This window comes from Hippoglossus hippoglossus, chromosome 21 (assembly GCF_009819705.1).
Source record: "Hippoglossus hippoglossus isolate fHipHip1 chromosome 21, fHipHip1.pri, whole genome shotgun sequence".
NCBI lineage: Eukaryota > Metazoa > Chordata > Actinopteri > Pleuronectiformes > Pleuronectidae > Hippoglossus > Hippoglossus hippoglossus.
The window spans coordinates 19,093,644-19,236,537 of NC_047171.1; the positions used below are offsets into that span (position 1 = coordinate 19,093,644).

Sequence of the window (142,894 nt, forward strand, 5' to 3'; positions counted from 1 at the left end):
CTTAACCAAAACCTCATTCAGATTCTGGTCACTTTTCAGCAACAAGTTAACTGACATTGGAATTTCTGCACTGGATCAATATATTTGTCACAGTTGCTCCAGACATTGATACTTTTGTCATTGTAAAATTTAAAGGTACTATCCAGTCATAATAAAGTATATAAAAAAAAAAAGATATGGCTGTGAAAAATGTCCTCTATCCTCTTGACCTCAAGAGCTTTAGCTCTTTTCCGGCTGCAGATTAAAAAAATCATTATGACAGCAAAATTTGTAATAAAGGACTAAATCCTATCACCATTTCTTGAAAACCGAAACATAATCTTTTCTTTACCACTGAACTAAAAGATCAATCTCAGGCCTTTTTGTTGTCAAGAAACACGCTGACTGGATGTTACCTTTAAAGTATTGTCATAATTGGTGAACCAATAGATATATGACATTTTAAATCCCTCACCTTGGTCATAAAAAACATATAGAAGGACGGTTGACATCTCACCAACACGGAGACAACGTGTCCCTGTTTGTTTCTGTTAAATGAAAATGTCTAACCTCTTCTCATGACCTGCATGTGGAGGCTCTCTGCAAGGCCTCTTTTTGACGATTGTCCTCAGCCCCACTCCCCATACAAAGCACTGCACCTGATCCCGAATCAGCTCCTGTAGCATGCCCACTGTCTCGTACCTTTCTCCTCCAACACATCCAAGTAATTTCTCATGACGTAAAAAGGGCTTATCAAGATAAACAGTACATTATCATCCACATAGTCAGACACACTCCAGATTGTTAGCAGACAAAGGCTAAATACACGGCTCGCAATTCTGTTTTATTTACAGTTCGGAGTCATTCCAGTGGCTGTTATACTGGAGAGCATGAACAGAAACACGTACAGAGGACAGGAGCGGGTCATTGTCTGAGCACTAATGACAAAACCTGGTAATCGTCCAAGTCAGCTGATCCTTGTGTTTTTAGCTTTTCAAACGTTGACCAGCTTGCGAACAGAAAGAAATGGTGTGACCTTAAGGGCTGACTTGTTTTTTTGGTTTTTTTTGTGTGTGTGTGTGTGTGTGTCTCTTTTGACGAACAAGGCTGCGAGATCAGGTTTTTGAATCAGAGCAGATGTTAAACTAAACCGAGATGTCCAATCCAATATCTGATGTCAAGAATTTTTTGCTACGCAGCTTATCGAGGATTTGAAATTCATAATTTTTCACAATATTTCTGTATAGATAGTATATCTTGGCTTTTTCCCTGACACCTATAGGCCGTTCAGACCCCGCCCCACTCTCCAACTCCTGCTTGCATTCACCGCTCATTGTCATTCAGCACCGCACGCCCATGTCCATCTTGGATGACCGCATTCAGTGACAGTGAAAAATGCTGCTATGTCATTGGCCACCGGTAGATGGAGATATTTTTATTCTTTTTATATATTGCTACTGCTGCTGAAGACCTACCACACAATGACTGTCAGACACAAAGGAATCAGGAAAGCTGAGCTCTGAATGACCTGTGAGTAAAAGTTTCTGTACTGTACTTTGCGTGCGCGTACCCGCACGTGCAGAGATGTGTGTACCGTGTCTGTCGCTAATTGCCGCGTGTTCCCAGGAAAGCTCATTAGTGTTGCAGTGACCTTGGTGCCTGCAGGACAGGTGTGGCAAACCTCCACTGTCTTTAGACGCCCCCCCCCCAGGGATCTGCTACACGAGTCGTCCCATTATTCACTGCAGCCCTGAAGCTGCACGAAGTGTAGTCTGAAACCATTGTACTGTACAATGTGTAATAACTGTGTCACCGCCCCGAGACACAAAACACACTAGACTTCATTTGTTTTTTCCCAAAATTTTCAAATACAATATTTACCCAACCTGAAAGATGTCACAGCCAGTGCAAAGAGTGAATGAAGTGAGCTATCATGTGAAACTGGTGCCAAAGCAAACCTTGTATTGAGTAAAAAAGAAATAGCTCCTATCAGATACGACACGCTGCTTTTTGACGGGCATGAGGATGAAAACAGGGTCTGTCAGTGTCGTGGAAACGTGCCATGCAACTCTCACCACGTTGCACATAAGGGATTTCTCAAAGACATACGTGTGATTTCATTCTGCCTGTCATGTCGGCGTGCGGGCCGCGGTGTATCCACCATCGCGAGCCTACTGCTGGACATGCATTCATACAGTACACCTGCATTCAAAGTCATGCAGAGGCCATGTCTGCTTTACATGCGGCGGTGCATCCTCTCTGCAGCTGCATGGGTGTGAATGCCGTGCATGTGTGTCGTCCCTCATGCCCCCTCCAGACTAGGTTTGCACCGATGACCGACATTGTTGTGTGCAAGGTTTCTTCCAAACAATAATACAAAGAGATTTGACTAATGTGAATCTCTACTTGACTTTTGTTGGTAATGCACGCAACTGTTACTCTTGCTGTGACTACTTTTATTTATTTGGTTTGTCGATTTTTTTTAACTGCATAATACAGAGAAATTTGCAGAAGCTCCTTTACGCTAGATTCAGTCTAGATCCCTGGTAATGGTCTGTAGCAGTCATAGGGTATGGCCTGTCTTATTCCATAACTCACCGACCTTCAAAAACGTTTTGTGTTTCGCCCCTGCACATATAGACTATGTATGCCTCTTGCCCCCATCCCCTTTTTACCCACCACCGAATTGTATGTTCACGAATTCCCCCCCCCCCACTCCACTCCTTCTCAGCCTCTCTGTTTTCATGATAGTTCCGTTCTCTATCCTGTGGATCTATGCAGAAGCCCATTCCGTTTTTGGTTGTAAATACGTTCCCTAGTATGCTGAAAAATGTACGTCTTTTCCGTCCCAGGTTTTCTTGTGTACTTTGAGTTGACGTCATGCTGTTACTTTCCTCTTCTTCTCTAATTCTTTTTTCTTTTCTTTTTTTTGAGTGTCTAAAAATCATTGATGTTAAAAGAGAATGTGATGAGAATTAACCAATAGACTTGTCCTCAGCTTCGCAATCTTATTGTGGAAGGTTGTGGTTCTGTGTGTGTGAACGCGGAAGATTTATGATTATAGAAATGAAAAAGGTTTAAAGGCATATAGAAGTATCATTGCGATTATGAATTTTATGATTACTATTATACTACCAGTATATTGTAATATTATAGATGCTTTAGTTCAAGTAACTTCTTTAATTTTTTTACAAACAAACTTTGATGAAATGATTTATAAAACAGTCTCTCGAGTCATGATCTTTTCGAAAAGTATGAAAACTACAGCTACAATGATTAAAATTGTGTTCTGATGAAAATAAATACAGACATATAATCTGTTCTTCTGGCGTCTTCTTGCGTAATGTGACAATATTTGATGTCAGGATTCACCAAATGCAAAAACGCTTTTAAATACAAGGGTGAAAATATGTTCCTCTCAGAAGTGGCTCCGTGGAACTGGAGTGCTAAAAAACAGAAGATGTCTCAAAGCAGTGGATGAGACAAATAAATGTCCGAGGAGGCATTTTCCACTTTCCAAACCCTAATGATGACATGAAGTGTAATCACATTCTCATCAGAGGAGATGTAGCTGACAGCTGCTCACAAGATCCCTAATGAAGCTGGTGGATGATGACAATGATGTCATAATCAGCAATGGTATTAATAAAGCTAAAACAACCTCATTTAAACTTAATTCTCCAAACGCAAGCTGAGATAAATCCGGTTATATCACTAAGGTTCATTTAATAAACAAAAAACTGAAACTGATCAGGTGATCATCGATTAAATGTTCGATTTGCTGAGATGTACTGGCCAATTTTTCAACATGTAAATACATTTTTTGTAAATATAATATTTATAATAGATTAATAGGTTTTTGGTGTAGAACAATGTAGGCTATTTTAATACAACAACAGATACAAAGGAATCAGGAAAGCTGAGCTCTGATGGACCTGTGAGTAAAAGTGTACTGTACTGGCCAAATAGTCATTGAAATAAAAACGTTTCATGTTTAATGATCAATTTTTAAATTTTAGGGTTTGTTGGTGACAGATTGGTCATAGTTTTCAAAACCTATACCCGTCATTAGTTTATACTGTATCAGATGAATAAACAAGAGTTGTTCCACTTAAAGCCACGAGATGGCGGCATTAGTATGTTAGATGAAGTAAGAGACGGCGTAACTCCAGGGGCGTAAATACAGACCATTAAAAAAGTGTCTACATATGATATATATATAAATTAATAAATAAATAAATTCAAATATACACTTGTTCTGTATTTGATTACTTATTTATGTATGTATTTGCACAGATGTTTACACAACAACCACTGGCTACTACAGTTTATATACCTTTAATCTGACCGACACCTCAGCCGGCCCAATATGCTCTATTTTCCATACTTCTACAAAACTTCTGACCAAGTTGTGTCTATTGCAAACACACTCACATTCTAATATATAATGTCCTTCAGCTGTTTATCGAGCTTCACTGACATTATGACATCACTCCTCAGTTTGCAGTCACAGCAACCGCCACTCATATTCATTTAGAGAATCCTCTATCAAACCACTGGGGGTCATTGAGACGGTCCTGCTTAAGCTTCTCTATGTCAGGCTCAAAACTCAGGGCTGTTGTAATGGTGGCTCTGTGCCTGTGGCCTCTCCACCTCGGATTTAATCCTCATTTCTATTTCAGCTTGTTTGGGGGGGAAGTGATGTACTCAGTTGACTAATCCTCAGCTAGCCTGCCAATAGTCGGCATCCAGTATCCCACCTGTCATTCAGATTACATAATACATGTGTGCATGTTTGTCTGTTTGTGTGTGGATAAGTGATTTTTACATTGCAGGCATGAAGAATGAGGTGAGTGGGTAAGTGGGTCTTTCATGATGATTAAAGGGACAGTTCACCAAAAAAAAATCTGGGATGACACCACAGGAGCAGTATGGAGGCAACTTTTATATTTCTTTCTGTTGTTCTCTAGCGTTTGAAGAAGTGGTCGCCATATACTTTAATTGTATTTGATTTGGCTGCAACACTGTTTACCCCTGAAACTCCAAAAGTGTTTTGTGGACTCCAACACTTCACCCACTGCTTCATTTGCATAGTGGTGAGTAGATAATGAGAGAATTTAGTTTCGGTGAACTATCCCTTCAAAACCCTCTCTGTCAACAACAATATGTCAGTACATTACAATTATTTGCACTTTAATGACATTTAATAATGTGTTTATTGGTTATGCAGATTGGGGTTAGGTTGGAGACTCTAATAGATAACGAATGGATGGTTGGACGGATGTTAAAGTTTGTCAGGAGATCCTTTAGTGGTTCAACACTGTGTTGACCTACACTCACCAACAGAGAGCAGTAGCATACAGAAACAAAAGGAACTAAAATGGTAATTTAGGAAGCACATACATTCAACATGGGCCTTAGAAATACATCTGTTCTCTTTTACGCTCATAACTAACAGAAAGTCCTTGAATCAAAAGGCCAAAACTGAGGTGTGTGTGCGAGCCAAACCACCGAACCTCAGTTCACCTGAGCAATGTTTCCCATTGTCTCATTCCACCTGCCTGCAGGCTGCTGATTGGCTCCTGGGGTTAATTATCGGACATTTGTCAACTGTGCAGGAGCTTTGCAGGTGCGACGGAAAACTACATGAATAACAGAAATTAATCAAAACCTGACAGCATCAAATCACTCTGTCAATTAACTGGAGGTGTTGCTTCTAATCAGAATCAACTTTATATGAGCTGAGCCACTATGTGCAATAGAGATAAACTGCACAAGACAATACATTACATATCATTTAGCTGACGCTTTTATCCAAAGCGACTTACAATAAGTGCATTCAACCATGAGGGTACAAACCCAGAACAACAAGAATCAAGCAAGTACAATTTTCTTCAAGAAAGCCAAACTACTTTATTTTTAATTTTTTATCCAAGGTATAGTTGGAAGAGATGTGTCTTTAGTCTGCGGCGGAAGATGTGTAGACTTTCTGCTGTCCTGATGTCATTGGGGAGCTTGTTCCACTATTTAGGAGCCAGGACAGCAAAGAGTCGTGACGGTAGTGCAACGGGAAACAAAATGTGTAAAGGTGGACGAGAAACATTTAACTACTAATTATGACCATAGGACAATAGTGCAGAGTGCAAAGATGCTCAAACAAATATGGATCATTAACATACAGATTACTTCTATACATGAGGCAGGTGAATCATATGGAGCAGAGTGCAAAGTTGCTGAATCAAGTATGGATCATTCTGTATAGGATGCACACACATATATATATATATATATATATATATACACACATATATATATACACATATATATACACATATATACACAAGGTACGGGAATCTTATGAAGAAAGTGCATTTGTATAATGTACGGTACAGTCCGCTTAGATCTATATTGTTGGAAATGTGCACGTGTAAACCTGAATTGAGTAACAGCATAATAAATGATAAATAATTGGACTTTGTGGTGGATGACTAATGTACAGGTATATTGTTGTTGGATTGTTCCTGACACTGAATGACTGGTTAATTGTCGGCTCCTCTCGTGAGACGAGCGGAAGAAGTGTCTTCCTGCTGTAATATTTCCCAAAGTTAAATCTTCTGACGTCCTTATGTAAGGGCCCCCTAGTAACAGCATTTAAGCCGAGTCGTTGGCACATCCTCCCGCTTTTTTTCTCTCCCCGTTTTCCCTCCAGCGGAGTGTGTGTACTTTGTGTGTATTCAGGTTTTATAACAAGAGCGAGGGGTGGAAAACAACATTTGGACTACAGGGATTTAAGGAGATGATCCGGCTCGGTGGAAATTCACAACATCGCACACATCAGACAGGCCAGTGTCATTCACTTCACCGCTGACACTGACGAACCAAAAAAAAAACCAAGCTGTTTGTGGTGCTGCTGTTCACCATACAGGACTGTCAGTCTGGACACTTTTAAGGGCTTAATGGATGAGGCATAATTAAACAGATGCTTGGGCACAGTTGATTTGATGGGCCGAGTCGGGCACTGGGTGGAAGATGCCGCTTCACACAGCGTGCGTGGCTTCGTAGGAAGTGACAGACTGAGAAACCTTTGCACCGGTTGCTTCTTATCATCCTTCAGTTACTGATGCGGTTGATGCAATCTGTGGGTCCTGGATTTTGGCAAGGAAAGAGAGAGAGAACACCACTGGCAGCTAAATATAATGACCTTTATACGTTTATTACAAAGATCTAGCCTAAGAATTATGGTCTGTATTTATATATATAGATCTATTGATCCAGAGTGAAATGTAGGCATCCAGTAGCACACAAAACAGTTAAACACAAGAGTATAAGAATATATATATATTTTTTTAAATAAGTCAAGAATAAGTTCATGCAGTGAGATGAAAGAGCCACCACAACTACTACAACCTTAGGCTGTCACTGTAAAGAAGTACGTGCTAATGGATATATTGACAATACAATATTTTAAGTATAGGGTGATTGAAAGACTCATGACCCGAGGCAGAGTATTGAAGCCAATATAAATACAGATTTAAAGATAAACAACTGAGGCTATACAAAGTTGTGCGTTAGACCAACGTAGCCTGTAAATGTATGGTACAGTAGATGTAAGTGTGTTTAAGAAAAAGGTGAAACACACACCGCACACACATTCATACAGTGCATCTATGAGCAGCACTTTCTCTATGAGAGGGGGCAATTTTGGAGTTGAATATCTTGCCTAAGGACACTTCGGCATGCGGCAGGGGGTAGACTGGGATCAAACCACCAACATTCTGGTTAGAGGACGACCAAAAAGTATAGCAACATCCATTGAAAGCAGTTAAAAATCAGTCATTAAAAGCCTTTCCTATCAAAAATATGTTTCAAGCAATAATTTGCAGGTAAGGTGCTGCCAAGTCTAAACTCCACAAGCTATGAAGTCCAGAGCCTCGGGGCCCTGATGGCAGAAACTTGGACACCAGCCTTGACTTAGGAGCTAAGATATTGCATTTCTCCTCCGTAATGCAACAGCAACATCACTCAGTCCTGTCCAAAGTAAACCCCACTTCCTCAGTGGACAGCTGCAAGCCCTCAAACCATAGAAATCACAAGCAGAGTCGTGGTGTGTTTGGGCCGCAGGAAAGAGAATTGGAGAGGAGATAGATATAAATGTCACTTGGAAAGGAAATAGTTTCTAAAACACAAATCCAGAGAGGATTCCTACTAAGGCTGATAAAATTGATGTGAATAATGTTCCTTTGTGTTTGACAGAGGGCAGATTACAGGACAATGAATCGTATGGTTGCCAGGCAGAGGTGCTTCCATCCAGCGACCTTCTCCATCGGCTGAACATAATCTACGTCGATTCCTCACACTGCGCATGCGCCTGCTGCATTCACACCCCCGCTCGGCGTATGGGAAGAAATAAGAAGAAGATTTTATCGCACTCTAACACTCACGTTACTTTTTCACTCTTTTCTAATCGTCTGTCGCTGTACATCCAGTTCATGCAAAACACACAAAGAAATACATAAAAAACAATAAACAATATACAGGTTGAAGATTTAAACGCGCAACGCTGTGAAATAAGCCATTTCACCATGGAGGTTTTTAACCAGCGATTTTTTTTTACAAATTGATATGCAACCTCAGAATGAAGTTCAGTGAATTATTATTAGTGCCTGGTTGGAAGGAGTAGACAGTGTACCTAATGTCCGTATTATTCAATTGAATAACACCAGCTTGATGAATATTCACTGCTCATTAGAACTATATCTGCCTGAAAGGAGCAGGCCTCCTCTTTAGTCATTCCCCTGCTGCCATATAATGCTGTTTTCGACAGGAAAGCATTCGTGAATTGCGACACAGAAAGTTGTGGACTTCATGCCAGCACCTCTGATGTGTTCACTTTCACACCATGAGTCCAGAGGAGAGTTTAATTCGTTACTCGGCTCCACCAAATATGGGTCATTACAGAGAAAACATGCTCTTCTAGTAAAACTGACACCTGCTTCGCTTTTGTGGCAACTCTGAAAGAAGTGAATGACGCAGTAAATGTTAAGGTGAATAGTGTCATAGCTCAAAGAACAATTAAACACAGTACAGCTCCAAAATAATTGGCGGCACTCAGTCGGTAAAAATGTACTTGATGCTCAGTGGATACTTAATGGGCTCCGACTGCAGAACACATTCACACACTGCACTTTCCTTCAGGTCTTTGCTTTGTGCTGTTAAGGAGATTGTATTGGGTTATGGTTAATTCGCCTTCAGTCAGAGTGCGCTGATATTCACAGGTATCCAGGTGAAAGGATTTTTCTTCCATTCACAGCTCCTGTTTGCACAACGCACATATAACGAAACACTGAATCATGATGGGAAACACATTCATTGTTGGGAGGCTGTCGGTCACTGACAATTGCTTTTGATCAACCAAGCGTCTGTGCATTAGGCAATTAGGCTCCGGCAACAATGTGTAAATAAGGTTTAACAAGACATCGGACACAGGAGGAAACAAACTGGCTGCATCAAAGCTACAATCCATTTGATCTTTGCTCTATCCCTCTCGTTTGACTTGGGCAGCTTTGGCAACTAGAATGTTGGCTTTTCGATCCCCATCTCCACCATTTTGCATGCCGAAGTGTCCTTGGGCAAGATACATAAGCCCAAATTTGCCCTGATGTGTAATGTGGATGCATTATGTGAATGGATAGATGGCAAAACTGTACTGTAAAGCGCTTTGAGTGGTCGTCAAGACTAGAAAAGCACAATATAAATACAGACTTTTTACCATTTGTGCGATAAAATACATAAAAGAAGGTTTGTATATAGTCTAAGGAGCAATTATTGTACACACACGTAATAATCATACAGACGCCAGACGTCTTACTGGAAGAGCGAGCATGTAAATTCTTCTTCACACCCACCACTGTTAGAAAGAGCAGGAACATCACCGACACAGACACCACCACCATAAGAGCTTATACCTTCTGTCCATTTTGTTATTATTATTCATCAGCTGGTCGAAGAGATAGAAATCATTTTTGGAATTGGACACTTCAGTGGATAGGATGAGATTACGGAAATATCCCATAGACGCAGTGAGAGCCAAAGTGGCATTATTAATAAGGCAACATGCTATTTGTGGAATCCCTCGATGAATAGCTTCGAGATGCATCATACATCGTATATGTGGTGTAATGAGGTTTGAACAAGTCTGTCTAGCACACACACACACACACACACACACACACACACACACACACACACACACACACACACACACACACACACACACACACACACACACACACACACACAATTACCAATCCTGTCATCTTATCACCATGGAAGTGCTTCAAAGGACTGTTCAGAAGCTCTAATGTGCAATAAGAGCTTCCTACAGACATGTCTTGAAGGTGGATCACAGAGACACTGGCCCATTGTGAATACACACTGAACATATTTGAAGTTTCTGGTCATTTTTCACATCTGAAGACTTGTGAACAGACAATAAGTAAATGCTTCCAGATTATATTCTTCCACCCTGGTCCTTTTGGAGAAAGGATGCTGATACAACATCCGGAGGTCGTCTGGGACAATTGGTCGAAGTAGCTCGACCTGTTTCTATGAACTGAGATAAGGTGACTGAAAAAGGATGAAAGGATATTACAAGTAAAGCAAGGACATATCAGCTTTATAGTTTTGTTAATGCATCTCTCAGAATGTACATTCCAACTGAATACAGCCCGGAAACTGCACTTTCTCATAAATAATATATTATAAATATGAACCCTTCCTGTCGTACTTGAATTTAAGCAGATTTTTGATGCTGTTTGCATATCGTTGTAACATAATGGAAAGTGGAGGCAAACTCTCTTGCTCTCTGTGACTTTTGGGAGACAAATGAAAACACGCACACACACACGAGGATTCACAGAGAGAGACGACTGAATCACATTTCATCCAGTCTCTTGACTTTTTCTTACCACAAGACTTTCTAAGGAAACATTTTCAGACTGATGTCGAGCTGCAGTAAATGTTGTTACAGCGGCTCTACTGCAGCTAAGTGAATGTGCATGTCGCGTCGCGCTCACTGCGGAGGTCACAGGCCACACAGATGGGATGATGATTCAAGAGTTAGTGTGTAATGGGGTAAAATATTGTCATCTGTCTCACTCTTTGCTTCGGGTGGCTACTTTCAAGACTCACTAATCCTGGAGACACACACACACACACACACGCACACACACACACACATATAAGCAAACAAACAGAGGCACATTGCTATGCCAAAGTAACAAGCAGTTATTTCTCTTCTCTCTCTTTCTGCCCCCCCCCCCTCTCTCTCACACACACACATATCCACATCACACACACACACACGCACACATAAGAATGCAATAACACATGCATGCAGACATGTACAAAGGTCACATAGAGCATCAGTGGTTAGACCCAAATGGAGTTGAGCCCTGACTGACAGCATCTGTTTCAAATGCCATCTGCCGCAGACATCAGCCACTGGCGGCCCGCGTCTACAATAAGTAGACCAGGAAATGAAGTGACACTTGCATAACATTGTTCCCGCAGTGCAGGAAAAAAATGAATATGTAACCGTTTCAGTCAAAGTAAGAAACTAAATCCCAAAAAAGAATGAAGAAACAATCGTAATAATAATAATATATATTTTTTTCTCCATAAACTTGACAAATTCCCGAGTTATAGATGAAAAAGATTCAGGGTACATACAATTAGCTACTTGTCATGCAGTCATTGCCTTTTCAAAGGTTATAAAATCCTGAGAAAGTCTGAACTCGATACAGTTTGGGTCTACGTTGGCCTAATAAATAAGCCACCTCTCTGTTCCCCATTAGTTTCCTTCTCCTGCAATAGCCATGCTGTGACTCACTCCGTATTCCGAGGGGCTATGACAGGGCATCTTGCGTTCAGCAGCGTAGACGGTGACTTGCTTTCCTCTCAGGACTTTGCGCACATGGCCTGATGACGACCTGAGGAAACCTAAAAGCTGAATTTGTCTCAGCGTACGGGTCAGTGCACGTGATTCACCGATAGCAGTGAGCCTGATGGCATGCACGGTGTTCACTAGAGGGGTCTCGTACTGTGTGGGCTTTGAAACCGTGTGTGCCCAAAAAACACACCTAAGGGACGGCTGCCTCTGAAGTAATCAGTTTCTGTGGCCTCAGCCTCGATCTATGAATCACACACAGTAAATAACGCGCTACAGCAGTGGTATGAGTGGCCATTGTAATAGGAAATGAAACGATAAGTCATGAATCCAATGGTTGTGGTGTCACGATTGTTTTTGATGAGGATGTTTATCTCTAGTCTGTCATACGCCCTCCTTTCAGAACTACCCTCCCTTTATGTAATCATTCATTTTAACAAATCTACGTACTTTTCACACTTAACGGTCCAGTGCGTAAGATTTAGGTGAAAGGGATCTATTGACAGAAATTTATTATAAAATAATCATAAAGATGTTTTTACGATTGAGTTTCATCTAAATTATACAAATTGTTGTCTTATTTACCCTAGAATGGGCCCTTTATATTGAAATACTTTATATTTACATCAGGGGGGGGTCCTTTCTATGGAGGCCACCATGTTTCTTGTAGTAACCCAGACTGGACAAACTAAACAGCCTTTGAGTTTTTATGAAAACTGAAGGCTACCACAGGTTCTGTTTCATGTTTGGAAGGGGAGGATGAGGTGAGGGGTGTTCAGCTGCTACATGCAACTTCACCACTTTGTCACTAAATTCTACACATTGCAACTTTAAAGACTTTGCACAGCTGACAGCAGGATATTAACCCAATTGCTGGGAAGGCTGACTGGTTGAAGCTTCACTTTAAAATGAGTCATGAAAGGCTTGCAGGAAACACAGGAGCATACAACAGGGTATAATTAGGGATTATAAAAAATTATAAAACGTCAATGCTGTGCTTTTTACCTTGGCCAAATGCAGCTGTTGGTCCGTAAGTGTGTCCCACTTTTGTGAACCCGATATCTAAAGAATACTTCAAGGAAATGTATTCAAATTTATTCAAAAAAAGATCTTGTGGTCAAAAGTCAAAGGACAAGGTTGCGATGACTTTACAGAGTACATCTTTTACATTTTGAACACAATATCTCATGAACATATCCAGGAAATCCTTTCAAATTGGGTACGAATGATCACTTGGACTCAGGGATGAACTGATTAGATATTGGTGGTCAAATGTAAGGGTAGGACCTGTTTTTGGTCCAATGAATGCGACTTCTCAGGCAAACCTTGAGGGACGTGGTCAAAGCTAAACGTCACAGTGACCTCATACAAATCCATAAAACAAATGTATGTAGACTGAAGCTGCACCGGTTGGCCACACTGTAGTAATCCTAGTTCATTTGTTCGTCAGCGGGATTACGCAAAAAATACTGAATGGACCACAAAAGAAACCATCAAATTGTAGTGTGGATCAGGACAAAGGGGCGGATCCAGGATTTGTTATCATCGCAAGATTGGGTGTTTTTTTGACATTTTCACCAGGGGATAAAAGGGAATTATCTTGATGAAAAGCTCAGGCATATTCAGGGAACTCATATCTATGAATGAGCTTGAATGAATTAAAGGGGACTGTTGGACCTTAGTGGAGGTGTGTATGTGTGTGTGCTCATTACCAGGCTACTATGAAGACTTAAGCCTTGTAACAGTGTGACAGATACAAGGGTTGTTCATATTTGTTTTGTAACAGATCTGATAATATTGTGGATTTGACAATATCAGTAAACTGCTATATAGAAATATGCATGCAGCAGTTGCTGCTTGCAAAGAAAAGCTCAAGTGAAATGAACTTAACCGTCAGTGGCAGGATAACGCAAGGACACACAAATAGCATGACATCACACAGAGGGATAAACCTAATTATTCTGCTTCACTTGTGTCCCTGAAGTCAAGAGGAATGGTAGTGACCCATTAGCGTTTTCTTAATGCAAAGAAAATCTAATCTAGATAAAGCAGAGGATCTCCTGAATTCAGCTGGATATACAAAGCTCTTATGTTTGGTTCAATCTGGTTGATTAGGTTGAATTTTGCTTTTCTTCCCATACATCACCTTGGCAGGCAGCAATCATTATCTTTTAATATTTTGTTATTTCACTGGCATTACCTGATGGCAATTACATTGGCCATCGGTAGAGTGATGTTATCCGATTCCACCAGGTCTGGTGTCTTCAAGGTTAGTCCGCTCATACCCTTTATATATTTGGAAACAATCAATTAAGCCAGATTTAGTTTTTCCTTGGAGGTTCTTACATTAAGTGGCTTAAAAATATGCTACACAGTTTAACATAGATAAACATGACAGTATCTGGCATTGATTACATGCAGACCTTTTGGTGGTTATGTGAAATCAGAGTGTTATACAGATCAAGCCCCCACAGAGTCAGATATCATTTCCAATAATATGTGAATCAGGTTTAGTCAAATGTATTTCAAATTACAAACACATTACATTACAGTAAACATATGACAGATATAATCTATAATCTAACACATATTCACAAATTACAATTTCTCTCATAGGGTTTAGCAATGTGCGACGTCCTCTGTTCTCAACTCTCAACAAGAGAAAGGAAAAACTACCCCCCCAAACAAAGAGACCTGTACCAGGACAGAATAAACAATGCAGAAAAGGTGTGCATTTATGTTTGAATTTCACATATTTTTTAATTGAAGTTCTATATATTTGGTTGTATTTCCGTTTCCTTTTTATTGATATTATCTATTATAAGGTTTATGGTTAAACTGTAAAATATCAAACCTCTTTGTCTTAAGGGTTTGAAGGAAATCCTTATCAGTCATGCTCACCTTTCACTTTCATATTAGCTTTCTGAATTTGAACTTATCTGATAGCATAGCTCAGCCCAAAATCAGTGTGAGCAGAGGTCTGATCTAATCCGTAGCTGAAAAGACCTGAGTGTGAACCACTGAGTCAATCTTGCTCTCGACCGTTCAACTTACTTTATTTTGGTGTTTTCTCTTTTGATGCAACTGATCAGCATCATCTGTCATGTGCAGGCAGAGACGCTTAAGAAACGTGACTCCAATCACACACACACACACACACACATTTTCACACTCCTGGAAGCTACTGTGAGAATTTGGTTTTAACTCAGGCAGAGGCTGGGGAAATCTACAGCCGATTGCTCTGACTCAGACCGAGCTGTTTTGCAGCATTTTGTAGGCGTGCGTGCAAACATGACGTATGGTGCAGCACGGCCAATCGCAGCATCTCTCTCTGTGTGACAGCAGAGTTCAGCTGCACTGTGACAGCGATAGCAACAAGTGATGACGAGGTAGCTTGGTCCAAAATTAGGAAAAGGTAATCCTATGAGCAAGTGTCATCTGCACAGGACTGACTTTATTCAGATGTTAATCTTTCCTACAAGTCTGCCTTTCTCATATGTTGTCACTAAAACTAATAACTTATCAATTTGAATGGGAGAATCAATAGAGAAGAGGGAAATCTCAGTGTTAAAACCTTTGAGTTATATATATTCTATATTACATGACTCAAAAACAACATAGGTGCAGTTGAAATTATCTTTTTTTTTAAAATTGGATCAGCGTTTAAAGTTCATACGCCCACATTAAAAAAAATATTTAAAACAGCTTGGTCCGGAGACCATGCTTGATTAATATTGGCAGCATTACTCAAAAAAAATCTATTGGTTCAATAAATACACACACACACACACACACACACACACACACACACACACACACACACACACACACACACACACACACACACACACACACACACACCTTCTTCACAAAGCAAATATTAGGGTTCACATTGGATACTTTACAAACCACTCGTGGCTTAACCTGAGCTCTGCCCCGCTGGATTGGCTGATGTTTTTGTAAAAGAGGATTTTGGAGGCTTTCAGGCTGAAATACCAGAATGGCAGAGCAGGGATTAATTTGGTGTTTTCATCAGCGCAGTGGTGCAGATGGCCTCCCGTGAACCGACTCAGTGCGACGGCGGGGTTTCCAAGCTGTCTTTTATCCAGCCACCTATAAAAGTCAGATTATCAATAGGTCATAAGAAAATGGACAGTGAACGCAACAGAAGGTGAAATGTTTATGGTTTTTCAAGCTTAATGTTCAAATTATATCAGACATATAATTAGACTAACACTGTGCAGAGTAGCTCCCATGTTGAGTGTGTACTACCTGCCCATCACAAAATAATGTAACATGTACCATTACAGTACCTGGTAAATGGTTTTGTATTTATATAGCGCTTTTCTAGTCTTGATGACCACTCAAAGCTCTTTACAGTACAGTTTTACATTCACCCATTCACACACACATTCATACAGTGCATCTATTAGCAGCACATTGTTGTTCTATGAGGGGCAATTCAGGGTTCAGCATCTTGCCCAAGGACACTTCGGCATGCAGATGGGGAAGACTGGGGATCGAATAGCCGACCTTCAGGTTGGAGGACGACCGCTCTACCCCTCAGCCACAGCCGTAAAGAAAGTTCTGCATTGAGCCAAGAAAGGGACCACAATATTTTTCTCAAGAATTCGTCTACAGCAGCGAATAAGAGGACGAATATGAAGATATAAATTTTTTTATAATTTATTTGTATCTTATTTCTGTCATTGCATCGTTCTCTTTTTCTTCTTTTACTTCCTCTTTATCCATACCTGTATTCATTTTCCTTTGTTTGTAAAGCACAGGTTCAACTCTTATTGTATTAACATGTGATAAAAATAAATCTGACTTCTGCCCAAATGCTGTGTGGTTTATACACAAGTGTATTTGTCTTATCAAAACCACATGATACTGAATTTTTTATTTTTATTCTCCACCAGCAGCTCTGATTAATTCCCGAGAGCAATAAAACATTTTGGTCGAGAAACGTGTTTAATCCCTGAGCCGACACTGCTCATCCTCAGAACAGGAAACGGATGTTTATTCAGTGGTGTAAAAATATGAACTGATGTTATAAAATACTTCTAAGCTGCTTGGTGAGTAAAAATAGCGACAACTGTGTTTGCTTTGACCCCTGCTATGTTCAAAGTGCGGCGGTTTCTGACCCACACCTTCTAAATATCAGTGCTGGCGACACAGTTTGGCTTCTTACACACTGTTCACAACAAAAGAGATTTTTCACCAACCCCTCAGAAACATCGAGTTCATTACACCACAGCTACATTTCACGTTTTCTTTGATGCATAAATCAATTGTATTACAGGCTTCCTGCTGCCAAAATGGGGTCGGTATTAAAGAACACTTCAAAAGCACTCTTAAAAAACATTTGATCTAGATGAAAGTTGAGAATGTTGAAGCAATTAATTCAATTTTGTGAGATGTTAAAAAGAGAGCACAAATACAATGTGAATCACATATTTAAAACGCATCTGTATGAACCTTGAGTCTTTTTTATTTGCCTGTCGACTAAGTCTAACCAAAGCAACTCAGAAATCCAAGAATTGTTGTTTTGTCTCAAGATTTTTATATGTGTACAATGTTTTGAATATATCTCTGTCCTTTTTTGGGGCTTGATAGGATTATTTAACTCTCTCCGTCCCTCTGTTGGTCCAAATAATTTTTACCACTGGAAATGAGGTTTGATGTTTTTACCCCTATTTGCTTGTTTATTTGTTGGTTTGTTTGTTAGCAACATCACGCAAAAACGACCAGTCGCATTTCTACGAAACTCAATGGCAGGATGCAGAACTCTTCAGGAAAGAACTCGTTAAATTTAGGTGTGGATCTGAATCAGAAGGTTGTTCCAGGTGGTTTCTATTTCTCACTTTCTTTAACATTACGAGATTTTTGGTGTTTGTTGACATTGTCACTAATTTCCAATTGTACAATTCATGGCTACTAATTGAAAAATCAATACAGCATATTTACTGAACCAATATCTATGAGTGTGCACAGATTGATTCAATTTAAGTTGACTATTGGACCATGGCGGTGGTACGCACTCAAATTGATGCTCAATTTGAGTTTTTCTTTGTTCTCTTTCTTCTTATTTGTGCACATCTTTTTCATGTATCTCTATGTACGAGCTCTCACAAACACTGGGTGTAGCCTGTTCGATGTGTGTGCTTGTGAGAGTGTAGCGCAGAGGGCACAGTGGGTAAAGCCTCCCAGACATGTTCCTCTTTCTTTTGACTTGCTGTATTGAGCCACTGGTTAAGCCCTGCCAGATCAGTGCGTCAACAGGGGACTCCAGTCCGTTAAGCAGCTGTGGGTGGACGCCTCACCGTCAAGGCTGAGCTTTGTGTGTATCACGCACTCCTCCACCACACAGAAGTGGAAACTGTATCGCATAACCAGTCCTTATCAAGCGCTGCAGTGTTACCATCACTGTTTTCCACCACGGAGAAAGACACTGATGAGAGGTTCCAAGGCCAGACTATTGTTACCCGTTTGGGTGGAAGATAGAAATCTTTAAATCTCCATGGCAGGTGCCCAGGTCACCGGGGAACCCTCCACAAACCACGTCCTTTTCAACAGTGAAAACATCCATCTGCCATTTATCCAAATGAAAATTGTATCTGTATAATATCTTGAGATTAAGTGTGCCAGGGTGTTTCTTTCCTGACACATCAATTCAAAGCATAGATATAAAATACATTTACACTTATATTAATCTTTAAACCAGTTGTATTTACCACTGTTGATGTGTGCATGATTCAAAGAAATAATGAACACATCCTGCTTCTTGTTTGCCTTCGGGGTTTTTTTGCTTTTTAATTTGCTTCATGCTGAGGAGAAGCAAGGAGCCTCCAGAGTAATTATTTGTGCTCTGCCTCTCTGACATGCCTTCCCACCGATGATTAACGTTAACGTGAAGCCTCTATGTTGGATCAGTTTTAGCCTGATCTGTGTGTGACACTGGGCCACATGTGTCATCAAACCGGGCCTGCTGCCTGTGGTTGCTTCAAGGTAACAACAATGAATGCCCATAGAATTAGAGACTGCTGCAGCATGTATAGCAAGGGTGGTATGAAAGGGTGAATGCATCTATAGGCTACTTTTTGTTAGCTTTGATAAATCCACTAGAGTCCATAACCAAATATGGCAAAGCGTGAAAACAGTTGTCAAGATATTTCACACCAAATCAAAATGGCAGCGCTGAAGGAGAAGTCAGAAGCCTACAGCTCCTCCATTAAATGGAAATAGACAGCATTTATATTGGCCCTTTTCAGGCTTAACCACACAAAGTGCTTAAGTGTACAGAGTCACACTCACCAATTCACACACAAATTCATACAGTACTTCAATATATTGGGCTTCTCAGTGGTAATTTGGGATTCAGTGTTTCGCTGAAGGAAAATTCGATGTTCAGACCCGAGGAGCCAGTGATCAAATCAACCGACTCTACAGCTGCCTAGGAGTAGTGTTGCTAAAAACTGAAATATGCAGATTTGGTTTCAAATCGGGCATTCGCCAAGCAAGAATTGTAATTTGCATTGATTAGTGTGCGAGTTTCACCCGGCTGAAACTAGATCCGCGATATTTCTACTGTTTGCTGATCTAGCTTTTCCCAGCACGGCCTCTGGAGTAATATTGGTTAGTAAAACAGGGCACCTATGGAAAACTCTCCACATGTAAGGAATTGAAGCCACGATCTCCTGGATATGAACACTGCCATCTTGTGCATTTTGAACCAGAGTCTGCGCAGTAGTGATCTGTAGCGAGGTCCCATCCATACACATGCTCAACCAACAGCGAGTCAAGATGTGTATTTGAGGGACCTCAGACTCTGTGCTTTACTGTCACATTAAAGATAATGTCCCAAACAATGTGTCCACAAGCTCACATTGAAAAAAATCCCTATTCCATGTTGTAATCTGATTACTAGTACCATTTTAACACCTTCCTTGAAGATAAATGTATTTGTTGTTTGACACAAAAAAAATTATTGTAAATAGTAAATCAAATTAAGTTAAATTGCAAAGTTTTAATTTTTGTGTTTTTATTTTTTCTAACCCACAGACTGACGGAAGCACAAACCACGAGTGAATGAAAGCCTAAACTTGAGGCAGACAAATCACATCAGAAACAGGAAGTGAGGTCAAATAGGTCAGAAATGAAAAAATCCTGACTCTTGGGTACAAAGTGCGGCGGAAGGAAGAAAAGCAAAGATCCCTCCTTTTCCTTAACTGGAAGCATCGTCCTCGCTGCTGTGCTCTGCGTTACTCGAGCACTGATTCCACCTCCAGGACAAGGCGATGAGGGGAAGCCAGCAATTAGTGCCGATAGATTTAATTACCTGAGTTGTCGACTATAAACTCAACCATGGGTCATCCGCATCTCTAATCACAGGAGGACAGGGGCAGAGGATTAGAAGAAGCTGAAAGGTTAATTGAAGGGTGATGAGATCTTTCATGCCTGAGGCAGAAAGCACATATTAATGTTTCATAAAACACGACACATTGGCTCATATGGCAGCTTCATTCATGGCCGGTCTTTGCTGTATCCAGACCGAGTGAGTTAATAAATCATGCCGTTGATCCATAAAGCTTTATGAGCCACAGGGTTTTGTTTTACTGAAGGCTGCTGCACACTAGAGGATAATTGGGCCCATTCGCCCCTCACGACGTTCTCGGGATTTACAAAAAAAAATGTTTACGCATCTATCTGCACATATGTTGAAACAGTATAACAGATTTACAGATTTTTGGTAAGTACAAAGTCTCCATTATCTCCAAAAATCCCCTCATAACCAAATAAATTGATATATTTATTTCATTAATAAAATAGTACAATAGCAAAAGTAAACACAAATAGATAACATACACCATTACAAGAATACATAAAGATTTTGAGAATTAATAAACAAATATGTAAAAAATTAAATAAGGTAACGATAAAAAATAAAATAATAAAAATAAATATACAAAATAATCTTAATTACTAGTGATTGAGTCAGAGCCTCTTCGATCTTGAATCGATAATTCGATAATCGAAACATGCAATAGCCAATGAGAGGGAGCCGACCGGTCACCAACATATACAACTGAGACCAAAAACACCAATAGATTTCCAACTCAACACCCGTCCAGCATGTGCTGCAAAATGTATTCCAGCCAATTCCGCCTGCTCAGCCATGATTTCATCAATAGTTTTTTTCTGTTTGTTTTTTGCTGCAAAAAAAGAGCACAGAGCACCTCCTCCATGTTTGTTCAATCACGGAAGTGCTCCACACTCCAGTTCAGAAGGTGGCGGTAATGCACCTAAAGGTCATTTGCCGACCGCCATAAAAAAACTGAAGAAGAATTATGTGTTGTGTGTGTGTGTTCCATAGACTGTATACAAAGAGGTGCAATCTGAAGATTATAAGATTACAGTCGGTTAAATCTGTCATTATGTCTGTGGTCTCCCATGTTTATAAAATAGGTCAAGAGTTGAAAATCCTCTGGTGTGGAGTGGCCTTGAGACTAATTGGGAGATTCAAGGTTTTATGTTGAATCGGCTTTCTGTCACCAGGTAAAAAAACACATGGCTTCCAGAGAGCCTTCTCTACCTGACTCAATGTTGTCTGTGCGTTTTTCGCTCCATGTTAAATTAACTACTGATTTCCCTTTGGTAGAAACAGTCTCACTCTTTGATGAGCACGTTAGGATTCAGCGCTGCATCCCACAGGCGGACGGAGAGGATGTTCAACACACAGAGCAGCAGCAGCAGCAGCCGTGTTCCACTCGTATAATCCTCCCTCTTCTTTTCTTTTAATTTCATCCCTCCATCAGTAATCATCTGGGAATGAGATGCAGTGGACATCACTTATCACCTCTAAATATTCTGATTAGATGAATTTCGTGCAAATCATTTTTCTGCCACTTTTAACACAAATGTATTCAGTCTCCATCTGGCCAGTCTTTTCTTCATATAATTAGATGATCTACATGAAGATTTGAAGTTCCACTTTTTTATCTTTTAATCGGGTTTGACTCATCTAATGAGGTTCACCACATCTTACCTAACTGATCTGAGACAGAAGAAATTAAATAGTGAATCCCGCCAAGTTTGTTATGCCTCAGATATGATACACCTCCTACCATATTGTATGAAGAGTTGGTCTTTCACAGGACTTCACTTCCTCCACAATTTGACGGTTCAAAAAAAAATGTTAATGTAAATATTTGTGCATTGTGGGCACCTTAACACAAACTATGTTCTGGTAGAATCAGGCAGGATCAAGAAGCTGAATACAAGTGACTATACATTTGTGTACGGTCAGTTATTTAAATGTTTCTTTTAGGAAATTTGAAGAAACAAGGGTTAAGGTAAAAAACGTCTATTTATAAGACTTAGTTTAGCAAGACTATAATGGTTGGTCGGCATGTAAATGGGCCTGAGACTGTAATCGACATTCACTCGAGGGATGGGTGCAGTTAAAGCAAATGGAAATTGACAAAACAACTTCAGTACTTTTCAGATGTTTGACATTTAGAAAAATATGCTACAAATCTATAAAGTATGAGGACATGTAGAAAGACGTTTGCCAATGTGCTTACACACATACATTTGGTGGTAAATACTCAGTACATGTAAAAACACATAGAACAGACTCCCACTACAAAAGAAGAGGCTTTTAAAATAGTATTTAGTTAAGCTGAGAGATAATCCATCACATGATATATGGTAACTGCAAGGAAACCAAAGCCGAATCAAAAGCACCAACAGGAATTTCTCATGGGTGGTTCTGTGACAAGTTAGAAAACAACTAAAGTGTCCTTTAAAAAGTCCCAAAACAGAAAAACACTGGAAACTAGCAGAAAATGACTCAAACAAGGCTAAACATAGAATACATTAGGAAACAAGACGTAACTGGAAACATGGAGAAAACACAAGAAAGCTAAAAAAAAAACGTGATGAATCATCAACATGGGAAAAGGCAAACGACGACGATGAACTGACAAGAACAAAAGGAAGCACAGACACTTATATACACAAGGGAGGCGGGGCAGACTGAACACAGGTGAAACACATGAGGAACAGGTGCAGGCCATCACAAGGGCGGGAAACAGGACAAAGACAGGAAGTAAGGAGTCAAACTTGGACACACAAAATGAACACAAATCTAAACACAAGGAAAACACAGGTAAAAGTCAACAAACAAAAAGAGTCCATAATCAAAAGACTCCAACAAAAAAACAAAAACCCTTAAAGAAAACTTAACTTAAAGAAAAAAAAACACTTTCTGAATAAAATGTTCTTTTGCAGACAATCTCATTGCAACTAAATATGAAACCTTCTGGGTACAACAAATTCAGTGTGACTTGATTAAGACAAAATTAAGAATTTCAAAATGTAATTAAAGTTCAAACTGGAACATAAGAATTCTGTCACTAATTATTGTTCTAACCTTGGTGTCCCCTGACTGATTGAGGTCCAGTGTCACCATCCATGAACGTATAGTGGCATTTTCAAAATTATTGATCGGCCCATTAATCAGCCTTTTCCTCACATCACGTCTCTGCTGGTGACAGCCGTGACCCTAATGCACTTTCTCCCTCTCCCCGTGGAGATATCCTGTTAGCATGATGAAATTACCGAAGGTCACCTGTCTGTATCATTTGCAGGTTTGTGTGAAGCCCTCCTGTCCTCAGGCCGTCTGAAAACCTACTTCCCCTATGAGACATCTGCTGCTACTAAAATAAGGCAATCTCAGCATGTGCCTTAAAAGAGGGAGTCACATTCTCACACCTTTGGTAGCCACCACAATCTTATCTGGAAAGCTGGCAACCATACATTTGAACTCACCCACTCGCTCAGCACTCAGGCTCTCAGTGCTGTGCTGAAGTAAACAGAGTGAATGAACTCACTGGGGAAACAGATCCACACTTGCGTCGTCGGAACACGTCAGAATTATCTGACGTAGGAGCTATAGCACGATGTGTCCATTTCCTGAGCAAGCAAAGCTTTTTAGATGGACGCTCTTTCAAGTGCATGTATGTGCTAATCCAGCCCTTATTTAGGGAATGTCTGAACATTGACCAATTCAGTATTATTTCTTGCACAGTGGGACTTCCTCAGTATTGGCTGCAACATTATTAGACAATGTTACTTTTGACTCTGTAACAAGGGTGGTCTGCAAACATAGATTTTCCATTCTCAAGTTTATAAAGACATGGATCAGAAGCATGCAGGTAGGGCCAAGTGTGGATATTGACTTTAATGGCCTCAGATAGTTGAAAGCTGTGGTAATGTCTTTGCAACCATGCAGCTGGAAAAAGGCAAAGAAGAGGAAACACAAACACAACAGTTTTGGCACTTTACCAACAGTCTCTGCAAACTCCCTCTAGGAGCCATCTGAGAATCTCTATGCTCCCATGTCATTGATGAGGGAGCACAGAGATGCTTGTAGCTACAAATGAGAGTACAAATATATGTAAATGCAATCAGCCTCCTTCGGTGGATTGCTGAAATCCATGGTTAACTACATTTCCCAATTTATTTGTCTGACCCCCACTGTCCACCGTCTCGATAGCGCAACACACGTTAGTTTTGGCACTGGAAAACTGTTTTAACTGTTAAGATAACCTCCAAGGTTTTGGCAGCAGTTTCTGCTGATAGCCTTTCTCTGTGGTGGCTCTCCATAGCAAAAAAGATTAATCAATTTAACCAATCAATCATCTACTCCAACGCCTTGGTGGCTTGCCCAGTCAGACGTTCAGTCCCTTCTCTCTTAGGTCCAAGCTGGATTAGCTTAGCTCCTATCCCCGCTCTTCTCCCTTTCAGTAACTATTATACTGCAACCTGAGCTCATCTACACACTTTATGTCTGACTACCGCTAACTTTTCTGTGGCTCCCACAACATGCTGGCTCTTACTACACACACCGGGACTCATTGACACCCTTCCACAATAAACCTGCTAAATTATAATGAGTCAGATGCATTAAGGTTGTAAAGTGGTTGTAGAGGACTGAACTGTCACTGATAAGTAGACAGTATTAATTACAGTGTTTAAGTGTAGTGTTTGTTTACCTCAGTAGACAGAGAGGGAAGGTACAGAGATGGAGCTCAGAGAGGGATGAGCAGAGAGAAGGAAGGAGAGTAATGAAGTCTGAGTCTGATAAGGTGCAGATTGACTAATGTCCCAAGGTAAATGCATTGTTTGTGCCATATTTGTATCAAGTGGTAACTTTCAAATACAAAATTGGTGCGCAAAATATACATATGAAAATAATCTTCATAAATCGATCACTTTTCCCTCCTCTCAACCGCCCACAATCACATTTCCCCTTCAGCAAACCTTTAGTGGAAACACTGACATAAGCTGTTCTATGACCACTTGAAAAAATGTTGGTCGACAAGATCTGCACTTCTTCGTTGTGGACGACACTTCTTTGCCTCCTTCCATTGTATAAAATGAAGCCAAAATATGCCAGATACATATACGCTGCTATTATGTGCTTGTGATGTGATTCGGGGCGAGAATCGATGCAGGATAATGATCATGGAGTGGAGCTGTAATATTAAGGTCCCCCCCCGAACCAATCAGGAGCCAATCTCAGCTGACACTTGTGATGTCTCACCCTTTTTTCATTGCATCAATTAACTAATTAAAACCAAACTTATCGGATGAAAATGACAATTAAACATGAATCAGTATTATAAAAAACAACATAAAATGACAGAAACCATCTTTGAGAAATACTTATTTGATGATATTTGAGTACAACTGTTTTCTATGGAGGACATGCAAGTGCCCCTTAATGGATTTTAGAGTGGTAGGTTTGGAAAATAAGAGACCTCGCTCTTTTCGGAGGTAGGCTTTTAGCCGTTTGGTAATTATATCCATATGCATCCCTCTTTTTCGTGGAACTGCTACCATGCATTAACACTCACTCATGTCTCCGTTTCCATGGCTCTCGCGGCTCTGTCCATTTTTCCATCCTGTCTTTCAACTAAGAGCTGATGGAAGAGTCGCTGACCAATCAGGTGAGAAATGGGGCAGGTGAGGGTCACCTGCCCCATTTCCTTTTCACAGCTCTGCCGGGCCTTTGTTGTAGGTTGAACATGGTCACCTCGCTGTTGTCCCTGGTCATCTCGCTCCCTCAACAACTCTTCTCTCCAGCACTTATTTTCTGAGTGTATGTGCTGAATGTTTGAGGCCATTTGTCAATCACCTGAGAGATGTGAAGCAAACACTGTCGAAAAAATACTTCCAACTCAAGCCAATGGACCTCATGCCAGAACCAGTTAAATGAGCAGATTCATTCTTACGTAGCACATGTGAGGGATTTAAGAGAATTTGTGGCATTCACAAATTTTCTAGTGCTTTAAATCTCTTTAGGAAGAGCATTTGTATACAAGGTGCGAACCTCTAAACATATTAGTGTTTTAAGTGGAACAACTTTTTGGGCACACAAGTTCCTGACGCACTTTATCGTGTTGAGTTAAACAATGTTTTTTATCATCCTCCCAAAATATTATGCAGAAGTCTGCATAAAACGAATTAATTATGAAATCAAGAAGTGTTCCTACTGTGATAATAAGTTGTTTAACGTGACCTTACAGCAGCAGTGAGTCCTGCTGCAGAGACTAATCATCAAGAGAATGAGCATCTTGCTTATTTCCCCCCCACATGATGCATGGTATTCAGCAAAAATAGACAGAATAAAAAGTGTTAATAACAATTGACATCGTACAAAATCAAAACTTAACTTCACTATAGTTTCAAGTCTGGGAAATATGTCAGAAGAAGACAAGACAAGAGAACATATATATATATATATATTGTGAGAGTTGTATTATTATCAAAGGAGAAACTGGAAGCTACATGTGAAGTATATAATCATCTGATTGCTCCCACATGCAATCAGACGAGTGCTCTGCTCATCTGTGTTTTGTTGGTTGAATATTAATGCAATTGCACAGTAAAAGGTCGACTAACAGCCTCACCTTTCTTCATCTATCTATCTATCTATCTATCTATCTATCTATCTATCTAGTGTGTTGTATTGTATTTGTAATCGTTCCTGTGTGTATCCAAGCTGCCAAATAATGTCCCATGCATCCCACCCCTGTGACACAAACGAGATGTCATTTCCCTTCTTATCACAGAATTAGTTGCTAAGCTACTGAAATCCACTAATGAAATGTTCCATTCTATTGAAAGAAAGACCCCCTTTGAGCTTGTTTCTTCTTTTTAGTTCTTTAGTGAGGTGGGGGTCTTGGTGTGCTTACTTCTGTAAACTGCAGGGTGCTGTGTAAATGTGAGGTGAGTCATAATGTAGCTTTGCATTCATGACTTTCGACGTGCCTTTCCCCATCTCTCCATCAGCACGACTACCTGGAAGCATTGTCAGCTTGTCAGACCCCATGAATGACCAGGAACCCGTTCACACTGTGTCGTGTTGCTAATCAATTCCGTAACTACAGCAGAAGCACGGCGATCATGCTGCAGCTATTACAAGAAGCAAAGAAGAAATGGCTATTTTTTTTGTTGATTTGTCACTGATTACATTTAAAACCCCTTGTTATAATGTTTATATACAACTCTAAGTTCTTTTAATTCCTTCTCATAAAAATATGTTAATATTTGTAGTATAAAGTCCATGAACATCTGGTAGATAATGAGATCGCGCACAAAACAAGTGAATAATTTGAGCACCTCAGCCAACAAAGCAGAAGTTCCCGGCGGCACAAAGCCCCAACAATTCGTCAAAACATTCTCTAAGGATTTCAAGTGGTCTTTGAGCTAAAATGTCACCTCACAGCAGGAGTAAGAGGGCCTGAAGCATTTTCTCCCAGTGCGTGGTCCTTTTATTCGTCCTGTACACAAGAGTGCTGACATTTTTCTGAAAACACAAACTCTCTACCTCATTCTCTGACGTCCTTTCACAGCTGTTCAGAGGGCAAGTCTTTTATTCATTGCAGGTAAAAGGAGAGCTATATGTTCCTAACCTTTGACAGACGTACATTCATTTTTACTGTAAAAATATCCAATGTATTAACCCCCAGTAATTTTCTAATGACTATACGTCTATATGTTGAAGGGATACTGACGAATACCATGATAAGAACCCATGGGAGACTATGCTTGTGTAAGAATGACTGTATGATTCATCATATCTTATCTTATTCTATCACACTGCTGTGAAAGATAACAATACCAGGAGTCTATAGTCATTCTAGCTGCTCCATTACAGCATATAAAGATGGACGACGGTCTCCTCTTCCTCCCACTATCCAGAAATGAAGCACTAGGAGAAACATCAGACAGAAACCATATTCCAGAAAATTGTATTTGACATGTCCCATCCACTCTCACTGAGGAGGCAGGCTTTGGCTTTATTTCTGGGTCTATGAGCTGTATTGGCAGATTGGTGCTTTGAGTGAGAATCAAATACGTGTTCACTTGCATAAAACAAAAGTGGACAAATTCAATTTGTATGGTGGCGCTAGAGGAAAAGGTGATGAGGATCCATTTTGTGCTTGGGAACCATAAATATCTCCACAGATTTTCTTGGCAGTCCATCCAAGTTAATGGAGATATTTCATTATTTTAGAGCTGGGACTGACTGACAGTCCATCATTACCATTCTGCCCAAAAATAGACAGAAAAAAACATTTGGCATTTAAAGCAGCTTTTATGTAGCAGGCAACCGCAAATTATTTATTTTAGGACTAAGCTCCTACATGCTTTTATATCCACAGCAATGTCTCAGAACAGTGTATGAAGAGTGTATGAGGTGTTGTGTTTATATTCTAAGAGTTAGCATTATGCATCCCCATCCTCGTGCATCCTGTTTGCAAAGAGTTCACGCCCTTCTTTCCAGTGCACGTCTGCTGCCTTCATATACCGCCACAATGTGATTATTCCATCCTGTGCAGGTTCCCTCTTCCCAGAGAGGCAGAGGCTGGATCTCTTCTCAAGTGACAGTATGTAATATGCTCAGAGGACAAGGAAGGTCAAGGGGCGTAATTATTTTCATCCTGTGACATGTCCCATGTGACACTTACAATGTCAGAGAGGTATTGCCACAGGAAATGGAATAACGAATCTGAACCAGTCCAGGCGATCGAGACTCACACGAGGAATCTATGTTTGATACTCCTTTGAGACAGGATGGTACATATCTGGATTAAAACCCAGGCAGCAATGCTCTTTGAATGCTGGGAAGGTCACCAGTCAAATAAACACATTGCTACAAGCAGCATGGTACAAGGTGTTCAACCTATCACACATTTCACTGGCAATTGCAGTGTGCTATTTTTGGTGTGGAAATAATTAAATACCTACTTTTGCCATACCTCCCCACAAGTCCAAATTGGCGTAAGAGGGCACTATTCATTTCCAGGTTAATTTAGTCTAATTTCTTGACAGTGGGAAGAAGTGGAGATGCGTCATCCATATATTGATACAGTCAGGTGTCAGCCACTCACCTGAAGAAAACCAGTCCCACACAGATCCAAATTATGGATCTATCTCCATTACTTGTTTCTTTTCCACCCTGGCAAAAGGTCACATTGAGGGGGGATCAATTATCCACGAAACAGGACCAGACCTCTGCTTAGGTTTGACATTTTAGTTTGGGGTATAGCTGGTACAACGGATCAGTCAGAAGGCTTTTTTGTCTGGTGATGTGATAAACCTATACAGCTGCAATTAATGTACTTCTCTCAAAAGTAAGCACATTGACCTCAAAGTGATATTTTGAAGGAATGTGTTTGGCTGAGCAATGCAACTGGGAAGGACTTCTCCTGTGTTACACAAATCCTAAAAAGGCATTGAAGTGGTTTTGTATGATAATACCAGACTGCATGTGTTTCCAATGGTCATACCCCAGACTGTAGCCACCCTTCTCTCAATGTAATTTCTATGCACATTTGTCAAGTAATGCATTCGAAAAGGATGTCCGGCAGTAATTGCTATTGTTGGTAATTGCTCCCTAAGTATTTGCTCTGCTTTGTCATGCTTGAATAACTATGTCTCAATGACAGAAATAATTTTGTTGTCATTATCCACAGGTCGAAAAAAATTCTCCCCCTAATATCACATTGATTTTGGGATTGATTGCTCGTCCATTCATGAGTGGCCTGGCAGTGCACATTTTTAGCCCAGCCACAGTATTGATAACAAGTACTCCCATGATCAATAGTCATCCATTACACAGAACCGTCTAAATTATATTCTGTTTGCATTGGGCATCCCTTCTTACACACGGTTATCTATAACAATTACAATGCTGTCAACACATGTCAGTCAATAACTGGAAGGAAATTCAACACACGTCCGCTCCTCTGTTGTCCTACATGAAGACATCCATTACTGCATTTGATGGAATCCTGTTGTTGAAGTTTCCGTTTGTTTTATTGTCCATTAAGACAAATTGGTTATTTTAAAGGACACGATATGAATATATTTACCTTTTATGTGCCGCTGCTGCTGCTGCTGGTGTTTTGATGGAGCTATACAGGGGCTATGTGAGGAGAAGCTGTGTGCCAACGTTTAGTTTGCTTTCTGATTCCATTAAGACCATTAGGCACAACTTCCATGTAAGCAAGAGAATGGGTTGGGGGCAACGCCTGTGCACTTAACCTTATTGAATTTCTGTATCGTCTCATACTTTACCGTCAAAAAACGACACTTTTGCAACCTCGGAACTTGCCCCGCAGAAAGATAAATGTTCTTTAGAGGAGCTGAGACTAACTCAGATGATAATGAGCACATGAGCCTTTTCAGAGATCCCAGTCACGAAATAAGGACAGAACGCGAAGAGTTACATTTTGGGGATTTTTCAATTTACAAGGGGGGTTTTTTTCACGACAAACATTTTGAATATGTACATTTGAGGAGAAAATAAGGCTTTAAGGGGTCTGATGAACGACTGGAGTGGGACTTTAAACATATGAAAAGCATCCACAGTGCATAATAATATCTTATTTTGATTTGTATTGTTGCTGCAGAATTTCAAAGTCATATAAAGGAAGATTGAGGACATTTGGTAAAATTTGACATAGAGACTTTATTAGAATCAAATAACATTACACACAAAAAAACTGCTGGATAATCACCCAGTTGTACAAAGACATGTGTTTGTGTGTGTGTGTGTGTGTGTGTGTGTGTGTGAGAGAGAGAGATAATTTAATAAGCCACATTTGTCAGCATAATATCTCAAAGACCACATACCACTACTTCCACAAAATCTGCCTATTTTCTGTGTTCTATACTTAATGATTCGGACACTTTCTCCTACACACACACACACATACACACAAACTCCCCATATATAGAATATACAAATGCAGCGACGGATAGCACGTCTCTCGTCTGCCAAGTCAGAAGCAATAAACTGTGACAACAATCATCATAATAGCAATTAATCTTTGCTGTCATAAAGGAGGTAGACCTGTTGAACCTCCTCCATCCAGAGCACAAACCAGAACGGAAAACCACACATTCCAAACCACATGTAAACACCTAAGGCCTTGCAGCGTCATAGCAGCACGAACATACTCGTCGAAGACACGTGGAAAGCAGCCAAGACAAATCACATTAAATTTCCCCCACTGATTATTTTTTTCTCAAAGTTCTCGCCGTTCAGAAAGGACAGAGGCTGCGGCAAGTCTCCGTTTCATTAGCATTTACCCACAGACGTCTCACAATGTCAAGCCAACCCTGAATCTGTCAGTATCCGGGGCGCCCGCCCAAACTCTTTTCCATGGATGGAGAAACAGCACTGTTATAATGCTTTCATCTTCTGCTTTGCCTCAAACAAAAGTGACTCATGCATTCACAGAGTAAATGTATGAAGAACACATACTGTACACATACACACACACACACACACACACACACAGATACTGTACACTCAAAACATACTTAAGGCAATGGTGGCCTGTCAACTGTGACCATTCGAGTAATAAATTTGCCCTTGTATGCTTCTCTAACCCTTTATCCCTGCTCATCCCACATGAGCCTACGGCCTGTACAAGCTGCTAAGAAACATGGCACACTGCTCCATGTCACTGACAAGCAAGATCAGCTCCTAATTCCTTCATCACGGGGCAAATATTAACAGAGAACATTGGATTTCATACTAATAACACCTGATTTTGGTACAATTACAGCATATTCCACAATTATATATACGTGAGCAGGTACGTGCACAGATATGGAGCAGATATAAGTTATATTGGCCTCTTGCTAAAGACAGCTTTTGTGTCTCCCCACATTCACAACAAGATGGCTGCACTAATACGAAATCCACCCAGAGACGGTAAACAACAGCAGTAATGAGACGATACCCAGATGTTTGACTTTCAAATCCCTGGATCTTAAATCCTCATCATCATGTTCCACAATATGACTCCCAAAGTAAACATGGATCATAATGTGACGGCTGCAACGACTGCTTCGTCTTCATTATATTACAACTCTGAAGACTTTATTAAAACATAACTTACGATGCAACCCTGCTGCGCATGTGCCTCGAGAGCTGCCAGATCTGTTCATCTTGATGAATCAATGGCAAAGATGTTTGTGACAGCCATAAAAATAGGCTACATTGTCTTTCTATTTTTCCCCCCTAGTTCTTTCAAGGGACAATTAAACCTTTGTTGTGGCAGAAATGAGTTCCTCATTTTATCAGCAAATGTCTACAAGTAATTAATAGGGCGAAGCTGGCGGCTGTTCCGAGATTGCGGACCTCCAGGGATCCTGAACGCCCCAAACTCATTGTGTATCTTTGGTAGTTTGATAAATTGGCGAAATTGTTGACATTTGTGGTTGTTTTTCATTACAAAAGTGCAATCAACACAGAAAGGTCCTGCATTATCAACTAACGAGAGACGCTGCAGCGCTCACACAACCCTGTCTCCTCAAAGTTAGGTTTCTATAAAACAGATTTGCAAGAGTAAAAAATGGTCAGAGAACATTACATTTCGTTTGTTTTCCAACACAATATCCAATCTTGCAAAACCATATTAGCTATAGGGACTCACATGGGTATGTTTACTCACATTGCCGGGATATTGAAGCGAGAACATTTATTTGCCAGTCTCATAATCAATCATTGTTTATTTAATCCTCTTCTGCTAAACAGTTTTGTAATGGAGGCATTTGGAAGTGTTGTACACTAAACCAAATTTGCTCCTCAAACATCAGCTCGGCTCACATTAAACAATTATGACCTCGTTCAAACTACCATCCCTTCTTCTGTCTTCCTTTTTCAACACATCGGGATGGCGTCCTTACCGTTGAGCAGCAGCACTCCCACTGAGCTCAGCCACACTCTTTGTCCGTGTATTGTGACGAATGGTCGCGTTTTTATTTGGAGGAATGGGCTCTGCTCACGGGGGTGCTCTTCAGTCTGAGCAGCGGTGAAAGTTCCGGCACAGAAACAAATTAGGCGCCCGAGAGCCCTACGTTTCACTGAGATACGGACCATATAGTGATAAAGCTCAGAGATGTCATCGTAAAGCATCGTGGTAAGAAGCTAGAACGAGCGGGAGGTGAAGGTGGAAGTGGAGAAATTACTCAGCACAAGCAGTGACAGCTTCGTGAAGAGAGGGAGGTACAAGCAGCAACAGGGTTATGATATTCATAAGAGTGAGGAAGGTCTTATTATGTTATAAAGACCTTATTGTCTTGGCTCAACTTGATTGATAACTGATGTTGATGATAAACGACATGAGAAGAATCTTTGATATCGATTAGTACACTTAAAACTTTCTTTTTAATGTTTTTGTAGCCTATAAAACATAGCATTAAACAATAAAAAATGGTATTTACATTAGAGGTTTTATACTTCCTGCAACCCTGACATGGTCAATAAGTATTGATAATATATAATTTGGATCAACCGACTACAAAAAAGCAAAATTCATCAGTTATACATTTACTGATCCAGCCGTGCAGAGAGTTTCCTGCTCATATTGCAATACAGTGGAGGCAAAGGGGATTTTAATTGTTATGCCTCAAGCATTTAAATTTACTTAAAACTCATCATCAGCCGCTGGTTGGAACTAGTCGTTGCAACCCAAACCTTAAAAGTTGCAGGTCTTGACTTCTCTTAGGGGAATAGTTACGAGCTTAAAACACAAAAGTGACATATTTTCCTCCTTTTGTTTAATACATTTTGTGAAGACTGAAACAAATCTAATTAGGTGGCATCTGTCTGTAATTGGTTGTGAGCGAGTGAACGATAACCAGTTTAATCTGGAGTATATTCTGTTGAGCAAGTTATGAAGTCAGACAGCCTGTGGCACCTCAGAGAAATCAGCATCTCGCAGCTTTCCAGAAAAAACAAATAAAACACTGCAAGTGTCACTCATAAACAACAGCACAGACATCTGCGTTTTAGTATTTTTCAGTCTGTGAAACACAAGCAGCCACATGAATAGGTCCCGTCTGTGATTTACTGCAGAACTTCAGCCAAAGGAATGACTGCTTTGTCCTAATGTAACAATGGGACTGAGTGATCAGGCAGACAATTCAATTTGACAAAACACAGCCTGTCAAACACAATCCCAAACTGATGTGGTTTTATTGTATGAGCATATTTAAGCTCAAAGCCATGCATACAAAAGCCTGATCCCCATCAAGCCTCGAGACAACCAGCTAGACGAGTGTGTGTCTGGTGTTTTATAGATGACGAAGCTGTAGTCTGTCCTCTCTACGTTAGAAGGTGTGTGAAAGTGAAGGTTGTGTCACTGTATTGGACAAACTATTCCAGTCCTCATTCTAAACCTGCCTGTTTTAAATAGGATGTGTGCTTGGCCTGTGGTAATACTGGTTGCAGCTTTCTGTCTGAAACTGTAAAAGTGACCTGCAGTAAGTGAAGACTTCCACAGAAACCTGCAGCTGCGCCACTGCTGCTGCACAAAGAGCTGTTCACCTGTTTACTCAAAGTTCAGTGAAGCTCGACTCTGAGCACGCAGAACCCACAACTGGAGAACTGTTGTTGTCGTGCGATGTGTGATCGCACAACGTCACTTGATGAGTATCATGTGTCCTAATTGCACCAAATTCAACACTGCACTTCCTTAGGCCCTTAACAATACGCACAAATTGTTCTTGAGATGAATGAGTCAAATACAGACAGACAGACATTATTTTAAATGTTTTCATATAGGACCAGGAGTAGCAGATAATTAATAATTAATTAGCACATAAGCTTGAGACTTGGTATGTCACTTGCTAGATTTTCCACAACACAAAAAGAGTTTTTTGCGGATGAAGCTCCATGCACACTGTAGTGTTAGTCCCCTGCAGTAATACATCAGTATGATTGACACACAATAAACGACGAAATCTGCAGACTGATGTAGAATCTTTCCACACAAAAAATGCCCACAAGTGCGGCTCATACATCTATAGATGAGAGTCTGACAGCATTGTGCTTTGGTGCACTCAGAAAAATATGCTCATCCTCTCAGTCTGGCAGAGTTGAGGTCGTAACCCAATTACTGCGACGTGAGTTGGGGGGTGGCAGTCAGAGTCAGGCGTGCTCGACCAGAGACCTTTGAAACCTGGCTGTCTCTCTGTAACCTGCAGGTCGGCTCAACAACCACAACAAGTCACCCAACTTATTCCTAATGCTGCAGGAGCTTGATCCTCGTGTTATCTCAAAACGCACTGTAAGCCTGCAGAGAACTTACTGTGCACAAAAGTCACTCTTCAGTGTTGTCATACAGAACGTATATAATAACAAAATGGTAACATTTTACTGCACATATAGGTTACTGTACTGTCGGACGTAGTAGCTGTGGTGGGTTGTTTGTGCACTGATAGCTCTAAGCTCTACTAATACCATGAACTTCATTACATTAATATTCAGTGGTAGAGCTATTGTCAATTGTTTTGTCATTCTGATGTGTATTTAATAAAAAAGATACTGTTTGCCGATAGATAAATGCACAAGTGTCAAGTGTGTTCATTGGCAACAATTCTCTCTAATATATAACATTAAATCATCTTTTAAAACTCATAGTTTGTCCTTTTCGCCTTTTCTCTTCTCAGGGGAGTTCATGGAGTTTCTCTCTCGGTTTCAGAAATAAAACAATGTAGGGGCCATTGAATATTCTCTTAAAATCCCTCAGCTGTGATTCCAGATGATCTCCCCAAAGTGATGGGTTAGGGTTATCAATTATGCTGATTTACTATCTTCAGCCGTGAGACCCTAATATGAGGAAGAGACCCAGTTCAAATGTGGTCAGCAGAAAGGACACATATATAAACAAGCATTGCAGCATATACAAAAAAAAAAAAAAAATCAAAAAGCTAGAAAAAGGTGACTAAAATCACAGTTTACAACCACAACACAAGGCATCAACACTCCATGTTCTGTAAACGGTTTATACCTCTGGAGTTTTTTTTCCTGCAAACCACGCAGTTGTGTAGAACAGACCAACTGATTAATTCATCAGAGGCGTCGGAGGGAAATTCCTAACTTTCATTTAGTTTAAACTCGACTTCCATGTGTGAGGCAAATCAAGAGCAGACAAACATAACGTAGTCTTTAGTAGCAGGCACTTGGTCCACAAGGCAATCGCGTTACCATCATTAACACAGATTAACACTAACAACTGACAGCAAACAATAAAAAGATTTTAATGGCTACAGTTGTGCGTCCCTCACATATCACACAGCTCACCGCTACTCATTTCCTCTGTGCGCACATTACACACACACGGACACCCTGCTTCCAAGCAAATCATTTGTCTTGGTCCTCCGCTTTTGTTAATATAGCTATGAAGGTATTTACACTGTGAGATGGGTTTCATTAAATAATCGCTACATCATTTTACACACACTCATGAGAAACTTCTACGCGGCTACATCACACGGCCTGTTTATATTTTCACTCCGCATCACATCTCGTGGGGACGAGCACAGAGTTGGCCTAAAGTAAAAGGATGTGGGGTGCTGTGTTGCCGTAGCAACTGTCTCTCCTGGACTGTGCCTGCATTCATCTGCCTCAGCAGGTTCCCATGGTGCTGACTGTAGTGTAACTGAACTTAGACATGGACGCCCCCGTTGCCATAACATCCTCCTCATTGTCCCGTAACCCACGACGGCGGCGGCGGTGGCAAGGCGCGGCGCAGCACGAGAACGTGGCGAGCAGGGCTTTGCGGAAACGTGTGTTCATGAAGCAGTAAATGATTGGGTTGACGCAGGCCGAGGTGTAGCACAGCAAGTGGATAAAAGCGATCGGGGCACCCGAGAGGGCGTGCGTGGCGGAGATGTCGTCAAAAGCCCGCCACGTGTTGACACAGTACAGGGGCATCCAGCAGATGAAGAAAAGTACAACGATGACCACCAGCATGCGGATGACTCGCTTCTTGGCCTCCAGCTTGGCCTCAGATGTGTTGCTGCGTAGCCGCTCTGCCTTGACCGGGCGGGCCGATGCGACCATGGTGGACATCTCCATTGCGAGTGGCCGCTGGACATTAACGTAGCAGCCGTCTCCATCGTCACTCCCACAAGAAACAGTAGAGGTCAGGCCATTTTTCACATCTGTATGAGCAGAGTGAAAGAGGACAACATTTCTGTGAATTTGGAGCCAGATGAACTGTATCCACATTACTGTAGAGATGGGAGGATCTGTACCTGAAGTATTAATGAAACCAACCGTGAGTCTTATCCATTCTGTGGACACATCACTAAAAACCTTCTTGTATTTTCTCTTTTATCATGTGGTTAAAATTTAAAAGGATTCATCAGTATTTGAGGTGCTTAGCTACTACTTGTACTACAAAAATGCAGTATGTACTACTACTACCTTTGTACATCAAAGTTTAACTGGGCACTCACATGTATACATAATGTGATAACGCTTGAGAGTGGGCGTGTCTGAAGCTTGGCGCTGGTGCGATCATCATGACAACAACCAATCAAAGTTTCCCGCTTGGGACACACAACAACATAACTAATAATCCCCGACCTGATGAACACTAACCAGCTTTGATGTTAGGTAGGACTCTAAATGATTTCATTGGCCAGAGCCTGCACTTCAAAATCTGCTTGACCATGTTCTGATTGGCTGGTGCCTAGCGTGAAACATTACTGAGCCACACAGCCACGATGCAGTCCCACAATGCATGACATCGCCACATTCAGAGTGAATGGGCAGCATCTCTGTTGAACACTCCAATGCACAACACTGTGAGCCATGGTACCGATACTCACTGGCTTCTGTTTCCTGGAACCTTGAGATAACATGTTGTGATGTACTTTTTATATTTATATTTAAATAAACCTTCAAATACATTGAGACTTTATCAGTCCACTTCAGCGGTGTCATACCTTTGGAGCCCAAAGTGAATGATAAAGGACGAGGCTGATTAAGTTACTGAGAGCAGTTCAGAGGAAGGGAGGCTGCAGAGCTCAGTGATTTGCAGATAGAGCGAGAGCTTGGTGTTTATACGAACCGCTTTGTGTTACATGGACACGTATGAGTGGATGGTGCTGTGTGCGCAACATGTTACGAGACTTCTTATTTTAATCGTAAAAACGAATCACTTCCTATCTGTGACGGTACATGCACACATTCCTCAGCTTTATTTTTGAATGAATCATACTGGAGTCCTTTAAAGAGCAGCTGCTCAGCTTAATGGGCCGAAAATTGTCAGGCAATTCTCGGTTGACCCACATTAATTATATATATCAGAGGATACGGGAGGTTATTGATACAAAAATGTTGTAATCCTGCAGCACAAAGCACGCTGAATGCAGTAATAAGAGGCCGAAAGCAAACAAATATAAACAGGAAGTGCAGCTGTACAGGGAGCGTATTCGCTAAATCGTTCCTGGATTAAATAAAACACGTGTTATCCTTTCCCGCCTAATTTCCTGTTTGGTTTTTTTTTTTCCTCCATGCGCTTGTCTCTCAAGCTCTTTTTTTTTAGGCAGCCTATTTCTCTCTCTTAGACCAGACAGATGGTGATGTCCAGGCCAGCAGCAGCCAGCCAATTCCGTCCTCTAATGGAGCCCCAGATAACACACTCCGCGCCACTGTCATCCATCCCGGGCCCACTGTCACATGCCCACAAAAGGTTATGTTCAAATTAACCGGCAAACATCACACTGATTGTGGGGCTAATGAAAATCTGCTGATTAAAATGAAAGTCCTCATCATTAACATAAATCATGCGGGGAAAAAAACAAGAGGAGTTGAATGGGTGGTGTGATGACATTTGTTTGCATTTCAATTGAGACATACAGTAATTTGACTCACTTAACAGTTATATGATTTTGATATAATTAAAGTTAAATAGGCAAAATGAATTGATATGGGACATTTATACTGTTTATTTGTCAAATATCCATCTGATGGGCCCTTTTTAGATAGAAATGTATTTGCACTGCATTCGCTGCTAGGTTTAGAGCAAAATGGACGGAGTTTTCTGAGTTCTTCTTTAAACACTTCCCTTTTTACAATACGCTACATGACTATCTGACATGTGTTGACTACCTCGGCAACACATAATCGGGAAAACTCAGGAACACAGAATACCAGTTTATTACAGTGCTTCAGAGGAAAAAAACGTGTTTCAGAGAAGAGCGGTTCTGTTGTTGCACTCTTTCCGGAAAGGCCTTTAACAAAATAACAGGTCACGTGAACAGCATTGATGAGCTCTTGAACAGTGTTAACTTAGATTTGCAGTGTCTTTTGTCATTTGGGCAGCTAAAGGTCCCTCTGGTTGCTTGTATTTCATGGTTTGGTTATTACACAGAAAGACAAGTTGAAGATTGTCCTTCTCAATGAAACTTGGAAAGTTTAATTTTGGCCCCTCTCTGTTGAAAATACTCTTTGCTTGTCATAGAGTCACTTTATACCTGTTATCTTTTGGGTTGATCATTTCTATTTGAAAAAAAAAAAGGTATGCCCCCAGCTTTGTCGCCTTAGTTCTCCTTTTTTCCCCTGCTCTCTCCGGATAGCTTTGATTACAGGTGACAATGGCAACAGTGATGCTGAAGTTAACCTGTGTAATTATTTACTACTTTTGGCAGCTGTTTTCTGCATCCTTTCCACATGTGGTGTTTCGCCTCACCAGTAGAGTCTTTCTTGTGGCCCATCTCAAACCTGATGCCTCTGTAAAGTTCCCTGGAGATCAGTCCGTAAGCCACAATCATCACCACCCCCGGGATCGCGAACAGCACAAGCAGAAGCAGAATGTACCTAAAAGAGAGACGAGAGATGCAACTGAGCCAATTTTCAGAGAAATTACATCAGCTACATTCACCATACATATCGATTATTTGATATTTTAATCGGAAAGGGTATACTCTTTTAATCATTAGCCCACAACGATGTTTTTATTTATATAGTCAGGGAAACTCTTTCCTCCTGGAGGAAGCAAGATTTTTGGTGTGTGTGATGGCCGCGCCAGCAACCACACACACTGAAACTCTGTAACATGGTGGTAACCTCTCTTGATTCCTAATTTGCTTAGTTTGTTTCTGTTTGCACACGCACCCACTTCATTTATTAAATAACTGGACACATTTTGGTTTCATACAACATACTTTTATTTATTAAATCTTTTCTTCTCTGATAATTAATCAAGTTTTCTTTGAGTTACCAGTTCCTGGGGGTTGCTACTAGAGTCATCTGGCCATTCATCAAAAGGAGGCCCAGCTGCAGCAGACAACCTTAAATGGCTTTGAGCACTAATTGGACTGCACCATGTCTCGTGTAATCATGGGGAGGGACATTATTTCCTTATTTCGATTGTTAGTTGTTAATCTTTGATTATTGTTTGCTATTTATATTTAATTAATTTCCCTTAGTTAATATTATATGGTCTTATACTGGAGTGTTATGTTGTGGCTGTAGTTTGTTTTCAATGTTAGTATGTTTAAGTCTATCCCCCCTTTGTTGTTTTGAGTGGCTTGACCAGCCACATATATGTTCCCCTGTATCAGTTGAGAGGCAGTTTTTTTAGGCTGTTAACTGGTCTCCATCTGTTACTGGAGGCTAGTTTTGATTAATTGACCTTTTTACTGGTTGTGAAATTTATCTTTTTGGCATTTTTGTTAATGGAAACCAGTTTGAAAGACTGGTTGTTCAAAGAAACTATCTGTGGCTCTCTGGTCTTCCTGCTTGGTCCCTGACAGTGTGGTTTAGCTCTGTGAGTCAAATGTAATGGTTAAACATTAGAGGCACAAACAGGGTCTAGTGCTCATGTGTAGATTTACACACCCATAATCACCACTGAAGTCAGATACAACAAAGGCACACACACACACACATACAAAGTCATGATTTTCAGCCGTGCAAAATTACACAAAGATATTCACAGGGTTGACTGAAAACAACCCTGAAGCTTGTTCCATCCTAAGTCCAAAACAAAAACACAGCGAAACATCCGTCTGCTCTGTGCATCTGCCGTTTCCATAAAAACACCCAAAAGAAAGAAGGTAAGAGCTGCTAAAAACAGGCTCCAGGTTCATCTCAGGTTCATTTGACATGAGACGGCACATTGTCCACACAACAAGGTCTGGGACAGTAAATAAGATGGACGACCTGACTGCAAGTTTTATGGTAAGTTGCATTTTATGTGGTGTCGTCGACGTTTAACCGATGAGAAGCTCAGTGAATAAAAGATAAACAGCAACTGGCAATTACAATCTGACAGCGGAATGTCTGCACAATAAATACTTTTACTCTGAATATTTGTACTGCTACTTGCGTCACATTTGAATGCATGACTGCTTGGTCTTTATTATATTTTGTACGATGGACTACTTCTTCCACCACTGTCAGTTTTTATTTAAGATTGTTTCAGCCGATCCTGTTAGGGTGAGGCGGCACAGTGCTATAGCGGTCTGCACTAACAAATCACAGGCAGGAGGTTATGGGGCTTTGAACACTGATTTGACTGGGTCCTGTGTGGGTGGAGTTTAGATGTCCCACTTTGTGCCTGCGTGGGTTTTCTCTGCTTTCCTCCCCCAGTGCAAAGACAAGCAGGTTAGATAAACTGCCGACCTTAAAGTACCCCATGTCTTGTAATGTCAATTAATGAACACAAACCTTAGATAGATGTTGTGTAAGTGCCATTAATGAGTAACTTGGCTCTTCTGTGCTTCTGTTCTACTATTTTAGAAGGACGAAGTTAAATCGGATTTAAAGCTTTAAAGTAACTGACTCAATATTGCAGTCGATGTTCCACAGTGAGCAGCTTTTTTCTGTCAGGGCTCCCACTCTTTGGAACAACCTCCCTGAGGAGATCTGTCTGACAGGATCCATATCCTCTTTTAAATCCCTCTTAATGACCCAAGTGTGCTTTGTCAGGACTGAGACTGGTCTGAATTCACCTTTAACTTATTTTTTTTAACTTTTAAACCTTGCACTAAATAGTACTTTTTCTCACTGACTTTTCGAATCATTTTAGAATGTTTTGTTCTATTTTCTCATATATAACACTGGTATTCTTATATATATATATGCCCAGATGCTGTAGGATCTTTAGACTGTTTATAATTGTTTGTCTTCAACTCTTCAATTTTAACTTGTAAAATTCTCTGCAAAAGTGTTTTGAAAGGTGCTTTATAAAGTATTATTATCCATATTGTTATTTTCCATTGTTTCAGTTAAACACTATCGAACAACACAGAATAGAAACACACACCACTCTCAACCCAAACACTCACCAGGTCTGCTGGGCGATTGGCAGTGGCCACTTGAGGCGACACTGGTGCGCTGTGGTGTTGTCGGGGCGCTGAAAGGTTTCCAGGTGACTGATGATCGGATACGGGATCATGATGATGAAGGCCAGCACCCATGTGGCAGCGATCACCCGATAGGCGTGGGACCGGGTCTGCCACACCCGCGACTTCAAGGGGTTACAGATGGCGCTATAGCGCTCAATTGCTATGGCAACCAGGCTAAACGTGGAGATGCTCACGGATAGGCCTGAAGGATAATAAAAACGGATAATTTAGAAAGTAAATAAACATACGTGTCTGTTCCCAGATGTCTTTTATATTGATGAATGAAAAGTAAAAATACCGCTCAGTGGTCAGAGTTTGGACCAGTAATAAAAAGTAACAAAACATGTTTGTTGATGTGATAACTGAGAACAGAATGTGGTCTTCTGTAGAGACGTGCTTACAGATGAATATAATGTGAGGCGGCAAGGTGGAGATGGTTATCTGGTTATTGTGGTGCAGGAAATCATGTCGGCTTCGGCGACTGATGCAATCTACCGTCTTCCTCCTGACAGGGCGAGACGGGAAATTACTCTTTACCTCTCTTACCATGTCCTCAGCAAGAAAACAAACTGTGTGTGTGTGCGTGCCCGTGCCCGCGTGCCCCTTGGTGCAGTCTGTACCCATAGAGAAGCTGAAGAACAAACACCACTGACGCAAACCAATCAGCCCACAGTGTCTCCCTGGGGTTTATCTTCACCGTCACTCAGTGCATCCTCTTGATCACTCTCCCTGTGCTTTACTTAATCCACCTTTTCTATTCAATTCTCACTTGGCTTTTCTTTCAGCAGCATCACAATGAACACAACCATTCTGGTCTTGTTCTTTTTTACTTGTTTCTATACAATCTATACATTATATTTACTCAATATCAATTATTTGCTGCATTGTATTTATTTTATTGACTTTTTATGTTGATGTTTACTTTTATACCTCCTTACAAATGAGTGTAGAATTTAAAAAGAGACCATACTCTATTTCCTCTGTACTTAATTCCCTCCAATGATCTGGGTTTATTTCTAAGCATTTACTTCTTTACCTCTTTACCCCCTCATCTTGTGGTGGAGATACGTTTACTCAAGTATGGTAAAATGGGACAGGGGGCGATGTTGTACCTTTTCCTCTTCTACATTTGTGTTACAGCTGTTGTTACTTTGCTTTTTTTTCTTCATAAACAACAACTTATCGACTCGTAAAATATGATGCACTTTTGTAGATTCTACGTGGTAGTTAAGTTGTGTTACTTAGCACCAATCATTCAGAGCTTCCAAAAAGTCAATGATTCAATCATATAATATGTATTTTGATACAAAACAAGCAAAAAACTAAAAAGAACATTTTTGATACTGGAAGGGCATTTCGTTGATTCGTTCGATTTGTTCTGTAGTAACAAATAACTTGTATTTTATATTATTGCACTATACTTATACTTAAAGGACTAGTTTAACTTAAGGAACTGTTCTTCATTACTTTTTTTTCTTAGCCCCATGTATGAATAAAGCTTACTTTTAAATAAAGAATTGAAAACACAAACTGAGCACAAGACTGATGCCAGCAAAATATATTTACACGCTAGGGAATTGTAATCAGATTTGTTATGAGATCGACAACATGAGCCTCTTCTTGATTTAGATGTGTAAGAAACCTGAATACCCCCCTGATGATAAATAGGTTGAGACCACTTAGTCACTTAAAATCATTATTAGCTGCAAGAATCCATTCCACTAAGAATCTTAAAAAATCTCCTACAAATGAGAGCTTTCATGATAATGGTCTGTGGATGTAAAGCTAATTAACGGAAATCTATATTTTCTACAATGCAGTAGTGAATAGGTGGTGGGAAAATAGATTGCAGCTTGTTGCAGTGGCTGTTGCACTTCAGGTTAACAAGAGAAATTAATCAATACATGAGCTGTATGGAGTTTTAAGCATCCGCATTTAACACACCAAGCAGGACTGTAACTAGGGTAATTTTATTTTATTATTATTTAATTAGCTGATTCTTTTGTGAAAGATGCCCATGTTTCTCACAGCCCACACTAACATCTTTAGATTGTTTGTGTCAAATTGTTTTGAATCCGAAGACATTGAGTTTACAGTGTTTTAAATGTTGACTTACAGTTACTATAGTGAATGTCAATTAACCAGTTATCTACTAGGATTCTTGTGTTGCTATGGACATACAGGATGGATGTGGATATTAAAATGTGTCATTGAAGATGCTGAGTCATTGCTATGACACAGCTCTGAACAAATATTAATAATAATTTTCTTTTAATGAGCTTTCTTAGCACACATACTGTGAGTATCAACATGTGCGTCACATTCTCTAAGATTTCAAGGCATTTTAACTTGAATTAATCTTCTTTACAATAATCTTCATCCTACATTTACTTTGTAATAATTATTCCAAATCTGCCTTTTCTATTCACTGATACTCCCATTGATAGACACACTTTCTAACCTCCATTAAAGGGCGAGTGACCTCCTGTCGGTAAGAGCTGCACCGCAAAGGACTGAAATATGACTAAGCTGCATAGAGTTCAGTTACGAATGGCATTTCACAGCAAATTCCACTGAAAGAGCTTCTGCTATGAATGGCTCGGGAAACATATTTTCACATTGTGCACATTAAAGAAGATACATATAGTTGTGCTTTGTCAAAGCAAAGCATTTCATATCATCCCTTTCCACAAGTGCACCTCAATCGCTGTTGTGCTCTTCTAAAAACAGCTCAGTTGACTGAAAACATAAAAGACACCAGCCTCAGAAACTGGTTGATAAACCCATTATCACTTTAATATGAATCATTTTGTTAATATACTGACACAATCCTGTGACATGATTTTTTTATTTGGCAAATTTATCAAAAAGGCTCAATGAATCAGCGAATGTCACAACAACATTAGAATAATGTTTGATGATTATCTTGCGGAATTAATAATTAACACTTTAATTAGAGCCGATATTGTTTTTGAAGAGACAATTATAACCTGATAAATGACTAGATAAATCACCATGTTCTGTTAGTTGTCTTTGTTCAATTCAGTTCTTCAAATTTAAAAACAGACCATTAAAGAAAGTAAAAGGAGTAAAAGAAGGTAAAATAACGTGAAAATGATGTTGATTCATCCAGTATCAGTTATCTGGGCTGTGCAGTGACATCACTTCCTATCCAATACATGATCCCCTCCCATTTCCTCTCACCCATGAAGTAGGACACTATCTTGCACATGGCAGCTCCAAAGATGAAGTCCTTGAGGATGCTCGGGATGAGGGTGAAGGGCATGCAGAACACGGCCATCATCAGGTCACTGACGGCGAGTGACAGCAGGAAAGTGTTGGTCACGGTGCGCATGCGCTTGTTGAGCGTCAGCACCACGATGATCAGCAGATTCCCAAACACACTCAGGAAGAAGATGAGCGAGTAGAGCAGGATGCGCAGCGTGTGGTCCTCATCTGGTGCGGAGGGAAACAAACAGCAGGAGAGGGGGTGTTAGAGTGTGAATGTCTTTGTCCTACTGAACCACTTCATCAGTTCGGTTTTACATCACGATCAATACGATCATACTGCGTTTATTGATCTTCACAACCCTGAGCCAACAGTGCTGTGTATAACTACGCCTCACTCCTGTCTCTTTGGGTGCGTTCGATTACTTAGGTAAACAAGTTGTACGAGGTTATTATTGTATGAGGTTGTTCAAGGTTACTTATTCAAGAGTGTGGTCTTTCAGTTTCAGAGCAGGACGTATTGATTTCACGTCCAGTCTTGCAATTCTTTCACTCAAAACCAAAACTGTGCACGTGCACTCAGGTATTTTGTTGCAAAAATGTTCTGTGCTCCAGCTTTAGCTCTTGTGCTCACGCTGCTTTTGTGCACATGCAAAACGTCTGCCCTCATTTTCTGAGTCTGTGAAATAGAGGGGAGTGTATATTTCGATTTTATAGTTACTGGCAACATTGTTCCCAGTACGTATAAAACTAAATTTATACTCTTGATTTTGTCGCATTTTGTTGACCAGCAATCTGCTGGACTCCCGCATGCAGCAAGTCAGTGAGGAGGTGTCGTTGTTTTTCCTCTAAGTGCACAGACAGGAAGCCAGTGTAGTACTAAAGCCATGGAAGGTGTGTTATAGTAATTGCCAGTAACACAACTACAATGAGGGCAGGACAGTTTCATTTGTCAACAATAGTTCTGCCATTCTATTGGTTGAGGGATTCTCCAAGTGGAGAAGAAAAACATTCATGAGCAGAGGAGGCTATTTGAGTGCGACCGCAGGGTTTTGAGTTTGAAAAAAAAAATCTGATGTCAATAAGTCCTGCTTTCAAACTGAAAGATCACACTCACACACTGAAGCTGATGTGGATCGAATTTGAGTGCAAACATTAATATTGTCCACATTCAAAGTAGAGCCGCCTGTCTTCAATACAGAGTAAAATAGAAAGTATTGCAGCCAGCAAGCTCATAGTCTGTGCCTTCAGCCATTTGTGGCTTCACTGGATCATATCCTATAAAGTCCATGTTATCTGCCTCCTCTCCTATCTTCACCTAACCCCCTGCTTAGACACCACACTTTTTACTGGGTGACTGTGCCTGTATCCTGAGGATTAGAGGCACCCATGTGCGCCTCGAACCAATCACACACACACACACACACACACACACACACACACACACACACACACACACACACACACACACAAGCTCAAACTCAATTGACACAGTTGCAGGGGAAGTTGCAACCAGACGCACCTAAGCCTTCATCCTCGGAAAAATACACCAGCAACAGTTCCTCAAAGGCAATGATATTACATCAGCTACACGGATCTGTCGCTATATCTATACGTTATTGTTTTCTCACTCACTGCAGCCTCATTTCACAGAATATCTTCATCTTTACCATTTTCCATCTTGTTTTCTGTTGTTTTGCCTTCAATGGCTTTATTTATCTGCTAATGTCCATTTCCCTCCACTCTTGAATAAAAGTAGAATTATGACAAGACACACAGACACACGGCTACATGACTCATGTCATCATGCAATGATTATTTCAGGGGGGGGGGGAAATCAACGTTTCCGATGTTGCATCCACAGGCCATCTGAATACATTCAAGACTATTCTGAAAAGATCACTGACTGTCACCACCAGAAATGGCTTTGAAAACAATTATCTACACCTTAGCACAACTGACTGGGGTCATTAAATCGGAGCTCCACTCATCTGCCTGCTTGTCTGAAATCATCTCTAGTTCTGGCAAGAAGTGAAAGAGGAAAATCAGCTGCAGGATTTAGAATCTCCTAAACCATATGGACAGACAGCATGTTGCTTGATGGATTTAAAGCTTGTTCCTCCACTCATTCACTCTGAAATGTTTCTATATCACTTGCAGGCTTGGGCCCTGTCTCAATTCACCCCTTAGCCCTACCACTTGGCCCTACTCCTTCATTTTGCGTGTGGCTGTGAAGGGCTAGTGTTGTCCCATTTCTCTATGTGATGAAGGGGTAGTGGGCATCCAACCCTTCAAACACCCCTTCAACCGTAGTGTATCCCGGACCCCCCTAAAAATGAAGGGGTAGACAGAAATTCCCTAATGTTTTATATACAGATAAGGCGAAGTCGACATGGCGACCCCTGTGGGTCAAATGCTCATAAATGTAAGTATGAAATCTTGCTAAATAATCATGAAAAAAGAATATCATATTTTGGAGGGGATGCTCCCAGCGAAGGGCACTTCATATCTAAGGGTAGTGCCAAGGGAGATGAATTGGGGCAGGGCGTAAATACAGCCTCCTGGTTAAAGGACCAGTGGGAAGGGTTTAGTGACATCTAGTGGTGAGGTTGCAGATTACATAGTGCCCTTTACCTCTCTCCTATCATTCCAAGCTTTGGGACAGGCCATTAGTGTTGAATTCAGGCACAGCTTGGTCAACAAAAGTCAGTGAGTAAGTTTGTCTTTCCCCCCCATCTCTCTCAGATACACAGACACTGATGCACATGCAGACTTCCCATCTAATGACATGTGGCTTCACCATCTGTCCACACACTCCTGTGCAAATAAAAAGCTGTAGGCGGTAGGTGATGTTCTACAGACGGAACATCAGGGTTTTCTCCTGGAGAAAGTGTAATATAAATGTGCGGACAGACGATTGGTTAGAGAGGAGAACCAACACTCTCTCCTTTATTACTGTCTCTCGCACTCTTGCCAAATGAAATATGTTACAATGCCTTCTTCCTAATCAAAGCCAATTAGCTTTCCTGTGTGCACACTGACCGTGAGGGAAACACTGATAGCTCCCTCAGCACCATTACGCTTTCCTCCCGGCCAGAACTTTCAATAGCTGCTACAATCCTCATGTGTATAGGGCAGAAACATTTGTATTAATCACACTTTTGCATTTAGTGCTTCACCAGTACGCATAGGCCAATATGTGGGACAGATTCATGTCCCTGCCATATAAATAGAGGTCTCTGTTCCACAGCCTGCACTTGATGGATTCATATGATTCATAAAACTACAAAGCTCAAGAAGACAGTTTAAACTAATAAGCCTTGCAGTTCAGGGTGGAGCAAGATTTTTCTTCTTGACAGAGCTGTACAGTTGGCATGATACACACAGACAGGTCTGCAGTTTACTAATGTTTTTAGCCAACTGGAGGCAGATAAAAAAGTTGTGAACACAATTTAGACATTGACGTATCATCACCTTTCAACTTTTTGTGTTTAACGTGTTGCCTTTTTGCACATTTAGCTGTTATGGATAGCCACATTAGAAGTTGTGTGTCTGGTCATGAGATGAATATAAATCCAATATTCAGTCTCCTTAAGCTCTGTTTGTGGCTCAATAATTAATTGATATGGTAAAATATGTCTGAGAAAGTATAAATATAAATGTGTGAATACAAACCTAATGACAAAGAAAAGCGAATGATTCCCAATACGATACTGTGAGATTATTAAGATCCACGTATAGTCACATTTCTGATATCTGTATGCAGTGTTATAGAATCACAAAATTGCTGTTTTTACACTTTTTGTTTTATGCTAATCAGCTGCTGGTTACAGTGTTATATTTAGCGAGCAGACACAAGAGTGCTCTCCCTCTTCCCCGACTCATTTATACAATTACAACAAAGGTATTTCCCAAAACTTCTAATTATTTCGTTAAACTGGGATGAGGTTCATTATAACAGCAGCTGGTGCAGGGATCAACCCTCAAGCTAATTTTTGACCACAAACTCTGAACCACACTGCAATGAAACGACGGGCTACATGCAAATTTAGAAAGAGGCTTAACTCTATAGTCCACCAATTATTTAGATTGCTATTTCCATTTCAAAGAGCCACACGACAGAAGGGAAGCCTGTAGCACTGGAGGTGTGGGTGGAGTGGGATGTCTGACCACCGGCTCTGGATCACAGCATGTTCCCTGTTTGCCGACCAGACGAACTGAGAACAGCTGAGCAGGTTGTGAGAGGAAAAGTCTCTGATTCAAATTCCAGAGGTTTTCTTCTTCCAATTATCTCAACTAATCGAGGCAGATTGGAGTACGCTGCTTCAATTTATACCTCATTTACATTAAATCCATTTCCTGCACATGCCATCTCTCTAATGTATCTGCATGTCATCAAATGCATAATTACATGCAGTGTTATTTCAAGACTGATCAAGTCCAGTCTGTGAGGTTGGGGTTGGATGGACTGTCTGTCTGATTATAGCTGAGATAAATGTATCTGTTCTCTGTGAAGACATCAGACGCTTTGTTGACCTTAGTGGATGCACAAACTATGTAAGCAACTTTATGTGGATTTTACTTACTTACTCCACCAAGGAGGTTATGTTTTCATGCTTCATGGATTTTATTTTTTTCATTTATTACGTTTGTTTGTTGATTGACTTGTAGGCAAGATTACACAATTGCAACTAAATGGATTTCCATGAAACTTGGTGGGGGTGTAATATGGGAGGGGGATCCAGCAAATGTTTCCCCACTTTCTTAAACATTGCATTTTTCAACATGTTAAACGTTTTTTCCAGGGAATAATTCATGGATCTTGATGAAAAGGCATGTTTGGGGAACTGATATCCATCAGTGTGTGCAGCCTGATTGAATTTAAGGGCCGTGGCGGAGGTATGCACTCTACTGAATGCCATTCTAGTTTTATTATTTTGTTTTAATATATATTTTACCAACAATTTAAAAGCTGGTGAGCAGGTTCCTCAACAGCAAAATTAAAGTAATTCAAGTGAAAAGTTAACTAGAGTGGCAGAGGCTATTATTAGATATGCAGCAAAAATAGTGGATGAATTATTAATGAGGTTCGTATTCTATCCATGAATATTAAGGTTTTCATTTTTTGTTTTTTTCTCACAGTATATCAGACATTATATAGACTATGAATTACACCCCTCCTCCCCTCTCGGTTTAATTCATATGCAGTGTATGTCACTATCTATCCCAGTTGGCCCCTCGTGCCGCTGCAGCTATCAGAGAATAGACAGCTCCGCTCCTATAAGACCAAGGTTTTGGTAAATGTCACGGATATAGTGGCTAATCCAGCATGGTAAATGTCATCTAAATCTTGCCACTAAGCCAAGTGACCCCCTCCCCCCCTCATACAGCCGATGGAGGCGCTGAACGAAAAACAATTTCTGTTGACTGACAACCGGCAGTGGCTCTGGTCAAAGCGGTCGGAATGGAAAAACGACGCAGTGGTTGCTTTGCACGCGGCGCAGGTATGCATTGCATAACACCTCAACCCTCGACAGTCGGAGTGAAACCAGAGTGTGAGATGTGGAGATAGTGACATATACACAAAAAGGAAAGGTGGAGCCCGGAGAGAGGGGCTGGGAGAGTGGGCGGGGAATGAAAAGCAGAAAGCAGGGGAGCTTTTTTTAATGTTTTTGTCTAAATGCCTTTTGTCAGGAATAAAGTGTTTTGTGTTCAGGGACTGAAGATGGTGCTTTGTTCCGCGTGTCGTTTGAAAACCCCTCTTTTGTTTCCATAATCATCATCAGCAAAGTAATGATCGCCCACTGGTGTATGATGAATTGCACTGCAATCAGCCAGCATCCCAGATAACTTAACATGTCATGACTCTACGATGTATCGTTGTTTGCCTGTGTTTTGTGCAGTGACCAAGGTGTGCCTCCTTTAAAGATGCCTGTCTGCAGCAAGGCAGTCAAGCCATGTGCCAGAAAGTGCACACAGCCTGCAGGTCTTTTTTCAAATCAGAGACAACACCTGCGGGTGGATTCAATGTGAAATCACTTTGTGGTTTTCTGCTTGAGCGATTTGTTTCCCCTCAGAGGTTGACAAGGTTTTTCCTCACTTGTGTTTGCTCATGTCAGAGGTCGATGCCAGCATCCACGAATACAATCTCACAGCAGTGACATCTAAATTTTGACATATTTTACAAAACTATGAATGACACACAGGATGCATTTTGCAGCCCTAAAATGATACAATTTAAATCTGCCTTCACATAAAAATGGGGAACGTGCCTCAGAGAGATTGATAGAAGACATCGCAGACATCAAATATGCTGTTTGCAACTTGATGAAGATGTACGTGGCAACAATGGTGCATTCAATGTATGTGTTCTGTATCAAAATATAGACCACTGATTAGAAAAAATATATGATGCGACAGAGTCCATGTTGATATCGGTGCTATTGTGAAACGTTAATGGAATTCTGACTGTGACGCGAGGCAATCTCCTCCGTGGACACAGAGCTGCGGATGGGAAGAATAAGCCGACGTGGCGGAGGAGCAATCGATTTGTGGAGTGACGGAGAGCGTAATGATGGTGACAGCAGCTATGAAGGGTCACACGCGTTCATTTTCTCTCTTTAAATGATGATCTCTGGGTGTGAAGTCCTGTTAGAAGGTGCAAAATAGAGAGAAACAAGGCAGTGAAAAGCCTGAATGGAAAGATATTGTGACGCAGTGTATATGTGCGAAACATAACTCAATAGTGCAGCATTAAAATAGATAAAGCTCCCACTTTGTCTATGTGGCTGTGATAGAGCGTAACAGTGACCTCCCACTTTAAGAACGGATCTAGTTCTCCATTCATTTTCAGAATCAACGTTTTAGAAAATCCTCATGAAACAATTTTGGACTTATGGATAATTTTTTAAGAGTGAATAAACTACACATCCCCTAAACCATTGCAAACGATCCCTTTCCAACAACTTCCAGTATTGACTTTAACCGTGTTTTAGTGATTTTCATCCCGATTTTCATACTTTCTGACGTATCTTGGGATCACTACATCAAATTGTTAAAAATTGCATAATCAAGAAATGAAGTCTCAAGCGAATATATTGTATTCACTTCATTTCCATATGTTATTGCAAAACAGAGTTAGTCATTTGTGTGCACATGTGACACTTTGCCCCTTTGCACTTTGGATTTTGTAACAAATAAAACAAGACCCAGTGCAATGCTGGGTCATTTTTAAAGTTCAAAATTTAATTCAACTACAGACAAAAGTTTAGCAAAAGTTGAATCATTGAACTTGAACCGATCCTGGAATGTAGCCTTTAAATCCGTCCAAAATAATGATAATAATAATAATATCAACTGGATGATACTTTAGATTTTGTTCCCTCACATTGCTTTTGGAAAAATATTTACTTTGTACCCACATTTACGCTAAAACTGCCTCTCTCACTGGTGTGTTAGTAAGAAGAGAAGGTTGTCTTTGTTTTTGGTGCTGAGATGATTTTCTCCGACCATCTTTTGGGTATGGCCAAACATCCTCTTGAGTTGATTGGTGGGTGGAACTGACATTTGAAGGTGAGGGGGTGCTCATGTGCAGGCCTGGGTTAGTGTAAGGGGCTCAAAGACCTGGGTTAGTGCTGGAGTCTGGGGGAGTGGGTTAGTGGTGAGGCCTGGAAGGGCTGGGTTTGTTCTTGGGTTGTTGTTGGAGTAGAACGGCAGACGTGTGACAACTTACTCCAAAATCACTGAGACAAGTTGCCATGAACTGCGATGTTTGCTGATGTTAGCTATATCTTAAAATTCTTCAGCAAAGGTATAACAAGAGACTTTATTCTCCTCTACAAAGTGCAAATTTATAATAGTGAATATTTTTAACGAGAATGAGATTATTACAAAAAAATATCAAGTTAGATTTATTTACTTTTAAGTGTGAAAAATGGTAAATCAGTGCTCACCTCAGTGAAGAGTGTGCCTTGCTTTTCCCAGACAGGATATGACATCAGTCCAAGCAGATGCACAAATCTAGTATTCTACTTTTACGTATCGCCCTCTAGAGGTAAAGATATAAACAATGTGACAAGATGCCCCAGTCTCCCCCAAACTATCAAATCTTAGCCTCAACGGTTGTGGTAAACAATGCCATGGTAACAGCGAGCTCCACCAATCAGAGACGTCACTGTTATACCTGAGGATTTTGGATATTGTAGGACCTCTCCATGACATCACAAATAAAACATGTTTTACTTCAGATATAGCTGATATCATTTTGACTTGGAGCTTCCAAAGCAGCATACGGCATCCTCTCACAATCACGTAGCTGGTGGTAAGTCTACCTTGGATGGTTAAAATCTTATGGATGAAAAATTTGCTTCCAGAACAATGCTGTTGAGCTCTATTCTCACCAAACAAGTGTACTTGTCAGATGTATCCTTGTTTGGTTCGTAAAGTGTGATGTTCTGATTTAGTTCAGGATAATAAGTCATTATCATGCCTGCATGCTACATATCACTCTTCACTGACGTGTGTAGAAGATTTCAGATCCCAGTCGGGATAACAGATGTTGAATGGAATTGTTGAGAACAGTGTTTTTCACAGGTGGGACACTCATGTCTCCCGCTTATTATGTTAACCTGTCAGCTGCCACAATGAAGGTGTTCACACACACACACACACACACACACACACACACACACACACACACACACACACACACACACACACACACACACACACACACACACACACACACACACCTCATCAACTAACAATTATTGGGGATAAAAATAGAAAGTGTTGATTGATAAAGTAGCAGGTCTGGAAAGAACTGAGAGGAAATTGCTGGAGCTATGACGCACTTTAATGTCTCTTTCTTCTCAAGCCAAGTCAGTTTTATTAATATTGCTCAAAATACCCCCTTTTTCAGATGTGTGTGACCTGCGACTGACCCGCGAAAGACTCTGCAGACCCTCGATTTGGATAAATTGCTTGGAAATGCTTTGGTAGAAATAAGCAGCATGAGGCCGCAGTCCAGATATCAAGCCATTAGAATATTTTGTTTTTTTTGTTTTTTTTTATGAATAAATCCCCTGGATTTGATTCCTGACTCTCTCTCTCTCTCTCTCTCTCTCTCTCTCTCTCTCTCTCTCACACACATATATGCACACACACACTAAGCCTTTAGAGAAAGACAGGCTGGCACATCAGCATATAATAACCCAGTGAATTAAAGAAGCCTCAGAGACTTAAATACGTCATTTACAGGGTTTCTTTTTACCATCAGAAGTCCCACAAATTATTCTCTTCAGTAGAAATTTAAATGATAACCATAAAAAAAAAGGGTTTACCCTCATTTAAATTAAGAGCCACGCTGCCATGCTTGTCTGAATGAAACTGAATGGTGGTATTTTTAAAGGGGAGTTCCAGTCAACCTTGCAGTATTGTAGCTTTTCCTCATTTGGATCTCCAGCTGGACACAAGTTAAGTCAGTTCACTTTCTCCACAACGCAGCAGACAGAATATATAAGAAGGAAATGCGGTTGTGTTTGCGCCAAATATGAAGTGATGCGTGTGTTTGCTCACCTCTGTGCCTCACACGCCGAGGTGTGAGGTGTGTGAAGGCGTTGCCGCAGGTGAGGTTCGATGTCTCGAAGCTCCCGTTACCCCGGAGCGTGTCCGCCTGCGCTCCGGCGCACTCGGAGGAAGTGGAGGTCTCGTTTTGCTCGTAAAGATCCATACTTTGGATTCGGAGTTACAGAGAGTTCAAATCACAGCTTCTGTCCAATTTCGTCTGGGTCTCTAGAGGGGTGAAAAATAACGGACTCTGCATCCGTGTCCCATCTCACTTGGCGAGCAGAGTGGAGAAGTGGTAAGTGACTGTCTCCCAGTGCCCAAAACAAAAAAAGAAAAACATTAGTTTATTTATTTCGGATATTTTCTCCGTCAGTACTGGAGATGCGTCTCACTTGGCATCACACGCGTTAATCAAGGATCTGTGCGCACCAGGAGAGAGAGAGGAGGAGGAGCGCGGCGCACTGCTGCGCCTCTGCCAAGTGAAGCGCATGGAGAGAGCGACTGACTGCAGAGGAGAGTGGAGGACTAATGTACTGCTGCTGGTGTGTGTGTGTGTGTGTGTGTGTGTGTGTGTGTGTGTGTGGACATCACTAAAAAAAGACTGTTTTACACACACACACAAACACACACACCATCAGTGCTGAGCAAATAGCTGCTAAACATGTTTAACTGATGCCAAACGCAGAGGACAGGTCTGTGTTGACCTGAACAATTATTAAGAAGTTTATTTATATAAGAAAATAGAATAAAGTATGAAATATATTCTGGCTCTTGACTTGTGAGGCTGTTGCGACCATATCACTGAATCACTGACAATCACCAGTCTCTTTATCATAGATACAATTTGGAAGAAGAAATAATTTAACGCTATGAATTGTTCCAGATTTCCAATGTGACAGGTCTGACACTGTTTCACAATCTGTTTAAAAACTGTGGTTCATTGTGAATAAATCCGACTGATGAGAATTTAAGATTTGAGCTGGAAGATATAAAATAAACACGATTCACTATATGTTCAGACATCGTGGTCATTTTACAGTCTCATTGATTGTTCCACTTTTAGGTCGAAAACATTTGCTGACAAACCTTATTCATTAAAACCTTATTAGAGCTTTGTTCAATAAAAGCGCCTGTTGTGGTTGTAGGTGCTCACTGTCGCCCCCATCTGGTGCATGGGTGCACTTTCTGTCTTTATAAATTGGGTGAGGGATCAATAAGCTCTGTGCTGATGGGAAAGATTCTGGTCTGCATTGTTGTCTCCGTCCTCAGCAAGAGTACAGACATCATCATCTCCTCACTAACGACAAATGGAAGATTCCCCCTTAGTGGGACTAATAAAGGATGATCTTACCTTTTCTTAAGCCATAAGACACCACTTCCTTATTCCTCTAATTACCTACAGTCAATATTGGTTTCTTTTAACCATGAACACAATCAGCCTTGAACAAATAGTTTTTAGTTTTTAGTCATATATGCAAACCATAACTCCAAGGAGGAAAAACTATGTCATCCTGATGTTGGAGGTAGTGGATCAGAAGAAACTAGTATGGGTGATTAAACCACCATCATCCATTCTGCTTCATCGATTGTAATTTAGAACACCGGCACTGGCTTCACAGATTAAATGACTCAATAGAATCAGTTCGTTATCATAATGATATTGATAATTGTAATAAATTGACCTGATCCCATTGTTGGCATTTATAAACATTTAAGCAGTGATTTACTGAGTGTCTGAATATTTTGTAAGTTACTCAAAAGAAAAAAACAAACAAACAAACACTAAGAGGAGACAGCAATAAGTTCATTAATATGCTCTTTGTTCTGATTATTGACAGATCGATTTGATTATAACGTCAGGAGGTTTTTGTCTGAGTTTGTTTGCAGGATTATGCAAAAAAAACGACTCGACCGATTTCCATGAAAGTTTGACGAGGGGTTGGATCCAGGAACCTTTTCACTTTTTGATGATAGAAATCACACGTGTTAAGGGGACCGATATTACGAGTTTGTGTAATTTGGTGCAGATCCTAGTAGAAATGGAAGTGAATTTAAATGTGGTTTCATTGGGGGTCTGTTGGCCCCGTCGAGGAGGTACATGTTTGTGCTCCACTGGGTATCCTTCTAATTTCAAATGGGGTTAAAGAATAGGAGCTAATTTTGCCTCTATAAGAATCTGATTGTTTTGTTTTTCAATAGGATTGTATTTTCTCTTTGATAATAGTTATAACATTAATTACATTTAGCTGAAGCTTTTATCCAAAGCGACTTCCAATAAGTGCATTCAACCATGAGGGTACAAACCAAGAACAGCAAGAATCATGTCAGTACATTAGCTTCAAAAAAGCCAACAAAGTGTTACATGTAAGCGCAACTTGTCTTAGACCATCTTCTTAGCCAAGGTGTAGTTGGAAGAGATGTGTCTTTAGTCTGCGGGGGAAGATGTGTAGACTTTCTGTCCTGACTGCAAACAGTCGTGATTTTGTTGAGTTGCTAGGTGTCTTGCAGTGAGGGAGAGTTAAAATGAAAAAAAATGTCTCTGCTGAGTGTCTGAATAATTGATCTGATCCAAAATGTAATTTTTTGTGGCGGCCATCACTTCATCAAGGATTTACAACTCAAGATCATACGTGTTAGCCGGATTGTCCAGCTGCACCACTGTGCCGCACTGAGCCAAAGAGGACACACAGAAACAATATGTGCTCTGAGCCTGGACAGGTTACACACTTGTTTGTGTCTTCCGCACCACCTGTACATTTGGGAGGTTCAAATTGCTCTGCTTTCTGAGGCATGTTATTGTTGCGGAGAATGCAACGGTTTGGCCTCTGAACGCTCAATTGACTCCCGGCAAATGGCTCCCATTATTTCAAGCAGCCCAGCTCTCATCATTCTCCTGCTCTAATTAGCCGGCTCGGGCAGGTCCTGTCCAGAGCCTCTTAGCCCCTCATAAACAAGCCGTGTGAGGACGCTAATCAACGTGAGGAGAGCGACTAGTGCTCCCTGTTGAGTGCAGTAATCACAAACTGGCATGGCTTGTTGATTACCGATGCTCCACCGCTGATGACGACAGGTTGGAGATAATCACTTGTGGTGTGGCATTTTTGCTCATGCCTGTATCCTCTGGTTGCTACAGCATATTAATACTCTGCTGAAGCAATGGTAAATACACAATGAGATTTTGGTCCAAATAAACAACCGCAGCTCCGCGGGATTCATCAGTCCGGGCAGCCAACGTCACGGAAATACTTTTCTTTCGGCAAACACAGGGCAGTGACAGGGGGTAATGGATAGTGAATGCATCAGTGCTAAGCCGAGCTGAAGGAGATTCCTGTCTCCGGCCTCTGCTCCGGCTGCAGCACCTGGACCCCTGTTATCGATTGTTCAAACATGGCTCTGGAGCTGGAGCGGAGTGTGCGGCTGCAAGGTATGGAGGATGTTTGTGTGGGTTATAATGGAACCAAAACATCAGCAGTCACATGAGACTGGTCTGAGGACACATACACCTGGATCAGAGTGTCTGTGTGTACAAGCGGGGAGGCCGGTGCCCACGAGCCTGCACTGATTCCTCCATTTCCTGCTGGTGTTCATTAGCAGATAGTCACGTTTTTTGCATTTTACCCATGAGTGCTCAGTAAAAAAAAACAGTGATGGTACATTTACTGTACTGTACAATTTGAGTCACAGAACTTGAGCATTTGCATTGTATGCTATCCTCCTTTTTTGAATGGTGCAACAAAGTGTTAACAAAAGAAGCGTAGTCAAGTACTGGGACACATACGCAGCCAAAAGAGAAAATACAAAGACAGGAGACAAAAACAAAAGGGACACAAACAAACTGAGGAACATGCTATAAATTCAACCTGGTGGGTATGAGATGTGAAAACAGAAGGTCTGTGTCTGCAGAGGGATGTGTGTCTGTGTGCAAGGACTAAGATGATGGGGGGTAAGGGTATTAAGTGATGCAAGGTATGTGGGTTTTGTACAAGCTATATGTGCATCATCACACAAAAAACAAACATACATCTTGCATTAGTGCTTACAAGGCAAATAAAATGTAATATCTAATTTAATATGTTTTCCACTCCAAGGTGCATTGGGGGATCATTTCCAGTGATGACACTACGCTGAAGGGCAAACAACAGCAAGAAATGGGAAATCACAACGGCAAATAGCAAAACACAACGGGGCCACTGTTTGACAATCGTGACGACAATAGATAGCGGCGGCATGTTTGGTAAAGCCCCTAAGTCTCACCCGGTGGATTCAGATTTGAACAGCAGACATATTTTGACCTTGCTTTGATTTTGTCTACTTAATGTCGAAGTTGTTTTCGTTTTGAATTGGAAAGGACTTCAGCTGATGACTGAGGAAAATGTCATCATCTCTGTGTGTGTACATGGAATTACAGAGACTGTGTGAAGGGATGAGACTAGGATCGTCTTCATAGAATTCAGATCGCAATGATTAAACAGAGAAAATGAGCCTCGCCTTGAAGCACATCAGCACAGTGATGAATTAACTTCAGCAGATTTGTTTCTCTTGGCTTTGGTTGAGTGTTTCTCACCTTTGTCCCATGCCGAGGACAGCGGTGTAATAATATGTCTTTTATTACCAAAGGACTCTCCCAGAGCCAAGTAACCATAAAACTGGAGGACTGAGCTACACCTGAGCTCTCCCTGAACTTTGAGAACCTGGTGAAAGTTGCTCTTTTTTTTTTCACCCACTCAAGAACAGAGTAATAAAGAGATTGTTAAGCTCACTTCTGATTCATATTGACATGGAAAACGGTTAAATGGTCTGCATTTACATTACATGTTTCTGCTCTAAACAACCACTCAGTGTGCTTCATACTACGAGTCCCATTCACCCATTTACACATGCACACACACTCACTGATCCATCAGGATACTTTGACATGTGGACACTAAAGGACACTTTGACTTTGACTTCGCAGATTGGACGTTCCAATATGAGGACGAGCTGCTCTGCCTCCTGAGCCACTGCTGTCAAAAAACGTAAATCTTAAAAGAGATGCAAGACTGCGGTGAGGAAAAACTTAAACATATTATGGTCCTAATGTGAAATATATTGGAGTATTGATGGAGAAAAAACTAATTTTTACTTTAGCAAAATTAGAATGACACTCTGCCAATTAAGGCCCAACAGTCCCCTCATGAAAACACATGTAAATTCACTGGATCCAGAATTTTATTTGGATCTGCACCAAATTGCACACACTCATTAATATGAGCCCCCGACATATGTTAGATTTTTTTTCATCAAGGTCCATGAATTATTTTCTTTGGAATCAACGAAAATCATGGAAAACGTTGTATCTACTAAAATGTAATGGGTTCTTTCTTGGCTCATGCCCTAACCCTCCACACAATATCAAGGAAATTGGTTGAGGGAGTTTCGCATAATCCCCCTAACTATCTAACAAACAACAAATGTAAAAAATGTATACAAATACATTATAATATATATCATGAATCTTTTTTGAAGAACTGTAATGTGTGGGTGTGGGGTGATTCTTAAGCTGGATTGTCACTGTAAGTTTGTCTCTTGATTATGTCACAAGTTTTTTTCCTTTCCGTATTTTAGGTGAAACATTTGAATGCAGAGGAAAGTGCACGTGTATGTAAATGAGTAAATGTGCACATGATGCATCCCCTGTCATGTAGTGACTGTGATGTCTGTACTGTAATGCCTCCTGACGGTGCCGATCACCACCTGCGTCATCTACATTTGACCTCCGCTGCTTCGCGCTTCCATCTTTCTCACTGGGGGCAGATTGCACAGCGAAATGAGACATTTACTTACAAAAAGCTCAGTTAAATAACTCATCCTTTAGTCTTACCTTTGGCCTGTCAAAGTCCCTGCAGAGAGGCCGAGTGGGAGGGCGGAGGAGGGAGGAGGCCACGTTGAAGCTACAGGAGATAACAACCAAGCAGTAACAGGTGAGCTCCTCCTTTGGACTGGATCCCCGAGCAGAGACGAGCTGGTGAGCACTTTACCTGCTATGAAAATATGAACTCTCTGATTTCATACTATATACTTTAATATGAGGAGCAAAACTGTATTCAAAGGCCATTTTAAAATTGTTTTTAATTATCCAATGTTGCAGTGGTTCCTAAACTAGTGGTCGTTACATATACAAGTATTGTAAGATATATATGAAGAGTTGTGAAATGCTGAGAGGAGGAAACAAACATTTCACAGTTTTCTGAATTCTTTGCAATTGTTCTTGTAAATGTAAAACCTCTATAAGCCTTTAAACTTTATGTGAACATTCATCTGTGGTGCATTGATGTTATCTCAAGTGTCTGAAGTGCGATCTTGCGAATTGTGACGCACATACCTTAATGTTGGAAAGCTTCTACAGGTATGAATATGGCTGGATTAGGAAACAAATGTGGGTAAATTTATGTGAAGAACATATTTTGTACAACTGTCTGCAAAATTTTGGCACAACCTGATACAGAATTTGACGTTTCTTGATGCAAAATGCACTTGGCAAAATGTTATTTTCTTTTTTGTAACTGATTAAAGGAGAAGATTAAGAAGGGGATAAATGATTTAAGATTCAAGGTTTTGTAAAGAATGACTACTTAGAATGTGGTCAGGCTATTTAGATGTGAAATAAATGTGTCGTTGGCAGTCAGGGTGCAGGCATTTTGTTTAATGATGTATTTGTTTACACTGCTGAGTTAAATTACTGAATGTGTGACTCATTTCACAGGTGATATTTACAAGTAATGCAGTGGATTGGAATTATTATTGTATTGTTTTCTTTGTCAACAGTTTTTTTCCTGGCTCTTGAAATGACATATTAACCCATTATCGTACACAGAGAAACTGGAAGAACTGTACGACACTGACATAACATGCGTTTATTCTGTCAATCAATAGACTCAAACACACACACCTGCCCACCTGCGCACACATACACACACACACATTTCCTTTACGACCCTCTGATATGGAAATAACAGCTTAAAGGGGAGGATTAGAGAGACATTCCTTACTGTTGAATTCAAAGTCCAAGCCGTCTTTTGAAGAGAGTCACCACCACAGTCAGCTGTGCCTGCCTAACCATTAACTGCCACTGCAGTGCTGACAGGGGAGATTAACCGAAGCTATCGGCCCTTCTGCGGCTTCTTTAAGTCCAGGGCTATTCTATGAATATGTTTAAAGGGTGACGGTGGTGACAGGAAATGGGGGGAGACAGAGGACAGATTTCAAAGGTTATAAGTAAATCCAATACTGGCAGCTGCTTCTTTACTGAAGGTTTACATTGTGGAAATTGAGAAGCATATAGCAGTTGTGTCTTGTTTAAATCACAGCCGCAAACCATCAAGACATCTACATGTTGGACCATTTTCAGATTTTATCTCTAAATTGATTCAAACTAATGAGGCAGCATTTGGAGATTAATGTTAAATCTAAAGACACTTTATCAAATTTTATGACAGACATTAGAAGATATAACGTGTGTGTGTGTGTGTGTGTGTGTGTGTGTGTGTGTGTGTGTGTGTGTGTGTGTGTGTGTGTGTGTGTGTGTGTGTGTGTGTGTGTGTGTGTGTGTGTGTGTGTGTGTGTGTGTGTGGTCTTTCCTCCTCGTCAGGACATGGCCGGGTACAAGCCGAAGGTGATTTCTCTAACCAAGAGGCCGGGTCAGACATTTGGCTTCTATCTGAGGCTGGAGCATGGCGAAGAGGGTCACCTGGTTCGCTGTCTGGAAATGGGAGGACCGGCCGAACTGGCAGGCATGAAAGATGGAGACCGCGTTATCCGAGTCAATGGAACATTTACTGATGCACTGTCCCATTCAGTGGTGAGTAGAGGATGTGAAAGTACTGCAGTGCATTAACCAAATCAATAACGACTCCTGGGCAAGGGGAATAAATCCTGTGACAAGCATCTTTCCTCAGACGCTGCTTTGTTTCCCCGGTGCAGGTGGTGGACCTGGTGAGAAACAGTGGAGCCTCTTGCACGTTCCACATCCTGGATGAAGCCTCCTTCAAGCAAGCAAAAGCAGAGGGAGTAAACTTGTCCAAGCCTCAGAGCACGTCGGTCGCCAATGGTGTCGCCAAACGAGCTCCAAATCTCAAACTCTGCTACTTGCTCAAGTCCAGCTCCGAATACGGGTTTTCTCTGCGCACAGTCAAAAGTGAGGTCACAAGGCAGCGTTTGAGAGTCCAACTTAGGAAAACTGCAGATAAAACCAACAGACCCTGAGAAACACACATCCTGACGCAAATGTATTACCCCCTATAGATAATGAAATAGAATCTGAGTGTAAATTTGACTGCAAATTTGCTAAAAATTGCTTAACAACATTTGGTTTTAAATGCAGTTTTTAATACCATTTTTCTTTCAACTGCAAACATGGTGGATCCGTGTAAAAACATATTAATATTGATATGATTTTTTCCATGACATCTTATTAGAAAGTAATGAAACTCAACAATGATGTGTGTGGAGGTATATTTATAGAAAAGAAAGTAATGGCGCTGAAACAGAGATATCATATCATCATGTAAATTAAAAACTGGGGTGAAAATTGGGCAAGATGAAAGTGCCACTTTCACAACCTGGTGACCAAAAGATTATCCTATCTGTAAAATATGAATCTCTATTAATGGTGCTTCATCATAAAGGAAGAGAATTTGATCCATGAACAATATTCATTTTGCTTATTTCATATCTTCTGTAACCTCCCCAGCTGAGCCTGGTTTGTTTATGACGGAGGTGACCCCAGGAAGTGTGGCTGACCGAGCCGGGGTCAAAGCCAACGACCGCCTGTTGGAAGTCAACGGAGAGACCATGGAAGACTCCACACACAACCAAGCTGTGGACAAGATCAGACTGGCAGGTGCCAGCATTATGTTCCTATTGGCTGATGAGGAAACAGACAGGTACTATCAGAGCAAGCATATGAAGATGGAAGCCTGTTTAGCCACGACCAAGTACCTCCCTCACAAGCCACGCATAATCGATATGACCAAAGGACCTGATGGATATGGCTTCATACTCAGGGAGGAGCCCAACCAAACAGGCAAGGCCAATATCAATATGTTCATTTAACCATAACTGGGATTTTCATCAACATTTATCCATAAACTGAAGAGAGGAGGCTTTGTTTTGACTCATTTACACTGTGCAGGACACTTCATCAAGGACATAGAAAGAGGCAGCCCAGCAGAACGATCAGCTCTGAAGGACATGGACAGACTGGTGGCTGTGGACGGAGAGGAGATGGACAGCTGCACGCATCAGCAGGTAGTGGATAAGATCATGCAGAGTGGCAAAGATTGCTGCCTCCTGGTGGTGGACAAAGACACGGATCAAATGTATGGGCAGGTGAGTAAGGATTCCGCTGTCTAATATACTAATATATATCTAATCTAATAGCCTGCAAACAATCATTACTATGTGTAATTACTGTGTGTCACTCACAGGGGAGAGTGTCTCCTATGCTTTTCTGGGAGGAGATGAAGGGTTCCAATTCACCACCCAGTTACACAGAGGCCATCAATTTACCTGCTACCGTCCAACAAGCATCACAAGTCCAGGTGAGGGAAGAGGAGCTCAAGCCAAAACTCTGTAAGATGGAGAGGACCTCAGCTGAGTATGGCTTCCACCTTAAAGGCATCCAAGGAGTTCATGGACAGTGCCTTGAGGTGAGATTTAGAGGAACATCCACTATTTGATCATCACACCTTAAAATCAAAGGGGTAAGGTATAAGTCACACTTTGTTTCAGGTGGAGAAGGGTGGAGCAGCTGACAGGGCAGGTCTGGACGACGGGGACGTTGTGGTGGAGGTGAATGGTGTGAATGTGGAACAGAGTACCCATGAGGAGGTGGTGGAGATTATTCACGACAGTGGCAGCTCTCTGGAGATGCTGGTGGCTAAAAAGAGCGTCTATGACCAGCTCACAGCTAAAGGAGTGACCATCACACGGCTGCTACTTGAGGAAACATCCTATGCTCAAGTTCACAATCAAGAGAGCAAGGAGGAGGCCAGACCTGAAACATCATCTGGTCCAGCAAGAGAGCGGGTGAATGATCCTTTTTTTTATTTTTATGTTTACAGATAAGATTTTTGGATCATGTTCGTGGCTGTTGGGTTGTTTGGTTTGGGAGTCTCTCCACCACTTTGGTCCTATCCAAACAACCATTGAATGCCTCTAGAAAGTTTGGCAACCACCAACAACTGATCAAAGGTTTCACTTGTCAAGTAAAATATCTCAACATCTACCACTCAAATTGGTACAAAATCATTCACAGGCATTCATGGATCCCCAACAATGTATCCTGCTGATTTTAGTTGACTTAACTCTATTGTCACCACAATTTGTGGTTTTGGACGACACCAACTATTTAGACATTCTTGTGGCCTTACAGCTTTGGTGATCCGTTGGCTTTTCATCTGGCACCTTCATTATCAGACCTTAATCCAATTTGTCCAGTATTTTAGTTTTTGACTAAATACTTTCAAAACTAATGAAAAAATCATCAGCCTCAGCTGTACTTTGTGTTCACTGTCAGCTAGCTGATGTTAGCATGCCAGCACACTAAACAAAAATGGGGAACATAGCAAACATCAGGTCATGACTACTGTACATCATGGACTGTAAATAAAGATGGATGACGCATCTCCACTTCTCACACTATTTGGAGCCAAAGTCTGTGTGGTGGCGATCGGGTGCTGAGGCAGTGGTAGCGAGATCCCGCCAATACACTCGTTCGACTAATTGCAAATCAGTCTCAGCCGTCTATAATAACTTTTCACCCCATTTTCACAGCATTAAATCCCTAATTACTACCAAACTTATTGGAAACATGAACACTTGAACACGTCTGATAAGATGTACCTGAAATGACAGACATCTTTGAGAATTATTTGTTTGGGCAATGTCCCGTCTGTTAACAAGGAGGAGGCAGGAATATGACCTTTACTGCAGCCAGCCAACAGGGGGCCTTGGCTTGTTTTGAAGAGCTGACATATCGTCCATCTTTTTATACATTCCATGGTCTACACAACATCAGTATAGCATTTAGCTCCTAGCACCAGACTGCACCTTCAGTATAGCCTACTAGAAATGCCTGTACACCACTGGTCTTTTTTTTCGTAGCCATGTATTTGGTTAATCTTTACTAAGATCTTAAATATAGTTCAACATGTCAATGCCCTTTTATCTTTCTAAGTACCAGGTGATACATACACATTTTCCCAGGTTGAAACTGTTTTTTCTCTTTTAGATCTCATCAGTGTCATCATCTGCATCTCAAGGAAGTTTCGACGAGAGGCTCTGAGACGTCACCTTGAGGACACGTTCCCTGATTGGGCCTTTTTCAATTTAACGTCGATCCATTGTGTTTGTTTTCCTTTAAATCAGCTCTGTGAGCTTCACTTCTTTCAATTAATATCAAAGAAGAGGCAAAGAAAAAGCAGAACAAAGACAATAAAGACTTCCTAAAATTCACTGTCACCTATGCACTGCTACTTTAAATCAAAAAAGAAAAGCTGCATCAGCTGTATGAAAATGGATAAGAACACTAACATGCTCCTGAAAACTGTAGAGTATGGTGGCAATGCACCTTGATGTTGGTGGCCACCCGCCAATAAACCGAACAAAGATGAAAACTGTAGATCTACTTGTTGATGAACCTGTGTGATGATAACTTATATCTCTCTGTGAAAAAAAACTGCTGCTATTATTTAATGATCTCTGAATTAAACACATTTCTCAAATGAATGTAAACGAGTGAAAATGTATACGAACACAAATAAATGAACACGTACCATCTGGATTAAGCTTATTTTGCTTCCTGTTTTTGTTCCAAACTAAATAACTTTTATTTTTGAAGCTCACGAGTGAAGTCATATCTTTCATTGACACCTCAGTGTGAGTGAAGCAGGGATGTGCTGTGAACAGGACAGCTCCAGTGTGTTCAGACTGACTTAAAGATAAATAACATTTTGACCAAAAGAATACAAATTTAAGAGCACACAGAACATTTGCCTTGAGAATAAAATTTCTAATAGAATCATTGTATTGAAAATACTTTTTTAATTCAACAGAGCACACATCCAAAGCTGCTCCAGTAGTTCACCGTCACCTGGATTCAACAACATTCCTGATTCAGGAATAGGCAGTCAAGACAATTATGTCTCGTAAACAAAACAAAGTCTGGATATCCCTATATTCCAGATTAAAATTCGCCCTTTGGGCCGAGAGTCACATTAAAGAGATAGGAGATGCAGTGCAGGAGATCAGAAGGACATGTGTTTCTCTGGTGCCTGTTTGTGAGCAAGATAAAGAAAGAGGATGCTGGACAGGGCGCTGACCAGGAAGATGACGTCAAACCAGCGGTGATAGAAGTTGAACTGCAGCTCTCCGAGAACCTCGGTCACAATGGAGCGATACTCCAGCGGCATGCTCATGCGCATCAGCAGGACAGATGATACGAAGTACATCCCCTATTAGAGTGAGAAACAAGAAATGTTCTGAATTATCAGTTGTTTGTCAGCTCGGAGTTATTGGACAATAAGGACACAAACACACTCACCATTATCTGAGCCAGGACGAGCACGATGACATTGGATGACTTGCTGCTTGATATTGCATAGAAGAACTATAAACAATTAAAACATTAAGTGTTAAAATATATCTCAGGTATACTATCCACAAGATCTATTTAATTAAACATGTACCAAATGATAGACTTTACCTTGGTGAGGGTGATGAGTAGGCCACGTATGGATGTAACGATTATTATTCCCACCAGGATGAAAGAGATGTGTTGAGACCAAAACTTAACCTGTGACAGGCAGAAAGAACATTAGTGTTCAAAGGAAGAGGGAAATAACAGTAGTGAACATAATAACACAATAATATAATAACTTTATTTGTATAGGACATTTCTAAACAAGGTTACAAAGTGCTTCACACAAAAAATCCATAGCAAAATGAGGAATGAACTATAATGAAAGGTATTTAGTTCAGTTCAATTTTAAGAGCCAAATCATAGCATAAACATGTCAAGACCTTCTAATCTATAGAGAAACCCAGCAGTTCCCACAATGAGCAAGCACTTTGGCGACTGTGGAGAGACAAAATCTCCCTCATTAACTGGGAGTAACCTCCAGTAGAACCAGACTCAGTGTGGGCGGCCACCTGCCTCAAACATGCTCTTAGTGTGAGCTGTAAGAATTCAATCAAATAATTTGTCTCGGTGGAAAGAGTTTAGAAGCGATCATAACCAAGATAACTGCAGAGCAATCAGGCAGGGAGATGATAATGGACCGGCGATTATCTTTACAGGAGGTCACACTCTGTTCCTGCAGGTGTGTGTGTGTGTGTGTGTGTGTTTCTTACATCAAACTGGATACCCAAGTAGTTCACTGTAATTTCAATGCCCCTTGTCACTGGATCTGTTTTCCCCACTCGGTCAAACACAATGTTTATTGTGGCCTATGACAGAAAAGATAGAGATTTAAAAAATAAATCATTTTATCTACATCTTTGACAATATAAAAACAGAACAAAAAGTGATTATGTTACTTTGGTAAAGGTCATAGATTATTTATGTCAGTGTTAGAAAAAGAAAAAATGCTTGAAAACCAGTTCTCACCATGAAGATTTTCCAAACACAATAGATGGAAAAGAAATAGCCGAGGAAGTTGAAGTATTTCCCCTGGAATGTCTTCGAGTACTCAATTCGCTCCTAATGATAAGACAAGGTGGTGTTAGCTAATCATTTATCGTACAGACACAAATGAGGTGATAAAAAGGGGTGTGGTGTGCACAGATAAATGTGTGAGTGTGTCTGTAATGGCAGCCAGGGCCTGAGGCGAATGGTTCTTAACAGTGTTATCAGGCAGTGATTTGAGTAACAACCAATGATATGAAAGATATGCAGAGTCTTATTGACTCATTTTTAGAGACCAAAGACCAAACCAGTGAAGAAAATGTTGGACTTAAATTTATTGGATTCACAGTTTCGACACTAATCAAATGAGACAGGATTGCTGCTTTGTGTTTTATGGGTGTGACAGAACTCAATTGTAATCAACACCCGAGGCTTAACAGCTTCAAAACTAGATGTAGCTAAAGGAAGCTGTAAGGTTTTTAAAGAGCTAAAAAAAAAAAATCATTACTCAACATTTTCAGCAGAGTACATAGGTCAGTTATGTCACTTTCTAGCTCTGTAATCTTTTTTTCCCCTTAAGATAGAGATCCTGCTGTTTTGGTATTAAGAAGACCCCTCATTGTAAATGCCTACGTGTGTGTGTGTTACCTTGGTAGCTTGCAGGTCAACAGTCTCCAGAAAGAGTTGCCGACTCAGCTCTTCCAGACCATCGACTTCCTGCTGGATCAGAGAGAGGTCTGGGGGGGAGGTGGTCAAGGCTTGTATCTAATTCAGACTCCTTGTACATAGTTATCTAGTAACAATAAATGAATTGTGACCATGTTTAATGTGAAGTTAAAGGATACTTTCGCTGCCTGTTTGGGTGGAGGTAACACTCTTGATCATGCCCCAAAATCCAGTCTGTTTGTTCTGGTCTTCTCCGCGTTGGTACATCTGCCTCCGCGTCATAGCAATTCTACACACACACACAGTAAAAGCACTTAGAACAATGTGGAGGCACAATTCTTTGAGTCACTTCCTTTACAAAATATATGGATTTGGTTACCGTTTCTTCTTGCTCACAATCATATCCATAGTTTGGAGCAGTCGCCGCTCCAGAGCAAGGATGTCACTGTCTGTTACATTTCTGTCAACATCAAAAAATTAAGCTTGTGTCCAACCACAGATCAAATTTCAGGCATTTAAACAAAAGACATTGATTTCAGGACAAGAGAACCAAAAAATAGCTAAAATGCTAACTTATTTCCGGGGTATAGGACTCTTTCCTCTATTCTGTGTCTCTAACATTTAGAAATCTAGTGCAATACAAATGTACCTTTCAGAGACAAAATAACATGTGATGGTAGTACTATGAAAGTTGTGTGCGATGTTGTGTTCTGTCTTATATATATCTGGACAGAAAAGTTTTGTAAAATGGGACCATTAAAATTAAAGTGCATAATAAATAAGTAATTATTTTGTTTTAAGTCAGTGTCATTTTGTCATTTAAAAAGCAATAATATACCTAATAATAGCCTAAAAGCAATGATCACTTAAACAGCACTAAAAGCAGGATAAATGAATGAGATTAAAATGACATCACGCTAATACAACAGATTGAGCTGTTGAGCCATGACTGATTATAACAATTATTGATGCATAAGCAGACTTGGATAAACAGGCTTTGTGATGCAGCTGTTGATCGTAAAGTCAGAGCTTACCTGAGGAAATAGGACATGTACGTGTAGGGACAGTTTACAGCACCAAACCCAGACAGCAGAGCCATGAGAGTAACGCCGATCACACCAACTCGACTGATGAGCTGCTCGATGGACAGGATGCCTGAACAACAGAGAGAGAACAAGAAAATAGCAAAAACACTGTTCTCACATTATGCATGGCAGACTATTGTCCAGACAGGAGAAGAAGCACATTTACCATGTTTGGGACTGAGGATGGGAAATGGGTCTCCCAACTTCCAGAAGAAATACATGAAGGTAAACCACACCATGCAGGCGAACAGAAGCTTCTGTCTCGCCACTAAACAGACAAAGGGCAAATGGTTTTAAGTTAAAAATCATTCCAACATCATCAGACATATTTTTAAATGACTGTTCTTACGCAGGCGTATGTTGCTGACAACAAAGTATCCGATGTAAAAAGGCACCACGAAGATTAGAACCAGAAGGATCACGTACAGATTCAGTTTCCAGTGGAAATACCTGGAACTGTGGCAAGAACATTGTTTCTGTGTCAAATTCTTCATCGGAGATGATCAGCAGCAAAATAACACAGTCCAACAGAATCCAACAGAAAATGAACTTACCTGGTACTTAAGGCACCTAGAATCTCAAAGATGATGAGCTCAAACATGGTACACGAAAAAGCAAACGTGATGGAGAAAACCACTTGGACGACGTACTGTCGCACCTGTCAGGAAACAGACGAGTCGACACCTCAATGACACGATATCCTGAGGCTGTAGTAGGATTACAATTCTATTTATGTGCTTGTTTCATTATAATTATTGGTATAGTTTGCCCAGACCAGTGGTTTACACATCTAAACAGTGGTTATTAGGAGAAAAAATGATTTGGAATGACACTGTACCTCATAGTCTTTGAAAAGTCTCCGCATGAAAAATAACCAACCAAATCCAAAGAACAGCACCTGCCACGGATTAAATAACAAATACATGAAAGAAGATGAAAACGTGAACATTGGAGGATCACATTTATGAATTAAGAAATTTATTACAGTTTATTACAAAAACTATGTTTTCCTGTCATCAAGCTGACAAGTTTCTAACAACTATTCATGGAATCATTTTCGAAAGCATCATCACTTTACTTTTAGTGGCTGACACTTTTGCACAATTCATGAAACTTGAATTAAAGTAATTCATTGAATTAAATGAAAAGAAACAAACAGATTGGTTTTAATAGACTGATGATGCACATTAGACCTTTTATTCACCTCAGGCATGTTGACATGTCATAGCAGGAAAGTGTGTTAGGGATGTAATAACATTATATAATAACAATAACATTACAGTCCTATAATTCATTGACGATATTTTCACTACTGAGTCATGTCAACATGTCCGTTGAGAGAAGGCTCTTCTGCTGGAGGAAGCTTCAAACATGGTGAACTCAGAGATGGCAACTCATTCTGCTAAAGGACAACAAACAGCTAGCTACCCAGCATCTATCAAACCAGTGCACTTTACCTGTGAGGTGAACATGATGACGGAGTCCACCACGAACGACATGATGTCTGTCAAAACCACTCCGCCTTTAGTCCGTTAAAAGGTCGCTGCACGGATGAAACAGGGACGAGGACACTTTCACTTCATGTTGATGTGAACACACAGTTACATTAAAGAAGCTTTAAGCGCTTTTCTTTTCGTCATTTTAGCTCATTTGTTGTTCAGCTGTCAAGTTTCATGTTGCTGCGTCACCGACGTGCGTCCAACTAACACACTTCCGTCGCAAAACTGTGACGTCACATACGAAAACCTTCAAATACACAAAATAAAATCAAACACATTTTAAAATGATTAGCAAAAATTCTAAATTTAATTCTGATTCGAATAAAATCGTAAACTTAACAACTCGATGTCTTTATTTGATGCTGCAGGGATGTCTGCAGTATTATTGTAATTACCATAATAGCCTACAGAGGTCGACAAAGCAGAAAAACTGCAGCTGCTACTTTTTATATTATTACATTATATTATAAATTATATGTTTTGTATCTAAGATACATAATCAATATATGTATCGTGGATGCTGAATCATAGATTTTATGAGTTTTTCATGTCAGTTATGATGTGTTTGTCTCACAATCTCTCTACTATAACTAGAGAACTTATCTTTTAATATTTGAATATTTTATCCCACCTACAGCAAACACTACTACGGCACCTGATTCTTACATCCTGCAGGATATTGCAGGATTTGACTACTTCTAATGAAATGTTTGCTTCAGAGGTATTTCCTCCAAGCAACAACTAGCACACAAATAAACATTGAGGTCTAAATAATGCACCAACAGGGGGATAAAAAGAAGTTTGCATCCCTGTCAATCCACCTCATCTTTTCAAAACGATTTAAAATACAACATTTTAATTAAAAAACATTCCAAAACATTCTCCCTATGTTATATTTTACACTGAAAAACCTACTGTGATCTGTGCATTGGAACTGTGCAATAGTTAAAAATGTGTGTATATATATATATATATTTATATATATAGTCACTGTGGAGTGTGCAATCTGCTGACTATAGCACTTCATATTTATGTGTGTTGTGTGTGTGCTCTAATCTTTATTTGGTTCGCCTTAACTTTGTAACATAATATGTGTAAAATGTGCTCTTTTGAACTTTTATTCCTATTCTATTCTATTCTATTCTATTTTGGAATCATACACTGATATATCTCCATTGCTTCCACCATGTAATGTGCACTGAGTGACAAAAGAAGGCGCTGTGAGCCTCAGACATGAGCTGCTCCACATCCAGTGGGGAGAAGTGTGGAGCTGCCGCCGGCTGGTGTTCATTGTGCTGCGGGTGGGCAGAATAGAAAACACACGGATGAGTAAAAATAGTTATTTGAACGGGGCTTGTTCTGGAGTGATGTTTCAGGAGACTGCTGGGTCGTAGGGATGGACTGGATGTGGCAGAAGTAGAACATTTCCTGCTGCTGGATTTAAACATTTGTCCCAGGACACAAGTAGGGGTGAGTGTCTCCTTATTATGAGTTTATTATCAGGCGAGGAAAAGACAGAATGTATGAGATGATTCAGTTTTTCTCATGTCATCAACAAATTTAAGTTTTATCTAGTTTCTGTTGATCTTTAGTGAGTTATTGGCTATAACAAGTTTGTATTTTATTTTTATTTGTAATTTAATTGCAAGTCATTGTGTTAGACCTGAATTCACCCTGTATTCCATTAAGTCTGTGATGTGGCAGATGTGTTTAACCAGCTTGTGTATTATACTGATCACATCTGTCTAATCTGAAAATATGTGTTGTATAACAAAGGACAATATGTTTGCACTTAGTAGTTTTCTGAATGCTTTAATATGATAAAACATGTTGGAAGCATCTGAGTGACGACAGGAGCTCATCTGACTCTGGGTGAAGGGAAAATGAGGATGTGGCTCAACTCAGCCTCTCAGTATCACTGCTAGATCAACAGGTGTGTAAACTATATCAGAGTTTGAGTTGGTCTGATGAATGAAAACTGATTCTCCACATCAGAGTACCATTCTTCCATCTCCAAGCAATGAAGAAGATGGTGATCCAGGCTTCCTGTAGGAAAGGTCTGCAGGTGTGTTTACTCCTGCTGCTGGTGGGACGACTGCAGGGTGAGTACCAGGCTGAGTCAAATGTCAAATGAAGACCGACAAATCAAACTGGAGTATTGTTTTATGTACAGTATGTAATTGACCTTAGGGTGGATGTATCAGGCAGGGTCACAGCACCAGAGCGTCTGGAGGCTCCGGTGGAGAAGCCCTTCACTCTGACCTGCAGTGTCTCGAGGGAGCGGGGTGAATCCCTGAGGCAAGTGCGCTGGCTGGACGTCCAGAACCAGACCCTGCTGAGCTACCAGCCCGGCCAGAGAGACAGCGTGAGTGGACAGCAGCACGTGGAGCTCGCCTCCTCCCCAAAGGACACCTCGGCCATCACCATCCGCAGGGTGGGCTTCCGCGACGAAGGCTGCTACACCTGCATCTTTGACATGCATCCCTCGGGTTCAAAGCAGGGTCAGACCTGCCTCACTGTCACCTGTAAGTAAAACCATTAATGGCTTTAATTTTAATGATTAAAAAGCAGTTTGGCAAATTGAAAAACACCCATATGTTAGTGTTTAGATAATATATATTCAATCTGAGAATCCATAGGAGCAGTAAAAAATGGCATTATAGATCATTGTTATCTAGGTGGAGGAAAACACTTCTTTGTTGCGCCGACTCCTGAGATTAAGAGATTCTCTTGCAAATCTTTAACATTATTAAATGTAAACAAATGATTGCTATGTAATGGAATTGATTGTTTACACAACTGCTAAGGCCCAACAGTCCCCTCATGAAAACACATGTCAATTTATGAGATCTTTATTTTTATTTAGTTCTGCACCAAATTGCACACAACTGTGCCTGGTTTCTTTCATCAGGACCTGTGAATTATTCTCTGAGAAAGCTGTGAAAATGTTGAAAAACGTCATAATAAAGAAAGCGAAAAGAAAATTCTAGATCTGCCCCTTGATCCTGGATTTGCACCAAAATGTAATGGGTTCTTCCCGGACCCATAGACCAATCCTTCAGTTTCATGGAAATATGTCTTGTAATTTTTTGCATAATCCTGCTCACTTAAAAACAGACAGTTCCTTCTTTCTAAAACAAATGAACATTTAATGAAAGATGAGTTTTCAGATTATGGTTCAAGGAAAGGAAGCGACTGAGGTTGAGTAACGATCCTAGTGACAAACTAATTGGAGTCCCGTTATCTGTTGTTTTGAGTTTGATTTGTTAGAGAAAGCTACCAGCTAGGAGCCATTAGTGAGCAATCACATGGTCCAACAGATTCTTACTTGACAATAATTAAATGACTGAATTCAATTCACCTTTTTATGCTCGTGTTTTTGTTTGGCTTAACCTGGATGAACTCTTGGATACCCGCCTTTTGCCCCTCTCCCCAACAAAACTAAACAAAAAGCAATAGACTCCAGGGATAGTTACTCCTCCCTACAAGACAATTATCAATCTGCCGTGGGGATTTACTGAGAAAATATGTGCATACAGATGTCCTTAACCACTCCTAACCTCTGAAAACAAGTTGATGAGCCTGTGGAGGCTCAGCCAGTAATGTTAATAAAGAGCTGGAGCACAGGGAGAGGGAGGTCTCACTAACCAGAAACAGCTGCTGCAGATTCCACTGACTGGTTTATGTCTGGGTGCCTCATATTTCTGAATATTAACATTGTCCTGTTCTTCACCCTCTGTCTCCCTGTTGCCTCCCCCCATCCATCACTGGACGGTGGCCCTTTGCTTCACTCCCAGCACAAGTCACCGTCGGCGGCAACAAGACGGCGGTGAGCGGCAAGAAGGCGTCCCTCTCCTGCTCCTACGGTTTGCCTGAGAAGGTGCAGCAGATCTCGTGGAGATACACTCCTGCACAAGGAGAGTCCGCAGACGTGGCCTCCTTTGCAAAGCGCAGCGACCCCATGATTGAGCCACCGTACCAGGGGAGGGTCTGGCTCAGTGCCTCGCTGTCCGACAGCCAGCTCACCATCCAGCCCGTCTCTATCCAGGACGAGGGCTGCTACACCTGCCTGTACAACACAGATCCTGACAAACCAAAGAGCTCCACAGTTTGCCTCTCCACCTATGGTAAAAACATTGTGTCCCCAAACAGACATCACTGATTTTATATATGATAAGATCCATATGGAAACACAGTGGTTGTTCAAAACTAGAGCTGCCCTTGAGGAGCAGGTTATGTACTGGGCATAGAGCCATGCACCATATGTTTAGACTTTTTCAATACTTTCTTTATACAAGGTTTGCTGTTAGTTACTGTTATCATTCTTCCTGCTCAGACACAAAAAGCTGCCCAAAAACAAAAAAGCGTATTTAGGAAATTATGTTTTCCTTGTTCTTGCTATCAGTCAGAGAAGAAGATTGATACAGTTTTATATCTCCTGAGTAAATATGAATGTTCGGAACATCACTTTTCATTTCCAACATGGTCGTACAACACATCTCACAAACTATACTGAGGAATCACTTTGTCTGGGAAACATAAATCTGTAACAAATATCTGTCTATCAAAGTGATAGTTTACTCTAGAGTAACAGAGTGACCCACACCTCCAGCCTTTAAAGCAAATTCTGTGAAAACAGCTAAAACTCAGACTTTCAGAGCAGAAAAATATATTTGTTACCTGCTTTGTAATTACTCCAGTCATGAGTCTTACACTGGTTTGTGTCACTTTTGGTTGAGCCTCAGTGGGAGAATTTATCTGATTTGCCTGATTCTATCAATAACTTGAAGGGCACAAACCTCCACCACATGTATTGAGATCAGACATGTTTCATTAAACTAAATATCCATTCCTGGATATAGTTAAAAGGAATATTTGTTACCGTACATATCAGTAACTGCATTATTTGCTTCGCCAAGGATTTTTTTTTTTCATCTGCACTTGTTTGTTTGTTCGTTAGCAGGATAACGCAAAAACTGCAAGCGGGATTCCACAAAACTTGGGATAAGGATGCAATATGGGTCAAGGAAGAGCAACATAAAATTGTGGTGCGGCTCCAGATAAGGAGGCGGATTGATTTGAACTGATTTCCCAGGGAATAATTCATGGATCTTGAAGAAAACAGTCAGGCACATTCAGGGAACTGATATCATGTCTGATATCTTTGCTGGTGGTGAGTGCACCGCCATCATCTTTTAACAGTACAGAAAGAGGGGGGGGGAAACTGGATCCACCCCTTAATCAAATCTGCTACACAGTTAATTGGTTCTTCCTTGGCCCCTTCCCCACGCCTCCACCAAGTTTCAAGAAAATCCGTTTTGTAGTTTTTGCGTGATTCTGCTAAAAGTCAGACAAACACACAAACAAATATGAAATTGTTGGCAGAGGGAATAGTTTTTTCTTTGCGTTTTTCAGATGGACATTCATGCTTGGTAGCAGCGAGTGTCCTACAGTAGATGCAGCAGCCGCCTATAGACCGGCTCCTGTGGCAGAAATAACAGGAGGAGACGTAACCCCTCGGACTTAGACAGGAATGTTGATCTTTCCTTCGTTCTGATTGTAGCCGCTGAATGTTTTCATGATACAGCAGCAAAGCTGAGCTGTCGGGTGATTTGTTAACACAAACACAGAGCGGTGTGTGTGTCCATGTGAAGAATAGGCCATTGGAAAAAGAATGATGGAGGCAGGGAGCGAGCTCCTGATGCATGACTGTGACAGTGTTTGGAGCAGACACTGATTCCCTCTGTGCGTTGTCTCGCTCTCTTTCTGCTCACTGGCGTTCCCACTTTTTCTGTCCCGCTCCCGTTCTCTCGCAGTTATCTCAACAAACAGACGGGCTTTTGTTTGAGATGTGAACTGTACAGTAGCCTACAGTAGGTGTCTCTAATAGCGAGCCTCCATTAGCATTAATGTTTTTTTTTCTTCTTGCAGCTCATTGCTCTTCCACCCTCATCCCACTCTGGATGATGTAATTCCCTCCCTCCCACACACACACACACACACACACACACACACACACACACACACACACACACACACACACACACACACACACACACACACACACACACACACACACACACAATTCTTGTTATTTACTAAGACAGGTGACTGCGTGACCCCAGATCGTGTGTGTGTGTAAATCCATGAGAGTGTATGCAGTTTGATATCTGTGTACCTGCTTTCCAAGGAAACAATGTTAATCTTTTGGAGAGATTGTAAAAATAATATTGGATTCATGTAAAGATTTATTCAGGTGGTTGCAATCTTCAACCTCACCACTAGATGCCACTAAATCCTTCACACTGGTCGTTTGATATACATTTTTGTTTAATTCCTTTGTGATTCCACTTTAAGAGTAACACTTAGTGAAAGTTCAGTTGAAGTTGTAACGTAGAACATTTATACATTTTATATGATATAATAGCAGCACAGATTGTTATAAATCCAGTGTTCGAATAAAGAAAAGCTTCTGTTTAGAAAAAACTGTGGAATGTAACTCAGCGCTGTAACTCTTATCTCCTTCATCGGGGACTGTGGTTTGGATTGTTATCGGCATTTTTTTCTGTTGTGCATTCACCCAACCCAAAATTTGACACTGCTCCAGACTGATGGCGGAAGAAGCTCATTACTTAGAAACTGTGAGAAGAAGAAGAAGATGAAACTACGAGAGCCAAATATATGTGGCTGCACGTGTTCTTGCCAACAGAAATGTTCTCTGTTCCAGTGTATCACATTCCTCGCTCACCCCAGAGAACAGAAAATTGAAAACAGCCTCAGATTTACTTATGGATCTTAAGTGTGCGGGAACTCACATACCGTAACTGATCCAGGGGCTTCAAGGTCTTTCCCAGGTATCAACTTAGCAATTTACCCAAAGACACTTTCCAAATACACAAACACAAACCGTACTGCAATCTGAATTTGTAAATTAAACCAATATGTCCACCCCTGACCGCATATTAAAACCTTTGTTCTACATCTGTGCTATATGTGCACCAAGATGATAGTTGTACTCCTTTCTGTTCATTTCCCACAGTGCTACCCAAACCCCAGGTGAGCTACAAGACCACCTCTCCAGGTGTGATCGAGGCCAACTGCACCAGCGTGTCGCGTCCCCCGGCAGAGATCGTGTGGAACGTGGAGCGAGATAACCGCACCATGGGCCCCCCTGTGACCACGCAGCTTCCGCAGGCCGACGGGACCACTCTGGTCATCAGTACGCTGACTGTGAAGTCAGGGCTGCTGAAAGACGTGTCCGTCAAGTGCCTGGTGCACCACAAAGGCCTGGAGTCGCCGATCGCTGTTTCCATGAACACTAAAAGTGAGTTGGTGGCGGTAAAGTGTCAGTTGTGGCATTGCATCTTCTTTTGTGCAGGCGTCAACATAACTTTCTACACATCATGGTTACCTACCTTAAATAAGGACCACTAGTAAACCAGAATTCCACTAAGAAAACTCAAAAACACAGTTTGTGAGTTCATGTGAAAATTCACTTGAATGCCATTTAAAGTCGGAATAACAACTCAGAAAGTCTGTGAAAATGTTGATGCAAGAGTTGTTGGACGTCATCTCCTATAAACAAATTTAAATCATTTTATAATCAGCTCTTAATAGTAGCTTTTGATATAAATTTGTCAAATTCTATATTGTTGTCCCTGGCCCACATTCACCTAACACATTTTCGGCGTAAGGTCTAATACAGTGTTTGCCATATTTTTACTTTCTCTGTAAGCTCTGGATGCAGCCCTCCATTTCTCTCTCTGTTTCTTTTTCTCTCTCTCTCTGTCAACTCACTTGACTTGGCATATGGAATCTCTCCCTGCTGTTTATTTCTCTCGTAGCTGAAAAAGATATGTAATGTCATGCCATAAACCAATAGGTTATTTTGGACTAATGATAGATGAACATTTTAATGCAAATATGCATTTCGTCCAGTAATGAAAAACACATAAGAGCAATATGTACTTCATGTTGCTTTATTTGTAGTTTTCATTTTTAAAATGTTTTAACATACCTTTCTCTTCTCCGAGCAAGGTTCTCCGCTCTTGCTACAGGGTCAGAATTAACACGCTGCATATGGCGAGCGGTTTTTATTTTGCTTGGAAGTGGCATCTGGTAAAATAAATTTAAACAGTTATAAATAAATAAACACATAAATAAATAATAAATTCATAATAACCGAGATAAAATTACATGTTACATTTTTGGGGTGGTATTTATTCATGATATTGTACAAAAATTTAACATAAACCGTTGTTTCTGAAATATTAGAAAAAAATACTCTAATTGCGTAGAAATATTTTCCAAATAATACTCAAATAAAGTACTTTGTGTATATAAATCATTAATTGAATATAACAAATCTAGGACATATATCTATCATGTAAAACACTCTGCAATGGTCGCACCACATTTGGTCGCACCACATGATATTTTCTAGTTCAGTCAAAATTTACAGCCACAGCATTGGCCACCTAAGGAAAACAAACTAGGTCAGCACAAAATGTCACTATGCAATTTATAATCAAAACATATATTTTGAGAAATAACTTAAAATTCATAGTTTTTTTGAGGTCATACCACATGATGTCCAAATGTGGCAACTACATACCAGCTGTGAAAAAGGTTCTTTTTTTCCAAATTTGAGAGAGAGTTACAAACCTGTTGCTGCTTCCATGGGTCCTTGGCAAAATGGTTTATGATGCAACTTCCTGTCTTTGAATGGATTTCAACATCAAAGTCCCAAATTGGTCATTTCTTGATGGTCGCACCACATGATATTTCATAAAATGGACATCATCGGACAAAGTTTGTTTGTATACTATGATGGAAATATAAATGCAAATGCTTTGCAATTTTGTACAGGACTACAAAAGACTTTGGAAATCATGCCAAATATGGCAGAAAATAAATTTGAATAGATTTTGAGTAATTTCAAAGAAGTTTTCACAACAGCAGTCATGGCCGGACGGTCGCACCACATGATATTTTGACACTTTAAAAAACAGAAACATTGAAATAACTAATGGTTTTTGGAAATTTAAAGTGTGTACATATACGTATAGAGGTACTACATATATATGGTATTTCTTTATGTATTTAAACCTTTTTTTAACAGAAGAAAATGCAGTCGGACAGAAAATATAGGCGTCACGTCAATGACCCATATATATCATGTACAAATATATAATCTATATAAATATATAAATAAATCAAACGGAAATAGAAGAGGGATTTAATCAGGGATGGTACATCTAAAGAAATGATTATCCAGACCAGTGCAGGCCGCACACACACACACACACACACACACACACACACACACACACACATCTATTCAGTGTTTTATAACCTTGATCTTAATTCCATGATGTCTTATTTTACTTTCTTTCTCTTCTTCCAGTTGGAACAGCTCTCACCATCCTGATCTCAGTCACCACAGTAGCAGCTCTGTTGGTCATGTCCCTCTGCTTCTGCCTTTGGAAGTGTTTCCTGCGCAAAGAAGGTGAGTGAGTGTGTGTGACGACAAATCATTGCCTTGTGTCGAGGTTTCAACCGAGCACCGGAAGCAGTGTCATACTCCCACACACCTGAGCAGATGTATCTACATGCTATTGGTCATTTAATACATTGAAACAGCAGTCTGTGTTTATTCATGTGGTGGCAATGTTTCCAAGAATGTGCAGCAGTAAACTCTAGAGGAGTGATACCGTGCCTTTCTTGATAACGTTTTTTTTTCCTGGCTTACACAAGAAAGTATTAGAAAGTTGATAAAATGTCGTATTTAGGACTTGCTCGCTATTTTAGATTTTGACAAACTGCACAGATGCAGATGGAGCAATGGACCATTGGGTTGAGGAGCATCACAAACTATAATCACTGGTTGTGATATCAAAAGCCAGAAGGTGAAGACTTTCCTGTTTCAATTAGATTTTAAAGGGGACATAGCATGCAAATTCCACTTTGTTAGTGCTTCTACAGGTTAATGTGGGTATCTGGCATGTCTACCAACCCAAAAACACTCACGCGTTTTGTTATAGTTCCTCTAAGTCAGAAACGTCATGCTTGAGCGACTCGATTGCGCTTCCTGTGTACTGTGTCGTAACAAGGAACTGGAAGTCTCCCTACATGGTCTTGGCCCACCCCCCACCTCATCCCCCCCGTCCCCCCACACTCGCTACGCCGGGTTTACACCGGAGGCAGCGAGACTGCGAGGCAGCGCAGCGCCGTTCCCAAGCTGTTCACACAGGACGAGCATTTCTCCGCTGGTCAGCCCGCGATTCACTCACATGTGGCATTTGTCTGGATCGTTGGGACTGGGAGGCTGCAGCAGCTGCTCGGGAGCGACCGCTCGCTCTCCCATGCGTGAGCTGGAATTTGTGTCAGCGCCACACAGCCAGCAGTGTGGAAGACTTCCGCAGTGTTCAGCGCTACTGTAACCCCCGAACCCCGACATTCAACGGGTACAACAACAAGCGGAGAAAGCAGAATCGCGGGCTGACCTTATATATACAGTCTATGGGGCTGACCAGCGCGGAGAAATGCTCGTCCTGTGTGAACAGCCAGGCGGCTGCGCGCTTGACAACGGCGCTGCGCTGCCTCGCAGCGGTCTTCCACACTGCCAGCTGTGTGGAAGACTTCCGCAGTGTTCACCTCTACTGTACGCCGGGTTACAGTAGTTACGCCGGGCTACAGTAGTTACGCCGGGGTACACCGGACGCGGAAGCGCCGCTGCGAGGCAGCGCAGCGGCGTTCTCCAGCACGCAGCCGCCTGGCTGTTCACACGGGACGAGCATTTCTCCGCTGGTCAGCCCCATAGACTGTATATATAAGGTCAGCCCGCGATTCTGCTTTCTCCGCTTGTTGTTGTACCCGTTGAATGTCGGGGTTCGGGGGTAAATGATGGTCTTCATAGCCCCCCCCACCTCTCTTTCTCTCTCTGTCTGTCTGCTTGTGTGCTTGTAGTGGATGGGCAGAGGGGGACATTTAATTATGTGATTGGGAAAATTAAAACTCCAGGACAACAGAAGGGGAATACAAAGTATGGGATGCATATTTGATAATTTATATCATATAAAATATGTAATTTATATCGTTTAAAATCATGGGGGGAGAGGAGGGAGGGGGGAGCTGGCTCATTAGCATTTAAAGGAACAGGCACTCAAAACAGGTCACTCTGTGGAGGGCTGTTTTATACAGGGTAAAAAGGGTGCTGTTTTAAATGATCCTTGTGGTATTTTGACCAAAGTATGTTACAGACATTTCATTAAGACCCCAAGGAACCATATCAACTTGTGGTAAAATGGGCATGCTATGTCCCCTTTAAGATTTTGTGAAATGATCACAGTATAGACACAACTCCCTTACATGCTGATTTTGTGAACAGTCAGTTGTATTAGCATGTGCTAAACTTAAAGCTGCACGAATCCTGTTTTTGTTGTTTTTTGGATCCTATGGCTGCATGTGTGAGTTGAAAAGAAGAAGAGTGAGGAGCCCACAGAATATGATCTGACTTTGCAGTTACCTATGACAGCGATGTCAAAATCCTGTTTCTACCTGCTCTCAATCTGCACTTTTCTCACAGTCAGTCACTGCTCTCTGTCCGTGCTCAAAGAAAATAAAGAAAACGGTGCCTCAGCTGAGCAGACGACTGAAACACGATCTGGAGGGATGAAGTCTGGTGCGCACTGGGAAAGTTATGTGTGAAAGTAAAATAAAGCGGGAAATGAAGGGTGTTTGCTTTTATAGCTTTGTGGCAGAGAAGAACTGATGCTCCTCATGCAGTGCTTTTCCTCCCAGTGGCTCATGTACACGAGGTCTGCAGTGGGAACATGCTCCCACTGCCACAGCCTCGTCTAACTGAACGTTGTTCAAAACTATACATGCGTGCTCCAGAACTCATCGCTTCAGATCATGTGTTGTACAAGTTCATACAGCAGAAGTTTCACATCATTCACTTGTGATAAATCAATATGTCAATGAAAATCTAGGATACCTAACCCCTGTCGGGATATTTGGGTTGGAGCCACGTTGGCGGGGCTAGAATACTAGAATTACTTACACTGCACATGTCAGTAATCGGGTAAAACAATAATGATAACCATGTGTGTCATGAACAGATACATGTGGTCCTATATTTTAGATTTATATATATATATGTAATGTCTCGTTATTAGTTTCTTAACAAGCAGCACTTCTCAAAAGATGACCAAATATGAAGAGAGATTTTAATTAATTTGTTTCGATTGTCCTCTTTGTAGCTTTGGCTCCAGGCCAGATTTGAAATTAGATTTTCCTTTAATAAACAGTAGAATTAACTTTGGCATTTTTATTCGATTTTGTTTCATCACTTCTCTTGCTCTCTTCATGCGTTTCTTTTCAGTGGAATAATTGTTCCGAGCCTGAAAAGCAGAGGCAGTGCTTCTCAGAGCCAACGTTGCAGAACTGATTCCCGACATCCTCCTCCTCCTCCTCCTCTTCATCATCACCTTGGTACAAATTGAAGATGGTCGGACTAACCTCTGCGGCTGTCACCAACACAATCCTACTCGTGAGCGCCGACCGTTTGACGTTCAACTCCGCTCCTCTGAATCTGACTCTCACATAATCTCCAGGCTGTGTTCACATGAAGTCTGTTGACTGGGTCATATTTATTCTCTGTAATGGATGAGTCACCGTATGGTCAATTAAAGTACAGGGACTTTTCTTTTCCTTAAAACACTGTCCTCTGTTTGTCTCTGATGTTTAAATGATGTTAAAAAAACAAGTGTGGTGATATTTTATGTTTTTCTTATTCAAAAAATCCTATTAAAAAAGATAAAAACAGATCAAAGAGCCACATGATGCACCAGTGACATGAACATGGGAAGTTTAGTTTTAAGTTGATCCCAAAGACACCATTCAGCTTCCATACATATTCACTCGCTCACAAAATGACTGTTAATCCCAAAACCTCCACTATTTATCCTACGGCTGTTTGTGTAGAATTAGCTTAAACTACAGAATTAAAATATTTATCTTTGTATTTATCTTTTTGTAATGTTGATTCTATATATATTTCTTTATGCCCTATTTCTAGAGATGTGTCTCAGCTAGTCTCACTTCCTTCACCAGACTATAGACTGAAACATGGACGACATGAGAGCTCCCCAAAAGTGAAGCCAAAGTTTCTCGATCGCCACCTGGTGGCTGTCTGCAGTGTTGGTCATTAGTCCCACCTCCCCCATGTTAGTGGATTAGACATGGGCCAAACAAAAACATCAAAGTACACATCAAATACAATTTTTTTAAATATGGTTTCTGTCGTTTCAGTTAGTTTGTATCACACTGATGTATGTTCAACTGACTCGGTGTATTGGTCAAGCGTGTGCATCGCCGTGACCTTGCTACTGCGACTCAATCCCCTGATTGCTTCTGCGCAGACTCCGGCACTGTTCGTGTCTTCATTCAAATTTTTGGCTTGATTTCTGGATAATGGAAGTGGAAATGTTAATGTCGTCCATCTTTACAGTCTCTAAGTCAGACCAGTATTGAAGAGATTGACTTGTGCTTTGATATGTTTGGTATTTTCATGGGATTTTTGACAGTAGGAAAAATATTAAATACATAAATGTAGAATAACACAGCGAAGTGATTCTCTTCTTTTACCTCAGTCGATGACCTCCGTCCTCTTCCTTGTTTTGTGACAGCTGGGAGGGGTCATGGGTAGATTTCATCAGATAAACAAAAATTTGTGTATCTACAGAAAACTTTTCTACACGTTGTGTGAGTGTGAGAGAGAGAGAGAGAGAGAGAGAGAGAGAGAGAGAGAGAGAGGTTAAATTCCATGAACAAATAGCTTGAATCAATTCCCTGAGGAAGAAATGCTGAAACCTTTTTGGTGCCTCTGAGCGGAATGCGTGTCTGTCTGCATCTTAAGAGTCCAACGAGTTCCTGTGGGTGAACTCAGGTTAGGCTGTGATGGGGTGTTGAGGTTGGGCGGCTTTGTGGTTTTAGAAATTGACTCAAGCGCTGCAGGTTTAACACGTTAAAAAAATAAAAACCTAAAAGCTGGCTTCACGTTTTTGTTGGATCTGGATCAAAGTGGCCCCGAAAGTAAAATGTAAAGATGCTTTGTGGATATATAAAATGTGTATGTGTACATGCATTTAAAATTGTATTGTTGGATTTAGAACAGATAAGAATCTGTCAGTTATTTGTCGACAGAAGAATGACGTGCAGGTTATCAGTCTTCAATCACTTTCCGTCCTCTTCAGAAATATGATTTTTCAGTAATAACATGATTATCAGTTGTGTTCCTCTTTCGGTGGAGTTTCAGTGTGAGCGTCCAACACTGATTATGAGTCCTGTCATAGAGCAAAAAAAGAGTAGAAGATGAACTGGTGCATTACGATCAACTAGTTAAACTTGATATAATAAATGCAATAAACATTATAATAAAACTTAAAGCCTATTAAGTTTCCGAATCTTTTATAATTTTTAACATCATGCCAACCTATTACTATTTTGGCTCGGCTTTTAAAGAACATCAAAGTCATCTGTGCTGTGCAACACCTGCCAGCCAGATGCTCATTTTTTTCAATTGAAGGCCCTTTTTATCCTCAGCCAGGCGGGTTATGGTGGACGAGGCAGAGCACCCACACACACACACACACACACACACACACGTTGTGCTCACACATAGTGCTTACTGCTCTGTCAGCTCTGTTCTGATGTGTTCATAAGCTCTGAGATAACACAGAATATTTGTTAGTAATGTTAGATTGTATTTGTAATATAAATACATATCAGATTACAACAGCAGAGTGGACTTAACTAACTAAACTAAGTTCGTCAGGAGGTTTTGAAGCTGTCAATCAGATCATGTCTGTAAGTCTCTTTGTATGTGGGTCCGGACTGGGGAAGAGGGTATAAGTTGTGAAACAACACATGATATGTGCTATAAATCATTATTTCATGCCTTATATCAATTTATTTGCAGGAATGTGTATGAGGACTTCTATCAACATCTAGCCAACAGCCAAAAAGACTCTGCCTAGTTTTTGGTTTACTGGTAGGTGATAAATAAATATGTGGGGGTCGGACCCTGGAAAATGAAAAGGCAATGCCACAGTATTGAACATTTTATTTTTTTAAATGGAGACACCAACTAATTTTGTGTGTTTGTGTAAACAGCGACTGGTGACTCAGGGCCTTTGTGGTGCACCAAGCAGTTGACACATCTTTCGGCATGTGCTTGATGTGTTTTTTTAGAAAATGCACGTGCATAGGATGTCAGGGCTGTCCCAAACAAAGCAAGACCACAAGTGTTTGTGCTAACAAACACTTGTGCTTCTCTGCACAGCTCATTCAATGATTGTTAAGCTGGACGCTGCAGACTCAGTCCACACACTCTCTGACTGACCCCAAGCTCGATCATATCAGGCCTGTCTCTAACACGGCCTTCACACATGCCTCCACGCTGTCTATCTCTGAACCAGAGCTTTGTTCACAAGAGAAAGAAGTGTGTGTGTGTGTGTGTGTGTGTGTGTGTGTGTGTGTGTGTGTGTGTGTGTGTGTGTGTGTGTGTGTGTGTGTGTGTGTGTGTGTGTGTGTGTGTGTGTGTGTGTGTGTGTGTGTGTGCTTCACCACTGCTTCCGTATATGTTTGTGGGGATGTATCAGCTTCCTTAAAACAATAATTTTGTATGCTTATGTTTTATTTATTTATTTATTTGAGACAAAAAAATATACAGAAAATCCACTGGACTTATTTTAAAGCCTCTACCTCAATAATGTTGACATAAAAAAAATATATATATACAAATTTAGCATGCAGAAAACAATATGATATTAATAACAATGTGTTTGATAAAAACAATAATACCAATATAAAAGCACCTATATGACTGTGGTTCCCAACACAGGGGTCTGGCCCCTCCTCAGGGTCCCAAGATTGATTGGAAGTGGTCAGGAGATCATTTAATGTTTAGAAAGAAGTAAATCTACCTCTGATCTAATGATATTACTTGTATGCAAATTAGCCTTTTTTATAGTAAACTTCTGAATATCCTTCAAATTTAACATCCTGAGAGAAAATCGAGCATCATTTGTAACAAGGGGTTGCAGGTCTAGATTTGTATCAAGGGCTCACATGGGAACCAGTGTTCGACTGTGACATATTGTCTTAAGTTGGTTTTGGAAAATTGCTTGTCGTTCCTCCCCTCTCTTTGTTTTCTGGAATCCACCAAGGAGCTATTTGTCTGTCTTCTACGCAATTTTCCTCATCTGTGAGATGGATGCTGATGATGATGATGATGCTGGACTCGTACATCTTTTTGTTGTTTCACAGACCAGATTGCTCTTTCTCAAAAATATTCAGATCTCCAGTGAAATGGAGGAATGAAGGAATGCAAAAATAAATCTGAAAATCTGCTGCCTTGGAAACAACTTGCACTCGTCACAGATCAGCCCGAAGGATCATATTCAAATGCTGAGATATTATTTTTTAATACCAACCACTGACCAAAGCTTTGGCCGACAGGGTCACATCAGGTAAAAAAAGAAAAAGCTCTTCAAGTCCTGTAAATGAAATGAAAGAGGGGGGAACAATACTATAAAAAGACACAAATAATAAAAAGCAGCATCAGCTGGAACAAATGTGAGGATCAGAGAGCAAATAAAACACAGCTTCTGCTTTGTTGTAGCATCTGCGTGACCACAAGCCTCCTCCATCCACCTCCTCTACAGTGACCGTGTAACCTCTGCCTGTTCCACCACACCATGCTCTACTTGTGACTACATGTTTCCATCCATGTGTCTATAATCAATAAAAAAACATTTAGGAAACATTGACAGCAGCATACTGAGGGGCTTTATCTTCTTCAGAGGCAGCGTGCTGCTTACTGACAGGTCTCCCAGCCTGTGTATGGTCGACGGTGGCGTACACGGCACAGAGAGATGCTTTACGCTCATCTGCGGCCTTCGCCAAAGGCTGGTTCCCATTGGTGATCAGGTAAGGTGGTGTCCCTGGAGAGTGGATGTCGCTTGGAACAAACATGACGGGAGAGGATGGAGCGCTCCACATGGGCAGGTCCGGTATCGTACGAGTGGATGTTTCCTGTGACACCAGATCAAGATTAGTTGAGACAAGGAAATGCTCCTCATTGACTCAATTAGCCTGTTATAATCCAGACCAGCCTCCACCACACACTGCACAGACAGTGGAGCACCGTTTCCAAAAGACTCTTACAACTTGACTTTTATCCATCTATCCATCTATCCATCTATCCATCTATCCATCTATCTATCTATCTATCTATCTATCCATCTATCTATCTATCTATCCATCTATTTGTCTACGAGAACAGAACATGGTGATGTACAGTATTCCTTTAAATTAGCACTATCACATTACCTTCCCCTTCGTTGACTTGTGGGTCAGTATTTCTGTGAAGAAGACAAATAACAAATTGTTTAAAAAAATCCAATCTTTTTACGGTCCAATCCAAAATGTGAACACGCGTTAATGTTCTTACGTTTCCAGCCGTAAGAACTCAGGAGGGTAAATGCCGATAATGTGAAAACCACAAGAGCGATGCCAGCACAGATGTAGAAGTAGGGCAGCCAGGCCTCAGCCTCATCACCAGGAGCGGACAGTGGCTCAACTACAAAAGAAGAACCAGATCAATAAGCCTGTATTGATTCAAATATATTTATAATGACTAATAATTTAAGTTTCTTACCAGCAACTTTGTGAGTTGACTCAGCCTCCTTATGTTTGTCTTATCGGAGTGATAGAATAAAATTAACAATTATGACATATTACATGTATTTAATGGCAATGAAGGAAAAAAATGTACCAATACCTGAAACTGAGATGTTGATGGTGTGACTGATTTCCTCAAATCCGTATCCTTTTAAATCACATCTGTACAGGCCACCATCTTGAGCAGAAATCCATTTGAAAGTTAAAATGGAGACCAGTTCATTCTTCGCATTGTCGTCTCTCTGTCTTATTTCCACATTCTGTGTGTTTCTGATCCGTTCACAGATGTTTGTGTCCAGTATTTTACACCAGCTGACGTTCACTGACTTTCCACAGTGTTTGACGGGACAGCTGATCGTCACAGGCTGGTGTGGCGCTCTCTTCAGCGCCGTGCCTCTCCGCACCATCAGCCCAACTCGACATGAAGGAAACAAGCCTGAAATTCAACAAAATGAGAAAAAGGAAAAATGATTTACTTTGAACAAAATTGAATCACCTCCAAAAAACAAATATTATTACAATTACCATATTACTTTTTTATCTTTTTTTTCTTCTTATATAATTAAACAGCCGCATATTTAACGTTTTACCGGTTTTATCATTTTAATTTTTAGTCTTCTATTTATTTTCTATATGATAATGCCTCTTTACAAATATATTTGCCTTGTCTTATTATTGTGTATTGTCAAAAAGACTAAACCCAAACATTATACCATTACAGTTGGCCAACAATTTATAAAGATATATATAAGATACATTTTTCAATATGTATTTCAAACTATGTCAAAATTATAGAATTTGTAGAACTTTAAAATAATTAAATTTCAATAGACAATAATTTCTGTCTCATTAGCACGTGGTAAGATTATTGTACTATTTTGACTGACATACTGAGAAAAAATACTTTATTTATTATTTGTATTTAGTTATTTGTTGTTACCCCTTTATTTCCCGAGTTTTTGTCCTGTTCTGTTGTACTTATGTACAGGTAACCAACAGGTATTCTTTATATACCTCAAACCTTTGATGATTACATGAAATCCCTATCGCTACATTTTCTTTTAGCCGATTAATAACTGTAGTCTAATATTTGAAATATACCCTCAGACTTACCTTCAGTTCTTCCATAGATGGGAACCAATATGTAAAAGATCATCAGATAAGTGTATGAGGTTCTGTCCATGTTCATAACCTGAAACTTCACGAATGACTTTAATCTGCAGCGACTGCGGGGGCTCTAGAAAGTTCACTCACCACTTCCTGACCGCCCACGTACCTTCTTCCTAAGACCATCGTGCAATCGAGTTTTTCGTGAGGTTATGAAGCAACGGTTTCCGATGTGTATGTGTGAAAAAAATTGTTTTATCTTTGTGCTTCTGTAATGAACCACTTTATCCAGATTTATACAAATAACCTCACAACAAACACTGAGACGTGTAGTTTTGATCTCTACAGTCAGGGGGGGGGGGGGGGGGGGGGGGGGGGGTCACAAGTGTAATGTGTAGAGATTCAGTATCTCAACAACACAATTCATTGTACCTAAAATGGCTCAGGTAATCAATGGAGCCCGGCAGGAAGTTGAAACTAAGACTTTGACCTTTGGTGCATGTATGTTGAATTTCAACCATATATGAAGTCTTGAAAACAGTTTACATTAGTCAGCAGAGTGCATTGGAGTTCACCTCAATGTCTTCATAAAATAATAAGACGTCCAAACTGTGCAAACACGTGTCGCTCGCTCACATGAAGAATTAATCAAAAGAGTGAATAGACAAGAAGCTGTGCTGGGGCCTGGATCGATAATGTTCAGTCTTTAAAACTCTACGGCAGTCATTTGTTTTCCTCACAGTCGATTCACATCCCCTGCATCATTTTGTGTTTTATCACCTGATCGTGGATGTTGTACACTGACGCTGTAAAAACAAGGTGGGGTGATTGTGTTTCTTTCCTTCAGTAATACCAACAGATGTGTAAGTTGTCAGTCACATTTCTATTGTAGAAAGTCTTTGTGGTATGTGAATCAGACTTTTCCAACAGCGCCCTCCAGTGTAGAATAAAGAGCCTGCAAATGAATGCCTATGTGGAATTGATCAAATCTTTCTTGAAGACATAATGTATGACAGCTGACCTCAACTGCTCCAGCTCAGTGGATCGTCCTCATATTGAGCTGCTTTTCCCCTCTGAAACCTCTGAAACCTCTGAAACCTCCAAAACGGATTTGACTACACTGTGCACATCACAACAGTGTCTAAATGATCATGATAACCACTGCCCCCACTGAGGTCTATTTTTGGCTGTTGACTAAGACGTGGTTTGTAAAGTAAACTGGACTTTAAATGAAAGTGAAGAGAGATCCGCGACTTCCTTATTTTCTCTCTTCAAGATGCGTTTCAATTTGCACAATCATGCAAGTAGAACATTAAAGCAGCGAGAGTTCTCCTCGTCTCGATCTTCCATTTGCCCAAATACAGCTTCCGTCAATGCACATGTTTTTTCAGATACCTGCTACTAATAGTTCTGCCACTGACATGCAAAAGGAAAGAGGAAGGCAACGTCAATTGAAATTAGATTTCAGAATAGAAACGTTTTACCTTATATCTTAAATATATTTAATGCATGCATTTGTGTGTGTGTGTGTGTGTGTGTGTGTGTGTGTGTGTGTGTGTGTGCGTGTGTGCGTGTGTGTGCGTGTGTGCATGTGTGCGTGCGTGCGTGTGTTTGTGTGGAAATAAGGAAATAAAAAAAGCTGTCTCAACTTACTCACACACTCTCTCTCTCTCTCTCTCTCTCTCTCTCTTTCTCACTCTCTCGCTCTCTCTCTCTTTCTCACTCTCTCTCTCTCTCTCTCTCTCTCTCTCTCTCTCTTTCTCACACACACTCTCTCTCTTTGTTTCTCTCTCTCTCTCTTTCTCTCTCTCACTCTCTCTCTCTCTCTCTCTCACTCTCTCTCTCTCCCTCTCTCTCTTTACTGTGGCCTGTGTGCTCTCAGTCAGTTGCGGCACTGAATAGATCAGTGATATCAGTGTGTGCTACGGTGCCAGGCTAACGGTTATTCTCAAGCACAGGCACCTGCTGACAAATACAGTGTGAGCGACTCATCATGGGAAACTGCACCTCAAGGTAAGTCATCATCCTCAAAGAATCACACACACACACACACACACACACACACACACACACACACACACACACACACAGTAACATAGACCACTTTCACATAACATTTCACTGTATGCTAATTACCCTCTACAGCTTCACAGATGGTTCACAAGTATTGTGGGTAAGACCAATCATTTGATGTGAATTTGATGTTCCATGTCTGTTAGTCAGTGGCATAGACAGTTGTAGACAAGTTGCGCAAAGTGTTTCCTGTTCCAGCGCGCGCTGTCATCTGTTGAGCTGTCAAGGAAACACTGCTGTGGTCTAAATGCTACACAACTGAAAAGCAGATGGTTTTTTAGGTTGTTTCTATTTCATGATATAAAAGTCAACAATACCAGATAAATAATAATTTTAACATTGCCAGTCTTTTAAATAAATGTATCACACACTAATGGATTTTATTGTTCTTTTCTTCATTTTGTGTTAACTTGACTCTGTCCTTCTTGGGTTCTTATAATTTCATATTGTTTAATTTCCAGGACAAAGAAGAAAAGAAAAGGTAAAACTACACTTATAACAGCATTTGTTTGCACATGTGTTTGTTTTATTTACACATTTTCATTTCCTCTTTCAGATGAGTCTGCACCAGATGATAAGGTACATGAGCCCACTGCAATGCAGAGTTAATAATTCATTGGAGCATGAATCTTTACAGTTATCAGCTGCAGCTTTTCATAGGACACAGTGTGTTTCTGTGCTTTTATGATGAACCAGAAAGAGGTAAAGCCACATCAGATTTGTATACTGGGTTCTTCAATTCACAGGAAGTTATAACAAACTATTTGTGGAGATGGATTTCAGAAAGTATAAAAAAGCATGTTCATCCAAACTTGATAAACACGAGGTGCCTGACAGAAGTGACGAAAATCAGAAGACCAGAATGTCTGCACACCAGTTAATGCATCCAAAAACATATTTATTTTACCTCCCAGGTAGGTTAGTTGTAATTGATTTAATTATGTATTAATTTCCCCTGACGTCTCTGCTTTGGAGGTAACACAGATACATTTGTGAGAGCGTTCACATTTATCATCTTGCTCTGTGGGTTTTCTTTATCTCTTGACAGCCTGTCGAGGATGTGACGTACGCCTCGATTGACCACAGCACTGCCAAAGGACCGAGAACATCCAGAGCTGTAAGTGACAACGACTGTGACTATGCCACAGTTCAGGTCCCGGCAGCACTGCAACCTCAACCTGAGTGTGGGTCCTCATCCAAAGACGAATGTGCAGATGATTATGTGCTGATGGGCTGAATATGAAGTTCATTTGCACCATTGAAGGATGGAGAACTGGCAGATAATATCATACACTTGCAGTCTGCTGTTTGAAATCAGACATTTCCAGTTGAACTGATCAAATCTTGATTTTCCATGAAGAAAATGTGACAAAATGAAAAAACGAAACCCTTCATATCCAACAGCAGCTGTAGAAAAGTACCCCCTGACATGTTTCCCTTCACTTCTGAGGGAACCTGACGTCTGCATTCACCTGTAGTGTTTCTTTCTCAAGAAGAGAAATGTGTCTTGCCTCTTCACAGCAGAAACCCAACCTAAGGAGAACGTGAAACTATGAACCCCTGACTTCCGAAAACATGAACTAAATATCAGGAAGCACTAAGTCAGAGTCGTACTCGAGGACCTAAAGATGCAAAAGGATTAATCGGTTCTGGGCCATGTGTGTGTGTGTGTGTGTTTGTTATAGTCAGAATTACTGCACATCACCTAGAAAAATATATTAAAAGTTAAGAATCTTTTCATGTTTTTGTCTGAATTCCTGCAGCATTGTAACATTAGCACATGATCTAAGAGTAATAAATCAAAGAAAACTGAAAATGGTGTGGAATAAAAAAAACATAAACCCATAAATAATACCATTTATTCTGGAGGGGTTTCAAGTGGAACTGGAGCCAATCAGGTTGCAAGCGTGTCGCAGGGCGGACATACAGAGACAAAAATTCACATTCACACCTACAGTCAATAAGAATCTCCAATCAACCTAAGCCCAGTCTGCATGTCTTTAAACTGTGGGAGGGAACAGAGTGACCTCGGCCAAAGCAATAATAAGAAATAAGGTATTTCTCAAAAAAACTGCATGTCCAAAAGCTGCTATTCACAGAACCTGAAAAACTAAGTTGAGGTCATGCTCTTTTAAATACTCGGATTGAGCAGATACAGGTTTGATCTTCATCACAGTCTCAAACATTTACTCCCCCTTTAACCAAAGTTTCAGTTACGCTCAGATCTCAAATGTTTGCACAATAAATTGGCAAAAAACAAATCAATGATGACAAACATGTAGTGTTGATAAAATGTACACATTTCAAATCATTTTTAATTAAATAGTGCTTCCAATACTGCTACTATTGCACACCGCTTAAACATAATACATCTTATCTGAGACCTTGTTTTTATTTTTTGTTTGTTTATTATTTGTATGTGTGTGCATAGACCACATTTTTGTCTAAGCCTGTATCTCATTGGATAATTTATATGTTTGAAAGCAATATGAAGTGATAGATTAAGTGAACAGTTGTAATTGACTGAAATTTGTCTTTGTTTCATTGTGGTTTTATTGATTTTTTAAAGTTTACTAAGTTACAATTTTGTTTGTTTATTCTGCTGCATTAATCACCTGCATTTATGAAAATATCTGAAACATTGCAGAGCAGTGGTCTCTTCGACTTACAGCCAAACCACAAGTAAGATTATTTGCTACATTTCATAGAGAGACAATTATGTATTTACTAGATTAATAATTTTTTAAATAAAGTTCAGCTGGAATTAAATATGAGGCAGATCAAGTTGGTATTTTCTAATGTTTAGGCCCAGGGTTCAGTGTGTGGAATTTAGTGACCTCTTGTGGTGAAGTTGCATGTTGCAGTTGAGAGAGAACCTGTGGTCGCCTTCAGTTGTCATAAAAACTCAAAAGGTGTAGTTTGTCCAGTCTGGGCTACTGTAAAAAACATGGCGGCCTCCATAGAGAGGACCCGCTCCCGATGTAAATATGAAGTATGTAAATATAAAGAGCCCATTCTAGGGTAAAGACAACAACAATTTAGAATTTAGATGAAACACACTAGTGAAAACATCACTAGGATTATTCTACCAATAGATCCCTTTCACCTAAATCTTACACGCTGAACCTTTAAGAAAGTATCTTCCCATTATGAACAGGAGGAGGGATCAGAGCCGGTTCAGAGCAGGTTCACTCAACATACTGACAAGGCTATTGCTTGAAACCTGCACATCTGCAGACCTGACCAATAAACAGTTGAAAATGTAAGCGTTTATTATTAGCATTATTTATATAATGTAATGTAATGTTATTTAGACCATCCTAATATGGACTGTGATACAGTGTGAGAACATGACTGTGTTGTGTTCATGTTCTGATCTCCACAGTAGGTGGCAGAAGAGTTCCCTTTTCTGATTTCCCCCTCAGGCCCCATAATCCTTTTATTTAGAGGACATGCAAAAATGACACGAGGATATGGAAGCATATTTCATCTTGTAAGTCAAAATAATGAGAAACCTTCTCAAAATAATGACTTACCAACTCAAATCAATGACTTAGGCTACTATCTCAAAATAGCCACTGTGAAAGGTGTGGACTGCTTTTCACACTGCACCACCACTGTAAAGTAAAAATGTATTCTGACAAAACAAGCACAACTTGTACTTGTTAACTTGTTCTGAATAGTTTAGTAGTTATATTACTTCTGCTGAGCGCAGCTGAAATTACATCAATGTGTGTGTAAGTATTATAATATATTATACATTGACAGATGAATACTTCCCACATTATCTTGATATAGTTGTTTCACTGAACTACATGAGTGTCCTCTACTTAAAAATATCTGTCTCTGTTAATCTACAGATTATTATCTAATTATCTATTATCTAAATTAACATCTAATTACAGCTCCTGTATTTCATCAGCAACATCAAGCGTGTGTAGTTCTGTAGTCTGTCACATCCGACTGAAGAGTTAAGTTAAAAGTTATTAATAATATTTTCCATGAGGCCCACACACAGAGTAGTGGGAAAGACATGAGGTGCATCCCCTGTTCCATCAGTCGAGTGTTAGTCAGAACGGAGCTGAGAGGCTCTGCTCTCTCCTCGAAAGACTAAATCCTCCTTCCATAACCTTCTCCACCACCTCTCGTTTTTCTCATCCTTCAGTCCCTCAAAAAGAGCCACGTGCATTGAAGTGTATGATGCATGTGCAGGATGTGAACAAATGTGCAGCTCAGTTATAGATAGAGTTCACACGTTGAACATAGCTGGCATAAGGCTCCACCTCCTCCACTTCCTCTATCTGAAAAACAAAGCACAAAACAACAGTGGCGTCATGAACAAAACTTCACGTTGTACAAAATCTAAATCACAGGGTGAGTGAGTTACAGAAGAAATGACCCACCGTTGGAGATTTGGATGGTGATGAGTCACACTGGTGGCATCGCCTTTCCAAAAAGGTGCACACACAAACCATCAGTGACTCAATACAAAAACTCGTCATTGCAATTAATTTATCATCAAATGAAACTTCTTACCTCAACATTAGGATTTTCTTTTGCGCAAAAATGGCAAATCCCACTAAAAGCACACTGACTACCACACCAGTAAGAATGAGCCACCAAGGAAAATCTAAAATAAAAGAAAATATCAAACTTTTATTCATAATCTGATAGACACTAACTCGATGCTTCTGTAATTTTTTTCTCTTGCGGTGCAGCCTGACCTTTACTGAGCTTTGCCACCAGAGTCTTCTCCTTTTCCCAGGATGGGTGGCTGAAAGCACAGGTCAGGTTCTTTGTGTCCGTGCCCTTGTCGAGCTCCAGACGACTTTCCACTGTAATCAATCCATCTGACTCAAGAGTCTCCACAGACAGCGAGTCTCTGCTGTGACTCCAGCTGATGTTGGCGGCGGGTTTTCCTCTTTCAGCTTTGCACACTGCCACCATCTTGTCCCCGTGCTCTATCCAGGCTGACAATGTGGGAGGAACTGAGCCAGGGGAGACAGAAGAATTGCAAAAGTTAAACTCATACATAAACATAGACATCAAACACACATGTTTTATTTATAAATTTAACTTTGTTTAATCAAATCTCAAAACACTCAACCTGATAGAAAACATAAATGTGACCCTTTACATTGAACTTATGCAATAAAGGTAAATGGGAATTTTATATGTAATTGGATAAGTCAACATTTAACGCAGCATTATTTTGTAATTTCAATGTTTACAATTAATAAACTAGAATATCACTCAGTAGAGCTCATGCCTCCGCCAAGGCCCAACAGTGCCCTTAAGAATCCACATTAAAATTCACCAGATCCGGATTTTTATTTGGATCTGCACCAAATTGCACGCACTCCAAGATCCATGAATCAACCTCTGAGACATCAATAAAAATGTTGAGAAGATCTCAAAATAATAAAGATAGTGACAAAAAGATCCTAGAACTGTTGTGTGATCCTTCACCTCTCCAGTCCTACCTGTGATGGCCACGTTGATCTCATAGTCCTCCTTTCCCCCGTTGTAAACAAAGTTACACTTGTAGACCCCCACGTCAGTGGCGGAGAAGTTAGGGATGTGCAGGTACGACTGAGCCCTGGACGTGTTCCTGAGAGACTTGCCATCTTTGCAGGTGTCTTCGCCCCTCCCTTCGTTGCTGAAGGAGACCTTACATATTTTGTTTGTCAGCATCATGTCCCAAATCACATAGATCGTCTGTGCCCACGTCCTGTTGCTGCAGTTCAAGTTCACATTACTGCCTGAGTTGAACGTTAGATTTCTGATAACTGGAGAAAAGGGGTCAAAGAAAATAGTTTCATTCATTTTGCACAGAGAGGTGCAGTGACTTGTAAATTATATGGTTTGTATTTATTCTATCATTAACAAATTTACACAGTACGCATGATCTTAACTGTAAAGTATATAAAAATACATAAATTATGAACATTCTGCAGCAATATCCAACACCACTTAGTAAACTGTAGCATGGGATAAAAACACACGTATCAAATACATCATATAATTTTTTTCAAACAAATTTGGATTAAATGTGTGAAATGGAAATTTGTATCTGAAATCGTCTTTCAAAATTAAATGATACATGTCTAACAAATCCAGATTTTTAAGAATAGTTTCACTTAGTGAAGAGTGTTTTTTCAAAGTGGTCGAACATGTGGTCCAGACTCTAATAATAATATTTCATTCAGATTTCACTTCTTTTGAAAATAAACTCAAAATAATGACTTTCTACTTCAGAAGTAACTTATGTCAAAGTATCTTCTCGTTCATTCAGTTTATTCAACCCCGAAAAAAGTGGGTTAATGACAAAAGCGGGTGCTTAAATGTTTATTATATGTTCGATCAGTTGTCTCGTTTAACGTTTCATTGAAATACCTGGAGAGGAAATTAAGAAAAAGAGTTTACCATAAGTGCTGGTCACATTGGTGCTTTGATTAGTTCCTGAGAGAGACAATCGTGAACGTTAGTAAAAAGATTAGTAGAACAGTGTGTGAGCATTCAATCAGCACAGCAACAGTCGTTAATTAGATATTAGTTGGTTTATTAGTCAGTTAGGGTGTGACTGTAAATAACAAACAGTTATGAGAGAAATTTATATTTGCTTTTGTAATGGAATTGTGAAATCTCAGAGAGGAAAAAGGTAAACTTATAAAACAGCATAATGTTACTGCCATTGTCGTCTTCCTCTCGTCTGAACAAGCTCAGGAATTCACCGTTGTTATTTTAAACCCGTGGATTGGAACAATTCTGTGTTTATTGGTTACTGTTAACTGCAGGTTGTTGTGGAGGCCTGAGACCTGTTTGTTTTTCTGATGGGGGTGAGCACATACAGAGTGGAACAGCAAAACCACAGAAATCTCTTCCTCACCAGCCACAGACCCCACAGTGGAGGAACAAAAAGACGATCTGAAATCATGATTTCCTCTAAAGGTGCTGCTTGTTCATTCAGACAATGTGGTGCTAATCCTGTAAGTCTTCCTTACACCTCCATGCATGTGCTTTCCACTGGGCTGTGAGTCATAGCAATAACAAAAATCTCAGAGCAAGTACATTTACATTTACACTCAGTGGAAAAACCTTTTACTACTTTTCCAAATGTTACCAACATGCCACAAATTATTAAAGTTAAACTAATAGGAGGATAACTACAGTTACATTACAGGTAGGGACAATACATTCATACAATATACTAACATGCTGTATAAAGTACCTCAAATGACACACTTGTAAAAAAAGAGAGTACATTTCTCAATAAAAATCATGTTTACATCTGAAGCCTGAATTTCATCAAGACCTTAGAGTATCAAGTATATGGAAGTAAATTGGGTTTATGATCTAACCTGGCTCATGGCTCCACGCTGCAGGTACCAAGAGGAAAACTGTGGCAAAAATCAACATCATGTTCCTCGTCTCCTGCAGACGTCAGGTTCCTCCGTGACGTTACTTCACTCCAGTAAGAGAAGCATCAAGTCTGATCCTCCACTTAATCCTCAGGTTTTTTTAATTGTCTCCACATTAACATCAAATGGCCTTTAACGGTTTCTCCTTCAGCCTCTTCATCTCATCCAGACTAAGTGAAAAACAGTGATGGCCCTCATGTTCAAGAAATGTAAATGGAGAATATGACTTATAAATCCCTCCCTCCTTTTTTTACTCTACCCCTCTCTCCAACCCGCTTGCCACACAATCATCTGCCCTTTTTCCCCCCCGACACAGGATGTCTTCTGATAAGACAAGACACCAGTTTCCTTTCTTTGTCACATGATCACCCTCTTTGAAAGCATGTACCCAACGTTATGAAGCAGGTATAAAGTGTAAATGAAAAAATGAATTAAAGAAAAGATTCTACTGAAGGCATGATGTTCAGTTTATGAACATCAGTCAAATAAACACCTCTCAAAAAAACTATAAAACAAAAAATCGAATTAAATGTCCCGATGGTTGTAATATTCAAGTTTTAAACATCAGCTGAATGAAAATGAAATAAAATAAAGTCAAATAAAAGGCATATCATAAAGTTCATGTTGAGGAAGACACAACTTGTGATACTGCAATGCCAGTGAAATCTGTCCTGCTGAGTAAGCAGAGATGCAAACTGTTGGTCGTGGGCTTGTGTAAGAGCCTGCTGAGGTTTGACAGATAACCCAGATGCAGAGTTTTTCATGTGTGCTGCTCATGAAGCGTCAACGTGGGTGCAGGTTTTGTTGCTCCATCCCCGGCTTGCAGATCAGTAATAGTAGATATGTGTTTGTGTCTGTGGTTATGCGGTTCATGAACATATCTCAATGCGTAATAATAACTGTCATAACAAAGAACGGATGTGGAATCTTTCTTTTTTCCATTTTCTTCTTTTCTTCTCTCGCTGCCCATGTCAGAATGAAACCTTCTGTCTTCTGGTTTGAGGATTTTTCTGTAAAAAGAAACTGTAGACAATAATGTGAGGAAGTAATATCTGCAGGAAGCTATAATCAGACACAATTCTCTTCTCCTTTTTTACCCCAGAGGTCTAATATAAGAAACTGTTTGTCGAACATAGGCAGCCGTTCAGCTGACTGTGAGCTGTCACGCTCGAGAGCGAAGGAACCAGCTTTTCTGCAGCATTGCTAAATCTTCCAGCTGTGAAGTCCTGATGCTTTGGTCAGCGCTCGCCAAATATGGACTGGCTCGATAGTCTAGTGTGTGTGTTGCGTGTGTTTCCCCTTGATAACAGCGACTTCTTGTTCATGTCAAGATTAACTTTTTAGAATTTAGAGGAAAGAAAAGAAAAAAGTGAGACGTACGAAGCAAAACGATGAATGAGTCTTTTTAATTAACAGTATTGCAAATAATAAACAAAAAAAAACAATCACACTTTGACTTAGGGTTCAAAATCAGCCATTTGGATCTTCACCATTCTAAACAAAACAGTGTGATGACTTTGTTGAAACCATGAATGTCCAGTCTATACCTGTACCCACCAGTCTAATCAGTGGCTTTACTCTCCGATTACAGATCCCCTCAGGCTGATTTGTCAGTGCAGCCCGTATTGTGTCAAATAAAATGCAGATTGTTCATCCCATCATTTATCGAGTTGTTGCAAAGAGGAACTCTGAGTTGCACACACAAATGTTACAATGTGGCTACTATGAAAACATTTGTATTCACATGAGCTTGTTGCACACTCGTGGCAAAAAAAGCATTCTGGTTCTTTGCAATCCAGTTTCCCACATTCACAAGAAGAAGACTGTTCCTCATTTTGTTAAAGTGATCGGCTTGGTGCTGTAGTGTCAAGTTAGTTCTAGTTCAAACAATGTGACTGACACTGAAAGTCCAAAATATCGAAGTGGTTTAAAGCACCACGTTTTGATGTGATATTTGGTTTAAAACACTGTAGCCCCCACATGTTATATTCATATCAGTCGTGTTCAGTAATATCTCTTTGTTTTTACTGAATACTGCTCACATGCATGTTTCCTTCATGTGCCATTTCACATCCTCACATGTGCAGTGTCATGTCTGTCGCACTACACTCTGCAGAGTTCTGACAGTGAACATACAGTAAGTCACTGTTACCCGATCTGAACAATATGTCTGAGAGTTTCCATCAAGTGTAATGATTTAGACTGTCCAGCAGGTAGAGCTGTTTAACATGGGGACATTTGATAAAAGTAGATGGTCTGTATTTATAGAGCAGCTTCTCTAGTCTTGATGACCACTCAAAGCACCTCACAGACCAGTTGTGTCCTTCACCCATTCACACACATATCATACACTGCATCTATGTGTCAAAACGTTCTCACACAGCAGCAATCTGGGGTTCAGTGTCTTACCCAAGGACATTTCGGCACGCTGAATGGAGAAGCCAGGAATCAAACCACCAACCTTCTCTGTGGACACCCGCCTCTACCTACTAAGCCACAAAGGTCCCAAAAGCTCCAAAGGCTCCTTGTCTGGTGACTTTTAACTGAGAGAAGAAGTTTAAACCAAAAATAAATATATTAGATTTGTGAATTAATCAAATGAGCAGTTGCCAGAAGTTCAGTCAGTTGAAATAAAACCTGAAGAGAACAATTTGGGGTTGTTTTGTGTCTGTATAGGCTTACTATAAAAAGCACTTTGCATTTTAATTTTTGGTACTTGTACTTTTACTTTTGATACTTAAGTACATTTCAACACCAGATACTTTTGATACTTAAGTACATTTAATATGAGCTACTTTAAGACTTTGACTCAAGTCATTTTCTTACCGGAGTCACTTTCAGGTAAGATATCTGTACTTTTACTCAAGTATGGCTTTCAAGTACTTTATACACCACTGGACACAGGGAGTTATGAAGAATACACACGCGTGGCCAGCTCCACGCAAAGTGCTTTCGTTTGACGCTGGTGATCATTACAATGCACACACACCAAACACGTGTCACATGAAAACATCCCTCACATCAACGAGGTGGAGGCTTGTGCGGTGTTTTTGTGAGTAAAGTTGGTGAACGTGCTTTTATTGGATGTGTTAAGCTTCGTGTGTTCTCCTGTCGCTGCTGGTTAAAGTCAGCAGACGTGATTTTAACCCTTTGATACACAACATGGGTCAAAAGTGACCCGGCTCAGTTTTATTTTCTATTTCTTTACAATGAATGAATTTCGTCATTCAGAATTTCAGGTATTCCTCAATTAACTTGTTTTTGATCATCACAAATCCTTATTTTAACTTTTGTACCACTACCCTTCTAATCCACAACATGGGTCAATTATTTAGAGAGTAATTCTTTGCTATATCTTTGAAAATGTCTTTGATATTCCAGGTATTCATTAAATATCTTTTATTTCATCAGTATTTCCCTTTTTCCTTTCTTACTTATGAACCAACGTAGATTTTGTATTTCTACATCTCTTTTACACATGTGGGTCAAAATGACCCATACAGTATGTATTCACTACCAACACCTATCATTCATTTCACAAGGCTGCTTTTGCACATCTGATGCATGTCTTATTTTACATAACCAGTGAGAAAGAGAAATATGTACAATAATAACTAGCTGTTAGCTAGCTAGCTTATTTTCTGGCTAGCTAACTATAGCTAGATCGACTAAATGAGGAGCCAATTCTTGGTCTTGATTCTGAGTCTGAAATCTCTGATGCTAATGACCTAAACTTTACAGGATCAAGATGGAGTTGTGTGGGTGTGTCTTGGAATCCAGCTCTCCTAAATGAAGAAGGCTCCTTTGATGACATAGAACATGAGTCGTGTTTGTCATCAAAGACGGGGTTTGCATATCAAAGGGTGAACAACAAAAAAAAAACGATGGCATTTTCTGATGAGCGTTTGGGTTGTTTTCATTCTCAGATGACTGAACCTCATCATCAAGGACATCTTTTAAAATCACGTCTGATGACTTTAACCAGCAGCGACAGGACACGTGAAGCTTAACACATCCAATAAAAGCACGCTCAACAATGAATCTGCAGCCCTGCCTTGTTCCAGGTAATTCATATCTGCACTTAGAACTTTAAATGTATTTATTCATCTTGCAGTCAAAAAAAATATGTTAAAGGTGTTGAATATTACGGAGGAGTATTAGCGTCACTCAAAGTGAAAACGAATCTGAGATATTATTATATGATATTGTGACTGTCGTGCTTTTAAGATACGACTTTAATCTCGTAATATTAAGACCTTACCATAGAAATCTCCGATTTTTTTCTAGAATATGGCCCAAGTTCTCTGTTGAAAAGATAAGTAATTAGTACAATTTTAGTAGAAAAACACAGTTGTGAATGATACTAGACATTTGATATGATAAAAACTAATAAAAAGAAAAATACAATGAAGATAATTAAATAGTACAAATTGACTGTGCTGATACAACCACATAATCTACTCATATATGAATGAATGTTGTGGAATCTTAACAATCCTGTCATGATATATTTTTTTAATCGTTATTTATTAAGTAAAGAGACCAGCCCTTTTTAAAATCTAAAAAGCTAAAACTTGATTTGTTATGCAACTGTGGAGACGATGGAACATTCAGACCAGGGCACGTCCGTGTCGAGACTGTCCAGGTTGATATAGTTTGGATTTATAATGTTTAGAGCAGATATTTTCAGACACCTCTGAGTTAAAAGTTGATCACATTTCTGAGGATTTATTCTCAGACATATGTCAGTGTTGTCCTGAGCCTGAGAGATAACGATGTGAAATAAAAATGTTAGTGAACTGAGGCTACAACAGTGATCACTCTTACATCTTGTACTTGGCGCGAGAGAAATGTTGATCATGCTGCATCAGAGATTTAAGACTCCTCATCCTGTTCTCCATGCAGCATCTTTATGACCATTTCAGCCGTAAGTCTAAAATAATTTTGACCAGCCATACTTACACTCTGGATAAAGAAAAATCAAAAGCACAAGAATATTTTCAAACGCACCATGCATCAATCAATCTGTATGTTCTATTTCGAGGTTTTTTGTTGATCTGGCTATGGTTAGCTAGCTAGAAAGGAATATGTCAGCAGTATTGTACATCTTTGTCTTTCTCATTAGTTATGGTATGTAAAATAAGACTTAAATGCGTCAGATGTGCTAAAGCAGCTGTGTGAAATATATGGCAGGTGCTCCTTAGTGAGTAAATACTCTGGGTAAAATACTTTTATTTCAAAGATATAGCAAAAAAATACTCAGCCATGAATGAAATAACAGGAAATGAATACGGGTCATTTTTGAATGCCCATGTTCGGCATTAGAAGGGGTTTCCATAGCTTGTATATCAAAGGGTTAATTCTTTATTCATACAATCCCCTACTTCCTCTTCGGCGTAACATCAACTCAAATTTCTGTCACAATAGTGAAATCATTATACAAAACTGTGCTGTCAAATCACCCGTCTTCAACTGGGGTCTCATGTAGAACAGCACTGAGCTTACAGGTGATACTTTCACAAGGTGCATGTGATGCAGTTAGTTTACCCATGATCAGCAAGACATGGTCAAACATTCTTCAAGTGTGTTTTTTGAAAATGCAAAAACTTAAAATTTTACTCTTCTCTCCTCAGGTGGCGTCTGGCCTTACCCTCACACTGCTCCTGCTTGCTCACTTGCAGGTCTTCCTTCACCCCATGCTGCTCATATCTTCACTCCTGGTACTTTTCCTTTTAAACATCCTGCTCCTCTTCCTTTCCCTCGTACTACTCTTCCTTTCCCTCGTACTACTCTTCCTTTCCCTCGTACTACTCTTCCTTTCCCTCATCCTGCTGCACATCCTTACCCTCTTACAACTTGGCCTCATGCTCTTCCTTTCCAGCATTCTGCTCTTCCCTTCCCTCCTGGTCCCATTCCTTTGCCTCAGGCTGCACCTTTTTCCTTTCACTCTGCTCCTCTCCCCCGTGCAGCATTTACTTTCCCTCATTCCGCTCCTGCTTTCCCTATTGCTTCTCCCAGCGCTGCTTGTGAAGTTCCATATTTTATGGACCTCATTTCAGACAGCTTGGATTGCTTTTTGGCAGAGGCCCTTGGGTTACCCAAACTATTCCGGTCTCCTACACACTCCTCCAAAAAGAAACAGGGAAGAGGACGACCAAAAAAAAAATATATATAAAAAGGACAATCCATTGTGGAATGAATAAACAATGGGGAAAAAAGTCCAGACCTGACTGAAGAGGGGGCTCAACATGGGATAGAGTCTCAACCGAGAATAATGTCCAAGATATTGGAACTTGAAGTATGTAATGTCACCAGTTCGGCTTGATGATTGACATGTTGTCCATCAGATGTTCATTGTGGGCTGGCACTATCCACTCTGCAGCCAGAAAACAAACAAAGCCAAAGTTAGATTGATTCAGTTCTTAAGCTTGATGCTTACATATGTGGTGGGGGCACCAATTATTTGGTTTGCACAAAAACGCCACCTGGGGGGAATGGCAGCCCAGGATCAATACTGTCAACGTCTTTCTCTGGACACCAATCAATTACACAAGTGCTTACTTGCTGATAAGGAAGAGACACGTGTCTTTATCACAAAGAACCACACAGCTGCCCAGCACATGCGGCGCGTGAATGTGAATATATGGACACTAGTGATGATGATGACCGTTATGGAGAGAGAGAAAGAATTCCCACATTACGCCCAAGTCAGTTTGATGGGACGGGCTCATGGAAAGACTTCCTTTACCAGTTTGAAAGTTGTGCTAAAGCAAACCACTGGTCAGAAAAGACTATGGCTGTGCAGCTTAGATTCAACCTGACCGGCGCCGCAGGTGCCATCGTCCACAAGAACCCCAGATCTGCTCGGTGGAGTTATCAGAGGATTGTGAATGAGATTGAGGCAGCCTACGGGCCATGCTCCAAATACGCTGCAGCCATCGGCATCGAACTGAGACAGAGGGTCAGAGGATCAGGCGAGCCCCTGCATATTCTAAGAGACGATATCTACGAGAAAGTTTCTATTGTGTATGCTGACCGTAGAGAGTCGGAGCAGGACAGCGTCAGCATGGAGCCTCCTGCTTTAAGCTGTTTCCACTGGGTAAAGATGCCTTCAAGGACTGTGGGAAATCAGAGATTTGTTATGGGGAATGTTTTTGTACCATTAATGTCTCATGCTTTCCCTTTATAATGTATACATGCTGGAGTGATGTTAAGGGTTTAATCATCATCCAGGTGGGGGTAGTGTTGCAGGTATGGCCTGCCCCTTTAAGGAACGTTTGGAGTGTGTGACGTAGTGCACCTGGGTATTGTGGGAAAGGCGCAAAATGTGTGTATAACGAGAAGTGAACGACCACCTAGAGGTGATGAGTGTTGCTCCTGCTGTATAGCCAAGAAATAAAGTGGCCGCGTACAAAGTAAAGAAACGTCTCCTCCTCCTTCTTCACGGAGTGGTCCGGACGGCTGGTTACCGGCCAGACAGCGAGCCAAAGAACCAGTGAGCTCCCAACTACGGTTCGGAGCCGAGATACTGGCCAGAGAAGGTAACACAGTGCTCTCACTCACATGCGTTACATGTGGAGCTCACCCAGACTGCCTAGCCTGCCAGCAGTGCGGCTCTCAGCTGCACTGAAACAAAAACAGAAATAAAGAATATAACCATATACAATACATTTGTAAACAATATAAACAATGATGTAACCCAATTGTCCAAACAAAAAATAAAGTAAAAACCAAAGCAAAAGCAAATAAAACAGAACCAAGCAAAACAGCAGCAGGTGAACTGAAGACAAAGAAAACACAGTTGGTTAGGCTGGCCATAAAAACACATTCAATATGGGGGCCACCACGACTTACCGCCTCCAAGATGGTCCCTTGGCATGTGTCTCACACAGCCAGGACAACAGGGCACATGCAGGCTGTAATGGAGGCAGTACATTTAGTGTGCATGCCACAGCAAATGAGCCTGGCAGCATAGAGGGTTACTTCAGCCACATACATGTATAACCACAGCAGAGAGAAAGACAGAGGCTCACAAGTGCTTTATATAGCCAGGCTGATTAGAGGAGGAGTCAAGGCTGGGGCTGCGTTCAGCACTGCTGCACACTGTGTTCTCCCACAGTCAGGATTCTGTGTGTGATTTAATGATTGTTTAACAGCGGTTATGTTCCAAAGCAAACAAAAATATCCACTGGAAGATGTTGCATTGTTAAGTCTTGTATACAGACATGAATTCAGCCCAGTGCAGCTTGTCTGTGCGTGACAGACACACAGTAACACAGGCAGCTCTGTCTCAGACACATTCAGCAGGAGAGGCCATTTAAAAAAAAAAAAATTGGGTAAAAAAAAAATATATTTATATAAAATATATATATATACGTGTGTACAAGGAAGTTGAGGGTTGTCCTGATAAACATATCTGGCCCAGATCAGATTCCAGCAAACATTTCAAAGTTTCTCTCACAGGCAGATAATAGGCAAACCTATCTTTCCTGTTCTCATCGCTTTCTAAAAAAACTTCTGAGGCTCCAGATAGTTGAAATGTTTTTTGAAGACTGGGTGCGTGAGTATGCCGCCCTTATTAGCCCTGTATGACATGCAGAGAAAAGATCAGATACCCTGACAGACTCAGAAACGTTGGTGATGTCTATATCTGATAACGATGTGTTTATTTTTAACAGTGAAGTAAGTTTTCAGTATATCCCTGACCCAACTCGTGGATGTTTTGCATCTCCTCAACAATGTTCTGTATGGTCGAAGCAGGTAATAGAAACTGACCCTGCAATTTCAAGTAGAAAAACTGATGTTTCGAAAAAATAGATCACTGAGATGTATTTTCCCCAATAACTTTACAAAAAAGGGAGTTTTCACAGAAAAAATATGTTATTTCTACATATTGTAACTATATATTTTAAAGTGGGGTATTGTTTCTTGGATTAGCAGATTTAATGTATCTATTACAGTAATATTCTATTTTACAATATATGGGCTTTTAATGTTGCTGTTTCACAGGTTTTTACCGTACATTCTACTAATATCTTTAACAGTGCAGCAGCAAAGTTGTAGATATTCATATTTTACACAAACTGGGCTAAAAACAGCTACAATTATTATTTAACAATGGCAGTGGGTTCAATGACTGTGTGTAAATGTGAAAGAGGCTTCAGTTGCTGCTGCTTTACTGTTTTAATTGGTTCACTTGACTATTCTCATCATTTGTGTCAGTTTTATGTCTCCATAGATTTTTTCTACTGCCCCCACATGGTCAAGAAAGTTATTTATTTGAGTTTAAAGCCCAGCGAACAGATGCTGACACATTGGTTTGATCAAGGTTTAAACAAAAAGCAGCCATAATAGGAAATTGGGAATGTGAGTTCATTTCAGAATAAAAGCTTTCCTGTCGCTCACCTCTGTTCTCCTGTATTTTCTCACTTTTCCTTTCTTCTTCTGCAGTTTTTTCCATACACTGGACCTGCAGGATGAAGAGTATGTTCTCACCATGTCCCTGTTATCTCCCAGTAGCAGCAGGTCTTCCTCAGTTCATCCCAGTCCTTTCTAACCAACCGTTAACAAACCCTACAAATATTCACTATCTAGAAACCTTTTGCTTCCAGACCAGTATTAAAGACAAATTTTCAGACTGAAGATCAGCTAAATGTGATTTATAGCAAAGTATTCCGCTGTAGAAATGTGTCAAAAAAACTAATGATTACATTCAGTCGTACGCATATAATGCACAAAATCCTGTACGGATGAGGTTGCACTAAGTTTTACAGTTGTATTAATGAAGCATCGCGTTAGTTCATGCAGGGACACAAAGTCATGTGCTCAGCTGTCATAAGCTGTCAGCTACTGATAGGCTTATGCATGGTGTTCGTCAGTCACTCACCAACCACAGCCCATTCCCTCAACAAAGCCGTCACTTTAAATACGACCTCCTCCTCACTGATCCCTGCTCAGCTACTCTGCCACTCATGCTCTGCTGCCGGCAAATCGCCTCCACCACCCCAGCCTCCACACAGAGTCCAACCATGGTTGTGGTAAATGGTATTCATCTTGAACAAATGTACCTTGCCTGCTAGCCCAGCATGCTGCGTGGCTAATCCAGGGAACATCCAAAGAATGGAGCCATCCGCGCCAAGCATAACCGTTTTCCTATTGTGCAATAAATTGTTAAATCATGATGAAGTGTTCCTGACTGAATTTGTCATTTATGATTTTTCAATTAGCTTTCTGTAATTATACAGACTGTGTTGAATGTTGACTTAAAGTTGCCTTGATCTTTTTTTATAGGCTATCACAGAGAACTGTGTTTTGAAAAGAGCTGCTGTTGCAAAGACAATCTGTTTTTCAGATATATTTGTTTCTTCAGGCTGCAGTTTTGCATTTTGGATCATGCACAACGAGAATGAGGTCAAATAGAATTGCTCCTAAAAATAAAGGGTCATTTGCAGCAAGACAAACAGTGCCCCCTAATGGTCGTACTGGAGCAAAGGATAACTGATAAAATAAGAGACTGACCGATCTGTTGGTGCCACAGAAAAAATAAAGCTGGTTATGTGTAAAACCAAAGAATGATCTTAAAATGTACATTTTGGATAAACAGAATGCTGTTCTAAAAAGAATTGAATAAACAAAGATTAATAAACATGATTCTTAAGGGTTAGGGTTAACCCTATCTTTTTGTAAATTTACTGCAAATAGATCAAACTATGCTAAATTGTATGTAGCACACACTGTAGAGAATAAAGAGCAATGACAGGTGTCCAGGGCTGATGCATCTGAGCGCTGACAACATTTGATTGTATTTTGCATCTAAGAACTAAAGGAAAATTGCACGCTTTTATAAAATGTTAAGGCATCCATGAAGGAGAGACAAAAAGACACTAAAAGAAGATGTAAAAGACAGTCTTTTTTTGTATCATTTCCAGGCTATCCTACTCTTTATTTAATGCAAATTACAGTACCAGGGAACTATTCCTCAGAGCACGCAGGGGGAATATTTACAGAGGTGCACATTTAGCATACCTTCACAGAACAAAAGAAAAAACAAAAACAAAACAAAAAAAAATGAAATAAAAATTTCAGTCACAAACAGAGGCATTCAAGTAGTAGTACTGTTATACAGGATGTTTTTTGTATTTTTTCTTTTCTTTTTCTTTTCTTTAGCCCCAGTTAAACCCAGTTAGCATTTGGAACAACTATATATGCTGGTATAATAAAATTAATAATAATATACCAGCACATGTACTCGCTCGTCTTCTTTTTTGGTAGCTTTTGTGGTTGTTTTTTATTGAACTGGAGTTGGGAAGGGTGAAGTGGTCAGACTTTCCGGTTGAGAGTAGCAACACGTTCATGAATGCAAAATTACAGCAAGCGGGAGACAAGGAGAAAGGCTACATGACTCGACGACCCCTTTAGGTGCTACTGAATTCCCCCCACCCCATCCCCACCCCGAAAATAGAGGAGAGACGAGAGAAACAACAGAAATATCCAGAGAGAAGAAGAGTCAGAATACGTTATTGCCTCTGAGGATGGCTCATCACAACTACATCATAGTTTGGCTTTGGTAACAGAACCAACACTGTGAGTAATACAGAAACGGTACTGTATTGGTATATATACAGTATATGAGGCCTTTTTTCTTTTAGAACCCCTGCTGTCATCCACAACACACCACCTTCCCAAAATTCGCCACACACGCCCAGGAGTCCGTGTAAGGACTGCTGTGTTTTACATGTGAGTGTGTCCAAGATAAAACATCTATTAAAATAAACACTTGTCTATATTTTTCCATCTTCAGTTAAGGAAAAATATCCTTACGATTAACAATGTCTGTATATGACATTAAATGTGCAATGAAAAGGGAGAAAGAGTGGGAGAGAGAGGGAGGGTGGAAATCAAGTGAGGGAGAGTGTGTATGTATGTGTGTGTGTGTGTGTGTGGCGGGTTAGCAGGACATTCAACAGCACCAAAGGGAGAGTCACAATATTCGGGTGGGTTGGTGGCGTGGGCTGGGTGAGGAAGGGGGCGAGGAAACAAGGCGAAGGTGTATGAAAGCAAAGGCACTCCAAACTATAGTTACACTATACATGACTAGTTCTTGTTACAATAATACAGCTGTCATCTACTGTACTGTACAGGTAAGATTGAACATATGGCTGGATAAAGCTGATCATTATCGTCATCTACAATATCCATGAACAACATCAGTTTCGCCCTGATTCTGGTTTTTCTTTTCATCTTTTATCTTTTTTTTTTTCATCTTTCCCTACCCTTCGTCATCTTTGTTTTTGCTCATAAACAGTACATGGGTCTGCATATATACATACCTTGAACACAACATGGAAAAAGATAAATCAACGTAACATTTAAAAAAAACAAAACAGACAAGTCAGAATTTTGGTGAGGAGCATTTATACTGTATATACAAATTCTGCTTTTTTTATTTATGTATTTATTTTTATTCTTTTTTTTTTTTTTTTTTATGTAGTGAGTATTCTCTGTAAATAAGACGCTTGGACAGACTGTACCGAGTGGCTTTATGTGCGGCATGTGGAGGACAGAGAGAGAGAGGGCGAGTGCTAGGCTAACACTTCAGTCAGTGGTCACAACACATGAGGAAGTCAGCGGTGGAGCCGAGGAGGACGACCGCCGAGATTTCTCAAAGAGTCGAGGGAAGAAGAAAAAGTGTCAAGAAACAATCTCGAATTCTTCACGGAGACAAAGAGGAAGATCTAGACTGTGGGGAGAGGAGGTGTCTAGACGCTGCACTGTCACAGAAAAAAACACTGTTACAGACAGAGTCGGTAAAAAGACAGAGAATAGAGCGGTGCCCTAAATCCACTGACGGCCTTAATACAGACGACACAGGGGAACGGAGAAGTGACGGCTGGAGTCCGACTGCGCTCCAGCAACAAACCGAGGAAAAAACAAAAACACCACCACATCTAAATCTATCGTCTTTAGGCAGCGGCAAATATTGCCACTGCTCTACCAGATATGAGCTCACCATAACTGATTTCTGAACCATTGTAGTTAATATACATATATCTATATATACTTTTTATACATAAGGAAAAGTAATATATAAACTGTGTATGTATGCATGTTTTTTTTTTTGTTGTATTGTATGTATATATTATACAAGCACACAGGACCAGATACATGTCACATCCATCGCTCATGGCGATCCGAAAAAACTAAATAAAATAAAAAGTCTGCCCGGGAGTAAATCAAATGAAAATTAAGAACAAGGTTGAGTAAAACCGTTCGCTAAACATTTAAAAACAAACCCCAGGCAATGAAAAACAACAAAAAAAAACGTGTCCAAACATTACCTCCACGGTTGGACTGCTTTTTTTCCCACATACATCAGGATCGTCATGCATCCATGTGTGTGTGTGTGTGTGTATTTCTTGTGTGTGTGTATACGCGTGCGTGAGCCTCATGCCTTGTTTGCAGAAGTGGAGGTGAGAAGTGAGAGGGTATGGTGACACCCCACCCCACCCCCCCGAGGTGATCCTAACCATACTCAGGCCATGCACTACAAGACAAACCAAAGGAGGGAGGGAGGGAGAGGAGGGTGTGGGGGGGGCAGAGGATGAAGATGCAGAAAAATGGATCAATGCAGGGGGGAGGACGAGAGGGGTCAGGGTTGAGGGACGAGGGGAACAGCTCAGGACTTTTTTTCTACAGATTGTCCTCTTACAAACATTAGCAGGCTAGCATTGTGTATACATGTACAGTGTACTTTTATCAATAGTACAGTCGACAACACCTTTGGCCCTGCGCATCGCTTCCCCGCTGAAAGAGCACGGAGAGACGTCTTCGATGGAGGATGGAGTAGAGTTCAAACAGCTGGATCAGGGGGGGAGGGGGGTGTCAGTCGGGGATAAAAGAGGGAGAGGCTTGGGTTTTGTGTTCGTGGTCGCGTAAAGGCTGTCGTCTTAGCTGTTGAGACCGGACTGCGTCAGCATCGCTCCGCTGGTGTCAGGGAGGAGAGCAGGGCAGAGCAGAGCTGGGCAGAGCTCACCCCCTTGGCCGGGGCAATGGAGAGGCCGTGGGGCTGGGGCTGAGACCGGGGCGGGGCGGGGCGCGGTGGCGGTCTGCGGGCTCAGGAGGTGGAGTTGGATGCCGAGGCAGAGGCGGTGGTGGTGCTGGGACCTCGCTCTGTGCTGCTGCCATCTACGGTCAGGAAGAGGAGATGATCTTAGAGCGACAGAGACACAGTGAGAGCCATAAGGTAAAAGTCTGTGTTTTCATTATTAAGCAGACTTTACAGCAGCTGCACTGGAAAAATGTAAAGCAGGGAAAGTTTGTTTCCTCCTGCAGCCACTGCTGTGAGCTCAGCTACAGGGTGGACTCACACTCCCAGGAGTAAATAAGTGATAGGTATGTCGACGCTTTCTGCTCAAAGTTAAAAATTGTATAAAAGCATACAGTGCTCAGAATGACTTCTAGCACGATGTTAGGAACAAGGATGAAACTTGTTTGCACACTGGCAGCAATAAAAGCCTCAAGTCTAGCCTCAGAAAACAAGCGGCCAGTGGAGGGGGCGTTGCTCTAACCTGTGGTGGCAGAGGTGTTGGTTGGGGTGGAGGCGGAGGCCTGGCTGCGGGCGTGGGCAGGGATGAGTATGGAGGCCAAAGAGGGATTACTGGATAATTCTGAAAGAAAAAGAATGAGATATGCTGTAACAAGAGGGATATTCAAAGGCAGGTTAAAAAAAACCTGTCAGATTTTTGTATTCTTTTAATTTATAACACAATTTCAGTGCTTTAATATTTTGTTATGGTTTATAGATTAACATGTCCTTTTAGCTTAGGTTGTATAGAGTTCAATGATATGGAATATTTGAAGAATGATATTACAGTATGGAAAATACCAATTTAGGCACTGGCGGACCATTTGAAAAGGGTTAACGAACAGACACAGTATACCTCCAGGCCTGTAATATCCCCTGAGAATTTCAGTTATGTTAACAATGCCAAACTGACACTATGTGGTTCGTCCTCTCAGTTAATGGATCTGCGTGAACTTCAGTGTTCATACCTTGGGTGGTGAAGTTGAAGAGGGAGGGCTTCTCTCTCCCGTTGGGCAGTTTGACGTTGGGTTCGCGCAGCTCGTCAAAGAAGGAGTGTGCGCAGGCCTCCAGGGGAGTGAGGCGGGCCGTGGGCGTGTACTCCAGCAGACGAGAGCACAGGGCGATGGCCTCGGGAGGCGTACGCGGCCGGAACACCTGAACACCAGTCAGACGCAAAGACAGGTGTCAAAACGGAGAACGTATGAGGTATATTCTATTGTTGTCAAGACATTCCACACATACACACACAACAAGTACATGTTTCCTCCACAAGGGTTGAAGTGATCTAAATGCTCAGTCACATGTAACACTATGAAGGTTTATGAATGAATGAATGAATGGATTGTTGCAGCAGTGAGCAGTAGTAAACTGATTGCAGTTACAGCGAGCGACCACAGCAGGGAGTCCAATAACCTAACAGGAGAGCCTGCTGCAGCCTGCTGATTGGATCACTCTGTTATCCAATGGGACAGCTGTGGGTGGGACTGCTGAGGGGGATCCAGGTAGAGAGAAGGTCCCTGAATCTTTTACTGACAGATTAATACTTCATATAACTTAAAATGAAAGCATTAACCATGAGAGATGGGTTCATATGTCATCATCAGACTAAAAGAGAGAACTGAGTAAGGAGCGGCTGAATGAGCAGGGACTGGCAATCTCATCTTTATTCAGTCGTCTGTTCAGATATGCCCTGAGGTCTCAAGGTTTCAAGGGCAAGTTTTACCTGAGATGACACGGGTTCAACAGCATAACCCACCCTACAAACATGTTGGGCAGCATTGTTCAAGTGTTCCTGAACTCACAGCCTTTGTGCTACAGATTGTTGAGAGCAAAACTTGGAAAACATTCTCAGTTTGATGGACAATTTCTTTCCCCAGCCAGTTTAACCACCAGGGGCTGAAAAAAATATTGTGGCACTAGCATTTTGACAGGTTTTTGACAGGACTGCGGGAACAAGAAAAGCTCTAATCTTTAAGTATAAAGTTTCTTTACGTTTTGTCATTTGTCATCCACACTAAATGTGCAACCTTTGCATGCATAAGACAATTTGAAAAAGGAGCAAAAAGCCGTTTGATGAGAGTATAAAGCTGCCACACTGAATGGGTAAACACTACTCATGTTGTCATGAGCCGAATGCACACATCGAGCATCGTGCATCGAGTTTTATTGCAACTGTATACAACTTTATTGTTCTATATATTTATCCTTCTAAAAACACACGGGTTAGTGGGACAGCAGCTGTATTGGATGGAGGTGATGTAGTTGGATGGCTATGGAGCAGCAAGCAGCTATGTGGTCTTAACAAGCATGGAGACATGAGGCGGCGGTGAATCTTAGAGAAGTAAAAGGGCTCCTGTACCTGTTGACTCACCTTAGTCCAAGGATGTGCCTTGATCTGGGGGAACTTGAACTCGGTGTAGTTGGGGTTCATCTCACGGATCTGCTCTCGGGTCGGGGTGCCGAGAACCTGGACAGAACAAGATGACAGACAGAACACAGAGTTACTACTGTATATCTTCTTCGGACACCTCAGTGCTGTATATGGAGGGTTTTTAAACCCCGTGAGAACCCCCCCCCCCCAGTCTTTACCTTGATGATTTCAACCAATTGATCCACTCCACTGTCACCAGGAAAGATTGGTTGCCCTAGCAACAGCTCTGCCAGTACGCAGCCAGCTGACCACACATCTGAAGAAAAAGGCCAGTCAATGACAAGAAGAATAAAAAGGATACAAATACGACACCAATCCACTAGTGTGATGCAAAAAATACATAACCCGTGATAATGTTCTCTTCTCTTTGTCATCCTCACAACTAACTAAAATAATGAGTAAAATTGAATAACCCACTGAAATGTAGTGAGAGCTGGAGTCAGCTTACCTATACTGGAAGTGTAGTCAGTGGCACCAAAGATGAGCTCAGGGGCTCGATAGTAGCGAGAGCAGATGTAGGAAACATTTGGCTCTCCACGGACCAGCTGCTTAGCACTGCACACACACACACAACAATAATTATCACCATGATCAACATCATCAACATCCTACCCTGTAGCATTTTGGCTAAAAGAAAGGAAATATCTACCTAAATAAAAGCAATGTAAATAGGATTTGCATGTGTGAACTAAATAAAAATACTGCCTACTTGCTTATTCCAAATGACACAGGGTAATAGTATCAGTTGTTACACACATCATTACCCATAGGTCTGCAACACAGACTGTATGAAAAGACACAACTCCACTTCCCTCCACTATCCAAACACGAACTCTGCTAACTTACACCAATAACATAATTTGGAGCCAGTCTGTGCGTGGTGATCGAGGGATGGAGCTGCGGTATCGACCAATCGTAACTCAGTCTCAGCTGTCAATCATGACATTTCAACCCATTTCTATAGCATCAAATAACTAATTAAAACTAAACTTCATGGAAAATCCACACTTGCACAAACATCCCTGTGATAAGAACTACTTAAAATGACAGACAACGTCTTTGAGAAAAAATGATCTCTCATGAGCTTTGACTTTTTTAGCTTGGCCCATGTCCCATCTGCTAACATGGAGGGGTATATTGTATTTTTATGACCTATACTGCAGTCAAACATCACAGAGTGATCGAGGCGCTTTGGTGTCACTTTTGGGGAGCTGTCACGTCGACCATCTTTATACAAAGTCTAAAGTCTTCTGTAATATTAACACTACAGGGTCCATATGTGTCAGTTTTATGAGCAAAGGAACAGGTCAGCAATTTGAGGAACTACACTTCTGATCGATACCATTCTCATGTCTGTAAGATGCATATGAGGATACAAGCAGCAGCCAGTTAGCTTAGATGAAAACCTGGAAACTGACAACTCAGCTCTGTTCAAGGATAAAGAAATCTGCCTGCAGCACCTTTAACGTCGACAAATTCTAAAGTTGGAAAATCACTAATTGCAGTATAAGCCGGGGAACGTGTCAGAGTATTTCTTTGCAGGACACCTTGTCATTACTTCATATTTACTAAACAGATAAGAGTGGTATTGATCCTCTTGTCTAAGACTCAGCAATAAGGCGAATAAGCATATTTTCCAAAATAATAATAATAATTCACACTACTCCTTCAAATGCCAGGAAAAGCCAGGTCACGGTTGACTAAACTCCACAAAGTTGTGTGCGTTGTGGGTCGCTCACCTGCCAAAGTCACAGAGCTTGAGCACAGCGGTCTCCGGGTCCAGCAGCAGATTCTGGGGTTTGATGTCCCGATGGCAGATTCCAAACGAATGGATGTAGGCCAGGCTCCTGAACAGCTGGTACATGTACAACTACACGCACAGAAACACGCACACGCACACACACACACACAGGTTACGACTACACAAACAGCAAGCTCAGTTTTCATTACAGGGTTTAAGTCTGGACACAACCACTCGAGAATCGATTTCAGCCCAGTCAAGTGTGTAATGTTTTATCAGCAAATGTTTAGACGACACACGCCGCTTCTTTAACTCCTGAATCTTGTTAGTCAGGCCTTGTAGCTATAAAATAAACCATTTTCCTGCAACTGCATGGTCTGCTTCTTCCCTCCGATTCAATCAGAGGACTGGTTATTTTGGTGGACGGTGCACTGGGGTATATAAACTGATCCATATATATTTCATGTTATACATGTTGACCTATCACATAAACTTTTTAAACTACTCAGAATTTAAAATAGTAATGTATTCCTACATATTTGGAATTTAAATGGAGCAAGATGAAGACAAATTTTTGTTAAAACGAGTAAACGCATGAAAGGTCTTCTCCCCAAAATGTGCTTCTTTTGCGGTGTGGAAATGATAAACGGTGGGTTTTTGTTTTAATGATTTCACTGCGATTAGAAAGTAATTTTGAGTCGTTTTGCCATCTCAAATTATTCTCACATTTGTTTCACATATCTGTCAGAGCCAGACAGTTTTACACAGTGTGGAAAAAAGAAATCATATTAGACGTGGAGGAGGTTAACTTTACTTTGATGAGTCACTATCTTGCTGATTCTTTATCATAATATATGCATACATATTTTACTAGTAAAGTAAGAAAAATCGGTTGACTTTTACAAAGTTTATTAAACTGAAGCAGAAGCAGTGGTGATACCAGGTGAATTAGCCTGATTAAATAAAGTAGACTGAATTAAGAAAATGAATCGGGACATAACTGATGCTAATATTAAAATGCAGTGTGAGATATCGGTAAAATATCTCCCTCTTCTTGTTAATAAATAATGAAATATATTAGTTCTGGCCATGATGGTTACAGACACACACAAACACACACTTTGATACCTTGACAAAAACCATGGGCAGGGTCTGTTTGGCTCGGCTGTAGTGTCTTGCCACTCTGTAGACAGTCTCAGGAACGTAGTCCAGGACCAAGTTCAGATACACTTCATCTTTCTGTTGGAGAGAAGCACAAACAAGAAAAAAGAGGTTACACCATGTGCACAAACACAAACCAGGTGAATAAAGCAGAAAAACTGGAAATTAGGACTTTTGCAGAAGAGCAAACAGAAGAATTAACCCCTACAAGACGCCGTTGTAAGTCTACAGATCCCCAAAAAATACCTTTTTAATAAATTGACTAAAAATTACATTTATGATATATATATGTGCACGTCTCCTTTCTTTTCCTCTTCCCTCCCTATGTCTGTACTTCCTCTTGTTTCTTGTTGTCTAGTGTGTCTCCCTGATGAAGGAAGCTGTTTTCAAGCTGATGTAACTTATGCGCTCTTTCACAGCACTCGTCTCAATGTCTCACTGCAGGATTCGGCCCCTCGCGTCTCTTTCCTCTCTCTAACTGGGGATCCATTGTACAGGGCTCTATCCCATGGGCAGGAAACACACAGGCATGCGTCATGATGGCCTGTACTCCAACAGCGGCCACAGACAATGATATCATTTCCTCATTTCCTGGTTGGACGAGGCCCACGTTGGAGGGCCGGGTCATGCACGTTTGACTCTGGCTTGTGCTGACCCTGAAAGGATGCTGCATCTGAGGCTTCTCTACCCAATTATTCCAGGACTTCCTGTTTGAACTGAGTTACTGGGTGTTTCTCGTGAAACTATTGTTCAGGACATTTAAGTCACGACCGCAAACCGCACTCGTGCTGAAATGCAACAGTTGGGAAATATTTTTAGACACAATGCACCTTATAGACTGACAAAGGAAGTTACCCTCATACTCAGACATCCTCAGTCATGCATTCACAACTCGCCTGCTGCTCTTTGATAGTGCGTTAGGAGGGAGACCAGCAGACGTCAGATGACACATTTGGACTGGGTGACGTGAAGAATACTTCCGCTATCAGCTATGTGATCTATGACTGGTGGCTGGTGTGGTTTTTTTTGGTCTGATTTTAAAATCAGAATATTCTACAAAATCAAATGATGCATTACTCCATCTCTCCCTACTCTGTCAATGACACTAAAGCTGCTTTCAGATAGGCACTGAACTTAACACATTCTCCTGATATTTTCTGGAGGGGCTGAATGTGAAAACCCAAATGTACGAGTCAGGTTTCCTTTTGTGTGGGAAAAGTCTTCGCAGGAAACATGTCTGCAACATAATGTGTTTAATGGACCTGAAATCTTGGAGACGATATCACCAGAGAGCTGGATCGCACCAGTGGGGAAGTGAACGTGTGAGAGGCCGCTGTCGATTACCAGTGTCCAACCAACAAACACACACACCTGTGAGACATTCTGCCTCAGGATAATAAATCCAGGCTTTCAAATTAAATTAATAAAGTTGTTCTCTGCTGTTTCTCTCTTCCCCTTCCACTTGGTTGGGGAATTGGTGTCCGTATCCGCCTCCATGTGTGAGCGTGTGAACAGTCTGCACAACATGCAGCCTAGGCGGTGAACAGAGCTGGTCTGCAGAGCACAATGAGCGAGCTGGACCTGTGAAAGCTCCCAGTCAGACTATGTGGTACACCTCTGTCAGCTCAATGCATTGCTCTGTGGTGACTGCACTCTGCTGCTCACACTCGGATGATTAGATAGAGAGACGGTCGCATACAAACAGGGCTGCAGATGCTGGTGACAAACAGCAGCATTTTCTAAAAAGCATTTAAAGACATTTAAACACTTATCTGTCACTACTATCCCCCACACCCCGTAACACCCCTGTCTCTCTCCAGTAGCCACGTGTGTATGTGTGTGTGCGAACAAGCCCTTTCCTCCTTCACCAGCAAAACTCCCATTGATAACATTTGTGACGGCTGCAAGGCCCGCTCCACCTCCCGCTAGTGCCACCAAAGCTATATTTAGCCTAGCAACAGCGATGACTCACTTCCTGCCTCACTACAAAGCCACTTCCTTGGCTTGTTCCCAGATGGTTAGCCGGGCGGGGATCTGATTGGCTTCTCACTCGCTCCCCGGCTAAATAATTCAGCCTCTAATTTGCTGAGGAGATCGCTTGCGCCTGAACAACTGCCTCAGCTATCCATCAACGACAATCACTGTTATGTCATGTTGCAGGATTGACGGATGGAAGCGGTGCTGTGTGTAAGACACAGCTGAGCAGGACACAGCTGAGCAGGACACAGCATACACGACAGTTTCCACACCTCTAGTTTATGTGCTTCCTGGTCAGGTGCCCCTTGTTGAGTATGGCAATCATACTTGACAAATTACATTACATTACAAGTCAGCACTTGACTTAATGCAATCGGAAATCCAAGTCATTGCAGTCATTTGCACGACAGTCGGTGCTAATGAATCTGTGAAATTGAGGAGGATGACAGAAAGATGAATGAGTGATGACAGTTACAACATCACAATGCACATCTGTGAATAAGTCTATAATATGAATGCAGTATGCTCAGGGCCCACAGCCACATACATGTCATCTTATACACGTGTCACTTTTCTCTCACTGTTTCAGCAGCTCTACGGACCGAACACCACACCTTACTTAAAGACTGGAGGCAACGCTGTTCAACCATATGCCGTCTATTGACATGTGGAGGTGGTCATATATTTTGGAATACATGTCAAGTATGTAGGTTCTGCGTCATAATCCCCTATATTAAAGAACCCAATAGGATTTTCCCTACTAGAAGGACCTAGGGCCAAAATGTGCAGCAGACCCCTGCAGCACATTTTCCTCCTCCTCTCTGTGCATAATAATATGAACCTAGTCCTTTTTAATTGCCCGTCACATTCATGCTTACTATCCTTTCAATCAAAAGGACAACAGAGGGGACTGGCCTTATAATTATTGTTTATATTCTGCTTCGACGAACAATATTATCAGACAAATTTTCATTTAAATCTAAAAAAAAGAATTGCCACGCAGAAAAACTGAGGCAATGAGAGTATCTGAGGGTTAGGAGCCAGGGACAGTTGCCCTCTTTCCCCAGTTGGTAATCCAGCCTAAATGTGAGAGTTCATTACATGAAACATTCAAATGTAAACAAAATATATAAGTTCTGCAGGACAACTGACAAAATGAGCTTGTTCTTCAATAAATAAAGAAAATAGACACAAACGAGTCCTCGGCATAGAAAGGCAACAAAGGCTCCACTCAAGGCTTTTGAAGACTAAATTACTTTGTGTTATATGCTTTCAAATGTAATATTCCTAATTAAGTTGTATTTATTTAAATTTATTGGTAATTTATTTCAGCACAGTCATTGACACACTGGGATCAGATGGTGTTACTCAGTAGGAGGACTGGTGGGTTCTGAGTCTTTGCACGATAATTAAGCCCAACAACACGTAGGTTTATATCTTCATGCCTTCAGTGGTTTATGAATCATAATGAACGTTGATGAAATAAAGTCAACAAAACCTGAGAAAGAACTGAATGTTGGAGATGAAATAAAAGCAGGTATCTTCAACCTGCTGCCAAGAATGTTGTGTGACAGAATGTTGATTTGTACATCAGATTATCAAACTGTAGCTGAAAGCAAATGTTTGCAAATGTATATAGGTGTGATTTTAAGAGTCAATAAAAGCAGAGGGAAACTGTGTCAGCTGTCGTGCGCTCTTGCTGTAAAGAGTTGAAAGTCAACCCGCTATTTGCTAACCTGCCTACGCTGTTTGGAGCAGTGGCCTCCTGTTTGAACAGCATTATACAAGTGGTTAAAGGGTCAAAGCAAAAAGCACACCACATGTAAGTGGTTACATAAGACTACCTGTGCACATGCTGCCTGCTACAGCTGCAGCAGTCCTGGGCCATCTCACAGCTGCACCCAGCATGAACCTCACATCAGGACATATACACTTGACCTGACCTCATCTTGTCTTGTCTTGTCTTTTCGTCAGCCTCGATTTCCTTTTTCTGTCATCTATCCATCAACTTGCCGGCAACTACATATTCGTCCACTAACCTCTCTTTCCTAGTGACATTACCTTTTCCCCTACTTCACTACTGTTTTTTTCCAACTCAGGGCTCTATGGGTGGTAAATCCCCACACCAACATGGTGCCAGTCTCCATAATTAGCCCAGAGTCATACGGTGAGGGGGGCGGAGAAGGGAGAAGAAATGTATACATGAAAGCAGGAACAGGAGGGGGGGGGGGGGGTTAAAGGGTCTGAAGGTGAAACTAATCTAAGATGCAAACAAAAGTTGCAGATTATTAAAAATCATGTGATTGTGAAAGGCAGGTTGGGACGGAGTAGGGTTGCTCAGTGTGTCAGTGTATCAAGACGGAGCTGCCTGCCCAGTGGTTAGTGGGCTCATGGCATGACATGAGGGGTGGGAAGAGGGTGGGGCTTAAAGCGTGGAGGGGAGGGTTTTTTGAGGCTATAATTAACCAACACCCTCCAGTCCAGCAGACTAATGCCCCCTACCCATCCTCTCTCTCCTCGGACCCACCCCTCACCATCACCACCACCCTATAATCCCAGACAGCTTTCCATGGCCTCAGCGAGTGTGCGACACGGAAGCATTCCTCACCGCAGCGTCATGGGTATAGTCCCAACAGCCTGTGTGCCAGCTCCATGTGTGTCTATATTTGACACATGGACCTCTGCCTTGTTTGTCAGCTAGCTGAATGACATAGTCCAGCCTTGTAGTCTCCAGGGGAAGGGCCTACGGTTGACGGAGACAGACAGAAGGGCAGAGAGGGACTTCCCTGTCATGATGTACAGTATGTACTAATGTAAGGCCCCACAGGCCAGCAGGCGGACAGCTGAGGGGAGATGGGGGCAGCACAGGGAATATTGAAAAAATAGGATAGGCAGAAATTTCCCAGGAAAATAAAGACAAACTGTGGCTGAAGAGTAATGGAAAAAAACACAATTTTGGGAGTTTGTTAGAAAGTGCTGTGCCCATGAGAATGAAAGCTAAATTATTTTACTAATCTCACTGCTCACTCATTTAAATACCCACTAGCTCAGGGATAGGGTTGGGCATCGAGGTTCCAATCGCAAGTATTGGAAGTATCCATTGCACAGTATCCAAATTAACGAGTGGAGCGCTTTCGACGTGTTGCGCCGGTCTCCCTCTCCCTCACAAACCCAGACATCCTCCTCAGGCAACCCTCAGCCGACAGCAGGCACCTCACAGCAATCAGGTATGAAAAATAGAGTAACATCTGTCTTATCCTTATTTGGTTGTGTTGCAATTGCAAGTGCAAGTGCACCAGCAGCCCACACAGACGTTCCTAATCGTTTCTCATCAACACCCACACGCTGCAGCTCTCTAAACTGTAAATTAATCGACTGTTGCTGTGTTGTCACTTTAGCGGGTTTCAATGTTACAGTTACACTGCATTGAATGAATAAAAGAAACAACATTTTATTAAATCACGTCATTCAACAGCAACTGCTTGAAATGTTTTTCCAAGGTCCATAAACTGAAGTCAGTTGTGAATATGAATATGACTTGTGTAAAGGTTTATAAAAATAAATATTCTTTCTGTGAAATGTTCTGACCCAGCTTTTTAAAGAATCGAAAACGAGAATCATTAAGAACCGGAAGAATCAAATCGTTAAAATTAAAACGATACCCATCCCAATATATATGTATATATACCCAATTTTCCATCTTCTCATTCTCAAGTGCCTGAAGAACATTTCAGTCAGACAACTCGCGTTCAAACATTTATTGCAGCATTACAACAGGTTTTGTGTTTGGCGTCTAGGCTCCAACTTAATCACTCCCCCATATGATTACACAGGAATGATGGGAGTGATGAGCAAATACTTGTAACCCCCCGTTGGAGCCGACAGGTGGATGCTGGGGTGGTGGAGGGGCTGAAGTAACTGGTAGCCATACTGCTGCAGCAGTGTGAGCAAAGGGGATGATGGGAAATTCCTCTCTGGTTAAATAGACCACCTGATAAGGTGGGTGTGTAATATAGATGGTTGTGGAGAGTGAGGTATGTCACATGATGTATGTCACATGATTGGCGCAGCGCAGCTCGAGTTGCCTGCCAGAACTAGCTCGCCGGCGTCGCCACATTTCTTGTTGGTGACAAAAAATACCTCGAAAAACTCAACACTATCTTCTCATTTCTGAAATTGAAAGTGCAGCATTGCATGCGGTTACAGTTAAAATGAAGATACCAGAGGAAAAAAAAACTCAGCGAGCTGACCTTATCACCACTGGAGTAGAAGAAGTAACGCAGGCGGACGATGTTGCAGTGGTCCAACTTCCTCATGATCTGCAGCTCACGGTTCTGAAAAGACAAAAAAACATAAAGGACATGTTAAATTTAAGATTCAGACATTTGTGATCATCATGATTCTGTGAACATTGAAAACTTGTTGTTGGACCCAGAGCACAACGAAGGGTGGTTTAATATAAGTGTTATGACACTTAGACCTGACAAGAATCTGGAAGTGTTATGTGTCAGCAAATCAGAGTCCAGCAGTAATGGTTGAAATATGGCCATGTCGAATGGTGCTTAAAAAACCTGCATCACTACGTCTCATGACACACACAATAGAAAACACACATGCTACTAATAATCCTCCTGAACACACAATCGTCTTGTTGTCAACCTCGTCACTGTCACAAGCTCAGCGCACTAGATTGTCAAGAATGAGAATTTGGAGAAAAAAAATATGTAAGTGGTAGCTGCAAAAGAATGTTGATAAACAGGAAAGTGGATACTCATTCCTTCGTGGAAGATCGGATCCCACGGGATAAAACATGATGACGCGATCATGCAGGAATAGTTCTGAGAGAATGATGTGAAAATAAATGTGTTTACGTAATAATTGGTCCAATTCAGTCTACACAGAAAAAGGTTGTGCATATGGACTTTTTCAAGGATGGGCAGGAATTCAAGCATTACATAAAGGTAAAACAGCTCCATTATAGCTCACCCCGTCACCCCCAGTACATTGCGTGTTGACGTGATATAAAGTGCTTGTGTAACATTTTGCGGAGTGCGGACTCCACTTTAAACACTGAGACAAGAGGATGGTCAAAAAAACAGAAAGGGAAACAATACACGGACAAAACCGGTCAGTGGTAGATTCATATATTGATATGCATATTATTTTTCTGAATATCAGGGTATGAGCTTTACATAAAATAAACACCCATTTCCCCCTCAAATTTGCATAAATTGAAATAACTAAGCAGAATAAGCAAGCTAACATATTCTTTTTTTCATATCTGTGCTCAGTGGTTCCTGGGAACAGCGTGGCGTTTCCATGCAAGAGCTCGCTCCTGTACGGAAGAAGTTAAATAAGAAAGCTAAACAGTAATCAGCTTATAGCTCACTCATACTGAGCAAATTCAGGTGCATGTACAGCACCACCTGACACAGTGACTCACCAGTACGATAACTCACAGGCTCATTTCCTGCTTGACAGACTGAGCTTACTGGCTGAGAAGCAAACAGTTAAACTGCGTGGTTGTGTGGCTCATTAAAAAAAAAAGAAGAAGCCAGTTGAGCAACAGACAATCATTTAACCTACACAATGCTCGCTGTGGATTTCTGGACAAATACAGTTTCAGGATGTGCAATTAACTAGGTGACCACACCACTAGATCTTATTGGTTAAAATGGATGACATGGATTTTGGGGGCCGATGCTGATATTATGGAGTTTAAAAGTTCACATTCTAAAGTATTGGCTGATAGATAGATTTAAAACAAAATAGGCAATGCTTCCCGATATGTCATTATCAAACCCTTAAGACAGAAAAACATAACTGAAGCTTAATATTTTACAGGTTAGCCATAAACTTTACAATAAAGAATAAAAAAAAGAAGTAAAGATTTTTTTTTTTATGTGAAATCTTAAACAAATGCTTTTCTGCATTCTTATTGCTGTAAAATAAAAGTTTTCGTTTTGGCAAAAACAAAATGCTTGATGTAAAAAGTGACTAGTTCATTAGAACTGAAAACACCTGAATGAATTAAAAGCTGATGAAAATCTGGTTGAATGGACCAATTAACCCACAGATATTCAGTTTACCATCATATTAGACTATGAAAACCAGTGAACTTTATTATTCAATATAGACGTAAGCAACTACATGCGAGTGACTGACAGGCTGACGAGCTCAACTGCCCGACTGTCTGAATGTGCTGCCAGCTGACGCACCGATTGTGTGACTAATGAGATCCCCTGTTACGTGGGTCAGGACCGTACTGGCTGGTGCAGGCAGACTCTTTATGAGGATTTAATTCACACTCAGTCATTTTTTTAACAGAGCAGATTGAGCCGACTGTCCACTAACACCCCCTCCATCCTGAAGATTTGACAAGCACCAACACGTATAGTTCACACAATCCGCCCTCTGCTTTTCTAATCACACACACACCATGAAGTGACATCATAGCATGTGGGTCACAGTCCAGCCATTGAAGCATCGAGCGCTGCAGGCAACGCCCTCGTCTTCTTGCGGAGTCCTGGTGAGAGTGTTTGAGGTTGTGTTTCGCTGTGTGTGTGTGTGTGTGTGTGTGTGTGTGTGTGTGTGTGTGTGTGTGTGTGTGTGTGTGTGTGTGTGTGTGTGTGTGTGTGTGTGTGTGTGTGAGAGAAAGGTGGTACCATGTGGAGGAAGAGCAGACGGGCGGTTCAGTGAAGCCCTGCCCGGCTCCAGTTATACTGCAGTCATTCCTGCTGACCTGTCATCCTCCAGTGTGTCAGCAGAGCAGCAAGCAGAGACAGAGAGAGGCAGAAAGAGACAGATGGAGGGGGGGGGGGGGGGGGAAGAGAGAGAGAGAGAGAGAGAGAGAGAGAGAGAGAGAATGCCCCAATTGCAAGCTGCTAGGAGTGCCACACCTGAGCGCTTCAATCTGCTGATGTAAACTGCCAGACTAATCCACATCCAGTTCCCAAAAAGATTAACAGCAGAGAGCAATCTCACAACAACCCAATACACACGCATAGTCTTCCAGTTCTAAAACACTGTAACCGTTCGGTTGGTAAATTATATGCAATGCAGATAGTGGATCAATCTCAGAGGAAAAGGTGATGTTCTTTATATTCATTGTCATTAACATTGCTAATGGTCGATGTCACAAAGTTATGTGTCTGATTCACTTAAGTTAAACTTGCATGCTTCTTGCAGATTTGCTCGAGTGTGTCCCTCAGTACTTTGGCTGCCCTGTCTGTGGTCAGTCTCAAGTCGAGTGTGGATAACTCGACTTTGGAAGAGACTCTTGGGTTTGGGTCGGGCTTTGTTAGTTTTCTCTTGGGCTCAAGACATGTTCGGACAGAAAATTGCAGCCAGAGCCTCACTCTAGTCTCAAGGCCGTTGAAATGTATTCAAACAAATGGACACTATTTTCAGCTAGTATTTAAAATGTATTTAAAGTATACTATAGTGTGCAACTTAATCATAATGAAGAAATGTATTACCCAGTGCATTGATGTGTTTTTAATTGTGATGGACAACTTAGCTACACAAGGTTGTGACTACACAGACAATACCTGTTCATATACATTTATTTGTGGTTTTGTTATTTCTTGACTACTAGAAAAAAATATAGACAAAAAACAATGTATCATAAGAACAAATACCACATGCTCTCACACTGGGTGTTAGTTCATATGTGAGCATCCATTTTCCAATAGGCTGATATGTGATCCCTCATATGGGAGAGGAGAAGGACCCATCCCATAAAGCACCAGGAGCCGACTGTAAGCCCACCGAGATTGCCACTGCTACACAATAACACAGATCCTTTTCACATGATTAGTTCAAGGAAAAGGAAAAGTAGAACGCAGGTGTTTGGTTGTGTGTTTGTGTGCAGCGTGGGTACACACACTCGACGGCGCCCGCTTGGCAGTCATGTGAGGAGTCTTAGCTCTCGTTTGCCTAATTTTTTTCTTGTAACAAGCTGTTCAGAAGAAGGACGGGCTGAGGGGGTGTGTGGGAGCAGCGAGACAGAAAAGCAGAAACACGGCTAGAGACTGCCGAGGTTGAGGATCTGCTTTAAAGAAGAAATTGAGTGATCTTTATCTGACCGCTGAGTTGTTTAAAACTGCAACCTGCTAGTGTGCGGCAACCACAGGCAGGATATGACTTCACTGTGGCCCGCGTGCAGTCACAAGTAGAGAGGGGGGGGGTTGTATCCCTAACAAAGATTGCGCATCTTGTGACAGATGGCTGACCCCCCACACCACAAAGGGACCTCATTTATATTGTCTAGTTTCGGGTAGCTGTGGACCAGCACCTGCTGAAACACTGTGTTGAATCTGCATGAGGCTAAGCCCAGGGCAGAGAGCTGCTAAAGTATTTAGGTGAACCGGTTGGCTCAGCGCAGCTTTCCCAGGGCGAGCGAAAAAAAACGCTACAAGCAAACACATGTGACTAAACTTCAGAGACTCGCTGTAGGTATAGTTTGTCCTGCCATCCCCCTTCATTGTTATGCTGCGCTTACACACCCTGACCCTGCTGAGTCAACGTAAATCAATCCGAAGGAGACAGCGACTTACCCTCATAGTGGAGGGAGAGTGAATCAGGTGCACATTAAATACATGCGTTACTTTTCTTCTTTACTAATTTAATGGTTATTTTCATGGGGACAAGTAGATAACATGGCAGCGCTTCTGCAGGTCTCAACAAGTTAATTTCCAGAATGTATTTAACCATAATAAATTTTATTGAAGACCAATGTCAATATGAGTCTTACAATTACTAACACTACCCCATAACTGAAGATAAGGCGAAGTCGCCGAGTACAGAAGAATCCTTCAAACTCCATATTATCTCGCAAACTACGGGCAGAGACAATAGGTATCAATAGTCTTTCCCACAGTCAAGCCAAGTGTACTGAGATAAATTCTGGCCGGTGTGTTGTAGATAGTTATCAGTTACACTTTGCTCTTGTTAAAGTGCTAATATCTGTATCATTCAGAAAGAACTACAACAAACAGAGACAAACTATGCATTTCAGCAAAATATTTCTCTTAAAGTATGAGACAGAATATGTAATATTTGAACGTATTTAAAACTTTTAATGGCATAAAATTTAGATTACAAAAATGTTGCCTTTTTTGACCCCACGGATAGCCTGCATGGACCATCAGTGCTGGAGGCTGGACTTTGTTGTGTTTGGACAGAGCCGGGCATTCCGATTGTCATCTTTGTGGTAAGCCAAGCTAACTGGCTGCTTGGTGTAGCTTCATATTTTGCATACAGACATGAGACATGTGGTATTGATCTCAGCATTGAAGAAATTGTTAAGAATATACAAAGAGGCAAATTATGGAATTATGTGTACAAACAGAAACTGTGCAAATATAAAGGCAGGTTATCTAGGTTTTTCAAACCACATGTGGATCCATTACAGTCACGCATTGTATTGCATCATCTTGACTGTGTGCCCTGTTCGCTAAAAGCCAGGGCACGTGTGATATTAACTGAGAATTAACTAATGTGTGGAGAGATCAGTGCAACCCATACCATTCATAAAAATATAGCTTTGTTCTATAGCAGCTAGATCCTATGAGGCTTCTCCATTAAAAACACATTTGGTTCTCAAGCCTCAACTGCGAGTGAGTGGGGGAGTTGATGGCGCTTCTCAAGTGCGACAGATGCAAAAATTCACAAAAAGAAAATATAAATCAAACGTAGAAGTGACCAATGAAGATGTGTAGAGGGTTCGTGGTGATAAGAGCCGACACCTTTGTCTGTTAAGAAAACCATGTGATCTACGCAGCGGAGTTAATACGTCACTTCCTGCTCCACCTCTCGCCTGAAAAATGTGGAGGATTTGTTGCTGTTAAGAATGCGACTGTGCAGAGAACCTCCCGCTGTGCCGTGCATGTGTAAAAGGCAGTAAACTCCATAGCCAATTCTCCAGGTTTTACCCTCAGGTCGTGTCTGAAAACGGCTTAATACAAAAACGAGACACACAGGTTTTTCAAATACGGGGAAACATGCTGTCAGTAAAAGAGTTTGTTGAGCCATGTTCGGCCTCACAAAGCAGAAACCAACACGTCGGAAGTCTTGCTGTCTTACAAATGTTCAATTTGTGTCATAACCTTGTGCCAGAACAGGTGCAGCGCCAGCGTGTAAACCGGCAAAATAATGAAGATTAGCGCATTCACCCGGGTATCATGTTTCCATCTGTGTCTACAGCAGAGTCTTTTGACCCACGGAATGATGATTGCATCCATTGCATCCATTCCCATTGCAGACAGAAGCCAGACGTTAGTTTTTCCACCAGTGGAAAAAGGGTTTAAATTAACAAACTTCCCCAAAAAAACCCAGATATAATATTAAGTTTTGTGGAAACTGCTTCAGTGAGATGTTCATTCACCACCTTTTGAAGTCTTAAGTTTGTGGTACTATTGAATTGTATTATACTGAGAGTTATTTATATTATACTATTTTTCTCACCTCATTAATACGCATAAAAGAGTCGGCCATCCTCACTAATAATAGCTTTATAAAGGCACAATTTATTTCAGTGTGACATTTATTAGGTGTACCTAATAAATGTAGTTTATTTGTTGTCTGAAATACACACAATTTGAAACCTGGACCTTATTTAATAATATATACAAATCCCGTTTCACCTTAGCCCGATCATGTTGGGCTCCTCTAACCCTTAAGCCTATAAAACTTAATGAGAATCTTAACAGCTGTCCTGCAGGCTTTGAAGTCTCAGTTATTTTATCTGTGAGCTGGAAAACAGCAGCGGGAAAACCGGCGGTAGCCCCCCCACTAACCAGGGGACAGAGACAATGTCGCCCCAGCCGAGGGACAACAAGGCCATCAGTCAAATCTATTCAAAGACCAAGAGGAGGATTCCAGCGGAGCTTTGCTTGGTAGGAAATATGACATTTCCTCAAAACTAAACCTGACAGATGAGAGTTAATGGGTTAAAGTTTGTTTGTGGATGAGGAGACCTTCCTACCACGAAAACACACAAACACACAAGAAGAAAATACACTCATCTCAGTATGAATGTGTCAATAGCAAAGTTCTGAGTTCCTTTTGTTCTGCAGATTCTCTGATCTCTCTGTTCTTGTGAAAGATCACTCCATTCATGTCTCTCACAGTTACTCAGTCACCTTCATTGATTGAACAAATTTCTATTCTGGTTACATAACAATGTAGCATGCAGCTTTTCTCTGTCCTTTTCTTATCTGTTATCGACAAGTGACAAAGTTGAGTAAGCTGAAAGATAATGTGGATTGTGTGAGTGCATGTTTTTTACCTTAAACCTCTTGTCTTGCAGGACCTTCTTGATGGCCACCAGCTCTCCGGAGTCGCAGAGCTTAGCCTGGTAGACGACGCCGAACGAGCCGTTGCCAATGACCTTGGTGTCTGTGTAGCTCACCTCCTGTGGCCGGTCAGGGCCTTGGCCCGGAGTGGCCACAACTGTTGTTACCTTGCTTCCATCCTTATCCCCTAAAAAAATGGAGAGATAGAAAAAAAACAGATGCTCAGAACAAGGTAGTGATTTCGCAAATTCAAAAACAGACTCAACTTGTCCCCTTTCCCAGAGACAAACTGCAGCATCTAATGACGAAATATGACAGTTGACATTCTCTGCTGTCAAATGTCTTGGCTGAGACAACCAGAACAATATGGCCTCCTTCTTTAGATCCAGCCAGTTTAACCCCCACTGGTCAAGCAATGCTTCCTGCAGCTGTTGTACTAATCTGCTCCCAGCTGACTGGTTGACTGAATGTGACCCATGTCTGAGCTGATACAGAGCATCTAAGCTCCAAATATGTCTCAAACAAATACTTCAACTGTTTGAACACCGTGATGAGATATGATTGAACATTTTTTGTTGTGACATAACCTTGATATTTAGTAACTTTTTATCTTAAAAGAAACACTTTAATTCATTGCATTGACCTCCTGACACAACAGATCTTAGATTTTTTATATCAGAAAGCATTGGTGCATTTCTACAAATCAATGCATCAAATAGGGATTAGTATAAAGTATGGCTAACTTGCTTGATCCATCCCAACAAGACAAACTCACCATCTACAATATATAGACTGACCAAGGCAATACCCTCCCTGCCTATTCATACCTGGCAGTCCTCCATCTCCATAATAGTGTCAAATACCTCTTTAATACAGATATATCCAACTATACTGCCATTTACTTTGCCACCTTTGCTTAATTACAGTGTCTGATTTTTAATTGCATGCCAGCAACCCTGAATCAAAAGTGTGATGCAATGTCTCCATCCAGCTCTCCCTTATACACAGACATCCATTCGGCTCTGTGACCACTTCCACTACTGGCATACAGGCAGAACAGCTATGACCCCCATTCCTTGATTGTACCTTTTATAAAAGCAACAGTGAGGCCGAATTAGGGGACAACATTTTAGCATTGAACAGGCTGTGTAAAGGAGGCTAAACGCCAAACATCCGACACACTATGCGACAAATCCTCAGAACAACACCTGCATCCCCTCTAAATCAATATCCCTACTGGAGGAACTCATGTCATATTAGTGTACATCTCTTCTACACAAACTGCTGCAGAACAACGTTGCATGTTCAAATTTAGGTGAGTTGCTGAGACAGAGGTGAAACACATTTGTCAACAGCCCACACTCATGGTGATTAGTGGATTAGTGCTGCCTAATAACCGTGGCATGGTGTTATTTAATGGAAATGTTATGCATCAAGCTGTGGTAGCAGACCACCTTCACATAGAGGACACATGCGTGATCATCTCGTGCCGACTTCTGGCAAACTCCCAGCATACAATTAGAGTTTGTGTGAGTTTCAACACCCACACACCCACCCACACCCACACACACACACACACACATCACAACATGGTTAAATAAACATCCATGGTTCATATTTAACACTAGAAACTAAGTCAATCTTTTGTCTGAGACACTAACTCAGAGGTTTACTGGTCTGATCCATTTTCATACCCATTGGCTGGGCTTGTTTTCAAGCAGGGGCATTGATTTGGGCACACATAGTGCTTTCGTCAACACACACAGTTTCACACATTGGCAAAAGGAAAAAAATGCCTTTCAGTATCAAACCCAGAACCATACAAAACCACCACATTAATTTGATTATGTTCAAAGAATGAGGAAAATAAGGGAGCGAGAAAGGTGTAGGGTTTGCGATAAACAGGCTTAACTAACCAAGCCTGACCTGAAGCCAACAGGCATTTGTTTTTTTGTAAGAGGCCGACCCAAGTCCAAAATCAAGTAGATAGCCCAACCCAACCCAAACCCGCAAATCATTTTGAAAATGTTGTCCAATCCAACCGTCAGATCCTGGTGAGTCCCAACATGCTCGGTTCGGGTAATCACACTCTACTTTGCTCTCCAGGACCATGTCTAGAAAGAGAAACTGAAGACGGATTCCAAAAAGACAGAAATAGACTTTCTAAGAGAGAGAGAGAGAGAGAGAGAGAGAGAGAGAGAGAGAGAGAGAGAAGAGTGAAAGAAAGAGAGAGAAATATGACTGCCAAAATATTCCAGAAAGGACTTTTCTATGACGCCTCTGCACTTCCTCAAACCGTGAGAAAAGTCTGTGCATGCACACATGCACACACAGCGAAGTCCTGTGTGAGACTATAAGGAAATAAGGAATGACCATGCAATCAGAAATTAAATTATTTTTTGCCTTGTGGGTGACTGATGAGGTCTGTGACCTTTCACACACTAATCTGCTGAAGCTGGAAAATAATTTTCATTATCTTCAAAGATTTCCTTTCATTTGATACAGATAGGAAAAATGTTCACAATCACAACCAGTGAAGGATTATCTTCACACAAAAGTCAACCAAAATTGTAAAGAATCATTGAATCGTTGCCATGGTTTATCGATCAGCCTGTCACAACAATAGAACTAGCGTGACAAATCAGCACGATTTAATGTACGTACGCCGTATTACTCGACTGTAAGTGCGAGCATGGAGACAGCTGCTGGGACCTTTAGCCAGAGGCATCAATAGTTAATTCAGGTCACCAGGCTAGTTCAGGCCACAACTGAACACAGCTAATGTCCAAACAACACTATATTTGAGCAGTGACAGAACACATGTGGGGTTTGGATATACTTACACAAAGTAAGCTGTTTTGTCTGTGGTACAAAAATGTGTGAGCACGTTTTTCTATGAAACAAAATGAGAAAAACTGATCAATGATCAAATAAAGTAACTTGATCAAAAGAGTATGAGTAAACAAGCCCAGACTTTTAACTATTAGTCAATTAGTTGTTCAACAAATATATTTGGCCTTGAAAGAATTTAATTTATTTTGCGTTTCTAGTTTTCTCCATTTTTCATCATTGTAAACTGAAAATCTTCAGTTTTAGAATGCAAAATAGATGTATGTATTTAGGACTATGAGAATGACGACACAAGCAGATACCACAAATAAAAGGTAAGGCTCTGTGCTTATATAAATGTGATTATAGGCTTGTATGAGGGTAAATAAAATGTTGAATGATGTCCTGAAATTCTCCTTGTGATTCTGTTTTAATCTGAAATGTGGTTGGGTTTGTATTACTTCAATGTCGCACACGGAACGCTCAGTTTTCTGCTGAAACTCTACTAAGATGTTAGCAGAAGCATTTCAGGTCCATACCTTCAAATCTTTTCTACACATTTGCAAATTGATAATTGACTGAATTCTATAAGGAGCAATTTTCTTTCATTGGTTTATTATAGGTCGGATACAATCACAGGCTTTGAACCTGTTTCTCAACAGCTGTGGACTGCAGGTCAAAGTGACATCTGTGAAGAATGTATGAAGAGATTTGCAAAATTCCTCAACAGCAAAACAGAATGCAACACAAGCAAAAGTGCAAATGCATTACCTTGATGCGTGCAGATATGCACACACTCACCCGCGAAATGTTCCACTACTATTGCGAGGCTGATTAGATAATCTACTTCATTGTTGGAACATCACAGGAATGTCATCGCTGATACATGTCAGGCTTGGCTGAGCAGCGCTTAAATCAAGACATAAAAGGTATGAGTGTATCACTGACTAGACATGACATGGATGCACAGATTTTTTATTATCAGAGTGGTGTGGAGCCTGTAGAGACGTGGCTGCCCAGTCCTGCCACCACAGTGACTACACCCAGAGACTGATCATCTCCTCATGTCTCTTTATCTCCACATGCAGCTTTCCTTTAAATCTTTTGTGAGAGAGATTGTTCACTAATTGTCGGTGAGTCCCGACGTTTCATGAGGAATCAAAGAAGGTAATTAGTTCATTTTGTTTCTATCATCATTTGCTAAATGTCAGGAAGGGAGGGAAAGGAAAGAGGGAGAGAGAGCCGGAGCTTTGAAATGCTAAACAAGACACTTATTGTTCTTGGCCAGCTGCCTCACCCCAAAAAACAAAACCCAAGGGTGCTCATGTGAGCGTGTGAATGTATGCATGTATATGTACGTGTGTGTGTGTGTGTTTCCGTCTGCCTGTGTGGGAGGGGTAAGAGTATTCTCTCCAGAACACACTGGCTCCAGCTGCTTGAGATCACCAGCCAAGTTATTCACTGTGTGTGTGTGTGTGTGTGTGTGTGTGTGCGCAATGTGGAGGACAGGTTAACACACAGTGACGTACAGAAGAAGAAAAAAAAAGCTCAGGTAGATACCAACATGTTGTTAGAATATTTTAATACCAAAGTCTATGAATGAAAATCCTTGTTTTAGAAAGGAAATGCCAGAAGATAAATATGAGTATTTGAGTCTATTTAAGTGTCTGTTGACATTTGTTGATGACACCATTGTTTTCTATAAAGAAAACCCTTTCTACACAGTTGAGTTGAAATAAAATTGTAATTTGATGATTAAATAAAAAATTGCTAGTTACAGATTCTCAAATGTGAACATTTGTCATTTTCCTTTGTCTTCCATAACAGAAAACGCAGCAACTTTAACACGAGTTATTTTTCTCACAAAACAAGCAAATTGAAGACACAGCCTGTATCTGTAAGAATTTGTAAAGGGGTGATTTTCTATCTTCTTTTATTTTTTGAGTGATAAGATTAATTATTGGTGTGTCCACGCTGCAATTAAATACAAATAAAAAAGGTCAGTGATACATGGCATCAAAATCTATATTTGGAACCATTTCTGAATTTGATTAGCCAGATGTAAAGGGCAGTTCCTGACATTTCACTCAGAAGCACAAAGACAGCCCCAAAACTGTATGTGTCCTTCAACATTTAACTCCAGAATAAGACGATACATGATACAATAATGAAAACCTATATCAAGCCTCATACTACATTACTCACACTATATCAAGGGGTTGCTTCACCCAGGTTTACATCACAGGTTTCATTCAAGTCAACAAGTGCAGCTGCTTTTATTATGGACACATGTCTACCCCCAAACCCAGAGGATCAGTGTCAGACTCTTCAGCAAACATCAAACCAGTTCCTGAATCATGTTCATCAGCTGGACAACAAACAGGAGTAGTCTGATAATTTCAACTAGTACCTTTTTTTCCCCAGTCCTTGCCACAATTTAAACGGATTGTGTTTAAATATTGCTGCTTAACCACTTCACTCTGTGGCTACATCCGTATTAATGTGTTTTCTGTTTTAAACCTGCGCTTGAAAACTAAAATGATCTCCGTCCAAACTGAGCGTTTTAGGTAACACACCTGAAGACGCATACCACGTGACCATTCAAGTACACTTAGCATGTGTGTGTGTGCTGTTGCAAACAGGAAGCAGGTTGTCTACTCTGCAGCTGGTTGCTTAGTTACAGAAAATACGAACAAAAGCAGCGATGGTGAAAAGTAAAACGAGGGATTTGTTTTGTTTTCATTCAAACCAATAAATTGTTCACCATGCAAAGTTATTCTGGTTTTTTGACCAGTAAAGTATATTATTAGAGTCATTTTCTGGTTGATTTATTGGCAACTTCACAGGCATGAATGGCACAGAATTATCTGATTAGATTTCCATTGGACCTATAGTAACAAACTGTGAAGACCAAATGAAGCTAAATGATAGAAACAACCAGGAACCCGCCAATATCAGTTCCCCAAAGTATCTTAATATTATTTGAACACAAATAATCTTCATGATGTGTTTAGTGAGCAAACAAAATAAGAGTTGAAAATGAGCAGACTTTTCCCTTTAAAAATTCAGTTTTCTTAAAATGTTCCAGCTTCTTGCTTGATGTCACAATCTCTATATGCGAGGTTGTTGTGTGAAATATACAATATATGGTTTATATATATACATTTTATCACAGAAAGCTCCTGAGCCGTCACATCCTCTACTTTTCTCTATGGGACTGAACACCACCTGCTTGTAGGAATACGATTATTTAACACCTATTTAATTGGACGATAGACTTCAATGACTGATAATGATGTATTGACTTACCAGATGAGCCTCTTGAAGAATACAATATTTTCAGGTTAAGAAACTAAGGCAAAATGTCTGGTGTAAAACTTGTGCAATGTTAAGTCCACAAGGTCAGTCTCGCATTCTCGAGCTAATTCAGTAGATTATATCTGCACAATAATTAGGCCAAAGACTCTCAGCTCTCAGTTTAGCCAATTTACTGACCGGCACAACACTTCGTAAAGGGAATAGCATTTTATAACATCCCCATGAATGATCCACACTGACAGGAGCACACCAAAGCTTCAACACCCATATCTGGGGCAGGAGAAGTATTGGGTTAGGGCTGGGAGTGCTTCTGTGCGTTTGTGTGTGTGTGCGTGTGTGTGTGTGTGCACCCTGGTCCACTAAGTGGTTTTCAGTGCCAAGGCCCAGAGGAGAGCCTCAGCCTCAGGCCTCACCCCACTAACACACATCATGACAGCCTCACTTTTTCCGAACACACACCCAAGATGTGTCTGCATTGCAAGATAAGAGTGGCGGGGCTAGGTAGGTAGATGTGTCCAGACAGGACAGTCATTAGTCATTAATACTGTGGATTTAACTGTTAATGATTCATTCCACTAAGTTAGAACTGGCTAATAAACTCACATTTGTGCCACACAATTGTAAACGTGAAGACAAGCATTTAACCATTATTATAAGATAAACTTCTAAATTTCATATTGCCACATAAGAAACTAGATTAAGTAGATTTTAATAACTTGAATTGGGGCTGAGCAATAAAACAATATCACCGACTAACGGAATATGATTTGAATCGATAGCAATATAATAAAGGTTCAATAAATAGCTATATATATTGATTGTGCATTGTGTAAGCAGAACTAGGAGTTACAACACACAGTTGATCTACCTCGGATTTGTAAAATACTTAGTTTTTTGTTACAAGGAGTTGAAAACCTCAACATTCACTCAGGAACAAAAAATCTGTTTGTAAATGTAAAAGAAATAACGATGTGACATTTATCGCGATAATTATCGATATTGACGATACGAAAATTTGTATCTGGATATATTTTTGGGCCATATAGAGCCAATATGATATATTGCCCTAACGTGAACTTACAGTATCTGCAGTCTATGACACCCACACACACCCTGTGATAAAATGCGGTAAGTTGAGAAAAGGGAGACATTTGAATATCAAACACGAGCTGTCAGGTGAATGAGTGTAACGGGGATAACAGAGACGTCACGAGGGGGAGAAATTTAAATAGATTTGTCTGTGGACCAACACGGCAGCCTCCCTTATTCAGCAGGTACAGGCCTGGGCGGTCTCGTGGCTCCATCTCTGCAGCCAGGCTATAACCGGCCTCTTGCCTCGGTGCCGCTTCATGACACGGGGTATGGTTGTGTCACACTCCCTGACAGACGTCCGATTTCGACACACAGCACATAGGATCGGGACAGAACCAGCCCCTCTCCGGGATCAGTTTCCCCCCGAGTCAACTATGGGCGCACCTTCCGCTCTGACAGTTGCGTAACAGACCGGCCCTATCGCTTTAACCGTATTACGCATATGGTCGGCGATGTGTAGCAATACCGCCGTGAGATCCGATCAAGGCTGAAATGTGCGGGGATCCGACCGGATTCTGCGGGCGTAGAAAGCGGCTTGCTTTGTGGGGATCTAGGCCGGCGCCGGCGCCGGTGCTGCCTTCCCTCCCGGCCACGGCACTGCCCGGCGCGGCCTGCTAACCCCGAAGCAGGCGGTGTGGCCCCCGGGGACCAGGCGGTGTGGGCGAGCTGTGTGCCGCTCAGCACCGGCCAATCTCAGACACTGATACAGACATGCAGCGGTGCTAAAGCTAACACATTTAAGTGAGGGGGGGGGGGGGGGGGGGGGACATGTAGCCCACACTGGGGCCTGGTGCATGCAGAGAGGGGGAGGCTACTAGAGGTGTACTTACTGCTGACTTTCATGCTGCCGAAAGCGGAGGGCTGCGGCACTGGTTTGCAGCTCTCCGCGAAGGATGTGGTCCTGGGCCGACCCGACATGATCCAAATCCCCGATACGATTCTCTCGACCTCCGGGAGACTGTGACTTGCTTAAACGGCGGGGCTGATCGATTCGCCGACCCTTCTCAGCCAAAGGAGGACTGCCAGTAAATGAATAATGTCACAGTAATTCACAGGGTGGCCAGGCAGAAAGAGACCCCTTTCTCCCGCTGGTTCCTAATAAAACGACCCTTTTCTGTCCCAGCAGCCGTCGATCAGAGCATCGTTTCCTCTTTATATTCCAGGTTTTTCTCAGCGGGCCTTAGCAGACACGTCTCCGACTGAAATAGTCATGGATCTGGCCTCTCCCTGTGGCCCCCCGGTTAAAACCCGACTGCGATTTTTCCTTCTGGAGGCTGAATCAGTTTTCACAAAAGATGAAGCGGGGCTGCGTTCGGGTAAATCGCGGATAAATGCGGCGGTTACGTGACGATTCGGGGACACATGCGGCTCCTCTTCATATCCCGATGTGGAGGCTCAATGATCCGACTGCCATGGCGGCTCCTTCGCTATATGCGCTAGCCTACAGACGCTCCAACGGAAAATCTGCCAGTTGACACGGTCTTCTTCGGCGGCTTCACGCTGGCTCCACAACCCGCCCTGCCGCCGTCTTATTTCGGCGTCTTCACCGAGGGCCCCGGGGCAGCGAGCTCCACAGAAAACGGCGGACTTAGGACGAACAGTGCGACGATACCCGATTTCTTTTTTATTCCTTCCCCATAGGTTTCGGTCTCGCTGTCTTTGTCGCCGCGCACATAAGCTACGCTACTTCCGTACAGGGCTACAGGGATAGCTCCGCCGCCGAGGGAGGAGGTTCACGCTGCTGACGTAACCCGCGACGGAGAATAGGAAAATCTGTGAACGCGCAAACGTCGAATCTGGGGTGGCCAGTTCAGCCAATCAGAGAGGCTTTCCTTCACGAATGGGCGTTGACCGGATTGCCCTGAGCCAATAGGAACGCCGCCCTCCAGCACCACATGGCACAATTTGCTTGGCACCGCCCTCGTGACTTCAAAGGCTTTTTTCCCAGTGCCGCGACAGGGACAAGGGGCGGGCCTGCACCCGGGATTGATGACTCCGTCGGCCAATGGGAGCTCCGGGAGCGGCCTGTCAGTTCAGGCGGGCCCAGCTGTCACAGTGCACCGGTGCTCATGCAGCACTGTTGCTATGTTAGTCCCACAAGTCTCCCCCCCCCCCAGTCCCTCCTCAACACTTTTAAACTCATATAAGTCATGATCCTGTAAGTGGGAGTACGTGCATGGCTGCCCCGTCACAGGAGCTCTTTAACCTGCTCAGTTTGGTCTCTACATCTTTATCTAT

The 142,894-nt window shown here is 41.0% G+C and overlaps 8 protein-coding genes and 2 long non-coding RNA genes across 18 annotated transcripts; 5 read left to right on the forward strand and 5 right to left on the reverse strand.

The window, feature by feature from the left end:
• Positions 1 to 34,840: 34,840 nt before the first annotated feature.
• LOC117755468 (cholecystokinin receptor) lies at positions 34,841 to 55,628 on the reverse strand. The gene is made up of 5 exons (XM_034575311.1): positions 55,475 to 55,628; positions 45,875 to 46,126; positions 42,611 to 42,872; positions 40,009 to 40,136; positions 34,841 to 37,471 (listed from the first exon to the last, which is right to left on the reverse strand). The coding sequence occupies exons 1-5, from the start codon at positions 55,626 to 55,628 to the stop codon at positions 36,933 to 36,935; spliced, it is 1,335 nt and encodes a 444-aa protein (XP_034431202.1). The 3' UTR covers positions 34,841 to 36,932.
• On the forward strand, positions 40,569 to 58,349 carry LOC117755475. Its single transcript, XR_004612595.1, has 3 exons — positions 40,569 to 40,867; positions 46,156 to 46,160; positions 58,340 to 58,349. It is a non-coding gene; the product is annotated as an uncharacterized LOC117755475 (long non-coding RNA).
• Positions 58,350 to 61,344: 2,995 nt separating this feature from the next.
• pdzk1 (PDZ domain containing 1) lies at positions 61,345 to 67,501 on the forward strand. 2 transcript variants are annotated; one of them, XM_034575309.1, is made up of 8 exons: positions 61,345 to 61,469; positions 63,093 to 63,302; positions 63,425 to 63,643; positions 64,199 to 64,526; positions 64,635 to 64,831; positions 64,930 to 65,151; positions 65,234 to 65,530; positions 66,735 to 67,501. In XM_034575309.1, the coding sequence occupies exons 2-8, from the start codon at positions 63,096 to 63,098 to the stop codon at positions 66,786 to 66,788; spliced, it is 1,524 nt and encodes a 507-aa protein (XP_034431200.1). In that variant the 5' UTR covers positions 61,345 to 61,469; positions 63,093 to 63,095; the 3' UTR covers positions 66,789 to 67,501. The 2 variants fall into 2 exon arrangements, with proteins under 2 accessions (XP_034431200.1, XP_034431199.1); XM_034575308.1 differs by having other exon boundaries at positions 63,425 to 63,638; positions 64,194 to 64,526.
• Positions 63,019 to 86,833, forward strand: LOC117755474. The gene is made up of 2 exons (XR_004612594.1): positions 63,019 to 63,074; positions 86,167 to 86,833. It is a non-coding gene; the product is annotated as an uncharacterized LOC117755474 (long non-coding RNA).
• On the reverse strand, positions 67,524 to 72,575 carry si:ch73-390b10.2 (Golgi pH regulator). The gene is made up of 14 exons (XM_034575310.1): positions 72,337 to 72,575; positions 71,718 to 71,777; positions 71,434 to 71,537; positions 71,229 to 71,335; positions 71,046 to 71,147; positions 70,829 to 70,949; positions 70,174 to 70,254; positions 69,974 to 70,083; positions 69,777 to 69,865; positions 69,111 to 69,203; positions 68,855 to 68,950; positions 68,208 to 68,297; positions 68,046 to 68,111; positions 67,524 to 67,956 (listed from the first exon to the last, which is right to left on the reverse strand). Exons 1-14 carry the CDS (start codon positions 72,376 to 72,378, stop codon positions 67,750 to 67,752), a joined length of 1,368 nt encoding a protein of 455 aa, XP_034431201.1. The 5' UTR covers positions 72,379 to 72,575; the 3' UTR covers positions 67,524 to 67,749.
• Positions 73,641 to 85,090, forward strand: zgc:113337 (uncharacterized protein LOC503741 homolog). 2 transcript variants are annotated; one of them, XM_034575317.1, is made up of 7 exons: positions 73,641 to 73,848; positions 74,374 to 74,480; positions 74,583 to 74,903; positions 76,176 to 76,505; positions 79,418 to 79,702; positions 81,785 to 81,886; positions 84,764 to 85,090. In XM_034575317.1, exons 2-7 carry the CDS (start codon positions 74,399 to 74,401, stop codon positions 84,769 to 84,771), a joined length of 1,128 nt encoding a protein of 375 aa, XP_034431208.1. In that variant the 5' UTR covers positions 73,641 to 73,848; positions 74,374 to 74,398; the 3' UTR covers positions 84,772 to 85,090. The 2 variants fall into 2 exon arrangements, with proteins under 2 accessions (XP_034431208.1, XP_034431209.1); XM_034575318.1 differs by having other exon boundaries at positions 74,397 to 74,480.
• A 1,508-nt stretch (positions 86,834 to 88,341) lies between the features above and the next one.
• On the reverse strand, positions 88,342 to 91,358 carry si:ch211-214p13.8 (B- and T-lymphocyte attenuator). Of its 2 annotated transcripts, none has more exons than XM_034575320.1 (6): positions 91,240 to 91,358; positions 90,227 to 90,562; positions 90,104 to 90,142; positions 89,897 to 90,025; positions 89,782 to 89,807; positions 88,342 to 89,478 (listed from the first exon to the last, which is right to left on the reverse strand). In XM_034575320.1, the coding sequence occupies exons 1-6, from the start codon at positions 91,313 to 91,315 to the stop codon at positions 89,200 to 89,202; spliced, it is 885 nt and encodes a 294-aa protein (XP_034431211.1). In that variant the 5' UTR covers positions 91,316 to 91,358; the 3' UTR covers positions 88,342 to 89,199. The 2 variants fall into 2 exon arrangements, with proteins under 2 accessions (XP_034431211.1, XP_034431210.1); XM_034575319.1 differs by having other exon boundaries at positions 89,776 to 89,807.
• Positions 91,359 to 93,094: 1,736 nt separating this feature from the next.
• Positions 93,095 to 94,723, forward strand: si:ch211-214p13.7. The gene is made up of 4 exons (XM_034575325.1): positions 93,095 to 93,246; positions 93,768 to 93,787; positions 93,863 to 93,885; positions 94,355 to 94,723. The coding sequence occupies exons 1-4, from the start codon at positions 93,227 to 93,229 to the stop codon at positions 94,541 to 94,543; spliced, it is 252 nt and encodes an 83-aa protein (XP_034431216.1). The 5' UTR covers positions 93,095 to 93,226; the 3' UTR covers positions 94,544 to 94,723.
• A 1,641-nt stretch (positions 94,724 to 96,364) lies between these two features.
• On the reverse strand, positions 96,365 to 101,008 carry si:ch211-214p13.9 (cell surface glycoprotein CD200 receptor 1). Of its 3 annotated transcripts, XM_034575322.1 has the most exons (8): positions 100,668 to 101,008; positions 99,733 to 99,768; positions 98,790 to 99,095; positions 98,031 to 98,294; positions 97,843 to 97,936; positions 97,710 to 97,752; positions 97,552 to 97,607; positions 96,365 to 97,479 (listed from the first exon to the last, which is right to left on the reverse strand). In XM_034575322.1, the coding sequence occupies exons 1-8, from the start codon at positions 100,726 to 100,728 to the stop codon at positions 97,476 to 97,478; spliced, it is 864 nt and encodes a 287-aa protein (XP_034431213.1). In that variant the 5' UTR covers positions 100,729 to 101,008; the 3' UTR covers positions 96,365 to 97,475. The 3 variants fall into 3 exon arrangements, with proteins under 3 accessions (XP_034431213.1, XP_034431212.1, XP_034431214.1); XM_034575321.1 differs by having other exon boundaries at positions 96,365 to 97,607; XM_034575323.1 differs by lacking the exon at positions 99,733 to 99,768 and having other exon boundaries at positions 96,365 to 97,607.
• A 10,639-nt stretch (positions 101,009 to 111,647) lies between these two features.
• Positions 111,648 to 142,396, reverse strand: gsk3ba (glycogen synthase kinase 3 beta, genome duplicate a). Of its 4 annotated transcripts, none has more exons than XM_034575312.1 (11): positions 141,487 to 142,396; positions 133,411 to 133,604; positions 126,371 to 126,454; positions 120,111 to 120,221; positions 118,981 to 119,111; positions 117,690 to 117,796; positions 117,400 to 117,497; positions 117,170 to 117,277; positions 115,779 to 115,965; positions 115,295 to 115,393; positions 111,648 to 114,935 (listed from the first exon to the last, which is right to left on the reverse strand). In XM_034575312.1, exons 1-11 carry the CDS (start codon positions 141,572 to 141,574, stop codon positions 114,841 to 114,843), a joined length of 1,302 nt encoding a protein of 433 aa, XP_034431203.1. In that variant the 5' UTR covers positions 141,575 to 142,396; the 3' UTR covers positions 111,648 to 114,840. The 4 variants fall into 4 exon arrangements, with proteins under 4 accessions (XP_034431203.1, XP_034431204.1, XP_034431205.1 ...); XM_034575313.1 differs by having other exon boundaries at positions 117,182 to 117,277; positions 141,487 to 142,395; XM_034575314.1 differs by having other exon boundaries at positions 111,648 to 114,911; positions 141,487 to 142,395.
• Between the last annotated feature and the right edge of the window lie 498 nt (positions 142,397 to 142,894).

Excerpts from the sequence above, each read along its gene's own strand:
- LOC117755468 (XM_034575311.1), bottom strand. The coding sequence starts at position 55,628 with ATGGATCTTTACGAGCAAAACGAGACCTCCACTTCCTCCGAGTGCGCC. Across the intron at positions 42,873-45,874 it reads GATAGTGTCCTACTTCATGG|GCCTATCCGTGAGCATCTCC; the intron begins GTGAGAGGAAAT and ends ATTATCCTTCAG. Across the intron at positions 37,472-40,008 it reads CCACAAGAAAGACTCTACTG|ATGTGAAAAATGGCCTGACC; the intron begins GTGAGGCGAAAC and ends CTGCTCATACAG.
- pdzk1 (XM_034575309.1), top strand. The coding sequence starts at position 63,096 with ATGGCCGGGTACAAGCCGAAGGTGATTTCTCTAACCAAGAGGCCGGGT. Across the intron at positions 63,303-63,424 it reads ATGCACTGTCCCATTCAGTG|GTGGTGGACCTGGTGAGAAA; the intron begins GTGAGTAGAGGA and ends TCCCCGGTGCAG. Across the intron at positions 65,152-65,233 it reads TTCATGGACAGTGCCTTGAG|GTGGAGAAGGGTGGAGCAGC; the intron begins GTGAGATTTAGA and ends ACTTTGTTTCAG.
- si:ch73-390b10.2 (XM_034575310.1), bottom strand. The coding sequence starts at position 72,378 with ATGTCGTTCGTGGTGGACTCCGTCATCATGTTCACCTCACAG. Across the intron at positions 70,255-70,828 it reads TACATGTCCTATTTCCTCAG|AAATGTAACAGACAGTGACA; the intron begins GTAAGCTCTGAC and ends TGATGTTGACAG. Across the intron at positions 69,204-69,776 it reads TTGACCTGCAAGCTACCAAG|GAGCGAATTGAGTACTCGAA; the intron begins GTAACACACACA and ends TCTTATCATTAG.
- zgc:113337 (XM_034575317.1), top strand. The coding sequence starts at position 74,399 with ATGAAGAAGATGGTGATCCAGGCTTCCTGTAGGAAAGGTCTGCAGGTG. Across the intron at positions 74,904-76,175 it reads GACCTGCCTCACTGTCACCT|CACAAGTCACCGTCGGCGGC; the intron begins GTAAGTAAAACC and ends CTTCACTCCCAG. Across the intron at positions 79,703-81,784 it reads TGTTTCCATGAACACTAAAA|TTGGAACAGCTCTCACCATC; the intron begins GTGAGTTGGTGG and ends CTCTTCTTCCAG.
- si:ch211-214p13.8 (XM_034575319.1), bottom strand. The coding sequence starts at position 91,315 with ATGAACATGGACAGAACCTCATACACTTATCTGATGATCTTTTACATA. Across the intron at positions 90,026-90,103 it reads GTCAACTCACAAAGTTGCTG|TTGAGCCACTGTCCGCTCCT; the intron begins GTAAGAAACTTA and ends CTTCTTTTGTAG. Across the intron at positions 89,808-89,896 it reads GAGTTCTTACGGCTGGAAAC|AAATACTGACCCACAAGTCA; the intron begins GTAAGAACATTA and ends TCTTCTTCACAG.
- si:ch211-214p13.7 (XM_034575325.1), top strand. The coding sequence starts at position 93,227 with ATGGGAAACTGCACCTCAAG. Across the intron at positions 93,247-93,767 it reads ATGGGAAACTGCACCTCAAG|GACAAAGAAGAAAAGAAAAG; the intron begins GTAAGTCATCAT and ends TTTAATTTCCAG. Across the intron at positions 93,788-93,862 it reads GACAAAGAAGAAAAGAAAAG|ATGAGTCTGCACCAGATGAT; the intron begins GTAAAACTACAC and ends TTCCTCTTTCAG.
- si:ch211-214p13.9 (XM_034575321.1), bottom strand. The coding sequence starts at position 100,728 with ATGATGTTGATTTTTGCCACAGTTTTCCTCTTGGTACCTGCAGCGTGG. Across the intron at positions 99,096-99,732 it reads CAATGTGACCAGCACTTATG|TTATCAGAAATCTAACGTTC; the intron begins GTAAACTCTTTT and ends CCTTTTCTCCAG. Across the intron at positions 97,608-97,709 it reads CACCATCCAAATCTCCAACG|ATAGAGGAAGTGGAGGAGGT; the intron begins GTGGGTCATTTC and ends TTTGTTTTTCAG.
- gsk3ba (XM_034575312.1), bottom strand. The coding sequence starts at position 141,574 with ATGTCGGGTCGGCCCAGGACCACATCCTTCGCGGAGAGCTGCAAACCA. Across the intron at positions 117,797-118,980 it reads AAGCTCTGTGACTTTGGCAG|TGCTAAGCAGCTGGTCCGTG; the intron begins GTGAGCGACCCA and ends GTGTGTGTGCAG. Across the intron at positions 117,498-117,689 it reads TGACTACACTTCCAGTATAG|ATGTGTGGTCAGCTGGCTGC; the intron begins GTAAGCTGACTC and ends CTTTTTCTTCAG.